Source organism: Alnus glutinosa, chromosome 1 (assembly GCF_958979055.1).
Source record: "Alnus glutinosa chromosome 1, dhAlnGlut1.1, whole genome shotgun sequence".
Lineage (NCBI taxonomy): Eukaryota > Viridiplantae > Streptophyta > Magnoliopsida > Fagales > Betulaceae > Alnus > Alnus glutinosa.
The window spans coordinates 13,148,701-13,284,115 of NC_084886.1; the positions used below are offsets into that span (position 1 = coordinate 13,148,701).

The window sequence follows — 135,415 nt, forward strand, 5'->3', positions numbered from 1 at the left end:
TCCTTTCTCTTTTCCTAAATGTCGGGGAATTATGGCTTTTGTTTTAAGTTATTTACATTTTTTTTTTAAGAGTCTTTGTTTTTTTTTTTAATAAGTAAACGGGTTGGGGGGTCAACCCGCTAATTGATGGGTTGACAGGTGACCCGAAAACTAAACGAGCTGTAAAGGGGTCAACCCGCCAACCCGCCAACTCATTTAGCCTAAACCCTAATCTATAATTTCGTGTCGGATTCGCGGGTCGTGTCAAAAATTGTCAACTCTATTTGAAACTCTCATGCAATGGTGGATTTGAAATGAGATGGATAGGATATGAGTATGCAATGGCGGAGCCACATGGTGGCTTGGAGGGGCTCCCCTCCAAGCCCCCATGTTTTCCACAAAAAAAATTTTAAAATATTATTATAATATTTTTTTTAAAATTTTTTATTTTTTTTTTAATTTTTTCAGTTTTGCCCCCCCTCTCCCCCCAAATTTTAAATGATGGCTCCGCCCATGGTTTTATAATTTTCCTATCTTTTCTTCTTTTTTTTTTTTTTTTAATGAAAGATTTGAGTATTTCATTGATCAAAGATCATGAGCATAAAGCTCTTACATGACAAAGCATAAAAGTTCTGTAAAATTATAGACACATACTATGAGGTTACAAAGTCATAGATGCAAACAAAATTTTTACAATAAAGTGTTATTTATGACTTTTATTTTCCGTTAACCTATGTACAAAAATAGTTAAACAACATATCTGCTCCGAACAGACTAGATCTTAAACGATGGTAGCCAAATATCCTAGAAAAAAATTATTTAAACCGGCCGTGAGAAATAATCCCTCACACCGAACTACCAGGCCGTAAGAGATAACTCTTCACACCGAACTATCCAGGCTGAGAGAGACAGCCCCTCACACATGACTAACATTCATCCCATAGATTGTCTATGATGGCAGATCTATGGAGAAGAAAACTTTTATTCAAAGCAAAAACATAACCAACAGTCATGGAGGAGATGAACGGCACAACACGGAGGTAGATGGACGGATGCATAGCGGAGATGCCAAAATTGTTGATTTGATCGAAGAACACCTGCAAACAAAAGAAAAAATAAGAATGGGAGGAGGAGGGTAGGAGTGTTAGAGAATATCCATATATTAGGGAATGTTGTTAGAGAATATATTTTCAGGATATTAGATAATATATTTCTCATATTGAAAGGAAATATATTATATTGATATTGTATGTTACTTCTCTTTTATAAGCTAATTGTAATTAGGTTTGATGGTAATCAAATTAATCAAATTTGATTACCATTTTTACCTATTTCAATTCTCTTATTAATAGGAGTATTATGTATTGTAAAATAATTAAGCAATAAGAGCAACAATTAATGTAGCCCTTTAGACTTTATCCTGTGGACGTAGGTCATTGACCGAACCACTTAAAATTATCTTGTCTCCATTTTATTATTTCCACTTTTGTCTTTATTTTTCCTATGTATTTATCTTTTCTTTCAAAGAGTGGGGAGTATAAAGGGAAAGCGAGACAAGGAGGATCTGCTCCCTCCTCATCTCAGATTTGTTTTTCGAGAGTTATTTTTTTTAAAAAAAAAAAAAAATTTAATTTTTAATTTTTTTCCTATCAATTAATATAGAAATCCATTGATAGAAAAAAGAAAACGAGTTGGATTATTCGTGGGGTCTATTATTCATCATTATGCATGTTACAAATTAACCCCAAAATTAAGAAGCCATCGTTCATCATTTTTTACTTGGAAAATTAGAACATATAAAGTAATCAAATCAGTGAGCCATAGCATGTGAGTTCAATCTTTTTGCTCCGCCAGGAAGAGGGTCATCAACTCCTGCCGCTAAAATGAAGGTACGATTTCTCCTTCGAGAATAGGATCAAATCCGGAAGGCAAACTTTGATATGGATTTCCAAATGCAGCAACGTTGCCAGGACGTGTGAATACAACCTACATTGTGGATAAAAGGTAAATATATTAAGAGTTATATATAGGATCAAATATAAGATACAGCTAGATATGGTTGTAAATAAATAGAGCCGCTCGTGGATAGGCTCAGGTTTGGTTCGGATTAACTCGGCCCAAGATTGGTTTATTTATTAAATGTATAGGGTTTAAACAAATTTTTATGCTCGTTTATGAAACAAGCTGAACTCGTATAGATTTATATAAACTTGTAAAACTTTTAATTAGTTCATTATTTTTAATTCTGTAATGAGAGCATCTTAAGTATCTGAAAAGATAAAAATGAATTATCTTCGTAATGTGATAGATATAATTTGAATTATTGCATTTGTGAGTTTTGATATGTGTGTGTGTGTGTGTGTGTGATGAATGTATATACATACTATGAGAAAAACATATAGGCTCGAGATTAGATTTTTTAAGATTTGAGTTAATTTATCTAATTAACTCAAATAATAAAATCTTAAAAATAATTAATTAACTAATACGTAAATAGTATGGATTTACGAAAAAAATAATAATAATGACATTTACTTTATATATATGCAATAAATAAGTTAATTGAGTAGTTTGTAAACAAGCTCGAGTTTGTTCGAAAAATAAATGAACATGGTTTTAACTGATTATCTAGCTCGGTGATAACCTTGGCTCGTATTCGGAAAAAAAATAAAAATTAAACAAACCAAACTTAAACATTTAGTGCTTGACTCGAGCCGGCTCGATTATAACCATAAATACATAATATAATTTTAAGATATATGGCAGCAAGCCCATGAGTGAACAATAATAGCAGTTTGCATTCAGTGGAAGATGTATGATTTCATGAATGAATATACATACCAATTCTAAGCTTTAGTAATATTTAGCTATTGTAGCCTTTTCAATGAAATTGTGTCAGCTAGCTAATTAAGATTTCCTATTAATTAGTTTGCTTGTTTCTTTACTCGTACAAGCTATGTAATGTGTACTTTTCTCATTTAATTATTTCATTTATTCAAAAGTAATGCTCTAGTTTTCCCTTTGTCAATGTTCTGCTTTTGTTATAATTATAAGTTGATGGGGGTTAAAAAGAGCATTTGTGTTCCATTTTTAGCCTATATATATATATATATATTTCTGCATCTAATTTCATTGAGCAAAAGGAAAATTGAAAATTGAAACACTGATCACTTGGCAACTTTTACTTGAGTCAATCGATCAGTTCTTTTGTTAAGAAACATACCTGATAATTTCCAAGTGTACATGTTTTAAAACCAGCAGCACAATAGTCAAAGTAATATTCCCACGTCCGTATGAATTTTTCATCAAAGCCGAGAGCAAGGATTTCCCTGAAAAAATGTAAACATGCATTAATGGATGCATAATGCATTGCAAAAATGGTTTGACTAGTGTGCTTATCCAAAATTTGTGGTTAAAATTTGATGCTTAACCTCCTCATAAAATTAAGGTCTTAAACTCACTTGTTGATAATCAATGGTGATACTTTATGTGAAAATTGTAGCCATGATTTTTGGACCTCCACATGCAAGCATTTTACACACAATTTCAAAGTGTGAATTGAATCATTGATTGTCAAAGCTAGGGTGGTAAGTTAGCATTCAATAGTTGTTGGGCGAGTGCCATTTGTATTTGATTTAGGGGGATCGAGTTATTGCTTTGTGCTTCCATTAAATATTTTTTGGTGTGTTTTACTTGAATTTCTTGTTGCACTTTATTTAAGTAATGCATTTTATGCATCCCTAGCCCTAGGTCAGTATCTTAATTTGTACCTAAAAAGTCATGTTCATATTCTTTAGTGATTTGTTCCTTGGGTATTTACATTTAATGTTACATTGGTTTAGGTCTTTGCATTTAGGAATATATAGGATCTTTTCAATTTCAAATGAAATGAATACTATTTATTTTATGGTTACGATTTAAAATTGATGCATCTAATGGTGTAAGCATTTAAGAGTATTGTTTTTGGTACAGCTATAGAGTCTTGACTGTGCCTTTCCTGTAATGTCCAAGAAATTATTTAATAAATTTATTAGGAATTAAATAACATTAAGCTCATTTAAGGTGGTAAAATTCCACTTGAGGATTTAATTAAGAAAAGTAAAGAGACAAAAGTAGAATATAATTAATAGGTTGATTACAATTAATTAATAATAGGTGGAATTAAGGTGGTAAATAATCCCTTTGGCAGTGTTGTTGTAGACCTATGGGCCAGTGTTTCCTTTGGCACAGTCTTAGTTGTTGAGGACCGTAGGGCCTGTGTTCCCTTTGGCACTGTACTGCATTGTTGTGCATTGAGTTGGTAAATAAGCATGTGTAGTTTTGGTTATGTTGATTGAGATATATTTATGAATTGATGATTGAGATATAGTTATGGATTGTTGATTGAGATATAGTATGGATTTGTATGTGAGCATGTTGGAATAAGAACAATATGGTTATGTTGTGTCTGTGTTTACTCTATCTGCTATGATGTGACTTCAAGAGATAGGTTTTCATAACCAAAACAATAACTGTTATAGTAAACAAGAGATTAAGTAAAATGTCGTTTTATGAGAAAATTTAGTGAGTCTTAGACCACTAAGACCTCAGTAAATTATTACTGAGGTGGTGAACTCATACTTTCACCTGTACGGATGTGGTTAACCCCGCAACCGTGCAGATACTGATGTTTTGGTTGCGAGTTTAGCAGATCTAGAGGATGACCCCGTAGCACGATACTTGGAGTACTGCGACTGAGGCATATCGTTGGTGTCGTAGCTGTGTAGACTAGGGCGTCCCATTTTGGTAGTCTTTTGTTTATGGCTCGTGTCCTACGTGACACATGTATTTTTAGAGCCAGTCTTTTAGGTATGTAATTAGATTAATATGTTATGGAAGCCTTAAACAGCTAGACTTGTAAATGACTCTTATTGTTGATTAACAGTTATGTTTATATAGATGTATTTCCGCTATGATATGTGTTCCGTTACATATTGATTATTGTATTCATCTGTTAGATGTAACTTTGATTATCAGGTACATGTTATGGAGCGTGTACCGTATATTGGCTGAGTGACAAGTAGTCGTGCCACTATGATGACTCATTTGTATGTTTTCAAAAAAAAAAAAAAAAAAAAAAGGGGTTGTCACATTTCCTTTTGTCATTTTGTGACAAAAAATGACAAAAAGTAGTTAGGGGGAGTGTAGTTGTTTTTGGTGTGATATGTGATAGTCATATATTTGTACTTTTTTAGTGCATTGATCATGCGTTCTCTATAAGATTTTAATGTTTGTGTATGCATGTTTCAGGAAGACGAGAGTTTTAAGTAGTTTGATAGGATTGTCTTGTAATTCATTGAGTTGTAAGGTTTGTACATATTTTGTCACATAATTGTCAAAGAGATTGATTTTTTTTTTTTTTGGCAAAATAATGCGTCAAAACATGGTTTTGTGGTTGTAATGTTAAGGTTTGAGTTAAGGATTAATCCAGTCAACCTATATAAGCCTCGTAAGCCACAATTTTCAATTATTCTTGGAGAGGTTTCTTAGCACCCGTGAGCCCAAACATTTTCAATCACTCTCTTTGTTTCATCATAATTCAAACCATAGAAAAACCTATAGCCTCAAGAGTTTTGAGCTGAAATGGATGAGGTTCATTCGTAAAGGTGATCCGTGTAAAAGAAGAGGAAATGTACCCTGTTACAAGGTTCCCTTAATAAAGATGGCCCTCATCTCATACATTCAAAAACTTGAACGGAGATGGCAGTCGTTTCATCAGGACTCTTGATAGTCAAATAATTTTTCTTACCTTTGGCTCTCCATAAAATTTGTTCTCCAACATCTGAGTGTTTGGTAGTAATGAGCCCCTATGTTCTCCACGTGCTCCACACTGTTATTTTACAGGGTTTCTATTAATTTTATAAAGAAGTAAATAGTAAAACCAAGCAGTAAACTTATACCTGAGTCTGGATGTAGCAGCCATGGCTGATGTTATCCTAGTTAATGAAGGTACACAAGCACCAGGAAAAATATATTCCTTCATAAAGTCTGAACTTTTCCTGTATTGTTCGTAGCGTTCATCTGGTAGCGATGAAAACTAACAAGAGATCAACCAGCTTTAATTGTTAGCAACCAAGACATTAGAATCAAACTGGAAATGAGATACGACACCGGTTGTACCTGTAGAACAATAACCCCATCTTCTGCTAAGACTGATTCACAGCAACTGAAAAACACTTCCATAAATTCATGGCCAACATGTTCTATCATTTCGCTGAAAAATTACATCAAAGATCATGTTACAGTATTGTTGGAATCGTTATCTCCACATGAAAGATTTGCTGGCTAAGGAACTCACCAGGATATAATTCTGTCATATTTGTAGGTATCATCCAATTTGCGGTAGTCGCAAAGAAGAAATCTAATGTGGTCCTGAAAGCAAAGTTGATTAATTGGTTTAAAATCCCATAATATATGTGTGACGTCCCATATCACCTGAGTACGGGAATGTGAATGTGCTTATATGTATATTCGCATCATTCTTGAAACAACGCGCTTTAAAGTTGTGATGATTATAAACCTATTAAAACTCTGTAGTTAAGCGTGTATATGCGATAATAATACAATGATGGATGATATCTTAGGAAGTCTGGTTTAAGAAAGTAAAAAACGAATAATATTGTGTTGTTTGGGTGGGTCGATGTTACAAACTTACAATATGCTTTTGAAGTAAAATTGATCAAATTACCTGAAGGTCAGCGTCTTTTACTTTCTTCTCTGCAAACTTCAACTGCTCTTCAGACAGAGTGATGCCAGTATATTTGCATCCAGTTTGTTTGACAAGTTGAATGGCAAATGTTCCCCAACCACACCCAATTTCAAGAACTTCATGCTTCTCATCAATTCTTGCCTTAGTTAATTGAAAGTACAGAAGAATATAGCTTAGAGCAACCAGAACTTTTAGAATTCGATACAATCCAAGAGTAAAGACGCACCTTTTCTATCAAAAGTGAGATTTTTCTCAGCTGTGCAACCTTCAAGTCTTCATCTTCCTTCTGAGAAGAGTTTTAATACAGATGAATATAGCTGTTAGAAGTTGACGCATTGTCTAACAGTGAATCATTAAAAGGTGGTGATCCTGACCTCAAATACAGCACAGGAGTATTGCATTGTTTCTCCCAAGAACAGAGCAAAAAGCTCATTGCTCTAGAAATACACAAAGACGAATTATAAGATTATTATAAAAAGAAATATACAGTCAAGTAAAAGAGACTTTTGGTCTCTCTCCAAAACTCTACTCTATTTCACATCTATCATCTTCTTCGATCGGAATTAATACCAGCTCATAATGACGAGAGATGTTTCTGCGAGCCTGTTGAAGAGTATTTTGCCTTAAGACATGTGCGAAAAAATATTTTGCAGATGCTAAACCAGCTGTGAATAGCAATGGTGTCCACCAGCCCCTAAACCCAACAAAAGATGAATGCAATTGAGGAGATGACTAATAGTAATCTCACTATATATATATATATATATATATATACCTTCCAGCAAAGTTTGCTGCCAGTTGAAATATATACCTTCTCTTATTCAACTTTGAGGCAGAGGAATTTGAATCTCTGCTGGCAATGAAAATCTGCGAAGCAAATCACCAAGGCAGCTTCTGAGCATTTATATATATTTCCGGATTTATCTTAGACTCAAATCAATCATCTTACCATAAAAAGATTCAAAAGATCATCATTTTTTTCAGTTATGGAAAAATCCCCATCAATGTATGCACTTGCAAGGCCTAAATCACCCCGTGTCATGACCTGATCAAAACACAATCTAGTGCACGCTCATCAATAAATCCTTTTATTTATTTTTCATTCCAAATTCTTTTAACACCAGGGGGCACGGGATCCTTAAAAACACCATAATAAGATATGATTAACAGTAGTACATACCTTCCAGTAAAACTGAGGGCTATGAACTTTAAGAACAAATTTTAGAGAAGATTTTCTCTTGTTTCCTTCAAAAGTAAATATTTTGCCCCCTTCCTCCAGTAAACTGCATGCATGCATTACGACAAGGCACAATATATGAGTCGACTCAATGATGTAATTCAAACATAGTTAGGTACGTAGTTGAGGCAGTGACCGTTGAAGTATATCTACTAAGATGGTGGAAGTACTAAAGAGTAAAGGGGGTTAAGGTGTTGATGGAGTACGTACTGTGTCAAATAGTATTTTGCATGTTGGCGAATTTCATTCTTCAAAACACGTGTCTAAGTTTTGTTTAAGTTTATTTATATTTTAGTTGTATCATCGTGCATGCTCTCGCTAAGCTTAAAAGCCGGGATGGATTGATCTCTCGATCCGCTAAGTCACAACTTATTTCAACATATAAAATATTTAATTAGAAGTTGAATGATGGAATCAAAGTTTAAATTTAAGACTTTTGCTTTGATACCATGTTAAATCACCACTTATTCCAAAAAGTTTAAACAATTAAAAATAAATGAATTTAATCATTTAATTTATATTCTGTCACTACCATATCTAGGATGGTAAGTAGGCTAGGACTTTTTTATTTTTTTTGAAATGTAAACAACTAGGAGTTTGAAAAGACTAAATTCTATCAAGGTATGAGTTTGTGCGGAAACTAACTAAATTGATTGGATCATTTTTTTTGAACAAAAAGCTTTTTAAGTGCAAAATCGAACAATGTAATGATTTTCAGGATTGGATATCCTAATTAGTCTAAAATTCTATGCTTATTTTCTATTGTCTATGTGTTTATGTAATACCCCGATGCTAATTTTTATGGTGAAAATTTTAGTTATATATTTTAGTTTAATGTGTTTAAGGGAGGGATAGAGAGAGAAAGAGAGAGGAGAAGCTCTTGCGCTCCTACTTTGCATGAAGAAAAAGAAGACGAAAATTTTAGTTATATATTTTAGTTTAATGTGTTTAAGGGAGGGATAGAGAGAGAAAGAGAGAGGAGAAGCTCTTGCGCTCCTACTTTGCATGAAGAAAAAGAAGACGAAGACATGTCGGAGGAGGAGGATTGTAATTTCTAAGAAAATATTTAATGAGTTTATTAGAATTAAATAAAAATAAGTCTATTCAATGTGGTAAAATAAAAAAAATATAAAAAAAATATAAATAAAAGTGTTTTATTTTTATCCTATGAACTCGTAAATGATAGTAAAAAAAAAAAAATATATATAAGAGAATGTTTTTAAAGTCTAAAGAAAAGAACAGAAAAGTAGAATAGAAAATAAAAACTAAAAAAAAGGAATCAGGGAATAAAAAAAGGTAAAGAACAGTCAAACTAAAAGAAAAGTTAAGGAAAAAAAAAAAAAAAAAAACAAAAAACAAAGACTTGGCCCTTCACTACAAACAAGGTGCACTGCGCCTTGTGGAAATGAAAAAAAAAAAAAAAAAAAAACCGGCCATCCGGCCTTATTATCCTTTCTTTTTCCAAAGAGGCTATTGCCTCTTCTTCTCATTTTGTTTTTCCTTTGGTTTTTTATAGAAAAATCATGATGTACGGAGATTTAACTGTACAAACTCAAATCCGATTTTTAAAAATGTGATCTACGAAATCTGATCTATGTTTTTACCTATCGTTTTGAGGTAAATCGTTAAACTTGTATTTTTGGGATTTATGATTAAATCTTATAAAACATGAGTTTAATCTAGTGTTTCTTTAGGTGTTTGACTATTTGGAACTTGCTAGAGGCTACCCAAACCATGGGTTTTGGTTTTGTGAATTTTTGGTGAGTTTCCTCAAATCCTAACTTTTGGATATTTAATTTTAGTTGTATTTTTATATAATTAACCTTTAGTAAATGCTATGGGTTAATAATATTGTGTTTTTGGTAGTGATTTGTAAATTATGGATTAAGTTTGGAAAACCCTAACTTGATGGGTTAAATTAATTTAGGGTTTTTAAGTATTTTAAAACTAGATTGTTAATTTGTGGATTAATTGTGGTTATAGTGATGATTAATCCCAAATTAGCTATGGGTTTTGTAAAAATAAGTATTTATGGGTTATGTTCTAATGTTAGTAAAAATAAATAATTATGAGTATTTAATTTAAATAGTATTTGTGAGGTTAACCCTAAGGTTTTCTTATGGGTTAATGTTATTTCAAATACGGTAGTGTTTTATGTAAAAGTTTAATGAATATAATTTGAGGTTAATATTATTGAGAAAATGTTAGTGAGAAATAATTTAGAGATTAGTGAATATAATTTTAGGGCTAATATTATTATAAAAGTGTTAGTGAAAATAATTTATGGGTTAGTGAAATTAATTGCGGGTTAGTAATTAATATTATGAGTAAATAGTTAAATAGTAATTTTAATATATAACCCTTAGTAAATACTTTGAGTAAGTATTGTTTGAGTTTTAGTTAGTGTCTAAGATTTATGGGTAGACGTTTGGAACCCTTAAAAATATTATGGGTTTTCCAACGGTTTAGCCTTGAGTTATTCAAGTGCTAATTAGGATGTTAATTATTTAAAGTGTTAAATAGTGCAATGTGTTATTCCATAATAATACATTGCAAGGTGGTGTCTAAGAGACCTAATGATTAAATTCGCACAGCCAAGGTGAGTATTCTATTCACTGAGAAAACTATACTTTTTATATATTTTTAGAATTGCAAATGATATACTGTTTACATAACCGAACCGACGTTATGTTGATTATATGTTTTCTGGATGTTTAAGTAATTTTAATTATGTTGAAGTATATCAATGATGTTTATGAAAAATAATGCGTGGTTGAAAAGTGTTATTTAAATTGTTTTAAAGGATTTGATTGCCTGTTGTTATTGGGATTTAAACTACGCAAATATTAATTGATGAATTGATGTGTTAAATTGTTTATGAATTTATATTGAAAGCATAAGTTAAATGCATGTTCATGAAATTAGAAAATATATGTATATTGTTTTAAGGCATGTGGCATAAGCATATGAATGCTAAACATGCATTGAAGTGAGGTTTATAACTCACGGGAAACGACAAGCCTTTAATCGGCAAGTAGTACCGGGTGCTACTTGGTCAATGTAAACTTTAATCGACAGATAGTACTGGGTGCTATTCAGTCGATGTAAAACTTTAATCGGCGGGCAGTTCACTATCCGGTCGATGTAAAACAAATGAAACATTGCATGAACATGTATAACATTGTTTTTATGAGTATGATATTTTTATACTATGAGTAGTTTTGCTAGACGTATTAGTATGTATAAGAGTCTCAATGGGAAAGAGCTTATGTATATTTCTATCGGATGGTTGCATGATTTAAATGTCATTGTTTTCTAACTTAAGGGTTATGTGCATACGAATGTTTTCGCGTGTATGTAAACCTTAGCAAACAAACCACAAAGTATTATCGTAGATGAGGTCGTACATAGTTGTTTCTACAACAAAACTTCTACGTATAATCTTAGCTGCATAGTATGTTTTAAATGTTTTCTAATAGTCGGTGTTTACTGTATCAACAAAAGTTTATAAAATTGGCAACTATTATAGTATACACATGACTAAAAAGAAAAAGTTGGTTCTTTGCAAAAACTCAGTGAATAGTATACCTCTGAGGTCTTAGTGTATTTATTTATGCTAAGACGGTGGACTCATAATTCCACTTGTGCGGATGCGGCAACCCCAGCAACCGTGCAGACATTGATGCTTTGGTTGCAGGTTCTGCGGATATAGATATTGACTCGTCCACCTAGCATATGGGATGCTATGATTAGAGCACATCGCGACAGTCGTAAGTCACGGACTCATGGATAGTTCGCATTTTGAGTATTTTATTTATGGCTCGTGTCCTACATGGCATATGTATATGTTGAACTTGTATTTTATTATGTAATTAGTGTAATATGTTTTATTATGTAGTTAGACATGTAAATGGTTCCTATTATTGATAACAGTTATACATTAGATGTATTTCCGCTTTTGATATGTGTTTCGTTGCACATTAATATGTATACTCCACGTGTTAGATGCAACTCTGAATATCAGGTATATGTTATGGAACGTGTACGTTATGTTGGATAAGCGACACGTAGTCGTGCTACTGTGAAGATTCATTTGTATGATTTCAAAAAAAAAAAAAAAAAAAAAAAAAGGTCATCACAAGGATACTAATTTTTATTTTTTTTAAAATAAAATTTATTTATATTAGCATCGTTTAGGGGTTCAAACGGCACTAACAAATTAGTGTCGTTCGTACCCAAGCGTCTTTAATTAGTGTCGTTTAAACAGTAAACGGTGCTAATCCGATCTTATGTTTAACGCCATTTAGCAAACGTCGACGTTAAATGATTAGTGTCATTTTTTTGCCCAAATATGACACTATTCAAGTGACAATAAAGATTGTATTTGCGATCTCTGTGAAGGGTGGGTTGGAGATCTTGATGGCCAAGGAATATATTTCGTGGTAGTTGGAAAGGGATAAGTATATGTAGTTTCTTTATTTTTTTGAGAAATTTCACTTATAACCCTTGATTTTTCATCACTTTTAAAAAAATGTATCCAAACTTTAAAAAGTGTCAATTTAGCGTATCCATCTTTCAATTTTCTTTTCAATTTCAACCCTCCGTTAGAGTTTTCCATGAAATCCTACCAAAATTCCTAAATTACCACTGTGTTTATTTTTTTAAAAAAAAAATTATAAAAATTTTCAAAGATTCAGGCATGGATATTTTTGTAAATTCCGCTAAATTCTAACTAACACCTAAATTAAAATGTGGATATCCTAAATTGACACTTTTTAAAGTATGAGTACATTTTTTTCAAAAACGATGAAAGATCAAGAGTTATAAGTGAATGTTTTTTTTTTCAAAATAATTTTTGAAATCACGAACAGATCTCTTGATGATGAATGATCAGGGACGAAAGGGGGGGGGTATAGGACATGGTCCCTCCTCAACTTTTAAGAAGAAAAAAAATTATAAGATTTTTTTGCCTATTGGCCCTTAGCAAGAATTTTTTTTTTTGGCCCCTTGGCCTCTTCCCTTTTATCATCTCTTCAACTGGTTTCATCTCATTTAAAACGATGGCGTCATTGTCAAAACTTTTTCTTTAATATTTCACGGGTAGCAATGGACATGTCTGAAAAGGGTAACAATAGAATGAGCTCTAAAAAGTTGCAGAGGTTTTGTTCAAAGTAAATGAAAGGGGCCGGGTTTAGTAAACCAGTGTATTGAAAGAAGACAGGTGTGGACTCGATGAGTCGCACGCTTGGCAAAGCCTGATTTCCTAAAGATGCGTGGCAAAGATAACGTCAAATGGGGATTCATTTCAATATAGCTAGATGGCATTAGAAAAGTATAGAAGATATGTGTTTTATTTGTTTTGTGTCTCGTTTAGCAGAATGTGTTTTGTGTAAAATATAGTGTGTTTTGTATAACAGTTAGTAGGCTATTGTATTAGTTAGAGTGGATTGCATGTTCGAACAAAAAAAGCAAGAGAATGTTAGTTTCAAGAGTCATGTCATTCAGGTATAGCCTTACGAGAACGCTAAGAAACTAATAATTCATCCAACTGAAATTTTTCAATTTCAATATAGAAATTGAGACTTTTTTTTAAAAAAAATTTAATTTTCTGAATCTTTGGACAGTGGTTTTTTTTTTTTTTTTTTCCAAAAAAACTTTCTTTTCAATTTTGCATTTTTAATTTGAAGAGAATAATAAAAATATAAAAAACTATGTTACGTATATATATCAGTACTGCAACAAAGCAACAAGTTGCAGAATGATATGAGAAGGATATCTAGTTACGAGTAGATGACTCACATCAAAGATCCAGTAGAGATATAACGTCCAAGGAAGCTAGTAACAAGAAGGCGCGCCCCAGCTTCTAGAAGAGAAGGTTCCATGCGTTTTGCGCCCCAGCTTCTGCCACTTTCTCCAACCCAACTTTGCGCAGCAGCCATGCCACCCTACCAACAAGTACACATTGTAAGATGTATTCCTTCAGCTGCAGCAGCCATGCCACCCTACCAACAAGTACACATTGTAAGATGTTTTCCTTCAGCTTCAGCTTCAGCTTCTTGAATATATACATATAATCAATAATGCTTCTTGAATATATATACATATAATAAGTCAAACAACATATTTCTCGTGGGTCCTACTCAATTTGTCCCAACATGAAAGAGAATCTAGCTGACAAAGAAAAATAATTCAGTATCATCTACTTGTTAGAATATCCCCTGCAGATGCTGATACTGCTGCAGAGTCTTTCCAGGTACCCCGGCCATCACAGAAAATGTTGCCTCCTCAGTCCTGGCCTTCCTGGACATATACTTTTTCTAATCTTATTCAACACATAAAACTATTTCTTTATGCCAATCTTATTAATATTCGTTACTTTCTTCTTCTTTTTTTTGGCATTAGAGAAATTTTTTTATTTAAGTCGAGAACTGGTCCAGCTAAATGACAAAGTGAGAGTTGACAAATGCCAACCAAAGTACTAAACTGTAGTAAGTCGACCAAGTTTGAAAAATGGATATGGCTTTAGGGTTGTAATTAATCCAAATCCTTACATTAATTATAGCATAGGTGCTGTAAAAAGATTACATTAACTACAGCGTAGATGCTATAAAATTTTTTACAGAAAATAGCCGACGAAGACTTTTTGAGTCCTTTATTCAGATAGTGCATTAAATACACCCGCTCTTCAACGAATTAAGCTTCTCAGTTTGTAACGTAGTGCCCCTGTCAAGAGAGAAATATTTCTTTACTGTGAAAAGGTTTTCTATTGAAGGGCATGGAAAAGATTGAATATTTTCCTGCACGTGTTTGTTGAGAGAGAGGCTCCAAATCTAACAAAATTTTATTCTCTAGCCTCTACCCTTTGGGTACACTTTTTCATTCCCGAAAATAACGGAAAGTCAATGGTTTAGGGGGAAAGGGCTGATTAGGTGAGCAGTGATATGCAAGGGCAAACCAACCGGCTCCTGTCCGGCACTTTTCATTTAAATAGATTTTTTTTAATTAAAAACAGCTTCTGATGTGACGGGGCAAACCAACCGGCCCCTGCTTGGCACTTTCTATTTAAATGGATTTTTTTTAATTAAAAATAGCTTTTGAGGTGATATAAGAAGCTGTTTTTATTTAAAAAATTATTTTTTTATTAAATCAGTCTGTTGGGGGACGGTAAAACGTCCCCCAAGTATCATTTCCCTGATTAGGTTAATATAATTGATGCACGCCACAAAAAAAAAAAAAAAAAAAAAAACTCTTATATTAGCGGCATGAGTCATGTCTATATTAGTTATTTTTACGACGTGCTACTAATTAATATGGTGGCAAGTTATACCAGGCCACTATTTTAATTTAGAGGCATTTAGATTTTGTTGTGTCAGTATCTAGTGGCATGTCAAGATAGCGTTTTATATGGACACGCCATTGAATAGTAGCATGTCTTTTAATACGCCACTAAATTATAAAATTTTCATAGAAACCCGCGCTGTGACGACCCAATTTTTTTTTTTTTTTTTAAAAAAAAAAAAACATACAAACGGATCTTCCAAGTGGCACGACTACATGTCCCTCACCCAACATGTGACACATGCCCCATAACATGCACCTGATAATTAAAGTTACATCTAACAACAAAATATAATAATCAATGTGCAGCAAAACACATATCATAAGCGGAAATACATCTAATACATAACAATTAATTACAACAAGAGCCATGTACAAGTATATCTATTTAAAGCTCATAAAACACATTACACTAATTACATACTAAAATACAGGCTCAACAAATACATATGCCACGTAGGACACGAGCCATAAATAAAATACTCAAAATACGGACTACCCATGAGTTCGTGACTTATGACTATCGCAATGTGCTCAAATCATAGCATCTCATATGCTAGGTGGACGAGTCAATATCTATATTTGCAAAACTTGAAACCAAAGCATCAATGTCTGCATGGTTGCGAGGGCTGCCACATCCGTACATGTGGAATTATGAGCCTATCGTTTTATCATAAATAAATACGCTAAGACCTCAGGGTATACTATTCACTGAGTTTTCGCAAAGAACCAACTTTTCCTTTTTAGTCATGCGTACACTATAACAGCTACCAATTTTATAAAATTTTGTTTGAAAAACCCCCATAGCTGATACAGCAAACACCGACTAATAGAAAACATTTTAAGCATACTATATATCTGAGACTTATACGTAGAAGTTTCACTGTTGGAAACAACTACATATATCATCACTTACTATAATACTTTTGATTCAGTGAGACTTAGAAAACAATAGCATTTAAATCATGCAACTATCCGATAGAAATATACATAAACTCTTTTCCATTGAGACTCTTATGCATATTAATACGTCTAGCAAAACTACACATAGTATAAAAACATCATACTCATAAAAACAATGCTATACATGCTCATGCAAGTTCCTCATGGAAATTAATCCAAGCCTCGTGGGATTTAACTCAAGTACCTCATGGAAATTAATCCAAGAACTCATGGGATTTAACCCAAGTATAGTTTCCTGTGGGCTATAAACCTCACTTCGATGCATATTTACCGTTCATATGCTTATGTCTCATGCCTTAAAACAATACATTTCATTTCTTGAATTATGCCTTTAACACATGCTTTCAATATAGATCCATAAACAATTTAACACATCAATTCTTCAATCAATATTTCCGTAATTTAAATTCCAACAACATCTCACAATCAAATCCTTCAAATCAATTCAAATCACACTTCATTTCTCATAAACACCATTGATACTTCAATATAATTGAAATTACTTAAAACATCCAAAACATATTGTCAACATACAGTCGGTTCGGATTTATAAAACACATATATATTTTTGCAATTCTATAATATATGAAAATAGTAGTTTCTCAGTGAGTAGAATACTCACCTTGGCTGGGCGGATTTAATCACTAGGTCTCCTAGACACCACCTTGCAATGTATCACTGTGGAATAACACATTGCACTATTTAGCACTTTAAATAATTAACACCCTAATTAGCACTTGAACCGCTCAAAGTTAAACCGTTGGAAAACCTATAATATTTTAAAGGGTTCCAAACGTCTACCCATAAATCTTAGACACTAACTAAAACTCAAACAATATTAACCCAAAGTATTTACTAAGGGTTAGATATTAAAATCATTATTTAACTATTTACTCATAATATTAATTACTAACCCGCAATTAATTTCACTAACCCATAAATTATTTTCATTAACACTTATAATAATATTAGCCCTAAAATTACATTCACGAATTTTTAAATTATTTCTCACTAATATTTTCTCCATAATATTAACCATCAAATTATATTCATTAAACTTTTACATAAAATACTACCGTATTCAAAATAACATTAACCCATAAGAAAATCTTAGGGTTAATCTCACAAATACTATTTAAACTAAATACCCATAATTATTTATTTTTACTAACATTAGAACCTAAACCCATAAATACTTATTTTTACAAAACCCATAGCTAATTTGGGATTAATCATCACTATAACCACAATTAATCCACAAATTAACAATCTAGATTTTAATTACTTAAAACCCCCAAATTAATTTAACCCATCAAATTAGGGTTTCCAATCTTAACCCATAATTTATAAATCACTACCCTAAACACAATATTATTAACCCATAGCATTTACTAAATGTTAATCACATAAAAATACAACTAAAATTAAATACCCAAAAGTTAGGGTTTGAGGAAAACTCACCAAAATTTCACCAAACCAAAACCCATGGTTTGGGTAGCCTCAAGAAATTCCAAGTAACCCATTACCTAAAGAAAACACTAGATTAAACTCACATTTCAAGATTTTAACCCAAAATCATAAAATTGTGAGTTTAGTGTTTTATCTCAAAACAATCGGTGAAAACGTAAATCCTTACGCGTAGATCATGTTTTCGATGTCGGATTTGAGTTTGAACGATTTGATCTTCGCAAATCAAGGGTTTTCTACGAAAAACCCTCCCCCCCCCCCCCCCCCCCCTCCCTTTTTTTTTTTTTTTTTTTTTTTTGTCTCTTCGGGTCTGATGGAAAGGAGGCTGCCTCCTTTCCTTTTATTTTTTAAGTGAAGCGCACATGCGCCTCACACTTCATTTTAATTTGGGTTAAATACATATTTGCCTCCTGTGCTTTACGACCTTTATTTTTTGCCCCCTCAGTTTCACTTTTTATCAAATTTGGTACCTGTGGTATATGAAAAGACGGAAATGGTACCTCCGTCTGATTTCCCATCCAAAACTAACGTCCATCCACGGCATTTTTTGCCATGTTGTTGTCTGGATATTGTTGGAAACGACGTGTAAATAATTGGGTTTTGGGCTTCAAATTTTTAGGTACCCAATGACGTGGGTGGACGTTAGTTTTAGACGAGAAATCAGACGGAGGTACCATTTCCGTCTTTTCATATACCACAAGTACCAAATTTGATAAAAAGTGAAACTAAGGGGGCAAAAAATAAAGGCCGTAAAGCACAGGGGGCAAATAGTATTTAACCCTTTTAATTTTAACTAGCTCATAACCCGTGCCATGCGCGGGATTCTTCCTTATAATTTAGTTTCATAATAATAATAATAATAAAAATGGAAGAAAAGAAGCATAGAAAATATAGATAAAAAATGAAAACTGAAAAATACTAATATAATATAATCGGGACAAAAATTTCTTATAAATTGGTTTGTAAGAAATTTTCTTCAACTCACATTTAAAAAAGACACGTATCTTTTAAATATGTGAGAAGCACATGTTTTTTTATTAATGTTATTAAAAAGCATGTACAAAGAACATGCTATTTAAATAACATGTGTTTCTTACATGCTAAAGGACACATGTCAATCTTATATGTGAGTTGTAAGAAATTTTCTACAAACCGATTTGTAAGAAATCTCTGTCCATATAATAGTATTATCTTTTTTGTATTACACAAAGTAATAAAAAACTACTTAATAAACATAATACGTTAAAAAATCATCATACCCCGTACAAAAAACAACCACAAGAAACTCTCTCTTACCATCATTTTCTTGAATTTAGTGTAAAATTTACAAAAGATAAAATAAGCAATTTGAATGAAAAATAATATATTAATTACATAAAAAATAAAGAAAAAGAAAAGGAAAAAAAAGAAGAAGAGAGGAAACGAAGTAAGAGAACCATAGAAAATATAGACAAAAAATGAAAAACAAAAAATACTAGTAGAATAAAATAGAGTTTTCTTTTCCATATACTTTTCCGATTCATATGAAACCTTGAAAATCAATATTGTTTATCAATTAAGGACGTTAACAATGTGTATTATATAGGGAAAAAAAAAATTCAGTGAACAATATATATTAAAAAATTGTCATACCTCGTACTCAAAATAACAATTAATGTAAACTCTCTCTCTCTCTCCATGGTTTCCTTGAATTCAATGTAAAATTTAGAGAGGAAAAAGAAAAAAGAAATAAATAAATTTGAACAAAAAAATAATATAAATTAGGAAATAGGGACAAAAAAAACTTAAAGAAAGAACAAAATCATAGAAAATAAAGTAAAAAAAAAAAAAAAATGTAAAATGATAACCACTAATATAATTGAAAATAACTATTTTTTTATATACTTTTTCCAGTTCCAAAGAAATTTATAGGTATAGGAAGAAACTACGGTCAGATAGGTGTTTTTTAATTCGACCATCATTCTTATATATAGCGTAAAAGAAACTACTTTTTCAACAAAAATAAAAAAATATTATAAATTATCAATGCAAAAATAAGGATAGAAAATCAAATAATAAAAAACAGAAGCACATAAAATAAATACAAACATATTATTTACAATTCTATTGAACACTGCCCCGACAAACTTGAAAGGCAAACTAAAAAAGAAAGAAAGAAAATGCTATAGCAGTATTACTAACAAAAAGCTTCCAACAATAGCAAAAACTTTGCTCTTTTTGCTTTGAGTACCACTCTCCAGTAATGTAAACAACATTGAAGTTTTGCATAGCCACACACCATTACTTCTCCATATATTTATTTGAGAAAGCGAAAGATATTGGAATGACTTTTGACATTTCCCAAAGAAAAAAAAAACTGACGTTTGACTATTTAAGGTTTAGTTTGTAACGGACATTTAGTGGGAGAGGAAACGGTGTTGGAGTAAAAGATTTTACTTAAAGGAAGAGAGAGAGAATGGTAGAAATTAGTGAGAATTTAATGACAACAAAATTAAATGTTTCTATTCATTTTCTATTCAATGGAAGAGATTTGATTAGGAATATTAAACGCACCGTTTATTTCACTTGAAATACATGGAGCAGTTCAATTTTACTTTTTTTTTTTTTTTTTTTCCAGTTTTACTTAAAGGAAGAGAAAGAGGTAGAAATTAATGAGAATTTAATAATCTATTCATTTTTTATTCAATATAAGAGAGTTAATTAGTCATATTAAATGCACTGTTTATTTTACTTGAAATATACAGATCGGTTTAGTTTTACTTAAATTACCAGTTTTTTACTCAAATGACTGGTTCAAAATTTAAAAAGTATGGATTCATGCCACGTGTCCTAATTCTAGGCCAACTCTAAGTTGGAACTTGGCTTTTATATATATTTAAAAAGTATGGATTCATGCCACGTGTCCTAATTCTAAACCGGTTCAGTACTTAAATGACCAGTTTAGTCACTAAAAAGTATGGGTTCATGCCACGTGTCACTATTCTATGCCATTCTAAGTAGGGCTGGCAAAACGGGTACCCGACACGACCCGTTAAGACCCGCGACCCGTTTAAGCTAGACCCAAACACGACCCGTTTATGTTAACGGGTCGGGGCTCCAGACACGACACGAACACGATTATTTCAAGGGTCACCCGACATGACCCGTGAAACCCGTTTAACATAATGGGTCGTATTGGGTCTGCACGACCCGACACGACCCGTTTGAACATTCAAAGCTAAGGCAAGAAATTATCTCAAAACCAAATCAAAATCCACAATCAGAACCTCAAATTTCAACTAAATGTTTCGCTTTCAGCAATAAAACAAAATCAAATGATTCAAATCAACAATCAAATATTCAGATCGCAAAATCCATCAAAAATTAAAACTTTACCTACTTGTAAATATTGAAGTAGAAATTAGAATCAGTAGATATTGAAGAGGACCTAAAGGTACCCGTACTAGAGCCCAAACAGTGCCCTGAGCTCCAGCCTCCAAGCTCTTCAATTTCATGGCGCAATCGGACTCAGGCGTGGGGAGTCGGGGACTGCAGACCAAGGCCCGAGCTTGAACGAGACCACGAGTCCACGACCGGTGACTCGGCGAAGAGAGTTAGCAAAGGGCACTGGGGCTTCGAGGACGGACACACTAGAGAGACCGTAGGGCACTGGGGCACTGGGGCTTCGAGGACGAAGAACCAGACGAGGACAACGGCGCAGCAGAGAGACTGGGAGAAGAAGAAGAAGAAGAAGAAGAAGAGGGGGGGGGGGGGGGGGGGGGACGGCGTTGAATGAAAAAGAAAAGAAGAAGTTAGGGTTTTTTTGTTTTTGTTTTCTTATTTTAGCTAATAATAATAAATTAATAAATAATAATTTAAATATATATATATATATATATATATATATATATATATATATATATATATATATATATATATATATAAAACATAATCATGTCTGGCGGGTCACCCGCGACACAACCCGTCAAGCCAAGATAAACGGGTCATAAACGGGTCGACCCGTTTAAGGTAAACCAAACCTGCTAATTTTGTGTCGTGTTCGTGTCGGATTATCGGGTCGTGTCAAAATTGCCAGCCTTAATTCTAAGGAAGAACTCGGCTTTTATTTATATATACGATTTTTCTTTTCTTTTATTAAAGAGGCCATGTGCCTCATGTTTTGGAAAGGCCAAATGGTCTTTCCCGTTTCTTTTCTTTAGAAGGGCCGAATGGCCTTTCATTTGATATGTGGGGCACAAGTCGCCCCACATATGTTTTTATTTTTATTTATTTATTTTTTTCTTTTCTATTTCTTTTATTCTATTTTCTATTGTTTTTTTTTTTTCTATTCTATTTTCTGTTCTTTTCTTTGGACTTTAAAAAAATATTCTTTTGCATTTTCTTTTCTTAGCTACTATTTACGAGTCCATAGGATAAAAATACCACACTAAATAGACTTATTTTTATTTAATCCTAATAAACCCATTAAATATTTTCTTGGACATTACATCCCTCCCACCTTATAAAAATTTCATTCTCGAAATTTGGATATTAATCATTTTATGTACATACGAGCATGCATTCTATATTAGAAACACTCATGCAAATATATGATTTACATGAGATACTTACACGAAAATGGTATGATATAACAATCATACCCGAATTTATTCGCTAAAATGGGGATCACTCCCACATTTAACGATTGATCACTTAAGTGGCTTCCTCAACATCGTAATTTCACCACAAAGTTCTCACTAACAAAATGATTTTAGTGTTTTCTTACAAACCATCACCCACTTTGCACCTCTTCATAGGTCAATTTCCATTGAATATGAAGAAGTTCATCACAAGTGGAGGGTCGTAAACACACTCGCAACTGAGAAACACGGGAAAATGTCATGAATGTCCGCTAAAACTAGGAGACATCATGATCATGCACGCTGTAGGTTCGCTTGTTTAGCACTAGGGACAACTCAATATATTCAGAATTAAGCACATCCATATTGCCTAAAGTGTTACATGTTTCGCATTGGCGACACCTTGCATTTCACAATATCACCAATTTGAAACACAAATTTGCGGCGATGTTTATCCACATAGCTTACCATTACTATGTAGTGAATATCCACTTTGAACGAGTACAATCATCCCTAGAATCATGCACCACTTCAAAGCTCGCTGATCGTTTGACTCCAACTTCATACGAAATGAAGTGGCCCTCCATGTTTGTGTCCATATAAAGTTATGTGCGGTACAACGTCAGTAGTTGTAAACTACCATAACTAGTAGTCACAACTGATAAGTCTTGAATTATTCGATTCAAGACCCCTTAATTTGCATTTGTTAGATCTAGTTTGTGTTGTATATATAACGTTTTGTTGTAGTTTTGTGTTATGTCATATTTTTCAGGTCTTAGTTGAGATCTAGTTCAAAACACTTGAATTAGACCTGAAAATACATCAAGGGCAATTTGGTCATTTCCAGAGTTCAAGGTTGATCATGAAAAGATAAAAATCGTTTAAGGCATTTCGATCGATCGATTATTTGTACAGCCAATAATTTGATCGATCGACTTTCAGTCGAACCAACTTCGTATTCGATCGATCGATCGACTTCGTGTCTTCCAGAATGTCCAGATATTTCAAAATCTTTGTGCGATCCAAATCAAAAGTTGAGTTCTATGGATAGAAATGGATGCCGACCAGCTCTGAATACTTGGCTAGAATTAATTCTTGTAGACCTTTTGTAAATCCAATTCTTTATAAATATGAGGATTAGGATTTAGGTTTAATTATGCACTTTTTGGGGGTTTCTATTTTCTCAGGTGTATCAACTTAATTTCTTTGCATTTTTAGTTTCCTTTGATGCACGTTTTCTGGGCTAAAATCCAGAGAGCAACTTCCTTTGTTAAATTTCAAGTTCTAGCTTAGGTTTTGTTCTTCCTTTTTCACCTTTTGTAATCCAAATTTTTAGAAGTTTAATATAGTTGTTTTAAAATCATTTTGATCTTATTCCTTTATTGTTTTCATGCTTAATCTAGTTTAACTATGTCTAGCTAAACCCTTCCTTAGGGTTTTGATCAAGTTTCTTCCAAAACCATGAAGTGTTCTTTAGATTTTCTTGATATATGTGATGATTGTATAAGACTAGAGGATATCAAAACTCATGCTAAAAAGTTTTGTTATCAATATTCCAATCTATTTATTCATGAAAAAAGAATTTACTTGTCTATGAGTTTCTTGGATTCTTGAATAAAACCAATGTTCTTGAAATAGAACGATGTCTTTTGCAATGGTTCTAATTTGACATGATATATGTTTACCTATTAGAGTCACCTTATAAGGTATGATAAAGAACACCGGTCGTTTCACACATCTGGTAGCCTAAAACGTTTATCAATTGTAGTGTAACTTTTATGTGGAATAGATCGGTGTAAAACTAGATACCTTATCATTGTGGTCTAATTAGGGTTTTTATGTATTGTGTATTCTTATTAGGATGTTTTACAGAGTAGTAAGCTAGGGAGCATTAATCACCCCACACCTTTCGTAGTGTAAACGTTTTTCAATTATAGATTAATCTTTATGTGGAGTTGTTTAATGTGAAACTAGGTGCTTTATTATTACGTTTTAACGAAAGTGTTTTCATGTCGAAGTCGTCGTAATGGTTGACGCCCATTACGCGCTCATATCATGCATGTTAGGAAGATCCACATAGACTTTAAGCATTTCATTGGTTGAGGATTTGATGCGATCATTACCCTAAGTTTATTTTAAGTTAGTTTCCATTTTCTTTGTTTTCATCACTTGATTCGTTGTAGCTTCAATTCTAGAACTTTACTTTTGTTTTTATTTTTAAGTCAAGTTAAATACATTCCTTTGAATATCCCATTACTCAAATCAACCCCCTAATCCTTGTGGTTTGATAACCCTTACTATAATACAATTGATTCGTACTATTGCGAGTGGTAAAACATATAAATTTAAAATCCACGTACGGAGTCGTCTAGACTCGCCGTACCAACAACCAATGGTGGGTATCATAACCAACTCCATGGGTTCCCACACACATAACTTAGGCGTATCTTCAAGTGTCTAAATAGATCTCTCGGATTAGCCGTCCACTTACAATACACTTTGAGTCAATCTCGCCATCACGAGATTTCCACTTAGTGCTTTAGTCGTGACAGTGGCTTAAGTCGCATGATAGGACATCTTGCCGTCAAGATCCCCTAGCACAACAAGTCATCAACGTTACCTCATGTCTCCGTCTCTCAACACTGAAGTGCATGAAGACTTGGGTGTTAAGCATGTATTCCACACGCACTACACCATCAAGGCATTGCCCATAAAAAGTAGGGCATAGACAACGGTTACCAACTCCGAACCATGAGGAGAACGACGCTACTCATGATCCACAGTTGACAAGTAGCATAGGTTACATCCTTGCTGTTACACAAGGGTACATCCTAACCCCAATTGCGATACATTCGTTCCAAATCGCATACCCAATAATCTCAATGGGTAGTTTAAGCACAGGTGCAACTGTGTGTTTTTGTTCTATCGTGTTGACTACATGTCCATTGTTGTTCATTAGATAAACCAAGAATGATACTTCTTCAACCAAAGCTCACCTCTCATGAGCTTGGAGAAGAATCCCTTTTACTAAGCACTTCCATCACTGATATCAAATGTCTTCCATGCTCGACACGACTAGTCGAATAAACTATCGTGTCAACGGTACACTCAGCTACTCAGATGTCAAGGTACCCATGGAACGCTTGATTCATCAAGTCCATAAATACCATTGTTGTATTTGTCAACCCTAACGGCATCACCAAAACTCATATTGGCCATACCGTGTTCGGATCGTCGACTTTGTCACATTTTCTTTGCACTATGAGTGTATGGTATCTCGACAGAAAGTCAATCTCCGAGAATACTGAAGCTCCCTGGAGTTGACTGAACAAGTTATTAGTTCTCAATAAGGAACGGACCACTCATCCTAGATCGCCACTAGGTTTAACACACGATAACCTATGCATCCTCGCATAGACTCGCGACTAAAGTGGAACATCTGCACTATCTAAATGTTCCCAGCTCGGACTTGACTTGAGCTCGGCTTAGGCATAAGCCAAACACACAAGTGTACACTCTCAGACATTCATCATTGTCGAACGTCGAACAGAGATAACAGAGTAACTCACAAACAAGACCCACAAAGTTTGGACTCTCTACACTATAGGGTAGGAATACAACTACCCAGTCGTGATTATCTACATTCACTTCTACTCTTTGATCGTCAATCCATTCCAAATTGACACCAAAGCCCTAACGAGTTAATATCGTAGTTCAACATGGTAAGCTTTATTGTTTAGCATGTTGAATACCGAAATTCTATATGTATGGCATTAAACTCAACATATTACATGTTGAAGCTAAATATGCCAACATTGGAACTCTACACGCATAACATTGCTAGTTTCGCTAGCAGAGTCTTTTCTCTTGCACCAATGGAACAATTGTCCACACATTTCCTCCAAGTGAATGCGTCACCAACAAGAGTGGCCACGCAAGTGTTTTAATCTAAGAGTTCGATGCTCAATTTGCATAACTTACACATGCAAATGAGACATGGGTGGACCACTTAACATATCAAACTAAATGAGTTAGACACTGTAGCTCATCATGTCAAACACTAGAGCTAGCAATGTCACCAACCATATAGTGCTAAGGCAATGACCTCTATGTTTACTGTGGACAAATGCGTCACCAATTGAGATGGTCATGCACATTGATTTTAAAGGTTTAGTACTATACATAATGAGACATACGAATGGATAGCACTCGAATAAGCCAAATGCACACAATGCTACAACATAAAAGTATAATACCTGTGGCAGCATCGATAGCATTTGCGGCGGTTGGACAGACTTCAGCAATGCTCAATGTGAGTGGGCACACCATACTTGAGCAAATTGTCTCGACTGGTAGTTGTCCGCTAAAAGATACTTGACTTTGGCAGCAACAAGTTGGTGACCTCTCGTGGAATGGTCTCCTCGACCATATTTACAACGTGCCCTAGGTCATCTACGACATACATCCGAGTGTAGCTCCCCACACACTACACTGGGCAGTGATAGAGCTACTTTGAGTCAAAGCAACTAATGAGGGACATAGTTTTACGAGGTGGCCAAGTCTACTACATCGAAAGCATACCCGTGGTTCTACACGACACATACACCAAAGTGTGGCTTCCCACAATTGGTGCACCGCGTGACACCGAAGCGGCTCGCAAAGACATCCTCTTCTCCAAGAAACTTAGAGCCACAACCAATAAGTTGCTTCTTCGGCGGTGAGGAAGCATGAGCTCCCAATGGCATTGACCGTTTTCTACTCAAATGATTCGTGGTCGAAGGTCCATCAATGAAGAATGCCTAAACCACTACTAACGAACAATTCCCTCGACAGGGAAGGGAGGAGGAGGTAGAGGCACCTAAAATCACTCCCACCTCAATCACCCACTGCGGAATCCTCTTCCTCATTGCGTATCGACATTGCTTGCCTAGGCGGCATGACTTGTATGTACAATGAAATGCCACATAGACAATACTATGTAAAGAAGATTACATGCATCACAATACCCACGCAATGCACCTAAGAAGCTTATTCTAAACCGTTCTCTGTCTAAGCGATATACTCTACACAATCATATTGAAGTTAACCTACAATGTGAAAGTTAGAGGTAAACTAACTATACGTAAATCAAAAGATATACATCACAAATTCATGTAATGCATACAGAGTATTACATTTTAATTTCCTATCCTTGTTGAAGCTTTGAAGATTTCCTATGGCTCTTTTGTTACACTTAAACTTTGACACAACCCTAGGTTTTTGCTTTCCGCTTTTCCTAACCAACCTTAAAGTTAACTGCTCTGATACCATTAGCTGTGACGCCCTGATTTTTTCTTTTTTTTTTTTTAAGACATACAAACAGATCTTCACAGTAGCACGACTACATGTCGCTCAGCCAACATGTAACACATGCCCCATAACATGCACCTGATAATTAGAGTTACATCTAACAGCGGAATATAATAATCAATGTGCAGCGGAACACATATCATAAGTAGAAATACATCTAATACATAACAGTTAATTACAACAAGAGCCATATACAAGTCTATCTATTTAAGGCTCATAAAACATATTACACTAATTACATACTAAAATACAGGCTCAACAAATACATATGCCACGTACGACACGAGCCATAAATAAAATACCCAAAATACGGACTACCCATTAGTCCTTGACTTATGACCGTCGCGATGTGCTCCAATCATAGCATCCCATACGCTAGGTGGACGAGCCAATATCTATATTTGCAAAACCTGCAACCAAAGCATCAATGTCTGCACGGTTGCAGGGGTTGCCGCATCCGTACATGTGGAATTATGATCCCACCGTTTTAGCATAAATAAATACACTAAGACCTCAGAGGTATACTATTCACTGAGTTTTCGCAAAGAACCAACTTTTCCTTTTTAGTTATGCGTACACTATAACAACTATCAATTTTATAAACTTTTGTTTGAAAAACCCCCATAGCTGATACAGCAAACACCGACTAATAGAAAACATTTTAAGCATACTATGCAGCTGGGACTTATACGTAGAAGTTTCATTGTTGGAAACAACTACATACATCCTTACCTACTATAATACTTTTGATTCAGTGAGACTTAGAAAACAATAGCATTTAAATTATGCAACCATCGGATAGAAATATACATAAGCTTTTTTCCATTGAGACTCTTATGCATATTAATACGTCTAACAAAACTACTCATTGTATAAAAACATCACACTCATAAAAACAATGTTATACATGCTCATGCAAGTTCCTCATGGAAATTAATCCAAGCCTCATGGGATTTAACCCAAGTACCTCATGGAAATTAATCCAAGCCTCATGGGAATTAACCCAAGTACCTCATGGAAATTAATCCAAGTCTCATGGGATTTAACTCAAGTACCTCATGGAAATTAATCTAAGAACTCATGGGATTTAACCCAAGTATAGTTTCCCGTGGGCTATAAACCTCACTTCGATGCATATTTACCGTTCATATGCTTATGTCTCATGCCTTAAAACAATACATTTCATTTCTTGAATTATGCCTTTAACACATGCTTTCAATATAAATCCATAAACAATTTAACACATCAATTCTTCAATCAATATTTCCGTAATTTAAATTCCAACATCTCACAATCAAATCCTTCAAATAAATTCAAATCACACTTCATTTCTCGTAAACACCATTGATACTTCATTATAATTGAAACTTCTTAAAACATCCAAAACATATTGTCAATGTACAGTCGATTCGGATTTATAAAACATATATATATATTTTTTACAATTCTATAACATATGAAAATAGTAGTTTCTCAGTGAGTAGAACACTCACCTTGACTGGGCAGATTTAATCACTAGGTCTCCTAGACACCACCTTGCAATGGATCACTGTGAAATAACACATTGCACTATTTATCATTTTAAATAATTAAAACCCTAATTAGCACTTGAATCACTCAAGGCTAAACTGTTGAAAAATCCATAATATTTTTAAGAGTTCCAAACGTCTACCCATAAATCTTAGACACTAACTAAAACTCAAATAATACTAAGCCAAAGTATTTACTAAGGGCTAGATATTAAAATCATTATTTAACTATTTACTCATAATATTAATTACTAACCCGCAATTAATTTCACTAACCCATAAATTATTTTCATTAACACTTATAATAATATTAGCCCTAAAATTATATTCATGAATCTCTAAATTATTTCTCACTAACATTTTCACCATAATACTAACTCTCAAATTATATTCATTAAACTTTTACATAAAACACTACCGTATTTAAAATAACATTAACCCATAAGAAAATCTTAAGGTTAACCTAAAAAATACTATTTAAACTAAATAATCATAATTATTTATTTTTACTAACATTAGAACTTAACCCATAAATACTTATTTTTATAAAACCCATAGTTAATTTGGGATTAATCATCACTATAACAGCAATTAATCCACAAATTAACAATCTAGGTTTTAATTACTTAATACCCCCAAATTAATTTAACCCATCAAATTAAGGTTTCCAATCTTAACCCATAATTTATAAATCACTACCCCAAACACAATATTATTAAACCATAGCATTTATTAAAGGTTAATCACATAAAAATACAACTAAAATTAAATACCCAATTGTTCGTGTTTGAGGAAAACTCACCAAAATTTCACCAAACCAAAACCCATTGTTTGGGTAGCCTCAAGCAAGTTCCAAGTAATCCATTACCTAAAAAAATACTAGATTAAACTCACATTTCAAGATTTTAACCAAAAATCACAAAATCAGGAGTTTAGTATTTTTCCTCAAAACGATCCTTATGCGTAGATCACATTTCCGAAGTCGGATTTGAGTTTAAACGGTTTGATTTTCGTAGATCAAGGGTTTTCTACGAAAAACCCTTCCCCCTTTCTTTTTCTTTTTTTTTTTCTTTTTTTTTTTTTTTCTTTTTGTCTCTTCAGGTCTGATACTGCCTCACTTCCTTTTATTTTTTAAATGAGGCGCACATACGCCTCACACTTCATTTTAATTTTAATTTTTTTTTTCTTTTATTAAAGAGGCCATGTGCCTCATGTTTTGGAAAGGCCAAATGGCCTTTCCCGTTTCTTTTCTTTAGAAAGGCCGAATGGCCCTTCATTTGATATGTGGGGCGCAGGTCACCCCACATATGTTTTTATTTTTTTTTTCTTTTTTTTTTTCTATTCTATTTTCTGTTCTTTTCTTTGGACTTTAAAAAATATTCTCTTGTATTTTCTTTTCTTAGCTACCATTTACGAGTTCATAGGATAAAAATACCACACTAAATAGACTTATTTTTATTTAATCCTAATAAATCCATTAAATATTTTCTTGAACATTACACGCGCACAACAATTAATCTTCGGTCCCTGTCGATCTATTAATTGAAAACTCGGTGGCGTGTTGTATATAACACGCCACTATTTAGTGGCGTGTCTAGATGACACGTTACTAATTGTTTCTAGAACACCGTGTGTAATCCTAAACATATATTTAGTGGCGTGTCATTGTAGTGGCGTGTCATAATTGTTTCTAAAACATCGCGTGTAGTTACAAACATTTAGTGGTGTGTCTATAATGACATCTAGATGGTTGCGCATCTGGATGCCTGACTTAATGTGTCTAGACGGCATGCCTGGCGCACGTATTCTATAGGGACGCACGTTCGGACGGCTTGTGATGCCCATCCAAACGGGGTCTGTTTTAAAGTGGGCAGAACACCCATTTCTCTTGGCAGCTCAGTTTTTCTTCCTCATTTCTATACGGTTTTTCACCTAAGAACTGTGATATCTTGAAATCCAACCGTCTAATCTTAGATCCGACTTCAATAACGTAATTCTCGAAGCCCGATCTACGTTTTGACTAAATGTTTTGAGGTAAATCACTGAACTCACATTTTTTGAGATTTTTGATAAATCAGAAATGAGTTTAACTTAGTATTTTCTCTAGATTTTGTGTGGTTTGGAGTTGCTAGGAGTTTTCTGAGCATTTAGTCTTGGCTTGGCGAATTTTTAGTAAGTTTTTCTTGGACCCTAATTTTTTAGTATTTTGTTAAAGTGTTGCTTCTATGTGATTAACTCTAAGTAATGCTTATGGGTTAGCAATATTGTGTTCAATAGAGTGATTAGAAATTATGGATAAATATTTAAGAATTTTAGAGTTTTATGGGTAAATTTGCAATGTGGCTTTTGAGCGATTCAAAATGCTACCTAGTGTGATTATTGGTTCGAATACTAAATAATACAATGTATTGTATTTTTAGCAGCATTTTATGATTGAGCTCAGAGTCATTTGGAAATGGGAGTTCAAGCAATCTAAGGTGATTATTCTATTCAATGAAAAAATATATTTTTATATATTATGGATTTGTAAAATATATATTGTTTTATAATTTCGAACCGACCATATGATGAAATATATGTTTTGGATAATTTGAATAGTTTGATTATGTTCAATTATATCAATGATGTTTAAGAAATGATGCATGAGTGAAGTGTGTTGAATGGATTTAAAGTGTTTGAGTGTGTGTTGTGGTTGTGATTTAAATTATGCAAATTGTTTGAGAACATGTCATGTTGAAACCGTTTTTGTTTTATGAAGAAATTATGTTTTGAATGATTTCAAAGTGTTTGATGAGATGTTGAATTTGTTTGGTTTTAAGAGAACATGATTTAGTAACAGCATGATTTTACAACATGATACGGTAGTGAAACATATACTGGTCAAGCACTAAGCATAGAGCATGTAGTATAGAACATGCATACAACAGTAGTACAACAGCAACAGAACATAGTAAAACAACAGTAAACACAATTAAACAGCAGTTATCAGCACCAAGGGGGACCCAAACCCCATTAAACCCTGTTTCATGCATGGCATATATATAGCATTGTTTTATGAGTGTAATGTTTTTATGTTATGAGTGTGATGTTTTTATGCTATGAGTAGTTTTACTAGACGTATTGATATGCATACGTGTCTTAAATGAAAAGAGCTTATATGTATTTCTATCGGATGGTTGCATGTGTTTAAGAAACATTGAACTTAAATGTACATGCATGGATATGAGTACGAAGGTTGACTGCTATTGTTCTTTAGGAAAGATGTGTTAGCATAATTGAGTTTAACTTTAATGCTCACATGATCTACTAACGTTCAAGACATAAAGTTGAAATACGATTACAGATGGTGTTGCGAGTATTATGTTGATGATATCCTAGTATGGAAGAGTAAGATGCCATGTTTCATTACTTAAATGAATATGTTGATGATATGCATACGTGTCTTAAATGAAAAGAGCTTATATGTATTTCTATCGGATGGTTGCATGTGTTTAAGAAACATTGAACTTAAATGTACATGCATGGATATGAGTACGAAGGTTGACTGCTATTGTTCTTTAGGAAAGATGTGTTAGCATAATTGAGTTTAACTTTAATGCTCACATGATCTACTAACGTTCAAGACATAAAGTTGAAATACGATTACAGATGGTGTTGCGAGTATTATGTTGATGATATCCTAGTATGGAAGAGTAAGATGCCATGTTTCATTACTTAAGACTTATGTGTAGGCATGATATCTGTAGATGGAGTGATCGTGTGCGCATATGTTTAAGGTACCGTTGAAAAGTATTATTTTAGAGGGGTCTATATGTAGAAACTTCCAAGCGGTAGACTGGAACATCTACATATGTTCACGGCTATATAGTATGTCTTAAATGTTTTCTGAATAGTCAGTGTCTACTGTATTAACTATTGGTCAATTGTGGCTAATATAGTGCTCGTATGACTAAAAATTAAATAAATGTTGGTTCTTTGTGAAAACTTAGTTAGTTTAATATCATTGAGGTCTTAGTATGTTTTATATTGAGACGGTGTACTCATTCTTTCACCTATGCGGATGTAGATACTACCACAACTGTGTAGATGATATTCCTATGATTGTAAGTACTCCTGAGGCGGATGATGATCCGGTAGCTTTCTATTTGGGTTACTACAATTGAAGCCCATAGCGACAATCGTAGTGGGATTGAACTATAGTGTCCTTATTTTGAGTACTTTTGTTTATGGCTTGTGACGTATGTGTCACCTATTCTTTTGTATAAGCCATTCTTTTGTAATAGTTATATGTTGTTAAGTCTTAAACAGATTGACTTGTGTTATGTCTCACTTTTGTATAGACAACAGGTTTCTTTATAGTTATGCATTTCCGCTATGTTTGATGGTATCATGATGTATTCCGCTGTAGATATAACTCAGTATATCATGTGCATGTTATGGGGCATGTGTCATATGTTGGCTGAGCGACATGTAGTCGTGCCACTGCGATGACTCGTTTTATGTTTTGTATAAAAAAAAAAAAGGGTCGTCACACTGATAGTAATTTTGAGTGTGTTTTTGTGAATCATTGATGGGTTTTAGTGCTTGAGAACATATTAGCTTTAGTGAGTTCTTCATGGGTTAAATTTTTCACTTGTGTTAGGGGGTTTGAATTCTTTACTTTATGTGGGTGTGAGAAAAACTTGGTTTGAAATCAAAAGTTTGATTATTTCATGGAAAGCGTTGTTTGAAAGATGTTTTATTAGTTTGAATTTCATAGTTCATTTTGGTTTGATGTACTTGCTGTTGGCAAACTGGATTCAGTTTACGAGAACAAAGGCCTTGATTCATAATGTGAATTTTTCAAACATTGAGGTCACAATTGTTTGAGCAATTTGTCTGTCTGGCTTGAAAAGTTAATCTCGGGTGTTTGGAAATTGTGGTTTGGTGTATTCTCATAGTAATATTTTTATAGTCCTCAAGTTTTTCATGCCATTTTAATTTACTTTTAAGGTTCTTATTTTTTCAAATTTTAAATAGGCCCAAAATCCTCTAATTTAAGGATTTAGCTACTTTTATAAAAGTGCATTAGCACCTATTGTATTGAGTCATTAAAACTGGGGAAGTTTTTGTTTGTGAGCGAAGTTTCATTGAACAGCCCCAAATGGCATTTTTATTTTTCCTGTTATATCCTTAAAAGGAGTAAACAGTTTTGCTCTTCATATCAAAAAGTGTCATCTTAGTCCATATGATCAAGTAGGTCTCTTGGATCTCTATCATTCATTCTGAGTTTGTGTCTTGTGTTTGTGCACATTGTATAATTACCGCTCGTCATTCTAATGAGATGGGAAAAAAGATCTTTGTGAGCATTATCATTATTATGATATGTATGAGCTGGTATCAAGTGGAGAGAATAAAATCAGTACAAATTATATTATTTATGGTTGTGGAAAAGATCTGCAAGTATATTGTTCATTTCTTTAGATAGTAACTCTTTTTATTCTAATTATGAAAGCAATCATAAAAGAAGCGATAATGAGATTTGTGAAATGTTTGTGACCTCAGTTTCATTTTTTGTCCAAATATTAACGGCCCACCGTGGGTGCTGAGATTGACACATGGCACTATATAAAGATAAATAAAAAAAAAAAAAATTAATTAAAAATAATAAAATAATAATTTAAAAAAAAAATTGTAAAAAAAAAAAAAAAAAAAAAAAAAGGGTGGTTGAGCCACCCCCCTTGGCCACCATGGGGGCATTTTGGCCAAGGGGGTGGCTCCTTGGCCAGTATAGGGGTGGTTCGGCCACCCCAGACCGGCCAAGGGGGTGGCTCAGCCACCCCTCTTCTTCTTCTTTTTTTCAATTATTTTTTATTTTTAAGTAATTTTTAAAGTTTTTTATTTTTTATTTTTTTTATATAGTGCCACGTGTCAACCTCAGCAGTTGACACGTGGCAGACCGTTAATATTTGGACGAAAAATGTAATAGAGATACCAAACGAGTTTACCATCAATGAAACAAATGAAAATTCAGCTACTAAATTTAAAAAAAGCCTAAAATTTAGGTACCAAGAGGGTATTTAACCCTTTATTTTATGTAATTGTTTTAGTGGATGACATATTAAGACTGTTAATTGTGTAGGAGTATGTTGAACGTATATGGTGATTAAGATATTTGAACAATACTCCTCATTGTAGTGGTACAAAGAGCTTTGCGAGGATTGCACATGATGATGTATGTGCACTAATTCACCTTGTGTGTGTGTGTGTGTGTGTTTGATTTTTTTTTTTTTTTTCTAGCAGAATATTAGGGATAGCACTCCTCCTATTAGAGCAAAAGCCCATATTAAAACACATTAAAAAAAAAAAAAAAAAAAAAAAAAGGATGGAAGTTATCCAAACGACATAATAAGGGAGAGATGTGTATGTTACTCACATGCACTCTATATTATTTTACTTATGTGTGTGATTAAATCTTTACTATTAACATATTTGACTAACGCACCAACATTTAATACAACATACAGGAAAGGGTAGAGGAGCTCATACCAACCCACCCTGCTGCATTCTCGAGCATCACTCAAAGTTCGGTGCTCTGGACACCGAACGACGCGTATGACTTGGTGCATGTCAATAAGCCCGAGTATGTTGGCAGGGTTTTACAAGTTGGGCCAAATGTTCTGCCTGTGCTATTCATTCATATCATACACCCTCGTAGGCACGATCACAGAGTTCGAGGCAAGGCACTTACTCACAAGAATATTTCGAGCAGGCAATCGAGAGAGTAATAATGACTAAGCAGGCCAAATGGGAGGCCTGTTTTAGAGCCTTTGAGTCACGTGTCAATGCTAAGATTTCCGAGCCCGCTGTCACTCAATAGACAGCAGTGCATGACAGAGCTTTTGAACCAGGTTTGTTTAGATCTCTAATTTTGACAAGATATGAATCTTTTATCTTGTGTGTTAATTTCGTTTGTTTTACCATTTTCAGGTAGTGCAAAGCATGTTGTGAATACGCCCGATGAAGATCTTGGTCACGACCTCAATTAACCAACTAGGTAATATTATATTTTTATTATCATCTTTGTACAGTATATTATTCGAATTGTTGATGTATTGTTGGAAATCTAAATTGTCTATGTCAACCACCAATAAAATCATGAGGCTAAGTTGCGAGTAAATGTGTAATCGTCTTTTATATGTATGAAGTAAGTGTCACAAGGGGGAGTGCCCCATAAAGGTACTTACTCCCATAAAGCAGTTGAGACTGTTGGTTCTATAATGCAACGTGTTCATTTGGTGATTTTGTGTCAATAATCAATTCTAGTTTTATAATTATATATTGTTGTTTCCTGATCTAAGGTTGAACTCTGTGTAACTTCATTATGTTTGTCTACCCCTGTTAAATTGTTAAATTGTCGCCATAACCCATTTGATTGTTGCCTAAATTACCTTCGATCTTTTTTCTCTTTTTCTTTTTCAACTCCAGACAGAAGGTAGCAGTTACACTCATGGATACCATATCTTTCCTTGACAAGTTTGAGCAGGGAATTAAATCATGCCATGAAGTTTGACCATTATGCTATGACTAAAATATTCTAGTGTATATTGTGCTCAAAGGTTTTGCAGCTTGTCTGTTGGACTTGGAAGATAGTGGAAGTATGTCCATGTTGACTTGATCTTTGCTGTCCTATAGTTTTTCACTTTCCTATGTGTTGAGACAGTTTCCAGTAGGTGACGTGTAGATCAGTGATTCATCAGAGTTCTCCCTCTTTTTCTTCGATCTGCAAACAAGACCAAACGCTGCGTCCGGGGGGGGGGATGCCGACAACCTCACTCCAATGCTTAAGTAAGTGTATTGTTCTTAGAGAAAATGCGTAAAGTAAGGTTATATAGATTAATCAGCGTACCTTAATGAATGAGGGGACCTTGGTATTTATAGAGACTAAGGAGCAGTTGAGATTATTCCTATATATGCGGGAATCGGTAGTTGATGAAGACGTGGCCTCGGGCGCACGGATATTCCGGGTTCCACGACCGCTAATCTCGAGCGTTCGATCTTATACGAGCGGCATGACATTGGTGAAGCTTCGGGAGCACGATCTAGTCTGATGTCGTGCGTCGTGTCCCTTAAATCCCGGGTACTCCTGAGATAAACGAGGGTGTTAGTACCGATTGGTATCCGAGTTGGCTACATTCGAGTCGGGTGAACAAGTTAGGCCCTGATGATCTTGGCGGGCCTGGATGGATGAAATTCTTGAACCGCTCAAGCCCGGTCAGACGGGTCCAATGGGCCTTGTGCTCAAGCTGGGCCTGACTACCAAGGAGTACAATACTTTCCCCAACAGCTACCCCCAAATTCTCTTATGCAAATTTTGTGCTTAAGAGAATTTAAGAACAATTAACTATCTTTAACTGGCTTTATGCTCTACAACGGGGTCAGATGCATGCAGTCGAGAATAATCAATTGGCCTTTGCTTTGTAGCCCAAAATCGAGTCGGTGGCATACCTGGGAGGTTTCATCTTATCTTCTGCTTCAACCGAGAGCCTCTGTTGCCATCTTTGATAATCCCGCTCTTTTCCTTTTATTTGAAATTTCAAATTCAAATTTCAAATTTTCAAATTTTCGTTTCTCATCAAAATCTGCAGGCCTCGGGATTTACTGACGTGCGTCGGCCGCGCATTAAATGCGATTGGACGTCAGTTCGTCTTTTAAGGCTTGTTGCAGCTGTCAGGCGTGCAACCGGGGGCTCTTCGACTGCCAGTTTGGAGGAAGGGAATTTGGGTGAGACCCTTCGACTACCGGTGATTGGAGACCGGCTAACCCGGGTCACCTGCTAATATAAATATTCTTCCCACACTTCGGCCATTCTTATCTCGAATTTTCTTTGAACTTCCAAACCTCTCTCGACTTCCTCCGAAATTCTACCGCATATTATTTTCTCATTTTCTCTTGTCAAATGTCTAACGCGGAAGCAATCGACGTCCCGGAGCTTGAAGAAGAAGATACTTTGTCCGACAATGATGTGATGCCCGAACTGGGTGACAATCCGGTTCAGGGAGAGATGGTCCACCGGCCTCTTGTCCCCCTCGATTGTCGAGGGGCTTCGAGGATTCGTATCGGGGACGAGTTCCGTCTCCGGAACAATTATGACATTCTTCTACCAGTCCTTCTCCACTTCCAGAATCCAGTCACCCTGGAGATCCAAAGGGGTGATGTCGTTAACTTCCGTGGATTCACCTTCTTATTGAAGTAACGAGCGGCTCGTTCTTGGTACGCTGCCCATGTTACCTGTGCTTCATCTCTTCTTTCTTGTAACAAGTCCAGATTGAGCTTGATTCCTTCATCATTGAGTCCCGGATTGTAGTGTGATACCGGAAGCTTGGCGATCCAACTTCAGCCGAGATGACCGCCTCGGATCCATAAGCTAAAGAGAATGGAGTAGCACCAGTGGGAGTGCGTGTTGTGGTACGGTAAGCCCAAAGTACTTCGAGGACATACTCTGCCCAAGCTCCCTTTTTCCTGCCGAGCTTCTTTTTCAGTGTCTTGAGTAATGTTTTGTTCGTGGCTTCCACTTGCCCATTTGCTGGTGGGTGAATCGGAGTGGAATAATGATTTCGAATCCGAAGTTCGGCGCACCATTTACGAAACGGTCCGCAGTCAAACTATTTTCCGTTGTCAGTAACAAAGGCATATGGGATGCCGAATCGACATATGACCGAGCTCCAAAGAAACTTTATCACGTTGTCGGTGGTGATGGTGGCAAATGCCTCGGCTTTGGCCCATTTGGTGAAGTAGTCTACCATGACAAAAAGGAACCTCCGCTTTCCCTTTCCCGGTGGCATGGGTCCGACTATGTCGACCCCCCATTTTGCGAATGGCCAGGGCGAGGTGACCGGGCTAAGTTTTTTAGGGGGTTTCTTCATCACCCGAGCGAACCTCTGACACTTGTCACATTGTCGAACCAACCTGATCGAGTCCTTGTTCATTGTTGGCCAGTAGTACCCGGCTCTCGTTGCTTTGTGTGCTAGCATCCGAGAGCCTGAATGGTTCCAACAAACCCCCTCGTGTATTTCTTTTAGCACATATTCTGCCTCAGAGTTCGTGAGACACTTGAGAAGTGGTTCGGTATATCCTCTTCAGTAAAGTAATCCTCCGATAAGCACGTACCGGGCTGAGTGCATTTTCATCTTACGAGACAGCAGCTTGTCCTCGGGTAAAGATCCACTGCGGAGGTACCGAACAACATCAATGGCCCATTCGGGATCATCTAATCTTTCTTCGACCTCCATCATATCAAGCTTCGGGAGGATTGAAGGTTCGGTCTGTATTACCACCTCCCTTGTAGATGTTTTGATGACAGGCCCAATTCCAGAGCCCATTTTGGAGAGAGCATCAGCCTTGACATTTCCTCCCGAGGAACTTTTGTCATGACAGTTCTGTCAAAGTTAGACTGATATTCATGCACCTTGTCGTGATATTGAATCATTTTTTCTCCTTGGGCCTCTGCAAGTCCCTGCACATGGCTTACTACCACCTAAGAATCACTTCTGACTTCTACGTTCTTTGCTCCCATCTCCCGGGCTATGCAAAGCCCGGCCAACACGGCCTCGTACTCCGCTTCATTATTGGTGGTCACAAAATCCAGCTTGATTGCGTACCGAAAACTTTCTCCATCCGAGCTTGCCAGAATGACACCGACTCCACTCTTCCGGTTAGCTGAGGAACCGTCTACATATGCTACCCAGGTCTTTTTCTTGGGCAGTTCTTCGCTCTTGGGTGTATTACTGAATTCCAGGAGGAAGTCAGCTAGGACCTGACCCTTGATAGTTCGAGGATGGAATTCTATGTCGAATCGCCCCAGCTTTACTGACCAGTTCACCAACCTGTCAAAAAGGTCTGGTTTTTGTAATATCTTCTTCAGTGGATACTCGGTCAACACCCGTATGGCATGCGCTTGAAAATATGGCCTTAGTCTTCGTGCCGAGATAATTAAGGCGAAGGCCAACTTTTCGATCCGAGGGTACCTCTCTTCGGCTCCATGGAGTGCTTTGCTGATAAAATAAACCGGTTGTTGGATACTTGAGTCTTCTCGGACCAATGCTGAGCTGACTGTCGAGGGAGATACTGCTAGGTAGAGATATAGTATTTCCCCTTCGCCGGGGCGGCTCAAGAGCAGCGGATTGGTCAGATATTCTTTTAGCTTCCCGAAGGCTTCCTCACACTCACTACTCCATTCAAAAGTTTTCCTCAAAATCTTGAAAAATGGTAAACATTTGTCTATGGATCGGGAGATGAACCGGTTTAAGGCTGCTATTCTCCCGGTCAGCTGCTGCAGTTGCTTGGTGGTCCGGGGAGATTGCATTCCGAGGACAGCACTCACCTTCTCAGGATTTGCATCGATTCCTCTCTGTGAGACCATAAATCCCAAGAACTTCTCGAAGGAAACGCCGAAAGCGCATTTGATCGGATTGAGCTTCATTTTGTGAGTCCTCAGCGTCTCGAAGCATTCTATCAAGATTCTCAGGGTGATGCAAGCTTCGGTACGGTGCCCGGTGGTATCGTGGAAAGCACAATACTGATCGGCATATGGTGAATTTGGATTCACAAGTACTGGCCTGGGTTTCCGGTACATGGGATCCCGCTTTATCTCTATAAGGACATCCATGATGGGAGCGTTGAGGGGTGTCCAATTGTGGTCTCGAAGCGATTCTTGGTTTTGCTTTGGTTTTGCCTCTTCTCCTTTCAGGGCTCGCCTACGTTCTTCTTTCCGAGGATCCTTTTTCTTCTTCTGACGCTTAGAATTGGAAGGGTGAGTCTGCTCAGATCCTAGTAGTGCCCGGAGCGTTTCCTCCTAGTTGATGTACTTCTCGGCCTTATTCATGAAGCCGTCTAGGTTCTGTGGAGGCTTTCGGGCTATGTCAGCCATGAGGGCGCCATCTTTTCGGATTCCTTGAAAGAGGGCTCCGTATATGAAGTCGTCGGTTGCTACCTCAGCCTCGAGCCACGACTGGTTGAGACAGTTTCCGGTAGGTGACGTGTAGATCAATGATTCGTCAGAGTTCTCCCTCTTTTTCTTCGATCTACAAACAAGAACAAACGCTGCATCGCGGGGGGGGGGGATGCCGACAACCTCACTCTGATGCTTAAGTAAGTGTATTGTTCTTAGAGAAAATGCGTAGAGTAAGGTTATATGGATTAATCAGCGTACCTTAATAAATGAGGGGACCTTGGTATTTATAGAGACTAAGGAGCAGTTGAGATTATTCCTATATATGCGGGAATCGGTAGTTGATAAAGATGTGGCCTCGGGCGCACGGATATTCCGGGTTCCACGACCGCTAATCTCGAGCGTTCGATCTTATACGGGCGGCATGACATTAGTGAAGCTTCGGGCGCACGATCTAGTATGATGTCGTGAGTCGTGTCCCTTAAATCCCGGGTACTCCCGAGATAAACGCGGGTGTTAGTACCGGTTAGTATCCGGGTCGACTACATCCGGGTCAGATAAGGCGGGTTGGGTGAACAGGTTATGCCCTGATGATCTTGGTGGGCCTGGATGGATGAAATTCTTGAACCGCTCAGGCCCGGTCGGGAGGGCCCAATGGGCCTTGTGCTCGGGCTAGGCCTGACTACCGAGGAGCCAGACCAGCACCACAGGGGAACCTTCCGGAGATACACACAATTTCTAGGGTTTCGAAGGAGGAGGAGAGTCCAGCTCGGCTCGGAAGGCATATGCAAGGCAGATGAAGGACTTCGAAGTGTACTCGGTAGAGAAGCCTCCAAAATCCCAGAAACGCGAGGATCAGGTAATCGGGTTCTCAGACAATGATTATGAAGGAGTATCCCTTCCACATACCGATGCTTTGGTTTTGAGCTTAGCCATTGCTAACCACAAGATACACCGCATCCTTATTGACACTGGGAGCTCGGCTGACATCCTTTGTAGGTCAGCCTTTGAGCTCATGAAAATAGACCGAAGAAAAATGGTTCCGGCTAGACACTCACTAGTGGGATTCACGGGAGAACAGGTGCTCCCTCTCGGGTCGATAGAGCTCCCGGTAATGGCAGGGGTATACCCGAGGCAAAGGACAATAATGGTCAAGTTCCTAATAAAAGTAATGTGAATTAAATATATTTTCAAGAGATTATGGATTAAAAAAAGAATTAAAACAAGTCCAAAATACTAAAAATCGGCCTAAATTATTTTTAAAATCGGTTAAAATATACCATACTAGAGACCCAAAAACCCAAAAATTCGAAATGGCCATTATCTATTGCGAACAGCGGATAATAACCGCATGTATGCTGTTAGTAAAACTTTGATGTGAATGCGGATATGTATATCTAAAAGTGATATCCTCATTTTATGGATCCAGCTGCGAATATTATAAATAACCGCATATGCATGTACGCCTAAGTAATAAGAAGTGATTAATATAATATAAAGTAAAACGAAGTTTTGAATTTGTTATAAGGAAAAGTGAAAAAAAATTATGTTTTGTAGTAGGATTTTTGTTTGAATAGTAATAAAAAAATGATTTATGTGATATAAAAAGTTTAAAAAGAAAAAGAAAGATATATTTTGAAGTTTACTTTTTTAAAGAAATGTGGGGTGTTGGGTGTGGCGTTTGCCAAATTAGCCCAGTACTTTGCTCCAAGCAAATTTTGAGTCGACCATCTATTTATTTTGACGTATTTCGGTTATAAGGTGTTGTAAAAAATATAATATATATTTATCGTTTATTCAACGGGAACATATGTTATAATTTTTTTTTCAGCACTTAAGCCTAATCTTGTTTAGGCAAGTGAGCATCATAAGAATTTTCATATATTTGCTGTCTGAATTGCTAGCAATCTAGACAACAAATTGCTGAGAATCCCAAAATATATATATATATATATATATATATATATATATATATATTTATATTTATAAGCTACACTCCCAAGAGAAAAATTTCTTTACGAGAAAAAAAGTTTTCTTTTGTAGGGCATGAAGATCTAGGAGTATAGAACGATTGGAAGCGGATTCTCTCCATTTCAATGAAATTGCGAGAAGCCGGTTAGTTACAAAACAAGAGACAAAATTGTCATTTTAATTTTTTTGACAATTCCACTTAGAGCCATAAGTTTCTTTACTCTGGAAAAGGTGCAAACTTACATAACCCGAAAGAACAGACGGGGACATTTTTATCAAGTACAACTTTTATACAACTTAGGCTAATATTTTTTTAGATCATAAACTTTCTACTATTTTCTCGTGGGTTTCAATGTTAGATAATGATTATATGAATAAGCAACGGCATCTTTGAGTTCAAGCACAGACCATCCAATTTATTGTATCATGATAAAGTTACAATTCCGAATCAGCAAAGAATGCAATTAATTGAAGTCCTCTAGTACCATTCTTTTTTGGTCTGCCCGCGTACAACAAATGAAAGCAAAATAGAATGATCGCCAAAAAAGAAAGAATCGACCATAGTTTTGTCCAGGCATGAATATGAACATTGTCTCTCCTTTGAGAACATAATCAACTTGCTGAAGGCATAGTTTGATATGGATTATCAAACGCTGCAGCATTGCCGGGACGTGATAATACAACCTACAGTAAGGGAAAAGCGGAATTAATATTTCAGAATGCAGCTCCAAACAATATGCAAAATAAACTGTCATGACAAGTGAGAGAAGTCTAAAACAACTTCATTCAGTGAAGGAGATATGGTATTATCAGAGAATGTGATCACCAATTGCAAGCATTATCATTATTTAATTAGGCTGAAATTAATTTTAGAACCTGAAATTTGGCCCAGATTTGGTTTTCGCCTTTGAAATCGATTAAGTTCCTAATTTCGTCCGTGAAATTTTTTAAACATAGCAGCAATGTCATCCTCCTATTTTATCAGCCATGCATGTAAGTGAGATTATAATTGTGTCACATCAACCTTTTATGAGTTACGGATTGAGATCCCGTACAATAGCTCTAATCCAGGCTGTTCATTTTAAACGAATGGCCCAAAATCTCACTTCATAAATGCAAATTAAAAACTGAAACTCTCTTTGCAACTGCCAACCCCTACCTCCACCATGACCGCCGCAGTTTCACCATCACCGCCACCCTACCACTATACCACCACCACCACCACCAAAAGCTCTCTCTCTCTTTCTTTGTGGTGCTGGTATAGTGGTGGTCTGGTGGTGATGGTGGAGCTATGATGGTCGTGAAAAAGGTAGGAATCGGTGGCTGGAAAGAAAGAGTTTTATTTTTTAATCTGTATTGATAACATGACAGATTTAGGGCCTTTCATTTTAAATGAACGGCCCAAATTAGAACCATTGCATGCATGAGACCTCAATCCGTGAGTTACATGTACAATTTAATTCATGGATGATGGATGGCAAGATGACATTGCTATATTTAAATTTTCAAGAACCAAACATCAGCATCTTACATTAAACTGTTTCTAATCAAGATTTCTATAATAGTTTACTCATTTCTATGCTTGTAAAAACTATGTAAAATATACCCTTCTCTTTATTATCTCCATGATCTGAAGCAAAACAATGATCTTATATCAGGGAATATTTTGCTTATGCCATAATAATATGATGTGAAATGAAGAGCATTTATGTTCTAGTTTCAGCTTTCATATATACTGCATCTAGTTTCACCAAGCAAAATCAAAATTTGAATTATGAAGTACGATTTTTTTTCTCCCATGGATACAGCCCCAGAGTGATTCTTAGTGTTTGACACAAGTTAAATGTTCTTAACAGATTAATCAATACTTTCTAAAGTATTTAACAAGGGGCATGGCCAAACAGCAATTGTTCATTAAGTGAAGAAATATACCTGATAATTTCCGAGTGTATGTGTCTTAAAACCAGCAGCAGAATAATCAAAGTAATATTCCCATGTCCGAATGAATTTTTCACTAAACCCGAGACTGAGGATTTTGCTGAAAACACAAAAATTAATGCCACAATATCAAAATACAAAACTTCTTTAGTCTTCATATAATATCATTGAAAATAATAATAGATTTCCAGCATAATGGCTAAAAGAACAACATAAAATAAAATAAACATGCAAACTTGTACATGTAACGGCTTAAAGAAACATGCAAATTTCCAGCATAATGGCTTAAAGAATAACATAAAATAATAAATCACAAGGACTTCAGATGCTTGAATAATTTTCTTTTTCTACCACTTATTTGAGACAATTTTACAGATTTGTTTTCCTTACCTCTGCTTCTCGAGAAAATTCTTTCGCCAGTATCTGAGTGTTTGGTAGTAATGAATCCCTATGTTCTCCAGGTCCTCCACACTGCAGTTACCAAATTTCTGTTAATTTGGCAGAGAAATAAATATTAAACAAACAATATCTCTACAAAATAAACTTGTACCAGAATCTGGATGCAGCAGCCATGGCTGATGTTACTCTACTTAACGAAGGCAAGCATCCACCAGGAAATATATATTCCTTTATGAAATCTGAACTTTGCCTGTACTCATCATAACGTTCATCTGGTATTGATATGAACTAAAACAAGACCAACCACCTAAAACAGTTAGCAATGTATTTAAATTAAACCCATAAAAGAGGTATAGAGACCAGGGCATTTTGCATTCATGAAAATATAATCAAACAGGGAATGAAAGAGGACACAAGCTTTCTTGTTTCAACCCTATCATTACCTGCAGAACAAGAAGCCCATCTTCTGCTAATACTGATTCACAGCAACCAAAAAAGGCTTCCATAAACTCATGGCCAACAGCTTCTAGCATCTCACTGAAAAAATACTATCCAAGATCATGTTCTTCACTGAGAAAGTTAAAGTCAGATATGAATTCCATGTCAAAGGAACTTACCAAGATATGATTCTGTCATATTTGCGGGTATTAGGCAATTGGCGGTAGTCGCAAAGAAGAAATTTAATGTGGTCCTGGTAATAGAGTGGATTAAAATTAAATTCAAAGTGACTGGTGGAGAAAAGGGTATGATAAGAGTTGCCAGATTCAGTCAGATATTCTCATGATGAGAGAAGAACCAGAGAGTCATTATATGCAACTTGCAACTGGATAGTAACAGATGCAGGCGTTTTCTTTTATGAAGTGCAGGGTATAAAGCTCCTTAATTAAGTATTAATCTAATTTGAATTCTTGCTGGGTTGTTTACAAACTATTTCTTGCCCATTCCATGTCTTTCATATCACTTGAAAAAGAAAAAGAAAAAAAAGAGGTCAAACTCTTATTCTCTAGGAACCCCACATAGTAGAAAACATATGCTTAATAAGTTGTAAAAGTAAAGATTCACAGTATATAATGTAGAACGGTTTGGATACAGATTACATGGAGAGATTTGCGAGAAACAAGACACGAAAAGGGTTCCAGGATAAGGCTGTTCGAATGACCTTCGAAATGTAGACAAATAAAGGGAGTGACTGAGAGACTCGAAGAAGCATGAGATACGTCTTCGAATGGTAGACAGACTGCACTCCTGGAAATAGTGTTCAAAACGCAACTTCAAACTCGAACGTGAACCTGGAGGCACTTGGGGTTTTCTTATGTTTTCCTTCACTAATTGTTAAGGGCTTATTATTAATTTTGCTTAGTTTAGGGGTCTATAGTTTTAAGACAATAAATATGAAACCATTTTAAGTGTGCTTCTATGTCATTATTCCAAGAAAATTGAACTTTTGTTTCATCGTTCTTTTTTCTCTGTTTGGATTCACGGAAACCTAGGAAGAGGAAGGTGTTCTTCTTTTCATCCACCTTCCACTATGTCAATTGGAACAAAAGCAAGAAATATCCACCATCTCTATGGCTTCCAACAATGATCAAGGTCATCAAAGCCTAGGTGTTGATGCTCTAGGAGATCGCCCTCCTGATGAAATTCAACTTTGCAGCAGCAGGTTTATCAGATGCAACGACACATGCAAGGATGTTGACAGCGAGTTCGAAAATAGATCCAACTGTTAATAGAGAATCTTGGTCACTACCATATTTGAGACGACGATTAGGCTATTCTTAACATAGATAGGCATGGTCTTGTTAAGACTCAGCAAAATTGTTAGCCACATCTGCAGTACCAGTCCAAAAGGACTAATCGAAGTTATAATTAAGCTCTCTAGACTCACTTATAAAGCATAGTTTCACCTATTAAGGAACCAATGTGTGACTTCGCACCCATGACAACCTTTATAATCCACCCACTCAATGTGGGCAATTCATCTTCCTAATGTAAAACTAACTTTTTGGGATGTCACAGGTCATGACTGTGACCCTCAAGGGTTCGGTTATCGTAGAGGATTTCATCATGAAGATTCAAGTAAAAGCCCAATTGGAACATACCAATTCAAGAATACCCATGTCCACCAGATTCAGTTCTACAACCCAAGCAATAACAACAAATCAAGGGAAGGCAGCAATTGTGAAACTAGTCCACAAACCGTCAATCATAACAAAAATCTAGCTAGTGGACAGCCAAGATGAGAGACAATACCCAGCAACAAAAGACCACCACTCGTTGGTCTATATGCTCCACTGCTGCCAGCAAAGTGCTATAGATGTAATTAAGCAAAACATTGGTTTAATCAATGTCCCAAAAGAAGACGGTGACTGGATTATGAATTGGGATATGAAGAGTACAAAGATGAGGCTTTTTAGTAGAAGGATCCAGTTTAATTTATTGAGGACTTGGTTGTGATGATCATCTTTTTCTTGTATATCCGAGACAGGAAACCATTGCACAAGGCATAACATCTTTAGTGCCAGATGTACAGTTAATCAAAGAGTCTGTGATTTAATCATAGATGGTGGTAGTGTCAAGAACATTGTCTCTAAGAAGATGGTAGAAAAACTTCAGCTCAAGATGGACAAGCGTCCTTACCCTTAGACCATCGGTTGGATCAAAGAGGTAGGCAAAACTATGATAACTGAATGAGGTCGTATTCCATTCTCAATTGGAAAATTTTATAAGCATGAAGTCATTTGTGATGTCGTGGATATGGATGCTAGTCATATGTTGTTTGGGCGTCCTTTGTAGAATAATGACGTGGATTCTATTTATAGAGATAAGGATAATGCCTTCACCTTTTACAATGGTGGGCTGAAGATTGTTCTTGTCCCTATGGGCAGAAAACGTAGTACTGCAACTCCATAAGTTGAGAGGCAATCTTCACTTGTTGTTAGTAACTTCATTAAGAAGTCTATGGAAAGTGGGGAGAATTATACATTATTTGTCAAGAAAGAAGAGAGTAATGGCCTATAATTCCAAGTCAGTTAGGGACTTTGCTGCAAGAATTTAAAAATGTTATGCCTGATGACATACTAGATGGATTAACTCTGATGAAGAACATCCAACACCAGATTGTCCTTATCCTAGGAACAAGTTCACCTAACCAACCATACTACTGGATGAGTCCAAAAGAACATAAGATCATACAAGGTCAAGTGGAGAAATTGATTAGAAAAGGAGAAATGGGGGGTAGTATGAGCCCCTGTGTTATTCCAGCCCTATTAACACCTAAGAAAGATAGCATGTCTAGTATGTGCTAGATAGTAGAGCCATCAATAAAATTACTGTAAAGTATAGGTTCCCTATACTACCATTAGATGATATGCTGCATATCTTCTTTTCTTTTCTTTTTTTCTTGATAAGTAAAATGTGGAGATGATGATATGCTGCATATCTTGGAGTGTGCCAAGGTTGTTTTCTGGATTGATTGGGAAGACGAGTACCATCATTTATGTATCAGACCTAGTAATGAGTGGAAGAAAGCTTTTAAAATGGAGGGGTTGTATGAGTAGCTAGTTATGCCTTTTAGATTTTCTGATTCACCAAGTATGTTCATGAGATTAATGAGCCAGATGCTCAAACCGTCTATTGACAAGTTTTCAAACTATAAATGTGTAATGTTTGGAGTATACCTCCATATCGTTACTCCAATAAAATTGAACTTTTGTTTCATCGTTTCTTTTCTTTCCTTGTGGATTCAAAGAAACCTAAAAAGAAGGTGTTCTCTTCTCTCACCTTCCCTACATCAGTATCAAAGACAGATCACAGATTCACAACACATATCACCTTCCAATATTTTCTACATTTATTTAGAGCCCACGATATATTCTTTTGTATGCAAATGTCATTCATCAAGTCAATACCTGAAGGCCAGCTTCTTTCACATTCATTTCCGCAAATTGCAATTGCTCCTCAGACAGAGTTATGCCAGTGTACTTGCATCCAGTTCGTTTGACAACTTCAATAGCTAAGCTTCCCCAACCACACCCAATCTCAAGAACTTCATGATTTTTATCAATTCTTGCCTGAATTAATCGAAGAGAGAAATGAGTTGGAAAAATCTTACAACAAGAACATTTCAAATTTTGATGACTCCAATTGAATGAGTCTTACCTTTTCAATCAGAAGAGAGATCTTTCTCAGTTGTGCAACCTTTAAGTCTTCATCTTCCTTCTATGAAAAGTTTAAACACATAAATAAATATAAGTTAAAGAAATGGAATACGTGGAAGAAAATTATGCTTGTTTGATCATAAATCATCGAAAGGTTTTGATCCTGACCTTGAATACAGCACAGGAGTATGTCATTGTTTCATCCAAGAACAGAGCAAAAAGGTCATTACTCTAGCAACATAACAAATAGGACTCATAAGCTTCTGCCTGTCACAAAAGGAAACTAAAATGCACCAAAAAAAAAAAAAAACATCCAGTCTCAAACTGAACACATCTTAACTCATTTAACACAACCACATTTTACAAATTCATGGGGTAGGCAGGCTACTATAAGGGAGACCAAAGAGAGTAGAATCTTTGTACAATTGATCTTATAGAATGGTAATTGATAAAGAGAAAACCCTAATTTACATCTTTCTATGAACTAAATTTGATAAAAGTTTCTAAGAAATACCTATTCCCAATAACCTATATGAACTTTGTACAATGCAGGAAAAGCTTGAAATGATAATGCCAAAAGACCACCATTGTTAAACTACTCTAAAACTCGTATGGTGATGAACAATTCTCTCCAGTGCATAACTGAGATCATCCAGTAACAGCTTCCATTCTATGATGTTGTTGTACCATTGGTTGGTTGGAAGATGAGTACAAGTACCTATATTAGTCATTGTGGTTGAACTTTATCACATAATTCCTGACTAACTCATGCTATATTTTCTCTTTTCTTTCTTTTGTGAATCTTCCCTTATTTTCTAATATACTAAGTTGATCCAAACTACCTTCTCACCCATGCTTTCATGAAAGCATATATCTGTGCATATGACTCTGAATATATAGATTTTACATACTTCAAAACTATTCATGCAAAAAACACATGTTCACAACACATCATATGGGACTATGGGTAAGTTGATCCAAACTATGTTTTCACGCATGCCTTCATGAAAGCGTATCTGTGCATATATGGATGTTTACATACTTTAAACCTATTCGTGCAAAAACACATGGTCACACAACGTTATATTTACTAAGGCTATTAGCAGTACTTCTAGACTTATTGAAAGACATCAAGATGAATTTTACAGGTCATTCCTACCAGGTCATAATGACGAGAGATGTTCCTGCGAGCTTGTGTAAGAGTATTTTTCCTTGAAACATGCTGAAAAAAATATTTTGCTGATGCTATACCAGCTGTAAATAACAATGGCGTCCACCAGCCCCTAAAGACAACAAAGATTAATGCTTAATGTAATGCAATTGAGGAGATTAGTCTGAGTAATATCAGAATCAATTATTCAAGTCAGTCTACCAGTCACAATCTACCTTTTCTTATTCAATTTTGAGATAGACGAATTTCCATCTCTACTGGCAATAAGAATCTGTGAAATAAATGAGCAAAGCAATATCTGAGTAATTAAATACCAGGAAAAAAAAAAAAAAAAAAACTTTTGTTTAGACTTTGATCATTATTGGCTTTCGGCGAATTGGATCAGACTCAGATTGATTGATCTTACCATAAAAAAATTTAAAAGACCTTCCTTTTTATCAACGAAAGAAAAATCTCCATTTATATATGCATCTGCAAGGCCTAAATCAGCCTGTGTCATTACCTGATCAAAGCAATATAGTGCTTGTCAGTGGTGGGAGAATTTTCTGCAATATAACAAAATCATTTTGTATTTTGCATCACACAATTTGGCATGTGATTGTTATGAAAGATATCAATATAAGTTGGGAGCACATACCTTCCAGTAAAACTGGGGACTATGAACTCTCAAAACAGTTTTCAGAGGACATTTTTTCTTGGTTCCTTCAAAGGTAAATACTGTGCCCCCGTCCTCAAGTAGACTGTAATTACCACAATGAACAGTGGATCAAACCTCCATGAAATTTAAATTTTATTTTGCATAAAAAAATAACAGAGCAATATATTGTGGAGACAGATGGGTGTTAAGGAAATCAAAGATGAACTATAAGTTATACAAGATACAGAAGAGATATAAAAGATAGTTTTAGCAAGTGGAATGTAGATCAATAACTTAGCTAAACACTTCCATGATGCAACTTGAAGTTTTAAATTTAAAATGTGTCAGAAGACACAGTTCAAGGTGGAAGTTGTAGGATCTGAGCCAGGATTTCAACAAGAGTCTATAGTACCCTTCGCCCAACTCTTTTGGGACCAACTTTCTATGAGATTATCCATTATATTTTACAGTAGTAGTAAACCAAAACCCCCTTACCATCTCCAAAGTTCCCTGGCATGCACACATAATCAAGACACCCCTACTTTAGCCAAAAGGCCAAGTATTCCAAATCAACATTTAACACCTCAGTGATTTTGAACCCTTTCCCATAGACGTTTAAGTCAAAAACAAAAACTTACAGATTAAATTTTTCTCTGAACTGTCATAACCACCAACCTTATTTTGTATTACCAAAGAATTCAGTGTCCTCTCAGTCTGGAACCCAGATGACAGAGGGTACATACTATTTAACATTGAATGATATTCGGAGTACATATAGAAGAAACTTACAAGCCTAGAAGCATGCCTCTATATCACTGCAAGGAGGAAACAACTGCCAGAACAATCTTAAAAGGATCTCTAATTATCGTTATGAGTAAACTCACATTAAACATCCGGCAGATATATAACATCCAAGGAATCTAGTGACAAAAAGGCGCGCTCCAGTTTCTATTAAAGAAGGTACCATGTGTTTCGGGTTGCTCAAAAGAGCACAACTTTTTCCGAGCATACTATGTGCAGCAGCCATGCCAGCCTGCCAAGAAGAATACTATGTAAGATGCATTCTGCCAACTATATAATTCGTGAAAGGAAAATATAGACGGTAGAAAAGCTATAGGCTTGGGCACAATTCTTCCCAAAGGCTTGGGGTGTTTGATTAAAAAAAAATTACAATCTATGTACACGCCAGAAGAGAAACAATCTTTTAGCACCTTATTACCTCATATATCTTTATAACTCATAAAAATTATTGGCAATAGTCACTACCTTTAATCCATCCTCATGGAAGCCATAACCTGAAAAATGTAGCACAAATACTCAGATGATAACTGAATGTGAAGCTAGTCCAAATTTCTAAAACATAGGCAAAAGGTCAGCTCTTAAACAATATATGTTACTTAAGAGCCTCTATATATGTCTTTTTTCTATATCATGAAAACTCACCCTGGTATGCCCCACAAAACCAAATTCCTCTCTTCCCTTGGATATGATCAAGCTCAAGCGAAGCTTTTGATGCAGCAACAGACGGGACTGGATGAGCAGTTGACCACTTGAGTAAGACATGTTTTGGTGTATGATCTGGGTTGAGAGTCACAAGAAAAGGTAGTCTCGTTTCACCAATATTCTGCAAGCTCAAATATTCCAAGGTATATAATTAGAGCATTAAACTGCAACTGAGAAACTTATGCTTTTAGACACGGCCCAATTTAGCAATACTGTAGAAGTTTTCAAGAAGTGAAATGTCAATCCTTTGCAGCTACAACATTGCCATTTTTTTGGCTTATTACTAGCACTGATAAAGTAATATGCTTTTTGTAATATATTGGCTTTCCTTTCACTCTCTCTCCCTGAAAGTATATCTTCTTATTTGCCAGCCTACCGTGTATTTGGATATCCCATCCAATTGAGGAGTTCTGTTTTAATGTGGAAAGTAATATTATCCCCTGATGACAGTGGAATCTCATACCAATATCTACATAAAATAGAATGTAGCTCTTGCTGTTGGGGATTCTTAATGATTGAGTCTTGACAATTGTATGCTCTATTGTATGCCTGTGTATTGTAGAGTTGTATGCCTTGGGGGTTGGTTTGTGGGATGTTCCTTAGATGCTCTTTTTTTTTTTGATAAGTAAGTAGATTTCATTGAAAAGAAAGCATAAGGCGCCCCTACGTACACAGGAAGTATACACAGGAGAACCACAGCTAACCCGAAAAACCCGAAAAAAAACCTAGGAAACAGCCCCCAAGTCAAAACCTAGAAAACAAAGAACCAACTAAAATACTACCCGCAAAAGAAACCATACAGCACCCAAAACACCAAGAAACCTGAGAACAACCCACAAAAAAACCCTCAAAGCAACCAACCCTACGACCTATTGGCCTTGTCTCTCCTACACCTCGAAGAAGCTTTGATGTCTCCGTAATTTACGAAACTTTGTAGATTCCGAAGCTCCCTCTTACTCTCGCGTTTCTTGTTCTCAATCATCTCACCCCAAATCTCCCGATGCTTCTTTCTCTGTTCTTTAGTCAACAACGGATACACCTCGGAGATCTTCCCCCAGAGCTCTGCCTCGATACTCCAACAATCCTTCTCCCAATTCTGATCGCAAACAATAGGCTGATCCTTCTTCTCTTCAAGCTTTGATACCTCCTCCTTCCACCAATAGACTACATCTCGGACTTTCTCTCCCAAAGTCGAATCAGTGGATAACTCTGAAATCCAACGAGGATCTTCAGCAGACTTCTTCTCTTCTACTGGATCTGCAGAGACATGTAAAGAAGAAGCTGTGTGGGCTTGAACAGAAGGAACCGCGGGGACTAGAGAGGAGGAGGACACCGGAGAAGAGTTCAACTCAGAACCGACCAACAAGGAGACAGAACCCAAAGAAGCTGCCGAAGCCACCGGAAGCAACAACTTCGGTGCCGGCAGAGGAGGATGACAGAACCCCAAATAACCCAATGATACCATACTCATACCCATACCCTCAAAAGATTCTTTAAAGGCTGGAGTCTGGCTTGAAAGCACCATATGGACGTTGCTCGACTCACCCCCGGTGGAAGGCATAAACGACGTCGTCCCTGTAACTGCCGACAACGAGGGCTCCGACCTAATGGAACCCCCAACAGAAACCGAGATCGCCGGACCCGCGCCCTCTGTGGCTACCGATGCAGCAACCTCCAAACCCCCAGGAGGAGGTCGAACCAGAATCAGCCCAAATGACACCTTCGACGTCGTCTTCGGCGGCGAACTCGACGAACGGAAGACTTTAGCTTTCGACATGAGACGACCCACGTGGAAGCCAGAAGATTTACGACTTAGCCCCGACCCGGCAAAACGGTCCAGAAGATTCCTTACGGCCCGGCCCAAAGCCAAAAAAAACCCGGAACCCATCTTACGCCACTTCCGCAGCCTCGAACGTTCAATTTTCAAGTTTGAACAAGAGGGACGCTTCTTACCCTGCGGACAAAGAAAACGGTCTTTGTCCAACAGGTTGAGCTGATGCGACTCCAGCGAGAAGCAATCCACTGTTGTTCTCTGTACAGACTCTGCATACCACACTGTCGGAAGAAGATCAAGCTCACAAGGCTCCGACAACGAAGCCCTTGACCTGGAGACCGCCACCCACGATGGACAACTCCTTCGCAGCAATGGCCGGAACCGACCTCAACACCTCCGCAAAAGAGGGTCCCGTCCACTTCGGAGCCAAACCCAAACTCGGCTGAACAGCCTCACTTCCTTCTTCTCCAAAGAAGGAGAGGAACCACTCCCACTACCCACCGGGCCAGAGAGAAAATCAACAACCTTTCTCAGCTCATCAGAGAATTTGATCCAACCCCACCCTCCACGACTCTCGGGGATAACAATGAACCCTTTCCGACCACCCAACCCGAATGAAGAAACCTCTAAAAAGCGCCCATCTTTGTTCCCACCTCTTCGAGCAATCAGAAGTTTCAATCCCTCTCTGAACGACTTTACAATTTCTTGCTCTTCCAGTAAACCCAACAACACTTTCTTGCTCTTTCGTTTCTAAGTCTTAGCTTTTGGGGTTTTTGTTGGGTTTTCGCGGGTCAGCTTTGGCTCTCCTGTGTATACTTCCAGTGTACTTAGGGGCGCCTTACGCTTTTTTCAATAAACTTTTGCTTACTTATCAAAAAACAATCGTAAGCTCTAGGTCATCTAATTTCTAGAAGTGTCTTTAAAGAAGTTATCTCATGTGTATTTCATTCTTGACTTTGCCCTGCAATGAAATTTTCATTATCATTTTCTTATTGTGGAGAATCCCAAACTGCCTTAACCCATTAGTCTGACCCACAAGGAAATAAGTTGCTGCTCTATATATTTCTAATGTGCTGAAGCGCAAGTGAAGCAGAAATCCAACCGCATTAAGATCAACATGCAGAAATTCTACTGTTCAAACTCAGCTTGACACTAATAGAAATTTAATTGTTCACAAATGAAACTTGTTACTAACCTGAAGCACATTGAGCCAGTATGTCAAACATACTTTACTATCTGTACTTCCAAGAAAATTCCAAGCACTCCATGCTGCTTGGTTTTTGGGCATTAAACTTTTGTCACGGTGAAGGAAAATATCACTGCCAATGGAAAGTGAAAGAATGATTATGCATTTTAACTTGGTTCACTAAAGCAGAGTGCCATCAATTTTAGCAGCTCATTTTTTAAAAACCAAAAGTCATGGAAGAGTGTAAGCACCATTACAGTTCTTATGTAGGCCCAGTTAACAAGTACACTTTGACAATCTTAAACACTGGAAAAGTGAAAAACAAAAGAAGAAGAAGAAGGAACCAAAAAGAAGAGAATGAATAAATGAAAACTTAAAAGAAGGATTCGGCTTAATTCCAATAAGATCCTTTAACATCATATCTCCAATTCAAGAATAATAATATAACCTTATCAATCTCCAAAAGAGAATTGGAAAATTCCCTTAAGTGTGATGATTATTTGATTCTTATGTAACTATTTTTCAAATCTAAATATACTTTTTTTAGTGATAATCTCTATGAGACCTCCCGTGGACACAGTAACATACATCCTTCATGCCCATAATTAATTTAAAATTTAGAAAAATTCATAGTGAGAGAGAGGTTTTCATTTTTGAAATATACTTTTGTAGGTACAGATGATTAGGGAGATGAGTGAATGTACCTGTAGACAAATTGAAAAGCACCAAGTATTCTCTTTTCATCAAATGTTGCTTGGTCTCCTAATATTCTCAAAGCATCAGGGGCGTGGACAGCCAATATACAACCACTGTACATTTCTTCGGAACCATCTCCATCCATTACAATGCAACCTGTGAAATGTCCTCTAAAGTTCATTATTAGAAAAGGACCATGATTCCAATACAGAAAAAATATGCAGTTCACAAGAACAAATTATTTAAGCTGTTTTCTTTCTATAGCTCTCGACTGAAGCCAAAATCTATCAACTCATATGAGACATCCAATGATTCTGGATTACTCTAGTCTGAAGGGAACTGAATACCGACCCTAGTCTTAGGCACGGAGGGAGGGGGGGCAGTATAGGCCATGGCCCCCCCTCAACTCTTAAGAAGAAAAAAAAATTTAAGGTAAAATATATATATATATTGGCCCTTAGCAAGAAATTTTTTTGGCCCCTTGGCCCCTTCCTTTTTATCATCTCTTCGACTGGTTTCATCTCATCTTGAACGATAGCTTCATTGTCAAAACTTTTTCCTATAATATTTGACGGAGGAATGTGTTATTCCTACATCACATTACCCTATATCAATCCTACATCAAGACACATTAGGTGTAAGACTTATGTATATGGGAATCTAGTATGTTTTGTATAACAGTTAGTAGGCTACTGTGTTAGTTAGAGTGGGTTGTTCTAACAAAAGGATCAAGAAAATGTTAGCTTCAAGAGCCATAGTATTTAGGTAAAGCCTTGCGAGAACGCCGAGAAGCACACAATTCATCCAACTGAAATTTCTCAATTTTTGTACAAAAATTGAGACTTTTTTTTTTCATTTTCTAAATCTTTGGACAGCGGTTTTCGTTACTTTTTTTCCAAAGAACTTTCTTTTCAATTTTGCTTATTGATTTTTAATTTGAAGGGAAAAATAAAATATAAAAACTAGGTTAGTTTTAATTTACTTAAAATTTGGCTTTATATGTGTGTATATATATATATACTTTAACCCCTACTTAAAAAAATATATATATTTGGCCCCCTCCCATTAAAATGTCTGGCTCTGTCCCTACCTAGTCTAGGTTAGGAGGTAAGTCCGAAGATATGTTAATTCCAGCTGGTGTATTGGTCACATTTGATTTGAGCTTGCAATCTCTGAGTTATGCAGACAACTTCGGAATATGCTTCCCTTAGGACTTCCTAAATTTATTCTATGTTTTGAAGTGGTTACATGCTCTACTTATATGTCATCAATGCATTGTGTCAAGTTCCAATCAATTTTCCATGTGTTTTCATATTTAAGTTTTTACTGAGTTTCTTTCCCCATTGATATGACTGACTAAATAGATAAATAGATCTTAACCAAATGAATATGAATACACAAAGTTGTCATTAATTATTAGTAAGACAGTTACTCCATGATCATTTGAAGCATAAAAGTAATAAAAGTGAAAAAGAAGTTAGTGAAGATATGAAAATAACTACTCACCCTTATCAGTTGTTGAAACTGAATGTACCTCAGTTCGAGTCCTAATTTGACAACCTTTGCTCTCCAGAACTTCTCTGACCTGAATTTTGTTTTTTAAACCAAAAATCAATTTCAAACAACATTTAATCCACATGTAATATACTAAGCAACTTCATTTCTTCCAAAGACCACTGATTAGCACCTTCTTCACGTAACAATGTGAACGCCATCTGACAGTGAGCCACTGTGGGCGGCCAAGGAGCTATACAGAGCATTAAACCAAAATTAACATGGAGAACTCCAGTAGCAGACACATTGGAAAAGAAATGCAGAAAATAACCCTACTAACCACTATTTAATGCAAAAAATAGACACAAAAGTACAACACATATGCCTCTAGTTTATACAATACATACACACACACACACACACATCTCCATACACAAACCTGCAACTTTTCCTCAAAAAAAGAAAAGAATTTATACCTGAAGTAGATGATGATTTCGGCAAAATGAAAGAACAGAGAAAGCTGAAAAGCTCATAACTCCTTCAGCAGGGCAGGACCAAATTGAGCCACATATTGGTACCTATAAAAATGCAACATTTTCATTGCCATTAATTACAAATGATGATGTATAGATTTAACTGAAAAGGCTTAAGGATGTAACAGAGTGCAGTGGAAAAGGAGTCTCACAAGATAAGCTTTCTTAAACAATTCAGAGTAACCCCGTGAGTTGATGAACTGTCCCAAGGTCTCATTGCGATCAATGTCCGGGTTGTTCTCAAGCACGTCAAGGTAACTGCAATAAATATATAAAGAATCAGCTTTATCCCTATCTCCATTTCTTTCTCTCAAGACATTCTTGAAAGTGCTGTCATATATTTTTCTTCTTCAAAAACAAAAAATCATGTCTCAAGTCTGAAAGAGAATGGCTTGCCTTAGGACATCATGCTTGAACTTTATGATTTCCCTAATCATTTGCCAAAATGGTGGATTTAACACATTCTTCTTCTGTGCGAATAAACTTGACAAACCATTTCGGCTCCCCCATTCACAACCTTGGCCATTGTCTAAGCTCACTGCAAATGACATATCTGATGCTTCCATGTCAACTCCAAGACTCTCAAAGAACTCCATCATATTTGGATATGTAACCTGCTCAATTTCCCAATATTGTCTCAACAGAACAAATCCAGCATAAAGGAAAATTTTTATTGTCTTTTTGGCGGAAGAAAAAGAAAACGAAAAAAAGAAAATGAGCTTCCGGGAGAAACGGATCCTTCTCTCTCAATAAACAAGTGATGGAATTGATCCCATTTAAGAGGAGGAAGAAGAGTCAACCTAATATACAGCACAAAGAGGCCTGCAAGAACACTGTTATTCATAAATTGAGATGAGGCGGGAAAGCCATAGGAACATAGGCAGCAAATGCAACCTTTTAATGTTATAAAGAACTGCAAACATCTCAATGCTACAAAGTTAGGTACTTTAGAAAAATTAACATAAATTTTTAGTTATTGCATACAGGTTCTAATTGACTAGCGAACAAAAATCTTATGCCACACAATCTTTTCATAGTTCATTCTGTAGGGCATGTTAATTTCACAAAGCAAGCACAACTTCTGTAGTGTTCTTCCCGATAGAGAAAAACACAAAGACTTGCTTTCCATCGATGTTGATGTTCCATAATGCTCTTTCACAAGAAATCATCATATACCTGTTCTCCTACTTGACACCCATGAATTGTTTCTAACCACACATCAATTGTGTAATCTTATTTACAATAGCTGATAACTCTTAGTTATTTCAAATTACTCTACTTAGAAACTAGATAAAATCTGTCTTCTTTTACAGTTATGAATTGTATGTATGAAAATTGAAAAATTCCAAACGACCCCAAACAACACGAGGGGGGGGGGGGGGGGGGGTGAACAGGTGTTTTCAAGCCAATACCACAAATTAAAAAATCTAATCACCACACAAACAATCACCAAATATAATAAAAGTTGTAAATCAATCAACACAAGAATTTGGTGACGAAGTGAAAACCATTTGAAAAATTCATCAAAGATAAAACCACTGCAAGGCAGCTAAACTCAAGAAACCCATCCACTGTAGAAGAATTCAATAACAAGTAGGACACACATACAAAACCTTTGCAACAGACACCTCACTTGTACCAAGCAAACGACCTGTTTGCTTCTACCACAGTAACTCTAGAACCTTGGGCAATACTTCTATCAAACTTCCCCTTGCAATCTCGAAATTCTGGTGGCTGAAGACTTTTTTGAGAGTTTAAGTGTGATTTAACAAAACTCTAAGAAAGATGAACTTGAACGCACAAAGAACTAAGTTCTCTCTTAGCACACAAAACAATAAGCTCTTTACTCTATAAAAATCGTGCATATAAGTCCTTATATAGGCATTGAGAAAACCTGAAGTTTTGATAGAAGTCGATTTACAAAATACATTATCTCAGGCCACGGCGTTCGAACGGCTTAATGACCCGTTCAAACGCATGCTAGGGTTTCACAATTTTCTGAGCGGCAAGGTCCAAACAGGCTGCGACGAGGATTCAACCGAGTGTCTCGGATCTACTTCAATGAATGCTTTGTTCGAACTTATTACGAATTGGCATCGACCGGACGTCTCTATGGCTAACATGTATCGATCGAATAGCGACCGAGGCTCTCTATGGCTCATGTGAAAAAGTTTATGAAATCATCGTGTTCAAACATGTATTGACCGCCTTGCAACCGAACCTCTCGAGAGCTCAACTTTTTATCTTCTTTAAGTCCTCGTTCAAACAGCTATCAATCACCTAACGACTGCACCTCTCTGAAACTCTGTTCTTTGAAATTCAATACACCCGTGTTCAATCATCTATCAACCGGAATTTGATTGGCAGGCTCTAGACTTGATAATTTCAACACAATTTTGGCTCTAATTCTAGAACCAACTTATCTCCCTAACTAGGACTTACAACCATAATAATTTTGACATTGAATTTGCCAACACAAAACCTAACAAAAATCAACTATATCCCTCATTAGCCATAAACCGCATCAATAATTTGAACTATGGTTTAAAAACTCTTAAGCATGATACTGTTAAGGAAGAGAACCAAGGGGAAAAAGAAAATCAATTTGCAGAAGAAAACCAAGCCACTACCGACTAGCCGTTACTCAGCACCTGCTTTCCTTTGACTATTTTTCTACCTTTTCTCAGCATACTTCCTTGGAAGTCAGCATGCACATGATCCTAAAGATATCAGTTGACTGATCCTCAACATCCTAGAACAATCTACACAGCTAACTTGCAGCCCGATTCCCTCCAGGAATTCTGCTGCATTTTTCTCCTCCTTGTTTCCTGGTTGACTCATGGCTCCTCAAACCCAACAAGACACTTTTTCTGTTTTTGTTTCCTTTCACATAATTCAATTGTTGTAAAGTATTGTACTGATATTTCCTAAACTGGTGTACATTGATCATTATAAATAACACATCTTCTCTGGTTTTGGTCAAGCAACCAAACCAGTTTCTTGCTCATATTTTCATGGTATCAGAGCACACCCCAAGAGCCAACGCTCGTCCATGGCTACTCCCAATTCCTCCTCTGCTAACTCAGCTTCCTCCTCTCAACATAACACCCCACCAGCAACCAACCCACCAGTGACCAACCTCAACAACTCGACTGCCTCTTCCAACCCAACCACTAAACTCACATCACCCCTATCCAACGTCCCTTCCTTCTCTCAACTTTTCAAACTTGAAGGACCAAATTACCTAGCCTGGGTTGCACAATTTCAACCCATTCTTCAAGGCAATGACCTCCAAGGACTTGTGGATGGCACTGATACTTGTCCACCCCAGTTTCTCACTAATACTGACAACACTCAAGTTCTAAATCCTGCCTATGTTGCATGGCAGAAGAAAGACCAGCTTCTCTTAAGCGGGATCATTTGCTCAATTTCTCCTTCCATTGTATCAACAATGTATGGCCTGAAAACATCATTTGAAGCTTGGACAACTCTGGCAACTAGATATGCCTCTCAGTCCAAGTCCCGAATTTCCCATCTCAAGCGACAGTTACAAAGCTTGCAACAGGGAAACAAGTCATGCACTGAGTACTTGAATCTGGCCAAACAATGGGCAGATCAACTAGCCACTGTAGGAAAGCCAATCGATGATGACGATCTCATCTCATTTGTTGTAAGTGGTTTGAATCCCATCTTTCATACCTTTGTCACAATTCATTCCTATGCTACCCGTGACCATGGCATGACATTTGCTAATTTCCAATCTGAACTCCTTAACCATGAAACTCTGCTGGAAAACCAACAACGTCCTACTATCACACCAGAAACCGGGTCCTTTGCCTTGTACACTAACAAGCAAGGCAGTCCCTCCAACCACAACACAACTGACACCACTCAGTTTAAGAGACCAAGATTTCGTCCAAGGCCCAACTTTCGTCCTCAGTCTTTTGCACCGAGAAGCACCTTCAGAGGGAGTAGTGATCCTCATGCCATCAATCTACCCTACCCTGCACCCAACCAGCACTTTAGGCCTCCCAACCTTAGGCCTAGCTATCTCAACCAGCAGGGAAACTCTCAAACACGCACTCCTCCCACAACCACAACTCGTTCACCTTGCCAAATCTGTGGCAAGAGCAGCCGCAATGCATTGGATTGCTATCACCGCATGGATTTCTCCTATCAAGGCAAACACCCTCCTACTCAACTGGAAGAAATGGTGGCCCAACTCAATGATGGTTTTGAGACTCAAGACTGGCTGGCAGACTCCGGTGCTAACACTCATGTCACGGCTGATTCTTCCAACATTGCCAATCCTCAACCCTTTGACGGAGGAGACACTGTCGGTGTAGGCAATGGGGCAGGTTTGAGTATCAAAAATTTTGGTTCATCCTTGGTTCACAGCAAATCATCTTCCCTATCTCCCCTCCTTCTCAAAAATATCCTTCACTACCCTAATGCCTCGGCCAATCTCCTCTCCATTGACAAGTTTTGTTTAGACAACAATTGTTGGTTTGCACTTACTGGTTCAAGCTATTCTGTGCAGGACAACCTAACAAAGGCTGTGCTACTTCAGGGACCAAGTGACAATGGATTGCATCCCATTCCTCTATACTCCCTCAAATCCAAACACCTCAATCAATGGAAAGGTCTCACAGCTCACCTAGGCGTTAAAACTTCAGATATGGTGTGGCACCAACGGCTTGGACACCCCTCACCTGCTGTTTTCAGCAAGTTTTGAAGAACCAACACCTCCCACTTTCTGGTTCAGTAGATAGGACAAGGGTTTGTGAATCATGTCAACTAGGCAAGTCCAAACAATTGCCTTTTTTTGAATCCAATTGGGTTTCTACTAAGCCTCTAGAACTTATCCATTCGGATGTTTGGACATCCTCTATTGCTTCTCTAAGTGGTTGTAAGTTCTATGTTTTGTTTATAGACGATTATAGCCGGTTTACCTGGTTATATCCTATCTTAAATAAAAGTGATGTTTATGCTAGCATTGTTAAGTTTAAATTGTTTGCTGAAAATCTCTTCTCAACTACCATCAAGCAATTTTAATTCGACAATGGAGGTGAATACACCTCTACTCACTTCAAACAATTTCTAACTCAACATGGCATTTTGCATCGCCTAACTTGTCCCCATACCTCTCAACAAAATGGCATTGCTGAAAGGAAACATAGACATGTGATGGAAATGGGGCTAACTCTTCTTGCTCAATCCGGTTTGTCTCCAAGGTACTGGGTGGGTGCCTTCCTCACCTCCATCTATTTGATTAATCGGCTGCCATCCCCAGTGCTTCAACAGGAATCCCCCTTTTCCAAGCTCTTTCATCACCCTCCAGATTACTCAACACTTAGAACCTTTGGGTGCCTTTGCTATCCTCTCTTGAGACCCTATGCAACTCACAAATTATCTTTTAGGAGCAAGCCATGTATATTTATTGGTTATGGTTCTAACCAAAAGGGATATAGGTGCTTGGATCCTACCACACCAAAGTGTACTTGTCAAGGAATGTCATATTCGATGAGACCCAATTTCCTGCAAAGAATCCTTCCTCTTCACTTGGTTCCTGCAAGGTCACAACTTCCCCAGGTAACTCACTAGTTCTCATCCCATCTCAGTTACATTCTGATTTCAATTCTGTTGAAGCATCATCTAACCGAATTGAAGATATGTCTAATCCCATAGACACACCATCTCCTCACCCAACACAGACACCACTCATTCACCCACCTTCACCTCGTCCTGCTCAACATGATATTTCTGCACCTCAACCTGAACACTCTGTCACATCCACCACATTTGATGAGTCTTCCACCCACTTAGACACACCATCAGATTCTTCTCCTTCTCTTCATCAACTTCCTCAACCTTTCCTTCCTCATTCTTCCTCAACTTCTCATTCATCACCTCCTGAGACACCACCTAACCGGATTGTGACCAGGTCTCAAACTAGTCACTCCAAACCTAAACACTTTCCCGGCTTTAAAATGTTCCATACCATCAAATATCCCCTCCAAGTTCTACACACAGTTCACCTTCCACCAAAACCCTCAACCTTCAAATAAGCTGCATCCAAACCCGAATGGATTCATGCCATGAACCTTGAATATCAAGCCTTGATCTCAAATCAAACATGGTCCTTATGTCCGAGGCCTTCCCATCACAATGTGATTAGAAATATGTGGGTTTTTAAAGTCAAGCAAAAATCAAATGGCAGTGTGGATAGGTACAAGGCCAGACTAGTGGTAAAGGGGTTTGATCAACTTGGTGGAGTTGATTATTATGAGACTTTTAACCCAGTCATTAAACAGAGGAACCATCCGACTTGCTCTAGCCTTAACTGTCCAATTTGACTAGCCAATCCACCAACTGGATGTCTCCAATGCATTTCTCCATGGGGTATTGGATGAAGAGGTATATATGGAGCAACCCCAAGGTTTTGTTCATTCCTCCTACCCAAACTATGTGTGTCGTTTACACAAGTCGATCTATGGTTTTAAGCAGGCCCCGAGAGCATGGTTCACTCGGTTATCTCAAGCTCTCTTGACATTGGATTCACCGGATCTCAATTGGATCCATCCCTTTTCACCTATCATGCCAACCATGTTCACATTTGTCTGTTGGTTTATGTAGATGATATAATACTCACTGGCAACCACAAGGACACCATTTCCTGGATCCTAAGCAAGCTTAAATCAGAATTTGCTCTCAAAGACCTTGGTGCACTCAGTTATTTCCTTGGAATTCAGGCTATCCGAGATCCAAATGGCCTTCATCTTCGACAGTCCAAATACATTAATCATCTTCTAGACCGCACTCAGATCACAGATGCCAAACCTTATCCAGCTCCTTTTGTTGCCGGCACCAAAATGTCCAAATTTGATGGAGAACCACTACCTAATCCAACTACCTATCGTCACATTGCACTCCAATATGTGACACTCACACAGCCAGACATAGCCTATTCAGTCAACCAACTATGTCAACATATGCATGCCCCAACATCAACTCACTTCACAACAGCCAAACGTGTCTTACGGTACCTCAAGGGCTCCATTGATCATGGTCTTCACTACAAAAAAGGCTCCATCAAGATCACTACCTATTGTGACTCGGATTGGGCAGAGAATCAGGATGACAGGAGGTCTACCTCCGGCTTTGGTCTGTTTCTTGGTCCTAATATCATTTCCTGGTCTGCTAAGAAACAACACATTGTTTCTAGATCGAGCACCGAAGCCGAGTATAGAGCATTATCATTGGCAACTGCAGAAATGTACTGGCTGCGTATGCTGCTAAGAGAACTTCATGTCACTCTTCTTTCTCCACCAGTTCTTTGGTGTGACAACTCAGGGGTTCTTGCTCTGGCTTCCAATCCAGTTCACCATGCCCTCACCAGGCATGTTGAAGTTGACATCCATTTTATTCGGGAAAAAGTTGCCAATTGGGATATTCAACTCCACTATATTCCCACTCTTGATCAGTTAGCAGATATCTTCACCAAAGGTCACACAGCTGCTCGGTTTTGCTTACTCCGTGACAAACTGATGGTCCTTCCTCCCATCAATTTGCGGGGGGGTGTTAAGGAAGATAACCAAGGGGAAAAAGAAAATCAATTTGTAGAAGAAAACCAAGCCACTACCGAGCAACGGCTACTGGCCGTTACTCAGCACCTGCTTTCCTTTGACTATTTTTTCACCTTTTCTAAGCATACTTCCTTGGAAGTCAGTATGCACATGATCCTAAAGATATCAGTTGACTGATCCTCAGCATCCTAGAACAGTCTACACAACTGACATGCAGCCCAATTCCCTCCAAGAATTTTGCTACATTTTTCTCCTCCTTGTTTCCTGGTTGACTCACGGCTCCTCAAACTCAACAAGACACTTTTTCTGTTTTTGTTTCCTTTCACATAATTCAATTGTTGTAAAGTATCGTACTGATATTTCCTAAACTGGTGTACATTGATCATTATAAATAACACATATTCTCTGGTTTTGGTCAAGCAACCAAACCAGTTTCTTGCTCATATTTTCAGATACTAGGACATGATTTTTGGCAACAAGCTTAGACTTTTAATATCGCTTTCCACTAACTATCTAACTGCCAAAAAAATACTATTTGTTTGAATTTGCAGACATGTGGCTTAATTAACAACCAAAAAAAAAAATTCATTCTCGTACAGTCAGCCCAGATATCTTAATCCAACTTCCAGATTTTAGCAACTCGATTCAATTACTAAAATAGGTTCTTTCTTAACACAAACGAGAAGAAAATTTCAAGTCAAATCCAAAATTTATACACGAATTTTACCAAACTCAAGTACTATTACCAACTCCTAGTACAGATTTTCTGTAATTCTCTCTGTTACGAAAAGATTAAAATTATCTTCTTCACAAAATACGTACTCCTATGTTGTTTTTGTTTGTCAAGCCCGAAGCTTGACTGAGCATTATATATATATATATAATGAATTTTTTAATTTATATATATATATATAATGAATTTTTTAATTTTATTTTTTTTTTCATGGTCAAAGTTTATCCGTACCAAGCATTTACAGGTCATACTTTTACACGTTTACCTATGTAAACCTTTCGAGAAACAAAAGGCAAACATGAGGTCGGATCTATTGAAGACCCAGCGACACTCCCGTTATCTATCTATTGAAGACCCTCTCCTACCTTCTGGTCCACATAAACCTTTCTCCACATAAACCTTTCTACTTTAAAATTCCAACCAACCAAAGAAAGAGATCGATATCTTTAGCAAGTGGAAGCCTGTTCTTGCAGGTCCAATAGGAAAATGACAACACTCCACCTTCGTCCATTCACGTTGCTTACCTCAAGTTGCAAACCCCTCTTGTCGCAGTGTCAAAACCCTTTCTAGAAATAAAAAATTGTGATTATGTTTATTGTATATGAGGAGGACATAATGGTGGTGGGCTTGGAATGGAATGGAAGGGTCCCCCATGCTTTTGGAGATTATGAAGTCAATATAAAATATTTTCTTATATATTCATTTTTATCTTGAGTTATTTTGCCAGAAAACAGGGAAAAATTGGCTATAGGCTGCATGAATTCAACTAATGAGATTGATCTATATAAAAAATAAAAAATAAAAATAAAAATAAAAATAAAAATAAAAATAAAAATAAAAAAACTAATGAGATTGAAGTAAGGATGAAAGTGTGAAGAAGAGAAATTAAGGGTCTGCTTACACGATTGAACACCATGAAACCAAGGTCAAGATCAATGCCGTCGACATTGACGGTCTTGGCATGGCCGCCCAAGTAGTCTTCCTTCTCGTACAGCACCACATCCGCCCCGGCTTTTGCCAGAACATACGCCGAAACCAGCCCGCTAATCCCAGCACCAATTACTGCCACCCTCATCTTCGACATTGTTTAAAGCTTATCTCTTCTCTGCATTCAGTCAAATTCCACACAAAAAAAAAAAAAAAAAAAAAAAATCAAATCCAACAAAATGTACGTATACGTACGTAGAGAAGGGAGTACTGGAGGAGGCTCAAAGTTCGGGCGTGTGGTTAACCGGTAAAAAAAGAAAATTAAATATTTTTTTTAAACCCAATAGAGGAAAAGAAAAATAATAACTTCAGATTGTACTTCAATCTCTTCACAACAAAGATTTGCATAATAACAGAGTGAGAGAAATAAATACTTCAAACTTACCTCAAATACTTCAAATTGCAAGTCCTCAAAGAATTACCAAACGCCAAGAAATTTCTTTTTTTTTTTTTTATTATTACTATGTATATGCCGCAAGAATTCCTCAACAACCAACCGGCATTCACTCGAAACCCGAACAACTCCGCCAATCAGAACTCCAATCTCTCTCTCTCTCTCTCCCTTTGCAGACTGCAGTGAATTAATTCGAAGGGAGATAATAAAGAAGTGTGGGATTCAAAGAGAAGGACAAATAAATACAAATGGAAAAGAAACGGTAAAAAGCCTTCTATAAGGTTAGTTGAAATGTGATGAACAGTGCGTCGTACAGATTCCATCACATGCTTGCTTTCTGGGTAGAAATGTAGAATACAGTCGCCACGTCATCTCGTAATATTCATTTGCTTTTTTTTTTTCTTTTTTTCTTTTTTTTTTTTTATATGTCCGCACAAGAGAAAAAAAGGGATTCGAACTAGTGACATCCGCTTCATGAGGCGTGGTCCCCAGCCGATTGAGTTACCCCTTGAAGATATTTGTTTTACTTACGTGTTCGCGAGAAATGATGTTTTTATATTTCTTTTATATACATTTGTCATTATTTTTTTAAATTAATCGTTAAATTTGTAGGACTTACATGTAAATTTTACAGATGAAATAATAAATTTAAAAATGAGATGTATAATATTTTTTGCATTATTGAATCCATAGTAATGCAATCTCACATATTATAAGATAGATGTCTCATCCATCTAAGTAATTTAGATAATTTTTTTTAAAAAAATAAAATAAAAAAATTGGTCTCTTAACATTATTCTTTTATATATTGGTGTAAAATGTTTCCGTGGAGATAATAAGAAATGGGAGAAATAAGTGGATATAAAGGTGTTTCCGTAGAGATAATAAGAAATGGGAGAAATAAGTGGATATATAGGTTGACACGCACCACCATGAAAAAAATATTTTTCTATGGTAGTATAATAGTATTAATTGAAGATAACGATGAAATTAAATAACCACTGCATGTTTTTAACCTACTACCATTCCAAATGATTTGATAAATTCAGTTTTGTCCTTATAAATATGTTTTCTTTTGGACAATCCTGAAAGGATCTTTGACCTTAATTTAGAGTTCATAAAGTGGCCAACTTAATACTTAAAGAAGAATTATTCAACAAACAAAAAAAAAAAAATTAATTAAGGATGAAATAAAAATAAAAATAAAAATCAAAGACATGTCTTAGAGCGCTCTAAGCAGCTTTCAAATTATAGAAAAAATCTCAAATAGTTTACACAAAAAAAAAAAAAAAACTACGTGCAACTGATATCTTATAACTTTCCTATTCATTATTTAATTTATTTTAATACGAAATATTTATCTCTCATTTTTCCTCTCTTTTTTCTTTGCCTTTCATTAAGGACTGTTTAAACATTTTGTTAAAAAAAAAAAAAAAAAAATGTGAGAGTAGGTAGGGGATTTATATTTTATAAAGAAATAATATTTTAATAATATAGAAAAAAAAAAATTAAACAAAAAAAACTATTATGGAGTATATTTAAAAAATAAATAAATAGTAATTTTGTTTCCTAAATTTAAGATAAAAAAAAAATAAAAAAATAAACTGACGACAGCTAGTGCTCTTACAAGTTACAGAAACAAAGATGAAGTAAATTCATATAAATAAAGTCATGGAGCTCATAGTTAAGAAGGAATCTGAATGACGCAATCATGCAAGTTAGGAATGGCTACCGATGGGGATCAGGATCCCCTCAAATTTTTTTGACAATTTGAGGTCTCAAATTCTTAAATCCTAACCCTTCTTTGGATCTAATAGCTCATATTGTGCCTACTGTCAACATGAAATAAATGCTAAAATAATTCAAAATAAACTCACAAATATAAAGACGAAAATGCCCTTCAGCATAAAAAATTCAAAAACAGCCGGATCCCATGCCAGCCGGCTGGAATCCGATGTTCCCTAGCCATAAAGGCCAAACCCCCGACCAGCCGACAGGAATCCAGTCGTTCCCTGAACATAACGGCCAGATCTCGACCGACAAGCTGGGATCATGCCCTTGCCCTGCCAAATCCGAACGGCCAACCGAGATCCAACCGTTCTGGCCCGGGAGCAGCCAGATCAGGCTGGGGAATGGCCAGATCTCAGGTGGTTGGCCGGGGATCCAATAGTTATGGCCAAGGAACAACCAGGATCCGGCCGTTCTAGCCGAGGACGACCAAATTCCGGCCGGCTGGTCGGGGATATGGCTATTTTTGAATTTTTTATGCTGAAGGCATTTTCATCTATATATTTGTGAGTTTATTTTGAATTATTTTAGCATTTATTTCAGGTTGACAGTTGGCACAATATGAGTTGTTAGATCCAAAGAAGGGCTAGGATTTAAGAATTTGAGATCTCAAATTGTCAAGACAATTTGAGGGGATCCTAATCCTACCGGCGGCCGGTGCCCTCAGTTGATGAAACGTGGCTCCACATGACTAACATGCAAAGTAACAGGTGCGTTATTATGCACAAAAGGAGACCAAATTAAACAAATTGTGACAATGAACTGATCGTTCTATATATTGCAAGAGAGTGAAAAAGACATCAAAAAGTTGTTTCTTTGGATTTTTGAACGTATAAAGGTACATAAACTATAGATTTTGTGGGCATATTATTCTTGTGTTCTACCGATGGGGCGAAAAGAATACTAGTGTAACACCCCAGTTCCATATCGAAAAAAGATTAATAATTCACATAGAGTGAGTAGTTTATTAAGATATTTATGGGTGCTAAGTTCCACATTGTCTAGTTATTAGGTGAAATTGGATTTTTTAAGAGATTCTAAGAAAGTTCCAAATTGACTAGTCTTTTTTGGAATGATAGCGCAGATGTAGTTAGCGTTTTTCCCTGAGTCGTTAGCCACCTAGTAACTCCAGGTCATGTGGTACTAGAGCACCGCATGGCGTGGCCTTGACGAGGACGTCAGGAGTTTAAGGGAGAAGTTTGTAACATCTCAGTTCCATATTAAGAAAAGATGAATAGCTCACATAGAGTGAGTGGTTTATAAAGATATTCATGGGTGTTAAGTCCCACATTGCTTAATTACTATGTGAAACTAGGCTTTAAAAGAGATTTTAAGAAAGCTCCAAATTTGACTAGTCATTTTGAGATAATAACGCAGATGTGGTTAACACTTTTCCCTAAGACATTACAACTGAAGACTCAAAAGATAAAGTAGGTGGAAAAGTAAAATTATACAACTCTCATTCCTTTGTCTCTAGCTAGGGGTGAGCATTGGGGGGGGGGGGGGGGGGGGGGGGGGGGGGGGGAGTTCCCCCTTTTTGGCCCCGCCCCGCACACCTGCGGGGGGTGAAAATTGCACCCTCGAATTGCACGAAAATGGAGAATCCGTGCAGTGCGAGGAGATTCGGGGCAGGGTGTTGCAGGGCGGGTTGTGCGAGTTATCCCTGATTCAGGCCAAAACATGAGAAACTATCATACCAAAGCAAGATTCAATACCTAGAAAGTTTGCAAAGCCAAATTCATTCAATACCTAGAAGTCTAGAAGCATGAGAAACCAAGCAACCAAGCAACCAAACAAATCAACGAGAAACACAACCAAATCATAAAGAACATATATCAATCGAGATTCAGAGAAACACCAAATCATAGAGGACGCAATTGTGATTCGTGGATCAATAAGTCTTGAAGCGAGCATCGACGATCTTCCCAATCTCCTCGTCAACCCAAATCTGGAGCACCATTGAGGAGATGAGAATGATTGGATGAGGAAATTGTGACTCTCATGAGGGAACGGTGCTTTGAGTTGAACGGCGCTTGGAGATGAAGAATGAGGATGATCGAATGAAAAAGGAGGGATTAGGGTTTTTTTAAGAGGGGTGGGGGGGGGGGGGGGTAGTTTAGGATTTTAGCCTTACACGCGGGGCTGGGTGGAGCAAGGCGGGGATCCATGTAAAATAATAACTTAAACCCATGACCCACAAAAAAATGTCAAATATCAATCTGAACCCGTGTTTTTTAGTGTAAAATTCGGCTAGGGCGGGGCAGGGTAGGGCAAGTCATGCAGGTTGGGGCAAGTCTGTGGGTTTTTAAACACTCCTATCTCTAGCACCTAAAAAGAGATTTTTTTTAACGTTAGTAGAAAGAAAAGCACTTACAAAATTTTTTTGAGAAAATTAAGAGGGAGCCTACATATAAAAGCTAAGTGAGAGGTAATGATTCTGCTTGTTCTTTTTTTTATTATTATTATTTAATTAAATAATGAGCAAGTTTTTTCATTTAATATAAATTATGATAATATATTAGAAGTTATGCTGCTTGGATTTCATTAAATATTTAAACGATAAATAATTGAATATTAGGGTTATTAACCAAAAAAATATTAGGTAATGCGATTATTACTCACTATCTACATATTTGGTAATGGGTCTTTTGAGCATTCTTTGGTCCTTTATTAGAGTTTATTTAAATGATTTTGAAAATAATTTAGGCTAATTTTCAGTTTTTTGACTTTTTTTTTTCTTTTTTTTTAAAGCCCTAATCTTTTGAAAATATATTGATTTCACATTACTTTTTTTTCTTTTTGCCCAAATGTAACACAAGAAAGCAATACAACCAACTAAACCAATGTAAACATAATCTATTCTTAATCATAAACGACGTCATTTTGATTCTAAACACTAAAACAACATCGTTTTGGTGAGTTTATTAACTAAAAAGTATATATTAAAGGTAACGGGAATGCGGATGTGACCAATAACCGCCCTTGCATTCCTCAAAACGCTATCTACATCCGCATATGCTGAATGTTGACATTTGCATGTGCAGATAGTAGATAATGTATAGTTGTAGATAGTAGATACAGACAGTTAATATTTACCCGCGTGTACACCCCAAATAAAACATCTTAACTCTGCCACTATTAGGAGAGGTTGTGGTGATATTAATTAGAGATGCTAATCCAAATGTCTCACTTGACTTGTATGGCTAATGACTAACTTGCCTGAATGACTGTTTACGAGTATTTTCTTTTGATAATAATGTAATGGAGTCCCAAAGAATAAGCTACGGAAATAGGCAGAAGGCAGAAGGATTGTTCTTGCACATTCTCTCATTAATAGCCCCTTGTCCAAGCACAATGAATCTGACATATGTCATTGCAAATAGCTGTAAAACTGAACTGCTCATATTCGACGAAATCATTTTCAAAAGAAATAATTTTTTTGAAAATATTTTTCGGCGTTTGGTTCGCACGAAAAAATTACAAAAGGTGAAAATACAACTATCGCCGGAATCTGGCAACGCCCGGTCGCCGTTACCGGATTCCGGAGAGCACGTCTGGCCGGATCCGGCCAAAATTGCCGGATTCCGGCCGAACTCCTCCGGATCCGGTCAGATCCTGCAAGATCCCGGCCATTTTGGCCAGATTCGTGGTCAGATCCATCCAAATCCGACCATTTTGGCCATAGTGGACGGATGTCACCGGATTCCGGAGCCGGCAATATTTCGATGGCCGGATGTTGCCAGATTCCCAGTGCCGCTTGGATTCCGACGACCGACCATTGCCGGATTCCGGCAATCGAATATCAAACATGCGTGCAAAGACGAAGAATTTAATTTCGGAAACCGTAAATCGCTTTCCAAAAATTAAAGATGGTTTTACGGTCAAACCGAAAATGATTTTTGTTGACCATTATTTTCGCTTCTATCAAATACAGTAAAATGCCGAAATCATTTTCCATAAATCATTTTACACCGAAACAAACGGAGCATTAGTGTAGAGTTGATGTAAGGTAATGTGACGTAGAAATAATACATCCCATTGAGATATGATATTTTGCAATCCTAAGACACAACTCTTGACCACATTTTCTAAGTGGCAATGAGGTCTTTGACTAATTTTAGAGTTTTTTTTTTAAAAAAAAGTTTTTAAAAAAATTACCACGTCAGTAAAGGTGGTAAAAAATTATTCTTAGGGTGACAAGCAACGAAGATATGATACATATATCTCAATAAAGAAACCATATGAGGAATACATTTTTCAATTGGGCTGCGTAAGAAAGTAACGACGTGTTCAATTTTTTTGGGAATGTGCTTGCGGCTACCCTCATGGCAGCGTGGTTCGATTCCTGCAAAGGAAAACTAAGAGAAAAGTAAAAATTGTTTGACCTCAAAACTAAAATTGAAAATAACGGCAAAAAATAACCCAAAAAAAAAATTAAAAAAAAAAAAAAAAAAAGTCCTAAAACGACGTGTTCAAATTTTTTCCTTACATGCATGTGGCTAGCGTCATGGCAACGTGGCTCAATTAGACACGCAAAACATTCACCACACCTAAAACGTGACACATGTGATTGCATGTTTGTGTGCTCGGCCAATTATTTGTATTTGAAAAGGAAAATGCTACAAATCCATTAATCCCACCTAAGAATTCAAACAAAAAAGCTTATAATTCTTTCAATAACAACCAATTTCAATAATGGTCCCTGTCATCATAGCATGAAGCTAGCACTAATGTTAGACGTTATCTTTCACCTCCTATAGGAATATTTACCTAACCTATACTGACTTAAGCATATATGCCCGTTCCGACAAGATCTTGTACTAAGCTTTCTTTTCTTTGCATATACTTCGGATCATTTTCTCAACACCGGGTCAAAGTATTCTTTTGAACTGTTGGCCCAAGGATCTTACCAGAAGAATCAAGACTCGCTCATTGCTGTTCAGCCTGACCTTGTCCCTTCCACCCGTATTACAGATCAAATTCAAACCTAACGTTCAATAAAAATTGCTTTTCGATGTCAAAATTTGGATTTCAAAATTAATTAATGTATATTGCTTGAATAATAAAGGGAAGAGACATATATACTCATATTTCTTTTCTCTTACAAAAGTCATAATCAGGATCAGAGCATATTAACATATATAGCAGCTTGAAATTAATGATCAAGCTTATAAGTGTTAATTATTTCATAATTATAGTCCAATAATTTTTTGGCTACTGGGGTTTTTAAAATCTAAAAAAAAAATAAAAAATTGGCAGCCACTTGTTGCAATTTTAATGGTGTCATGTGTCACTGATGTGAAAATTCGTTAATTTTGGACGAAAAAAATAGACAGATGTACCATTTTCATATTTTCCTATAATGCAAGTGCTATCCATGATAAAAATGAAGGCACATAAAACAAAAAATAAAAATTTGAAACTACATAAGGTAAAATGGTATTTAATCCTTAAAAAAAAAATATAAATAAGCAATAACTCTTTGTCTGTAGAAAGAAGAGACATGCATTAACATTTTAATATTACATACTATGGTACCATATTGTTACCACTCTACCAGCCTACCATATACATGCCGCCATCACTGCCAGGGGCCACCTTGCATGAAAACCCGTGCACGAAGTTACTTCGGCCTAATCCTATGAGTAAGTAGTCACACTATTCGCGTGGCCTATAAACGTTGAGTAATGCATTTATTTATTGAGTTGAGTAATGCTATCCATACATTGCATATATTCAATACATTTTGATGTGTACATTCAACACATTTTGATGTGGGTCCTATATATATATACATTATATATATGATGTAGGTCCCATATTATCAAAATGCATTGGGTGTATATTTCATGGGCCCTACTTCATTGTGTTTTGCTGTTGTTCACTTGTTGTACACTGTGAATATTTCTATCATTTTCCATATTTTATTAATGTACAAATAACATTTCTCATAAACTTTTTAGGGCAATTTTTCTTCGGATTACCCTTATTACCTTTAATAAAAAGAAAAAAAGAGAAAAAAAGAGAAAAAAAGAAGAAGACAAGAAGCAAAAAAAAATTAGAAAAATGCGTATTTATTTGAGTGCCACGTAGGATTTTAAGCTCGAACTAAAATAGTATAAATTCGACTCTTTTTGGATTTGTTTAATAAAATGAACTGAGTTTAAACATAAATTTAGACTCGTTTACTAAAAGAGCTAAACTCGTATAAACTCATATATATATAAACTTGTAACTTTATTTTTAACGGCATTATTTTTACGTTTATAATGAGAACATCTTAAGAATGTAAAAAGATAAACAATAAATCACGCTATAATGTAATAGATATAGCTTAAATTATTGTAATTGTGAGTCTTGATATAGATAGATGTGTGTATTTGTGTGTATATAGATGGGTTTTTGTGTATGTATATGTGTGTGTACTAATGTATAATACAAACTATAAGATAAACATATATAGATTAAATTGTTTAAGATCCGAGTTAATTTATCAAATTAATTTAAATATTAAAAAAATTAACAATAATTAAATAACTAATAATTAGTATGGATTTACGAAGAAAAAAAATGACCACATTTACTTTATATATGAAATGAATCCGTTAATTTAATAGCTCGTAACCAATGTTATATTCGTTCGGTGAAACATATTCACCAAACTCCTTTTTTTTTTTCTTTTTTTTTTTTAAAAAAGAAAAAAAAAAAGGCTTCTTATAGACATGGCAATTAGAGCAAACTCCATTATTTCTGTATGAGATCTGGACGAGATTCATTAATATATACCTCTATGATACTCAAACAGGGAAAGGGCTTGTGATAACTTTTCAAGGGCATTTTGTGACCCAAAGTCCTCCAGAATCACAAACTTAGTTCCCAATCTCAAGCTAGCTTGAGCCCATGATAAATGGCCCCAAGCTCATTACGAACCAATCGATCCTACACCTAAATCTCCGAAGGACCAAAGCACCACTTTCGTCTTTATTTGAGCTTCCATACGTTGAAGTGATAAATGGCCCCAAGCTCATTACGAACCAATCGATCCTACACCTAAATCTCCGAAGGACCAAAGCACCACTTTCGTCTTTATTTGAGCTTAATTCCATACGTTGAAGTATTAGTTAAATAATTAAATTTATATTTTTTTATTAGTTTAAATTTTTTAAATAAGTAGTGATTTAACATAGTATTTTAGTTACTTTTTTGTGAACTCCAATTTTTTATTTTATTTTATTTTTTTAATCAGTATCACTCCTTTGGAATTTATGCAAAAAAAGAAAAAATAAGAAAAATTTAAAGGGTTACTCTCTTTTCACAGCCGTTCATCCATTGTTCTGCTCGGCGTCGTTTCCTGCAACTTTGGCATCAAAAAGTGAAGTTCTACTTTTGGGTTGTATTCCTTTTGTACAAATTCGATTCATGTGTCATCTCCAAATTTCAGATATTCAAGCACTGATCGGTGGCTACTCTGACAAAATCTGTTGATTTTGGTGGGTTCAATTACACTCGGTCCTGATTGAAACATCATTTTGTTATAAAAAAACCTTGTAGTTAGGGAATTTTGATAAATCATATGAAATATGCTCATTTTAGACGTTAAATCTCATTAAAGGACGGAATTACCCTCAAATAAAAAAAATATACAAACTAAAAAAGTTAAAAAAAAAAAAAAACTTGAGCTTAAACTTAACAAAAAGAAAAAAAAAAAAAAAAGGAAAGAGGAGTGGTCTTTGAACCACCCATAGGATTTTTTATTTATTTATTTATTTTTAAACTTTTCTTTTTAAGGGTGTTTATGTAAGTTTAGTTTCTAAACTCATGGTATTTTTGTCATTTTACATTTATTAACAGTTTTGACTAGAGAAATGATACAAATCCATTTTTTACCCATCTCTACGTAACCAATTTTAGAATCGACCATTGAAAACAACACTTAACCCTGGAAGTATACCTGGTCATTAATTTGGCAAGAAAGGATTTTGTTGAGAGCACGAGATGTTCTTTGCAAAGGATTTTGTTTACAAATTCATATATAGTGAGCTTACAACAAAGGTATCAGGTATGGATTCTTTCCTTACCAAGTTTGGGGCCATCCCCCAACCCTCAAGGCCCCCAATTGATTGAAGAGAAATTAAATGTTATACTTTTTTAAATTTTCTACTTTTTTTTTTTTTTTAAAAAAAAAAATAATAATAAAATAAAAAAAAATAAAATTTGGTCTTCAAAAGATGTTTCACAATCTCATATAATCAATTGTTTTAAAAAAAATGTCACCTTTTCATAAAAACTCTGCATTTCTCTTGACTCAAATATCAAAGTAATGGATCTTATCTCCTAACCCTTACCGTTCCAGAATCTCTTTGAAAAGCCAAAGTGTTAAAAAAAAAAAAAAAAAAAAATCTCAACATCTCTCTTCCAGCTTCATATAGCCTAAGAAGACAAGTTAGGCTAATTCACTTTAAAAATCAACATTTTCTCTTAGTGTTGGGACTTGGGAGTGAACAATGATTCCTTTAATCTTCTGTCCCAGCTGAACTGGAAGCTTATTTGGAATGTAAATATCCACAGACGTTTTTATCATCCTCTTTCTTCTTCTTCTTCTTTCTTTTCTTTATATATATATATATATATATATATAATATGGCATTAATTAGTAGCGAGGGACAAGACTTCTTGGATTGATTCCATGAATTTACACGATATGGCTATTGCTGTGAAGTATATATTAACTGGGATAAATAAATCAGAGAAATTTGATATATCCCGATTCCCATGACCCCAAAAAATAAAAAATAAAAAATAAAAAAAATAAAAAAAACCCTTGACCCAAAAAGAGAAAAAGCGTTGACTTTTGTGGATCCCAATTTTTTTATAAACTAACTTTTAAAATTGACATATATCTTATGTACTTAAAAAGCATATATTTCTTTAATAATATGCGCTTTGTCATATATTTTTTTAATAATTTAGAAAACACGTGTTAATTTTAGAGGCGAATTTGTAAAAATTTGGTATACTTTCTCTCTCTCTCTCTCTCTCTCTCTCTATATATATATATATATATATATATTCTTTTGTGGGTAAATTGCACCATTGGTCCCTGTGGTTGGCTATAATTGCAAATAACTCCTTGTGGTAACAAAATTAAATGGGGGATTCCTATAGTAAACCATAATAACAAATAGGTCCTTGAACGTGTTTTCCGTCAGCCATTTTAACAGTTGCCGTTACCCCGCCACGTCAGAACCAATCAGAGGACGACACATGTAATTTTTTTTTAAAAAAAATAAAATAACACAAATTTTTGATTTAACACGTCGGTTTTGGGTTGTACACATAGGACACATGTGTCATTTTTTCCATGTCAGCTACAGTAACTTCCTAGGGTTTTTTTTTTTTTTTTTTTTCCCCCAAACTTACCCCCTGCCCCCATTTTCCGCCTCCCATCCGCTCTCCCCACTGTCCAACTCTCATCACCCGACGACACTCCCTCTTCCTTCCTCACGAGTCACGCCAGCCACCCACTCACGAGTCACGCCAGCCACCCACCCACGAGTCACACCGGTCGGTCACCACCCATCTCTTCCTCAAGAGTCACGCCGATAACCACGTATTTCACCATCTGCTGAGCACAGCCGGAATCTGAGGTAAGCAACCCGTCGGTCAACACCCATCTCCTTGACAATCCTTTCAATCGTGTTCGAGCACCGCCGGACTTAGAGGTAAGTGACCTTCATTCCTTCGCGTTTTCTTTCAATCTTCTATTAACATCAGACAACAAAATTTATGTTAATCTGAAGTACTTGTGTTCTTGAACCAGTGGACATAAACAGTGCGAAGTAACTTCCATTGATGTTTTGAACCTAAGTTCTTACACACTGAACATTCTTGATGTTTGTAAGTTCGATTTATAAGAATTTTGAAAGTGTCTTCATCTACCAAATTGGAGGTATAGTCTAGAATTGAAAATAACGACTGTTTCGATGGGTTGGAGATAAGTGAGTTTAGATCATATAAACTTATATGACCAAACTAATAATAATTTTTTTTTTTGATTAGTTTTGAAAGATATAAGTTTAGTTTAGAATGAGAAACATAATGGAAATGGAATTAGAACCCTTTTGTTAATTGAAATCATTTGTTTGTTGATTTAGATGTCGTCGAATTGGTCATCATCGGAAAATGGCAATGAAGAGTCGTTTCGGGAATGCTATTGTGGTATGAAAACATACCTAAGGACTTCATGGACGGATAAAAATCCGGGAAGACGATTCTTTGGATGCGCTCAATACGGCAAAGGCCAACATTGCAAGTATTTTGAATGGTTTGAACCACGTCTTTGTGAACGTGGCGGCAAGCTTGCATTTGAACTAAGGGTGAGGATTAAGTCCATGGAAGATGAACGTCGGAAACAAGCGAAAAAAGAGAAGCGATTAAATGTCATTTTGTTTATGTTGTGGGGATTAATTGTTGCACTTTTGTTAGGTTTTATGTTTTACTTTTAGATTACCTTTGTTCATGTAGTGAATGCTTTTGTTGTATGTCATTAGTTGTAATTTTATTTCATGAACCTTAATGATGTAAAATGTCACTACTTGAAATTGATAAATTTCATGAACATTAAGAATGTAAAATGTCACTACTTAAAATTGGTATTATCAAAGGTTGTATGTGATGAGAATACTATTAACTACTAAAGGAAAGACCTATTTGACATACTCATAGTAAAAGGCCGATTCCAGGAAAGACCTATTTGCAATCTTCAGCTTTCAAATTCATACATACAGACCAATTAACATCTATATTCTCTAATCCTTTTAGCCATTCCAGAGTTGAGTTAAACACATCACCTTAATGTCAATAGAATCCTTAATACATCATACATCAACAAAATACCATTATACACCAATAAAACAGCATTGTGTGGTTACTGACAAAATACTCATATACATCAACAAAACACCACACCATCAGTATAGTTTTTTACAAAATACCACAATACATCATCAAAACACCATCGTATCGTTCCTGACAAAATATCGCCAAACATCAATGAAACACCATCATATCATATTGTTCTTGACAAAATACCACCAATCATAAACAAAACAGTAACATAAGCATTCCATCATTATACTCAATCAGAAAATATGTTATTCCATTCCTATACCCCATCATGGTGTGAACCCCTAGCAGTTGTGACAGTACCCTGTAGGAAAAACAACACATGAACATTATACTCAATCACAAACAACAAAACACATCAAAAAAAGTTTTCCCCTTCCTCCTAAACACTAAAACCCTTGGATAGCAACTATGATGAGATCCAACTCAAAGAAAATAAAGGAAAGATCCAACATAGCATTGAACTCAAAATCAACATGGTCAAATAGATCCAACCAATACCCCATAGCCGAAATTGGTGAAATTAGTTCCTACCACTTCGCTGTGCTGACTAGGCTGCCATGTTACGTTGGATGTTCCAGTCGCATTTGGTTCGGTGACTGGATCATTACTCACATTCTCCTAAATGAGAAAAAAATATACAACGTTTCAAATTAATTAGTATTATCCAATATAGTAAAGAGATCAGCAAAAGTTGTCCTTACAGTTCCTACCACTTCACTGTGCTGACTAGGCTGCCCCGTTATGTTGGTTGTTGTAGTCACATTTGGTTCCGAGACCGGATCATTACTCACATTTCCCTAAATGAAAAAAAAATATACATCAACAAAGGATTGAGACAAATAGTTGAACATAACATATATATAAATGATTCAGCAAAACAATAATCCTTACAATTCTTTTCTTTTTGCTAGGTTTCTTCTTATATGTCCGACGGTTAGGCCTCAATGGCTTGCGGCATGACCTGACATTATGGCCAAGTAACCCACAGTTCCCACACCTAACATCATACCCTTGCCTTGTAACTTTATACGGATGTTAAGGCTCATCCGCATCTCTTCTCCTATCTTTTTTAGGGCGTCCGGGTTGAGTTCTCACCAATGGTGGTAGAATGGTGTCAACAGTAATTTTTGGCCATTCATCAGGCCCAGACATTGGATGGATTGAAGGAGCGTATGCTTTCTTGTATGTATCATACCGGTAGCACGCATGCACAAAGTCTTCTGGATTACGCCGATCAGCATAAATGGCAGCACATGCATGAGGACACGAAATTCCATTAAGCTGCCATCTACCACAACTACATGTCATTGTCTCAATATTAACCACCCTCCTTGAACCATAGCAGTTCTCTACCTCAAACACTGCCCTATCTCGCCACTGACAAATGTAGTTTCTTTGTAGATCTTTAGACCTCTCTAGTTTTTTTCGGATCTTTGGACAAATCTCATTAGTGGCTTGACTGTCTCCTTCTCTTTTAGTATGGTACCTATTCATCAACTGTCTCCTAATTGTCTCCAACATGGTTATGAGTGGCTTGTCTCTAGCATCCTTAATCCATGAATTAAAGGATTCAGCAATGTTATTGGAGATCATATCAGTTTTGGCACTGGTTCCAAATGCATGCCTTGACCAACTTCTAGGATCAATTTTTTCCAAATAATCGAAAGCTTCTTCACTCATACCCTTAATTGTATTGAGGTGCCGTTTGAAATCCGATTCATTTGTGGCTTTAGCAGCTCCAAACAATTCATCTTTAAATGCTCTTCCTTTCCACCTTTTCTTCTTGCAATTAACATGAAGATGTCGGATACAAAACCTATGTTCAATCCCAGGGTACACAGTATAAAATGTATCCATGAGACCTTGCAAAAGAGACAAATATATCACATTAGCATAGTAACTTTTTTCAAAAAACATGCACTTCAAAAAAATGGTTCAAATATATCACCTTTTGACGATCAGACATAAATACCCATCCACGCTCTTCGATAGGGCCAAGGAAATCAAGGAGAGTAGCCATAAACCATATCCATGAGTCTCTACACTCGGATTCTACAACGGCATAAGCAATTGGGTACATGTCATCATTTTCATCCCTGCCTACCGCACACAGCAACTGTCCCCCATATGAACCCTTCAAATGACAACCATCCAATGCAATCATCGGCCTACATCTAGCAATCATGCCTTTCTTACATGCATCCAAGCATACAAACATCCTATGGAAATGATTGCCCTTTTTTAACAAACCACACATGTTGCCCGGATTCCATTTGTGCACAGCTGCAGCATAGTCCCGACTGTTTTGGTAGTGCTCAACCTCACTCCCATACACCTTCTTCATGGCAATCGTCTTGGCTCAGTAGGCAATCCATTTGGGAATTTGAATATTGTAGTCCCTCTTAACTCGCTCTCTTAAAGCGTGTACAGTCAATGTGGGATCGTCTTTAAAACTCTCAAGATATTGCTCGGCGATCCAATGCATGTTGGCTTTTTTGTTCTCATGATGGGTGCCACAGTTGTGCGTATGGACGAATGTTTTAATTTCAAATGCATCTCGTTTGTTTGATTGCGACAAATGAATCCGCCAACCACACTTCAGTTTGCACACCGTTGTCACCCGTATTTTATCATTGTGTTGGTACACAAAATCAAACCCATTCTGAATGGCGTAATTCTTCATGGCAGCCTTAAACATTGTTGTAGTACTTGGAAATCGGAGCCCTTTTTCCAGGACTATTTTTCCTTTCAAATCATGTTCAGTGAAGTCCCGGTATCTAATCTTCTTCTTACGCCTCCCCCGAGTTTGAGAAGCATTCACATCGTCAGAATCTGATGATAAACTCTCCATCTCCCGCTCACTATCAGCGGAATCAGATGAGATGGCATCCTTTTCATGTGTATTGGAGAATGCACCAACCCCAAACCAATCAAATTTTTCATGAGTATTCTCTTTACTTTTATCTCTCCTAACTGATGTATAAAGATCTTCATCCTCAGCATCAGTTGTCTCATATCCAAATCAATTTTCATCTGATTCATCAACTTCATAATCAGGATCGTCAGATTCATCATATGTGTCCTCGCCAACCCCTCTTCCAACATAAGCATCTCCTACATCTCCCTCATCCCCAACCCCTTCATCCTCTCCAACCCCTTTTTCAACATAAGCATCTCCTATATCTCCCTCATCCCCAACCCTTAAAATCTCAACATCAGCTGGTTGTTCGGTTGGGTCGATTATATCAGGCACGTCGGTTTCGCGATCGACGTATAAGTGCAAGGCGCTTCTATTCTCCGTTAGTATCGGATCAATCAAAGTTATAATATCACTATCATTACGGATGTGACTAAGGCCATTGACTGACCACTCGTCATCAAGCTTATACCAATAATCACCACGATTCCTGTACCCTAACTCATGTAGCTTACTTTCCCAAACCGTAATCGATAATACATCTTCGTCAATCTCTCCATTGTCATATATCTCACCTTCGACATAGCCCATGCGTAGAAATTCGGGGTGACCACCGTGGTAAATGAGAACTCTTACCATTTCTGTGACAATATAAAAAATTAACGTTAGATGATTAGGATTCGTCATACATAAACCAGAATGAAACTTAACTCTCACAATGAAAAAGATATCTAAACAAAATGAAAACAAGCTACTCTTTTGGCAATACTAAAAAAAGTTCAATTTATTTCCAAATGATCAATTATTCAATTTATTTAAGCGTTCAATTTATCATTAAGAGTTCAAATTTATCTATAAACCTAAAAATGAACATGGTTTTTACTTAAGAATTCCTTTTGGGGTATTACAACTTTTATTATGATTATAACAAGTTGGGTTGTTGTAATAGATTATGGTCTAGTTGGGTTGTTGTAACATATTGGGCTAGTAGTTGTAACTGAATCTAGTGGGTTGTTCATTAGGTTGTCTATAAATAGCCCAACTCTATCTTCGAATATTCAATCAGAACCTTTGAGTTGTAATAGTTAGCTTAGTCTTGTAGCTTGTTAATGGGCTACTGATCATCTCGAATTGATCTTATCTATTGTAATCCATTTCATTCCAATACAACAATTTATTCTATTCCATAATCATTCCATCATTTACTTAGCAAAAAATAATGCCAAGGAACAATCACCCAACCATTGTATTCAATAGGTAATGGACCACACATTATCGTATTTTATGGACCACACAGTATATTTTATGGACTACACAGTATATAGCCGAGCATGAAGATAGAGAAAGGGCTAAAACAAACCCCACCATCCTATGCATGCAGACAAACAAATGGGTAAAATAGGCCCCACAAATGGCACCAAGAGATATAAAAAGAACCAACAACCCTAACTTTTTTGGAACCCACTATCTCCAACATCTATTTAATCCCAATAGTGGCCGATCTATCTCCGACCCATCTATCTCCAACCCATCTAAATAGGCTAATCAGAAATTTCAAGGATGATCGGAAAAAGTTGCTTACCTCAGATTCCGGCGGTGCTCAGCAGATGGTGAAATACGTGGTTATCAGCGTGACTCTTGAGGAAGAGATGGGTGGTGACTGACCGGCGTGACTCGTGGGTGGGTGGCCGGCGTGACTCGTGAGTGGGTGGCCGGCGTGACTGGTGAGGAAGGAAGAGGGAGTGTCGTCGGGTGATGAGAGTCGGACAGTGGGGAGAGCGGATGGGAGGCGGAAAATGGGGGCAGGGGGTAAGTTTGGGGAAAAAAAAAACCCTAGGAAGTTACTGTAGCTGACGTGGAAAAAATGACACGTGTGTCCTATGTGTACAATCCAAAACCGACGTGTTAAATCAAAATTTTGTGTTAATATTTTTTTTTTAAAAAATTACACGTGTCGTCCTCTGATTGGTTCTGACGTGGCGGGGTAACGGCAACTGTTAAAATGGCTGACGGAAAACACGTTCAGGGACCTATTTGTTATTATGGTTTACTATAAGGATCCCCCATTTAATTTTGTTACTATATGGAATTATTTGTAATTATAGCCAACTACAAAGACCAACGATGCAATTTACCATTCTTTTGTTTTCGAAAACAAATAGCATGCATGGACATCTTTTTGCTTCCGCGAAACACGTATTCAATAAGTAGTATTTTGATTTTCTTATTTGTCATTTCACAGAGCAATCCGAAGCAGAAATATACGGAACCTCCGTCCCCTCGCCACCTTTCCTTCCTCGTTTTCTTCGCACGACGAATTTGGCTTAGCCAACATCACCCATCTCTTTCTCTCTCTTTTTCTCTCTCATTTTCCTGGACGCAAAAACGCTGTCATAACCAACCAAACAACCACCATCTCTCGCTGTTTCGACCTCTCATTTAAGAGAATGCACGCGCTCTCTCCCCATTCTCTCCCGCCGGACATCTGACGACCACCACCACGCTCAATCGTCATCACCGCCACCGGCCACCACCTTCCGCCATGGGCCACCACACGCGCCGTGAGTCCCTATCCGCGCCCCACGTCGCTTGCCGGCCCGACCACTACGAGGCCGCCGAGATTGACCTGGCGTGGCCCTTCGTCAAACTCGCCGGCATGGACCGCGACGACGTCCGGGAGACAGCGTACGAGATATTCTTCACGGCTTGCCGGTCGTCCCCGGGGTTCGGTGGTCGCAATGCGCTCACGTTCTACTCGTCAAACCACCACGAGAGCAACGGGGACGGGTCTATGGGGACGAAGGCCCATGCGGTGGTGGTGATGACGCCTACGAGCCGAGTGAAGAGGGCGCTGGGGTTGAAGATGCTGGGGCGGTCACCGTCGAGGAGGATGGTGTCTGGCGCGGGGGGCAGTGGCGGTGCGGGCGGGTCGAACCCTTCTTCACCGGTAGGCCAAGGCAGCCCCTCCATGTCGTTCACGGTGCCGCCGCCAGCGAGGCCGAGACGACCCATGACGTCTGCTGAGATCATGAGGCACCAGATGCGGGTAACGGAGCAAAGCGATAACCGGCTCAGAAAGACGCTCATGAGGACCCTCGTTGGCCAAGTACGTATTGCATGTGTAATTAATCAGTGTATATATATATATATGATTTTCTTTTTCTTTTTCTCTTTTCATCTATACTCGCACGTTTAATGTTAGAGGAGCTTGGGGAGGAATTTGGTGAAATTGGTGTTCTCTATAAGAGTTTTCTTGATAATTCCACGCTTGATCTGCTGTTCTGAATGTGTAACGTTTTGTCATTAATTAAGGACTTGGCTTTGGTAAATACATGACAAATTAATATTGTTGTGTTGTTTACGGGAAACAGATGGGTAGACGAGCAGAGACAATAATCCTTCCATTAGAGCTCCTCCGCCACCTAAAGCCTCCGGAATTCAACGACTCCCACGAGTACCATCTCTGGCAAAAGCGGCAGCTCAAAGTCCTCGAGGCAGGGCTTCTCCTCCACCCTTCCATTCCCATAGAGAAATCGAACCCCTTTGCCATGCGTTTGAGGGACATCATCCGAGCCAGCGAGACAAAAACATTAGACACCGGAAAGAATTCCGACACCATGAGAACTCTTTTAAACTCCGTGGTTTCGTTAGCATGGCGAAGCGGCAGTGGAAGTACTCCCACTGATGTTTGCCACTGGGCTGACGGATTCCCTCTCAACATCCACCTCTACAACGCTCTTCTCCAATCCATCTTTGACGTCAGGGACGAGACTTTAGTCCTCGACGAAGTTGACGAGCTTCTAGAGCTAATCAAGAAAACATGGTCGACGTTGGGAATCACCAGGATTATACACAACTTGTGTTTCACTTGGGTGTTATTCCAACAATATATTCTGACCGGGCAGATAGAAGCGGACCTTCTTTGTGCATCTCATGCTATGTTGGCGGAGGTGGCAAACGATGTCAAGAGAGCAGGCCGGGAGGGCATGTATACGAAGATCCTGTTGTCCGTACTGTCTTCTATGCAGGGATGGGCGGAGAAGAGATTGCTCAGTTACCATAACTATTTCCAGAGGGGAAATGTTGGCCAAGTTGACAGCCTTCTTCCTTTGGTGTTATCGGCCTCAAAGATTTTAGGTGAAGATGTTAAACTCACTGAAGGGGTCGGGCAAGATCAGGAAGGAGCGGTAACTTTGGTGGACTCGTCGGGGGATCGTGTGAACTATTATATACGATCATCCGTTAAAAACGCATTTGCTAAGGTTTGTGATTTTTCAACTTCAACTTTTAGTGGGATTTTGATTTTATGAAACTTCACTTACACCACCCCTCTAAGCAGCATAAGTGATTTTGTAATTATAACTTCAAATTTGCAATGTCAGTATTTCATTTTTGAGTTCATTTTAATTTTACCAATGTTTTGTTAAAATGCTCATAATGCCCCCAATTTATTTTATTTTATTTTTTAAATGTGAAAAAAAAAAAGAATTTAGAAAATTCTAGTGACCCACATCAGTATATTTTATATATATATTCACATTGTTTTTTAAAAGAAAAACAGAGGAGTTTTGGACATTTTAACAAAATATGATAAAATTAAAATGAGTGAAACATGAAATATTGACGTTACAAAATTTTAAACTTAGTGAAACTTCACTTAAGCTTTCTAAATTGTTGCCATTTTTGCAATTATTTTCGTAAATTTAAAAACTCTCAATTTAGTGTATCTGTTTTTTATTTGTATTCAATTTTACCCATTTGTTAGGATTTTTTTTACTAAATCCTATCAAAATTTTCAAAATACATTTTTTTTTTTTAAATTAAAAAAAATGAGAGGTAGTATTTGAGCATTTCAACACTCTTTCGTTAGGATTTAACATAAAATTTTAATGGATTGGTGCAACTAAAAAACAATTGAAATAGGGATACACTAAAAGTTTAAGAAGGTAATTACAAATGTCATAAAAGTTTAGGGGGCCTAAAGTGAAGTTTCCTAATTTTTATGTATGGTCATCGATCTTATTCATTTGTTAATGACAATAGATAATTGAAATCGGGAATGTGAAAAGTGTTGCTGCGGAAGTGAACCAAGAGGCAAGCGAAGCTCTACTTCAATTAGCTAAGGACACTGAAGAATTGGCATTGAAGGAGAGGGAAAGCTTCAGTCCCATACTGAAGAAATGGCACCCAACGGCAGCCGCAGTTGCTGCTGTTACGCTACATAGTTGCTACGGAGCTGTGCTGAAACAATATTTAGGTGGGGTGTCCATGCTCACAACCGAGACAGTCGGTGTGCTACAGACGGCCGGAAGGCTGGAAAAGCATTTGGTCCAAATGGTGGTTGAGGACTCCGCTGAGTGTGATGATGGAGGCAAAGCAATCGTGCGAGAGATGGTTCCATATGAAGTTGAGTCGATCATATTGCAGCTCTTGCAAAAATGGATTCACGAGAGGTTGAAGAAAGGGAAAGAGTTTCTCCTACGAGCAAAAGAGACCGAAGTAAGTTCTTAGCTTTTCGACCGAAATCTGTGAGTTTAATTCGTTTATTGGCAGAGTCAGAGAGTGATTGGTTGGTTGACATATTTTTGTATTGCAGACATGGAATCCAAAGTCCAAAGCAGAGCCATATGCACAATCAGCTGTGGAACTAATGAAATTGGCCAAGGAAACTGCGGATAACTTCTTCGAAATCCCAATAGGAATTACCGAAGATTTAGTTCTAGATCTTGCTGATGGTCTGGAGACTCACTTCAAGGAGTATGCTTCATTTGTTGCATCATGTGGTAAGAACATTCTTTTCATTAATTTTTTTTCTTTTTTTTTTTTTTTTTTTTGGGCCGTGGGGGGGTGGGGGGGGGGGGGGGGGGGGGGGGGGGGGGGGGGGGGGGGGGGGGGGTAAACTTCATTTGAAGTCCCGAAATATAAGTAGTTTTGCAATTATAACTTTAAAATTTAAAAATTTACGACGGGGGAATCTCATGTTTCACCCCCTTTTAATTTTGCCATTTTTTTCCAAATACTCCCTCAGTTGATAAAGGGTTGGCGATCACCCTTTGTATGATGAGTGGAGCTTGGTCTCTCTCGATAGATGAAGGACAATTGGTTGCATGCCCTTAATTTTCTGAGGGGTGGCCGCCACCCACCTCCCTTTTGAGTGGAGGATGAGAAGAGGCCAACCGCCCCTTGTATGGCAAGGGTGGGTCGGCCGGTTCCCACCAATGAGGGCTAGCCTGCTAACCCCCCCTACATGGGGAATGTCGCCCCTCAACTAATGAGGAGAGGCCATTTTCCTTTAATTTTTTATTTTATATTCCATTTTTATGAATGAAATTAATTTCAAAATATGCGAAGTTATCGGCTATACCACATGTCAATCGAAAATTAGTTGTGATGTGGATCCATCCGTACATCTAACGGTTTCTATCAAACAACCAATGTCAGAGACCATTTTAGACTCTGAAAATTTTAGGGACCTTCAGTGTACTTTTGACACCATTGGGACCGATTTTGTACAAGGGCAAACCAATGAATGAAACCATACCAAAAATGAAATTTTCCCTTATTTTTGTACTTATTACTTTTCTCTGTGTTATCTTTTTATTTGTTCAAACTTTTTTCCTTCTAAGGAAGTCCTTATTATGATAGAAAATCCCTTCTCCTCTCTAAGATGTCGAGTGGTATTATCATTAAGAAAATCATATTAATGTGTAATGGATCATTTTGATCTTTACATTGCAAAGACATTATTTGCCAAGACCTAGGTAAACCTTAATCGCATTCAGGCTATAAATATAAAAGGACTAATCATAATAGCAATTATAATTTGCTATAATTACTTATAAAGTCCAATTTCGTATAGTATACAACAAATTAATGTAAGACTTAATGTAGGAAAACAATACCTTCAGAATCTGCATTATTTCTACTGTCTAAAAGATTTAGATGAATTGTGTCATATAAATTAAGTGCTTCTTTCTCACTTCAACCATATATTTTCAGGTTCAAAGCAAAGCTATATCCCAACACTTCCTCCTCTAACCAGATGCAATCGAGACTCAAAGTTCCTCAAGCTGTGGAAAAAAGCTAGCCCATGTAGTGTTGGTGCAGAAGAGTTTCACCAGTATGGAGTAAACGAAGGTCATCATCCTCGCCCATCGACAAGTCGAGGAACACAACGCCTCTACATCCGCCTCAACACCCTGCATTACCTTCTTTCCCACCTCCACTCCCTTGACAAAACTCTCTCCGTCTCCCCTCGAATGGTTCCTTCAACCTGCAACCGTTTCAGAAACAACCGGAGGTCTTTCAATTCATACTTTGACGTTGCTAGCTCATCCATCGAAGCAGCCTGCCAACACGTCTCAGAAGTTGCTGCTTACCGCCTCATCTTCCTCGACTCAAACTCTGTCTTCTATGGTTGTCTCTACGTCGATGATGTAGCCAATGCGCGGATTCGACCAGCACTGCGAACTCTCAAGCAGAATCTCACTCTCATGACTACGATTCTCACGGACCGAGCTCAAGCCCCGGCAATAAAAGAAGTCATGAAGGCCTCGTTCGAGGCATACCTTATGGTTTTTCTTGCGGGGGGGTGCTCCCGGGTCTTCTGTTGGTCTGATCACGAGATGCTTGAGGAGGATTTCAAGAGCTTGAAGCAGGTTTTCTGCATGTGTGGAGAAGGATTGATAGCCGAGGAAGTGGTGCAGCGGGAGGCGGAAATAGTGGAAGGGGTGATAGCATTGATGGGGCAGTGCACTGAACAACTCATTGAAGATTTTAGCATCGTGACATGTGAAACAAGCGGCATCGGAGTTGTGGGTTCAGGGCAAAAGCTACCAATGCCTCCAACAACAGGAAGGTGGAATAGAGCGGATCCGAATTCAATACTGAGAGTGTTGTGCCACAGGAATGATAGAGCCGCAAATAAGTTCTTGAAGAGGACATTCCAATTAGCAAAGAGGAGATGAAGAGATCGAAATTGTTTTTTTTTTCTTCTTCTTGTAATTGAAGCAGAGAGGGTGGATATGTGGTGATCTGATTGTATGACTAACGATTCCAGCCGTGTAATTATGAAAAAGAAAAGATGAAGCAAAGGTTATGGGGTTCATTAATGTATGCAAAACTCACTGAACTTTAACGCAAAAATCAAGAACTTCCGATTGAGAAAAAAGCATTCCACTAATTTTGTTTGCAAGTGTTGGGCTTTGTTGATCATAACCATTTTAGAGTGTGGAAAGGTCAGATTTCCATCTTCAGTTCTTAGTTGTAGAGTGGAGCATGAAAAATTTTTTAAAAAAAAACTTTTTTTCTTCTTCTATTGACCATTAAACAAAACAAGTTGAAATGCTCAACATAGTTGTGTAATATTAAGAAATACGTAATGAAATAGGAAATAAATAAAATAACGGAAGAAATAGAAAATTGAGAAAATAGAATTTTGGGGCCACTAGGAAAGAGTCCAAAGGACTCAAAGGACTACATCTTGTTCTTATTTCTTGATGAATATAATTGTGTACAATGATCTATTTATGGAACTTATATAAAATTTGAATTTACTCAAATCCAATCTAATCCTAACCCTTCATTTAGGGTAATCTAAAACACATTTAATAATAATCAAATCCCTTCAATTAGGGTAATCCAATCCTCAATTATGATAAAGGTTTATATGCTGGTCATATACTAGAACAATCCCCCCCCCCCCCCCCCCCCCCCCCTTAAAACTCAATGCATGTAGTTTGTGGAAGCTTGAATTTGAAGAGAATGACGTTTTTTCTTTTTAAGTTGGCCGGTGGTGGTGACCAGAGATATAACACCCCGCCTAGACACATCTAATAGTTTACAAACCTGAGACCTATTAAATATTTTAAATTTATGAACATGTTTAAAATAAGCATGCATGAACAAAGTGCTCTAAATATTTAATTTACAAAGTATGCATAAAATATTTAAAAATAAAATACAGTCTTCAAACGTTTGATACAACTTCGAACGATCGAAGCACAGCTGTCTTCGAACGTTTGGTCCAACTTTGAATGATCGAAGCAAACTTCCTTAAACGTTCGATATTCGACATCAAAAGATTGATGATAGCTTGCATGGATTTTTTATTTTTATTTTTTTAAGGTTTTATCATTTGTGCATGCATGTAGTCCTATTTAAGGACCTAGGATGAACCTTAGGTCCCATTTTTGCCCATTCTTCGATACTCATACCTGTAACCTAGAGAGAGAGAGAGAGAGAGAGAGAGGGGATCATCTTGGAGGTTTTGCTCCACAAAGTTTGGAGAAGCTTTTACCAATAAAGTAATGAGCTAAACTCAATCTCTACCCTATAGTTAGTGGGTTCCATGGCTTGCCTTAGTGGGTGTCATGACATGCCTTGATGTATGTCATATCTTGCATTGGTGGGTGTGGTAGGTGCCATGGCTTGCCTTGCTACCAACCACCCAAGCTTTCGGTGACATGAATTAAAACTTGTCTTTGTGAAGAGCAAGTTGATTATTGCATGAAGATTTATAGAGCCTTAAAAGATAGATTTCGATTCATGTAAAAAGTATTATTACAACTACATTTCAGTACGTACCTTGAAATGCATTTCCATGATTGGTTGGTTATGGGTTATGACTAAGAGAATAAGATCTATGCAATAATAATGTTTTAAAACAATGTATGAAACTAGGATTCGATTAGGATGTTCATGCGTGGTAAATGGTAGAGATTAGGATTTCTAAGAACATTAAGAATCATGTTTAAGGTTTGAGATTAGGTGAAACGAAAGGATTTTAGTTATTATGTAAGTTACAAAGATTTGAACGTTCAACCCCCGAGGATCGAACTATCGATGCGTGCAGTAACTGATGATTATGGTTTTTAATGCATGGTTAGGATTTACGTTGCTTGATTAGGATTCAACGTCAACATCATGCACTTATGAACAATAATTTCAAAAAAGAAAAAAATGAAGAAACACGCCGTAAGAGTTCATTAGGAATTAATGGCAAAATCTTGCCTTTGTTTTTAACCCATTAATCACATCCTCCACTAGTGCTTTGTTTAGGCAATCTACAATTGTGAATTACCACCTAAAAACAATTTAAACAAGATTAAAGGGGGGTCAAAAGTACCAGTATCATCCATTAATAAGAAAAGAACATGGAAAAGATGATAGTTATAGATTTCAGACGCACATCATCCTTTGTAGTACGATGAAAAGCAACTCTAATATGATCTCGCAATTCTGGCAGAGGAATGTCCAGAAAGATTTCATAGTACAATATATCATAAGTCCGATAAAACTAAAAAGTGTAGAGTAGAATCACAATTTGACATTTAAAATTGTACGTTTTGAAAAAACGTATTCATTTGTCTGCGATTTAAAAATGCAAATTTTTTACATTTTCAAATCTCAATATTAAACGTACTCTTAGACTAAGTAGACTACTTTATGATTTTTCGTATAACTGAAATGATGTGACAATGACTATTTGAGGCAAAGAACGTACATTTATTAAAAATAAAAATTTATTATTATTATTACTGGAAGGGTTGCAAATATAAAAAATTGAAAATTCAGACATTGTTCTTTGAATCTCTTATTTAACATTGGTCCTCTTTCTAATATTCTATCACAATAGCACCATCATATCGAAGAGTTGTGACTCATACAAAATTGGATTGTTCACTAAAATTTAAGAAAACACCCACTCCAACGGTCCAAAGATCACCTCTTCATGAACCTGCACCTAGAAGCCAGATGCGGCATATGACTAATTAATACATGCCATACGTAATGCTGTGAATAGATTATTATAAACAAAAGCCAATGACCCTTCATGACATAATTTGGTTGTGTTGAACATAACCTCCTCAATACGATCGATCGATCTATAGGGTTATTGTCACCAAGAAAAAATGGCATGTAACATTATAATGTTACATGCCATTTTGATCTTGTACAACATTTACCAAGCTTACTATCTGGTTCTATCTATCTTTTACATTGAAAAAAGTTGTTGGGACAATTTCCGATACGGTGAGAATCAACATGTTCTTTAAGATTCTTCCTACTTCCCAAGAACTCTACAAAATAAATAAAATTAAGAGATCCTTCTGGGGATCTCACTCTGATGTCTAAGTTAGCTTTTGAGAGAAAAGTTTGCTTAGTAATAAAAAATTTCAGTCTGTGTTTATATATACTTGGGGTATTTGCCTATTTATAGGCCGAATGAGGAGCACCCTTACTGCTAGGGTTTCGTGTTCTTTGACCTAGGAGCGCTGTTAGAGTCTGACATAGACTCGAACTCTTTTATCTTCGAATATTGGGATTCTTTCCTCAACTGTCCTGAGATTCTTGGCAGCGAATTCGGGATTAGCTTCAATCTCGGATTTCTAGGAACTGGGTGCGATCCCAAGAGATCCGGACCGTGACTCTTATCTCAATTCAACTTCAAGTAGGATTCTAATTTGGATTTTCTGGGATGCGGTTGATACCTGAGTTCCTAGTACATGCTTGTCCTGGGCCTTGGCTGACTAAATTGAATCTTGGTCCCGGGATGTCTGCATTCCCGAGACTCAATTAGGATGTACTTCCTGTCGCATATGACTTTCCTGAGGATAATAACTCGGTGTCTATTTCTTAGGATGGGACTATCCTGGAGTCCTGTTGTCTCGGCTTTATAACCGGCAATTCTTATTGGGCCGATACTAACCTGAAGGATGCTTGTCTTGGGCCTTGGCTGACTAAATTGAATCTTGGTCCCGGGATGTCTGCATTCCCGAGACTCAATTTGGATGTACTTCCTGTCGCGTATAACTTTCCTGAGGATAATAACTCGGTGTCTATTTCTTAGGATGGGACTATCCTGGAGTCCTGTTGTCTCGGCTTTATAACCGGCAATTCTTATTGGGCCGATACTGACCTGAAGGCTATGATTCTCTGGATGAGCCAATCTGAGTGGAATTATTCCCAACAGAAGTGAACTTTGAAAATTGAAAGATGGACAGGATTCATAAAGCTGTAAACCAAAATCCTCCTATCTTTTAATCTTGCTGGCTATGACCCAAAATCTTTAGCTTATTTATTTATTTATTAAAATTTTAAAGGGTTGCATAGAGACAATGTAGTTATAATTATATATAGCAAATGCTTGAGGACTTGTTACTATCAAGAAAGAAAAGCACATTTATTAAAAATAACCTTAAATGCCATTTTAGTTTGGCATAAGCGAAGAAAAAGCAAAGATGGCGAGGACTCTTAAGTCTCCACATATTCTAATTTTCATCATTTTCATTATCTTCACAACAACGGGTAAGTAAATATTCTCTAACTTAAAACCAGAAAATTACATCATTAATTGTTATCTTTTACATAATTTTACCAAAGATTTTGTGCATACTTTTATATGGAGATGCATTTTTGCATTTTGTTCTCTTCTTCTTCTTCTTCTTTCTTCTTCTTCTTCTTCTTCTTCTTCTTCTTTTTTTTTTTTTTTTTTTTTTTTTTTTTTTTTTTTTTTTGCGTTTTATGGATTTGTTTATATGATCGCATCAACAGAAGGCTTTGAGGTATTCTGTGAGCGAGATAGCCGAACGTACGGTTGGCCATGCTTTTGGGCATCGAGTTGTGATAATCATTGTAAGAAACATGAGAAAGCCTTGTTTGGAAAATGTAAGGGCCGTCACTTCAGCTTTAGCAAATGTGTATGCTTTTTTTACTTTTGTTGAATTCATACAACCGAAGAGATGCATGAGTTGAGCGTATTGATTACAATGTTTTGTACTAGTATTTGATTTTATATTAAAATTTTACAGTATAAAGAGGTTATATCCTAATTAAAATACCTTTGATCTCCAAATTCCACCATTTAATAATCAGGATATTTCCCAAACTCATAAAGTTATGGGTAACGGATATACTTTCATAGTTGAAAACTACGTTCATGGTTTGTTAGAAAAATTATCATTTACAAAGCCCATGCAAACCCACGAATGGGCCTATCATTTATTGAGAGGTCGATGACCCAACTCAAAAGGCCGAGGTCGATCATCCAGCTCGTGCCTAACATGGAAGGCCGAAGGTCCAATCAACATTATGGAAGGAAGGCCCACGATAAAACCCATCACCAACTAGCTCGTAGATCCAAGTAGCCATCTTATTACGGGCCATCATTGACAAACATGTGATTCAATAAGGGCCTAAAGAACAAAAGAGCTCACGTGGGCCGAGTGCTAAGTGAATTCACATCAGTTTATCTAAAGCCTAAGAAGCCCAACAGGGATGTGTAGCCCACAGAGGCCGAAAGAAGGGAAATCCCATTGTGTCCAAAAAAGGCATGTGCCTTCTTATGTAACGCTCCAAGATTTAATTAATTTGGAGAGTTATTCGAAGTACTTCTCAAATTAATTAACTTGTAATTAATTGAAAAAATTATCCTATAACATTTATCAGAGTAAGTAAAATAGCGAAATGTAAAAAATTATAATTTGAACCACAACTAATTCCTCAAAAACATTGCCCTAAATAATCACAACCAAAATCTATAAAAGATAACAATAGCTAACTATTACCAAAATACATCGCTGAAGTTCATAAATACATCGTTGAAACCACCCTCTCGCCAAACAGAGGTGGTTCAAGGGCTTTGGAGGTGGTTTTAGTCACCCCTATCTCGATATTTAAGCTCAAGACATGTATCATCTACGACACTTTTGAACCGAAGTGTCCATTAATTTGATAATGCACTTTACCACAAGTACCTCAAAGGCATTTAACCCTAATTTTTAATGAAGGTATTAGTTTTATTTCCCCCCCCCCCCCCCCCCCCCCCCCCCCCCCAAAAAAAAAGGGGGGAAGAAAAGGAAAAAGGAAAATAGATGTTCTAGAAAATTAGGGTAACTAGTTGAACTAGTCTTGGAACAAGACCTAGTACAAGCTGTTTTGAAGACCTTAAAAATTTCTATTTCTAACTATCTTGAAACGAAACTTGGAACAACTCATACTGCCTAATCTTCATGGTCCTAAGTTCAAACTGACTTGAGACAATACTTAGAATGCCTGGTTCTGCCTGACTTGAAACAGCCTCTTTCACTGGTGAGTTCGAACCGGTAAAAACCTTAGTTCAAATTGCTTGAAACAATTGTGTTTTACTTAAAAAACTAAGTACTTGTTAATCCAAATTACACCAAAGTGTTTTGGGAATTAGCCAACCTAAGAACTAACAATTATGGCTAATACCAAATTGCATTGTTCACTAAACTACACCTTCCTGAAATGTAAATTGGACTAATAAAAGCAAACATTCCCCCCGCCCCCCAAATCGATGTGGCATATGACTAATACATGACATATGTAAAGCTGTGAATAGATTATTTTAAATAGTCTAAGCTTTCAATCTGAAAAAATAATCCTTATCATTAGGTAAGACTACATTAAGCAATTCCGCTGTTAGAGTTGTTGAAGCTAAGCTTGATTTGGAAGGAAACACTTCCAAAGTCTCTAACATTTTATCAAAAGCCAATGACCCTCCATGACCTAATTTGGTTGTTTTGAACATAATCTCCGCAATAGCGTAGGGTCATTGTCAACAAGAAAAAATGGCATTTCATAATCACTACATTGCACATATTCTCATACTACATTTACCAAACTTCCTATTTGATTTTATTTTTTTACATTAAAATAGGTGAACATTAAAATTTGAAAGATACATTAGATATATTAAAAGATGGATGAGATTGGAAAAGCTATAATCTTATTGAAACTATATATTTTTAATCAATTTTTAGTTTTATTCTTCAACCTATTATTTAATAGCTCATTTGTTTTTTTTTTTTTTTTTTTTTTTTTAGGGCTGCATAGAGAAAAAGTACTTATATAAATTCCATTTCAGTTTAATTGGCATAAGTGAAGAAAAAGAAAACATGTTGATGACTCTTAAGTCTCCACACATTCGAATTTTCATTATTTTCATTCTCTTCACAATGGGTAAGTAATTCAATAATTTCAATTCGTTTCCCTTAAAACCAATAGATTACATCATTGTTAGCTATTATATTAGGTATGCAAATATAGTTTTACCAAAGATTTTGTGCATACTTTTCTATGGAGTTGCATTTTGATCTCTTTTTTTTTGGCTTTTTATAATTTGTTCATATGATATATAGCATCAACAGAAGGCTTTGAGGTGCTCTGTGAGCGAGGTAGTCAAAATTACCATGGGTTTTGCATTTGGTCATCGACTTGTGATTATCAATGTCAGAAACTTGATAAAGCCTTGTTTGGAAAATGTAAGGACCATCACTGGGGTTTTGGCAAATGTGTATGCTATTTTTATCTTTGTTGAATTCCTACAACCTAGGAGATGCATGATTTGAGCGTATTAATTATTGTGTTTTGTACTAGTAACATATATTTTTTCACTGTTGAAAAATAAGTTCAAGATTAATGATCGTATAAAAAATTTGGTGTGTACGATTCATATGTTTGAGGAAAATATTTATTCATTATATTCGGGACAATCTTCTTTTAAACTATTTTTTGTAATTGTTTTTGCTTAACAACACCATATTCCATTTCCTTTCTTTACTTGTCTTTTAGCCTATTATGCAAACACTACACACACACACACAAAAAAAAAAAAAAAAAAAAATACCCTTGAATTTACATGGACTAACAAGATTGCCTATGCCTATGCCTATAGTATGAGTGAGAAAGAAAATTTACTACACCAAATGGGACGTTACAATTAAGACTCTCAACTTCAGTGATCTTCTCTCTCACTTTGCAATACAAAAGCAATGACACATAATTTCCTCTCAACATAAACAAAAATCTGTGTCACAAACACGATCATGTTAAAATAATCTCTGAATGTAATCATGACAACATTAGCAAGATAATCCTTACACGGATAAGATCAAATCATAGAGTTAGTGCATGGAAATAATAAAAACATTTTAATTTAAAACATCTTATAAGTAAACTTAAAGCTTCCTTCAATTTTTCATTAAATTATTGATCATGTTTATCCACTTGGGCCATTTCCGCACTTCTTTAACCTTGAGTGGCGCAAGTTGGCTTGTCACGAGGGACTATCGTAGGCTCATCTTGTGGCCATAGGAAAGCTGTTGGAGTGGGAGCTTCCTTTGGTAAAAGCCACTCGGTTGATAGCAAACATGTGCAATAAAGCATGGTTGCCATGCTATCAGAAATCATACGTATCAATATTAGATTTGGTACCGGCCATGTTCATGTCATAATGGTGTTGTGGGGTGTAACATTGCACACATACATAACATACGTTTAATCTTTCATTGAGCTCATAAACATGGCACGTGCAATTGGAATTCATAACTCTAAACATTATGCTCATGAAAATCATATATGGTATGCTTTCAAAAGCCATATATAACACATGTGTCATTAAATATGGAAGGAAGTCTAGCTTTTAATTAAAAATATCAACAAGCTTATAAAATTCCCGAACCCCAAGCCCCCCAAGGGGGTGGTTTTTTTTTAAAAAAAAATTGTAAGTTTTTAATATTTTACGTTTTATTTATTTTAACTTTTTAATTAATTTTTATTTTTATTTTTCTATAGTGCCACGTGTCATCCTGCAGTGGTTGACACGTAGCATACCATTAAATATTGGACGGAAAAATAGATTGAGGTACCAAGTTTGTCTTTTCCCAAAACTCAAGTACCATCTGTGATGTAAATTGCAATTGGGGTACAAAAAAAATAAAGTTTTTAAACCACAGGTACCAAATATGTCTTTAACCCAAAAGTAAAAGAAATTATTTTTAAAGGATAAATAGTGGGTTAAAGAGGAATGGGAAACAAACTGTACGTTATTAGCTCCACGTTGGACCAAAGTGATTGTACAACTCTAAGAGATGCAAAAGTTATCTTAAAAAGAGAAGATGTTTCTTAGGGAGAGTTTCTCAGGAAAATAATGAGATGACATGATTATATCGTGACTAAGTTATGTTACATCTTGTTCACAAGATGCTTGCCTTAGTGAGACTGTAAAGTTTTCACTATGTGAATATAGATTACGAATAAGTGTCCAATTGGAATTAAGGACATGTATGAGATTGTTGGAACCGGTGTCCAAAACTTCAATTGGTTTGATGATGTTTTGATTATATTAGAATATATTATTTATTCTCAAATTTTAATTATTGAACGATGGGTATATACATTTATATTTTCTTCCATGATATATATGTGTGATTGTGTATTGTTTGATTATATATATGTAATTGCATTGTATTTGACTACGGTGTGAGGAAGGAAATTATTACATAGAAGATCATAATAAAAGGTCCTTGTGACTTATAAAATTATTTGTTCGTAGTCGTAAATGGAACTGAAAATTTCAACTAGACTATAATATGTCAATCTCAACGATCTGTCTTGATCAGGAGAAGCATGTAGGCTTCAGGTAGATATGTTGATGTAAGGCAAGGTAGTATTATGCACCAAAAAAGGCTACGTGAGTCATCATTCTTATATCAAATATTGTGATGAATAATGATGTACGTGCACGACGACTTATGACAGTTACTCTAAATCTTGAGAAGTTTGTGAACTTAGATCTAAAGTGTTAGTCACTTTGACGTATACATGAGTGAGATCTTTCTTGGTGAACATCTTCGTGTATTAGGTGATCGCATGTAGCATTGTAGGAACACCGTCTTCAAGAAGGAATCCAAATTCTTTGTCATGCAATAAAGCGATAAGGAATACTCCTCTTAATGTAGATTTAATGAGAATTATTATCTTTAAGCTCAGGTCCGAGTGTTTCAGTTGGATTTACTAAAATTTAATTTTGTACAATGTGAGATGAAATCTCACAGGGTTCAAAAAAGATAATCATGTAATTAAATCAGGTTATCATGAAAAAAGAGGTAGTGAACAAAGTGACAATATATGAACTTTGGTTTGACTACAGGAATTTAATTCCTATAAGCTTAGGCCTGAGCTTTGGGCTTAATGAATTTAATCCTACAAGTTTAAGTATCAATAAATGAGCATTGAGCTTAATGGATAAAACTCAAGCGTATGGGCTAGAAGAATGGTCTAGGGACAAAACCCTAGACCTAGGCCCATGGGGAGAATAATTCTCCACATGGCCGTGTATCTAGAAGGGCAAGGGAGGAGAATTTTGCTCCCTCGTCTGGTTTTCATATTGTAATCTTAGTCCCACTTGAACTTCTACACTCTCATTTTCTTCCTCTCTGAGTATTCCCAAGTCTATAAATAGAGGTGCCATAGAGAAGCAAAACAAGATAGTTATACACAGCCGAGAGAGAATTTTCTCTCCGAGTTTCGCTTCTAAGTTTTTCTCTAGTTCTTGAGAAAAATTGTGTGAGACCATACTCACAGTCATGATTAGTCAAGATCTTCAAGAACATCGAGTACTTCTTGAAGAACGCAAAGAACGAGAGATGAGCTTCGAATCTTATTATGGGTACGAGATTGATGTTCTTCCAACATTACTCAATCCTACGCCCCAAAAACTAGAAGAGTCCGAATCATCAAGTAAGTAGCACAAAATTTGTCTTGAAAAGCAATCTATCAATGTTTCTCTCAAAATTAAAAGCTCCATGGAATCGTTTTATTCTGTTGTGAATTTTGATATGAATTTTGTTTTACTGCGCCAAAAGATCCCCAACAATAAGTTAAGTTGTAGACAAAATAGAAAGAAACAAAAAAAAAAAAAAAAGCCAAAACAAAAAAAAAAACAAAAGGAAAAGGAAAAAAAAGAAGAAGAAAAGAAATAGGGGAAGAGGAGGAAGGGAGGAGCAGAGCTACAATGGGGTCTACAATGGGTTCTTAAACGAAGAGGCATTCACAAGTATTACAAAAGATACAAGACCATTGGTTAGTGAAGTTATTTTGTAGACAAAAACTTCTAGGCATTCACACAAGTTGCATTCTTTTTCTATTAAAAACAGTATAAACATTACATTCTCCTGACTATCTCAAACAACCGTGAACCTGGCCAAAACTATAAAAATATCTCGAGCTCTATCAAAGGCCTGTCCATCGTGAACCATCTCAAAGTTGAATATCCCCTTTGACTAGCTATCGTATGGCCTTTAATATTTCCCATCAGTCAGCCTCCTATCTACCTCCTGGATTCCTCTTGGTCAGCTACCTTGATAGTCATCCCCTTCAATTCTTCTGTAAGCACTTTCATTGAATCCGAAATTTCAGACTTATACACATAAAACTTAATCACGATCAAGAAGAAGATGAAGTTTAGGAAGGTAAGTATTGCAAAAAATGCATAATAATAATCAAGATGAGAAGCATTCAGGTTGTTTAGAATCCATCCGTGGTGACCACGCTCCTTGGTGATGTGAGAAACTGTTGAAAGAAGGAAACTACTTAGAAAGTTTCCAACTCCTAGAGTAGTCGTGGAATAGGAAGTCCCGAGACTCTTCATGCTTTCTGGCGCCTGGTCATAGAAGAATTCCATCTTGGCAACCTCTATAAATGCATCTGCGGTTCCCATAAGCACGAACTGGGGAAGTAAAATAAATATGGTTAAAGGAACTTGTCCTCCATTTTCAACTAACCCATTTTCCTTGGCCACTCTCAGTCTATATCTCTCGGTTAGCGATGCAATTATCATAATTATAATGTGCATAACAAGGCCAATTCCCATTCTTTGGAGGAGAGTGATGCCTCTAGGGTTTTTAGTCCACCTTTGAACAATCTTAACAAACAACCGATCATAGAGCACAACTGAGACAAGCATGGATATGGTTACAAATCCACCTAAACTTGCTGGGGGGATTTTGAAGCTGCCAATGCCTCTATCAAGAGTGGTCCCTTGCTTGACAAAAAGAGTATTGATCTGGGCGCCCGCTGTGCTTGGTATAAAAGTAGCAACCAAGATTGGGATCATTCGTAACATTTGTTTAGTCTCTTCTACTTGTGTAATTGAGCACAACATCCACGGATTAGTTGAGCCAGTTTTCACAGACGCTTTGGTGAGGAACCTGATTCCATGCAAGATTAAGTAAAATCAGGACAAATATACCTTTTTTTACTTGTAATTTTGAGCTAATACGTACGTACATACCTCAAGGTGGGTGTGGAATCAATCTTGAACTTTCCTTTCTTTGCGTACTCTTCCAAGCCAAGCTCATAGAGGTCCTTAGGATCATTAGGGATAGGCACCCTCCATTTCCTTGTGGCAGCCACTAGGACCCTGGCCATCCTTGTGAAGGGACTCCCTGTGAGCACCTTGTGTCTATAGAAGGGTGTGCCTGCCAAGAAGATGGAAATGGATATTGCAAGTCCAAGAGTCGGAAGCGCATAGCCTAAGGTCCATCCTATATTGTCTTGCACCCATACAAGTATTGTATTGGCAAAAAGTGTCCCCAAGAAGATGCTGAACATCCACCAATTGAAGAAGGATAGCTTATGAACCTTCTCCTTGGGCTCGAAATCATCGAACTGGTCTGCTCCCATGGTGGAGATGTTGGGCTTGGTTCCACCTGTTCCGATGGCTAAGGTATAGAGTGCACCATAAAACACTGCTACCTGTAATGTCGAAGCCTTCTTACAGTTCTCAATATCGGTCTCTAAGCAGCGAGGTGGTTTTAAGCTCGGGAGTGATACGGCCAATGTTAAAAGTGACATTCCCTGCCAATATATATAGTTGAAGATGCCAATGTAGTTACAAAAATCTTTAAATTTCTTTTTTATAATTGAGAAGCGCATTTACATCTAGTAATATCGATGGCACCCCCCTTATTTTTAATTATATAGCTTAAGTTGTATATGACAACAAATTCCTTCTTTTGTATTAGCAAGATCGAGTCCAACGTTTATCAGTAAATCTCTTGTACTTTCACAGAGCAGAGTGCCTATTGTTTTGTGTGCTGAGAAATAACTTACTTCTTTGTGATTTCAACTTCATATCATCACTCTTAGAGATTTGTTAAACCATGTACACTTAAAATCTCAAAAAGCCTTTACCCATTGAAAGTTATGAGATTGCAAGAGAAAGCTCGATAGAATAATTGCCCAGAACATATGTAAGTGTTGTCAGCAAACAAAACAAATATGAATGGTCATTCAATTCAAACTTTGAAGATCCTTTAAAAGAAAGGGCAGAGATAATATAGTGTACGTAATAGACGTACCGAGATATAAATTATGGACGCAATGACAAACGTCCAGTAACGGCCGAGATGAGCATCAGCTACATAAGCACCTAAGATTGGAGTGATCCAAATAGTTCCGACCCAATTGGTGACATTGTTGGCAGAGGTGACGGTGCCCTGGTGGAGCTTCTTTGTTAAATACACTATCAGATTGGAGGATATCCCATAATAGGCCATGCGTTCAAAAACCTCGTACACTGCACAAGTCAAAAGAAATAATTCGAAAAATATATGGTCATTGGTCACGAATATCTACGACCGTCAGATCTGCATTATATATAAGCGCATTTAAAAAAAAAAAAAAAAAAAAAAAAAAAACCGCAAGTCGATCATCATGAGGATGCTTTTGAATGATCACGAATTTGCAACGTGAGGTCCACAAAGAGCTGGTTTATAATGATCAAAAGCATCAAGTTGGAGCTTAAATTAAAGTTGGATCAAAGCATAATGAAAAGAAAAGGCAAACCCGAAAAAAATGAAAAATAAAAATTCTTTTACGCTTTAGATTAATCAGAGAATCATCTTAAAACAATGGTTCGTTTAATTTATGGCTACAGGTGGAATGCGTTTTCCTTTTTTTATAGTTTCTTGCTAATATAAAAGAGTTTATCAACTGTACAAATTACTAACAATTTCACGAGTAATAACAGTAGAGAATCTTCTCCGCGGCGGCGGAGAGGGGAGTGTACGTGAGTCGTGTGACTGCGTGTAGTCGGCTGGTGCACGTGAATGCAAATAGTTACGGGGAGTGACGTGGACAGGCGTTGAGTTTGCATAGTTTTAGAGAGAGAGTGACTGTCATAATTATTGTCTCAGACAAGACAAAATTACAGACACTGCATGTTTAAGAGTTAATTAAGAATTGAAAGATTAGGAGCTCTGGCCACAAAAATTTAAAAAAAGAAACTCAAAAAGAAGAAGAAGATGTGATGATCGGCATGAGCCAACAACCAACACATGGGCACAAAAACCTCCTTTCTTTTAGTCATAAAAAGCAACGCGCGCAGAAAGTGAGAGAAAAACAAGAAAAGAAAGCCCCCGTCTTCCTCTATAGTTTGCAAGAACTTTTCATAGCTGAGCTTCAAGAACTTATTTTAAGCTGCTATTTGCAATAAAAGTGATAAGTTAATTTCTCGAATGGAGCAAATTAATATCCAAAAAGAAGTTCATAATCTAACAAAGTAACACGTGTATATATATCCTAAGAGCTAGGAATATGTATATGAAGAGAAAGAGAGACAGAGACAGAGAGACAGAGTACCAACAACAAAGGAGCAAGCAGTCCATCCACCACTCTTGGATCTACGGACCGGGTTCCCTTTGAGATCCACTGTCCCATCCTGCGTGTATTGATCATCAAGACCTTCTTCCACAGCCATTCTTTTTTGCTTACAGAGTTTTCCAGTGACGACACCCCTTCTACCTTTTTCCTCACTTTCACAACTTTGCTCCACCACTTTTAAATATACAACTTCGTCTACTTTCTGGCCCAACTACACGTGGGATTTCCTCTCCTTCTAGATGACGGATATGCCCTCACAACATTTTCTTCAAATGTTCTTTCCTTTCCTTTTCTTTTCTTTTCTTTTTTTCCTTTTTTTTTTTTTTTTTTTTTTGGTATTTCGTTGGAGCCATAATCTAATAATGGCGTCCTTGACCTTTAACCGCTGGTTGCCCAACTTTTTAATTTTTAATTTTTATTATCAGGGTATCCTGATTTATCCGCAATCGAATAGTATTTTAAACTAGTCTATTATTATTAACGGTGTACATGCTGAATGAGGTTATTTGTAAAGTTTATAATCATATTTGCAAATTTGTGAATAGAGTAATGCTACACACACTCCCACTTCTCTACACATTTAGGTGACTTTTAAAACTACCATTGGTTTTGATATGGATCTTTATTAGATTTTAATTTAATGGTGATTTTAAAAGCCACCTAAGGGTGTGGAGAAATAGGTGTGGATAAGTGGGAGTATTGTGTGTAACATTACTCTTGTGAATATTATTTTTAGATATCTGCAGCTCCATCATATTTTTATTAAGGACTGAAATTTCCTATAAACCGATTTGTAGGAAATTTTATACAACTTACATATAAGATTGACATGTGTCCCTTGATATGTGAGAAACACATGTTATTTTAATAGAATATGCTTTTCACATGCTATTTTAATAGCATTAATAGAAGAAGAAAAAAAACACATATTTAAAGGACACATGTCATTCTTATATATAGGTTATATGAAATTTTCTATAAACCAATTTGTAAATTTTTTTTTATCATTTTATTAATCATATCCGTACAATTTTTAAATGTGGTTATTATTTGATATTCGCATATTACATTATGTAATATGACAAAAAAAAAAGAAAAAAGAAAAAAGAAAAAAGAGAATAAAACAAAATTCAGAATTATGGAGACCCTAATTAATTAGTTGCTTTTTACTTGTTATAAATAAAATACAAGAGCTTAATTTTTGATTTCTTGACGTACTTCCTTTATCGAGAGGTGTAATTACAAGTACCTCAAACTAAACTCTTTTTTTTTTTTTTTTAGATAGATACGTTACAAACAAACAAACCAAATCCAAAAGGCCTTGGGAGAATATAACAATAATTAAATATCTAAAACAAGAGCAACATTTCTCGATGGATCAGTACCACTGACAAAAGGAATAGGAGATGGATGGAAAACAGATGAGGTGAGAATGCTGCTAGAACTAAATCTAGTTGCGGCCTAATGTGCCACATAATGAGCACTGAAGTTTGCACTTCTATTGACTTTTCGTGCTGACCATGAAACATCAGGAGGAATAGAGTCTAGAGTGTTGGTAATGATGTCAGTGATACGTCAATCCTGAACAGTTGTTGGATGTTGAAGAGTAAGGATAACTATTTGAGAATCCCCTTCTAGGATGAACCTGTTGAGGTAGAGCGAGGAAGCCAGAAAGATAGCAAGTTGTGCAGCTAAAGCCTCACCTTTATTAGGGGAACATTTGGACTGTATTTGGGAAGCTATTTTGATCAATTGCCCACTATGATTTCTACCAATAGCATAGCTTGGCTTGAAAAGGAGTCTCGAATTGCAGTATCAAAATTGATCTTATACCAATTTAGGAGAGGCCGGATCCATTTTTCTGTAATGGGGTCAAGCGTGTGCGACCAAGCATCACAATGTCAATGAAATTTTTTTTGTAATGAGCTTGGCGACAGTACGAGCATCAAAGGAAAGCCCACCATGGAGTGCTTTATTACGATGAGACCAAAGCAGGTCACACGTAACAGTAGCAAAGACTTGAAATCGATGATGCCTCGAACTGGGAATATTAAGATTGGCTATAGGGGATAGAATAATTCTTATCCAGTCGTGTAAATTGGGTGAATCCAATGTTGTAAAATCAAGCGGCCAAGGCGAAAGACGCCAAATAACTCTCGTAAAATGACAATGAAAGAAAAGATGCCTGGTAGAATTGAGGCCAAACTTACAAAGCGGGCATGGAGTATCAGGTCTATAAGCTGGAATAATAGACAGTAACCACGTTGTAGTTGGGAGAATATCCCAAGCTATTTTCCAAAGAAAAAATCTAAGGCGATCTATGAGTTGTAACTTCCAGATATCATTCCAAAAAGAAGATGGGGTAAGGAGGGAATTACCAGTAAAGTCATTATTCAGAATGGCAAGGTACGCCAAGTTGGATGTAAACTGGCCAGAGCAAGAGGGAGGTCTATAGATAACTTGGATTGACCTCTTGTGAAATAGGCAAACGACTGATCGCAGAAGCAGAGGAAAAATCAAAGATACCATAGAGAAGATGCTCTTTCCATTGCCTTGTGCTTGGAATAATTAGATTAGAGATAAAAAGAGATGGAAGATTCCTGCTATTTGGGTTTTTTTGGAGAAGGCCGATAAGAAGGGAGGGAAGGAACCCAAGTCGTGGTCCAAATGGGCTCAGTGCTAGTTGTAGAGATCTTCAAACAAGAACCAAAAATCAGATATTGCTTGCATTTTTGAATTCCTTTCCACAGCCATGATGCTGTAGGGGTAGAGGGAGCCGAAAAGAAAGAACCATACTGTATGTATTTTTTATGCAAGTGCTGAACCCATAAAGAATTGGTATTAAGAAATTTCCATCCTTGCTTAGTAATAAGTGCCAGATTTGTGGTGGTCATTTTTCGGAGATCAAGACCACCTTGATTTCGTGGAAGACAAATCGAATCCCAAGATTTAAGACTCAGATGACGTGATTTATCTGGGGGAAATCCCTACCAAAAATCTTTGAAACGTCGATCTAGAGTCGTGCAAAGGGATGATGGCAAAAGGAAAGTACTCATGGCATAAGAAGGGATTGCTGCTGCTGTAGATTTGATGAGGACAGTCCGTCCAGCCTGTGATAGAGTCTTAGCTCGCCAGCCATTGATTTTTTAGAGAACTTTATCAATCAGGGATTGGAAAGCCTCCTTTCGAGAGGACCCAAACATCAAAGGCAAACTTAGATAAAAAGGGGTAGAGGTCGTCATACGATAAGGAATAATCCCTAGGATACTAGAAATACTAGCAGGAGAGGTATTCTTGCTGAAAAGAATGGAAGATTTTCCATTATTAACTTTTTGACCTGATCAACTGCAGTATTTATAGAGACAGGAGGTGATCACTGTCGCCTCAGTGGAAGTTACCTTTGCAAAGATAATTAAATCATCCGTAAACAAAAGATGATTAATCGGCGGACAAGATTTGGAAATAGTGATCATTCATTTGAGAAGACCAATGGATTCCTATTATTGGAAAAGTCGGGATAGAACTTTTGTACCTAGAATAAAAAGGAAAGAGGAAAGGGGATCACCTTGACGGAGTCCTCGGGTAGTAGTGAAAAGCCCAAAGGAGGATCCATTAATCAGAACCGAAAAAGAAGTGGAGGAGACACAAATCCGTATCCAATTGACCTAGGTGGGGTGAAAACCCAATTTAAGTATAATGGTTAATAAGAAATCACATTCCATTCGATCAAATGCTTTTTCCATGTCAATTTTTACAGCCATAAGACCTCCACGACCTCGTTTGGACTTGAGAGAGTGGAGAAGTTCATGAGCTATAACAGAGTTATCTTGTATGGTTCTAAAAGGAACAAAAGTCGATTGATATTGAGAAATAAAATGATGCAGAAAGTGTAACACCCTAGATTTTAAGACAGAACGCCTTAAATGGAATTTAAAACCTGTGGCGATCAATCCATACTTTATGTCGCTCGATCAACATTATTATGATAATTGTATATTTATGCGTCACTTGGAATAATTGATAAATAGACAAACTTGAATATATGGTAAAATAGATGAGATAATAATATTCTTAATATTATAATATAATATTATTTTGGCCTAATATTATTTGGTGTAGTAATATTATCAGTGTAATAGTGTTATTCAGAAAATAATATTAACAGTGAAACGAATTAGACTCATAATGGGCTTAGATTGATATTTTAATCAATTAGATTAAAATAGTAAAAATGTGAGATAAAAATATCAGTGGTAAAAAGTAATTAGTAAGTTTTTGATAAAAATCTCACAAAACTTAAGTATTAAGTTATCTTATTGAAAATATCTAAGATTATTAATATTAAAAGATTAACTTAAGATATTGTGTAGATTAAAGCATATAATAATACAAAAACTTATCAACTAAAATAACTTAATCAACAAGTTGTAAAGAAAAATATCTTTCAACTTGTTGATCAAGTTGTTTCCTCTATTTTAACCGAGACTCTCCCCTACTTCTTTTTCTACTCTTTCTTCCTTCTTTCCTCTTATTTTCTTCTTCCTCATTTCTTCTTCCTGTCTTCCCCAAGCACGAACAGAGATGAGAGAGAGAGAGAGAGAGAGAGAGAGAGGGAGATGTTGTCGGAGAGGGAGGCAGAAACCGAGAGAAAGAGATGGAGACTGAGGGAGAGATTTGGCATAGAGAGAGAGAGATACCAAGAGAGAGAGAGAGAGAGAGAGAGAGAGATCAGGAGACAGAGAGAGACCGAACCGGAGAAGAGAGAACCAGAGGGCGATCCAGCGACCTGGGCCCGACTTTCGTCGAGGCAGAGACGGTCCAGCAGTTCTTGTGGAGCGGGGTTGTCACTGAAGGAGGCTGGAGGTGCGATTTCTGGTGGAACCCAGGACAATTTCCGACGAGACATTGCTGGGTTTACCAGTGGGTCGTCGGCCAGAACCAATTTCTGGCGTTTGGAGGCGGGTCTTCAGTAAGAGAGGATCCGATAGTTTTAGGGGTGCGTTTTCTAGCGAGTTTTCCGGTGGGTTCGATGGAAGGACAAATTCCGGTAAGCCTTGTAATTTTAGGAAGAAATTAGTATATAAATTTATTGTGATTACTACTGATTTAGTCCTAAAATGCTTTGGATTGGATTTTGTTAGTTTTTGTGTTGCCTGCATTCTGTTGACAAAATCATTTCTATGTAATGTTGCTGTTTTCATCAAGGAAGCTGCCTTATCCAGAGTCTACTCTTCAGCCATGTCCTTCAAGAAGATTTTGTGAAGCTTGGAAGCAAGTTTATTTCGGTTCCCTGTAGCCATCCGAACGACGTGGTATTCCGTTCGGACACTCATCAATCAGCAACATCCATCCGGACGACAAGATCTTTTCCGTCCGGACATCCATCAGTGTCTAGAAGCTCATCAGAGTTCGAGAAGATCCTAGTGTTCCATTCGGACGCCATTTAGGGTTTGACAAGCATTAGGGTTTCTGCCTCAAGACACAGTTATGGGAAGACGGCTGCTACCGTCTGGACGATGTGTGATCCCGTCCGGACGATGTTTTCTATAAGGCAAGATGTGCATCAGTTCAACCGTCCGGACATCAGTCTTAAGGGTCCAGACGCTCCAAGCCTTATTATGAAAATTACGTGCAGCCGAAATGTTGTAAACAGGAATTTCACTATTCAGAGTAAAGTCAGAAGAAATTCAAGTTCCCTGTCAGCCGTCCGGATGATCGTGACATCTCGTCCGGACGCCTACTGTTCTTGCTTCTTCCGTCCAGACTATGTGCCATCCCGTCCGGACACAGTCAGTCCAGCATCATCTGTCCGAACGATGTGCTTCTTCCGTCCGGACACCTACACTGTATCGAGAAGCTTCTGTGCCAGCTTGCTTCGTCCGGACGTTTCAGCAGCACGTCCGGACCCCTATCAGTTCTCGAACGGTTCACTGATTCTTTCCAAGTTCCAAGAAAGGGAAGATCAATCAACCATCCGGACGATGTGGTATACCGTCTGGGCGCGTATCTCTATAAGGCAAGAATCGCAGTTCAAAATGAACCGTCCGGACATCTGACAGTTGTGGTCCGGACGCTGGTGCATCGTATATGGTAACTGACGATTCGACTTCAACCGTCCGGATGTCTCCCCCTTATGGTTCAGACGCACACGCATCAGATATGGAAATTGCGTGTTGAAGTTTAGCAGTCCGGACGCTCCTGCCCCTTGGTACGAACGAGCGAAGCCTGTTATGGAAATTACTTGCAGCGGACGTGCGTCCGTCCGTACGATCGAGCCATCCCGTCCAGACGATGTTCTTATACAGGAAAGATTTCTCCGCAAAAATTTTATAAAATCCTGTCGCACAGTTGTCCGTCCGGACGGTCATGGTCCACCGTCCAGTCGGCTCACAGGCTTATTTTGTCTGACGCCCATTCTGACCCCAGCCTATAAATAGGGGTCTCTGGGCACTTAGAGCTGTAAGAATTCGAAGTGAATTCCTCTAGAGCTCAGAGAAGTTAGAAATTCCTCTGAAGCCATTCAACAAAATTCGGTGGTGAATTCTCTACTGCTCAGAGACGTGATATTTCCTCTGAAGCCTTTGCTAAGTGTGATGTTGCTGTGCTAAAACCGAAGTCTATTGGGTTGGCCCTAAGGTAAAGGATTCCATTTAAGACCCCTTCAGGTAGGTGAACCTGGTTGGGAAGCGTTCGTGTTGGGTTACACGTTATAGAGCAAGGTACAACCACTGCATCGATATATGTGAGTGTTACTGCTTTGTATCTAGCTTTGTCTTCTGAATAGTGGATATCCTGGGTTTGGCTGCCCCGGAGTGGTTTTTCTCTTAATTGAGTTTCCACTTTGTCAACAAAAATCTCTGTGTCATTTATTTTCCGCTGTGCTTAATTTTTGTTGACACTTATGCACACACTTTATATTTGAAGTCAAATTTCAATTTTCAGATTTTTTACTGGTTTTTTGTTGGGTGATTTGTGAATTTGGGGTTGTGAGGTAGTTGAAGAATTGATTGGGTATTTAGGTGTGCTATTTGGCTAAACCGTGTGGTGTACCCCTGTTTGCCCGAATTTCCGGTTTTAGGTTGTAGTTTAGATAGTTGGTTGTGTTATTATTCGGCCGTGAACTATGAATTGGAGTGTTGATGTTCTGTTTTGAGTGTTAGTATTTTCTGTTCTGATGCCTGGACATTGGCCAAAACAATGTTGAATGTGTGTGTTTTCTTGTTGATACCATGAAGTTGATTTATTATTTGTGTGTTCTTAGTGCCGGCTGTATGGATTACGGATTAAGAGTATTTTTGATGTTTAAGGATATGTGGCAGATTATGGGTATTTTATGTGGTTTAGGCCGAATGAGTTCATATTGAAATTCCTAGAATGTTGACAATTTAATCTACTAAATGGTAATGTTGATTTATAAATATAGATAGGTAGTATAATTTGGAGATCTATGGTTACATGTTATAGGATACCTTAGGATAATTTTTAGGCTTCAAATCTCAGAATATTTCTATCAACTTCTTCTTGCAATTTATTTAGGTAGAAGGTTAACTCTGACGCTAATGGCAAGTTCAGGTAAGGGGATACAACACCGAAAATCTCCCAATAAGATTTTATTATAAATCTTTTGAGAAAGAGTTGGGGAATTTTACGAAGCATTACTTACGTCCTTTTAATTATTTCAATGTCAAACTTTTATTACTCATATGTTATTATTCAAGAATTTTGTGCATAAATTACAGTTATGATTAAGAGCATTTTTAAGTTATGGATTATGCATACTTATAGTTATGAATAAGAGCATTTCAAAGTTATGATTATAGAGCATTCAAAAGTTTATGATTTACACATGAATACAGTTTTGAATGAAAAGATGATCTAAAGTTTAAATTCTGCACATGACTATAGTTATGAAAACGGCTCTTACAGTTTTAAAACAAAGTGTATAGTTATAGCAGAGCCTACAGAATTACAGAAAACGTTCATGTGCAGTAATTGTTTAACCTTGAGGCACTATTATAGTTATGATCGGTATCATATAGGGTAGCATGGCAAGCACACCGAAGGACGGTTACGCGAAGGTGTGTACTATTGGCCGGGGTTGGCCTTCACCTAGGAAAGTTCCCTAACCCGGCGACTCTCCCCTGTGACGACAGGCTGAGTCTATAGGTCATTTGGACAAAACCAACGTGCTTCGCTCACGGGTAATAGCGGTGTAGAGTCTATTAAGGGGGAAAACTATAGTTTTTAAGAAAAGATAAACAAAAAGAATTTACTTGATCATTTATAAATTTCTTATGCCATCATTCATGTTCCTTGCTCAATTATTTTAAATTCTGTTTTAATTGTTAATTATATTATAGCATGTGTTTATTTTTCCTGGTGTTGTGATTTCCTTACTGAGTTGTTGAACTCACTCATTTTCCCCCAAATCTTTTCAGATGACCCAGTAAGACGAAGTCATTTCTTTGTAATGGCGTAAACCTCGCTAAGAGCAATAGATCGTAGTGAACCGACCAAATCTTTATATTGTATAATATTTTTTTTTTTTTTTTTTGGAATTCATGGCATTGTAAAGAATTATTAATAGGCATGAATAATAAAATAGAAAGTTACAATCTATATGTTGTTAATGTACGCTTTCATTTAAAAGTTTTAGTACTCAAGTTCGCGTTTCCCTTATATCCTAAAATGGGGGCGTGACAGAAAGCCTTTGAGTCTACTTGCCAAGATTTTGGAAATGATCTTGTAAAAAATATTGCAGAGACTAATCGGCCGGAAATGATGAACCATAGAAGGACCCATTTGCTTGGGGACAAGGGCAATGAAAGTGTGATTGTGCTCTTTCAGAAGATAATGCTTATTAAAGAAATTCCAAACGCAGCTAAGAACCACCGGTTTGACAAGGGTCCAATATTTTTGTTAAAAAAAGCTTGTGAACCCATCCGGTCCAGGTGCCTTTGTAGCACCAATACTAAAAACTGATTCATGAATTCCCTGCTCAGAAGGCATGGAACAAATAGAAAGATTTTCCTCTGTAGTGATAGTATTTTCAAAGAGATTGAGAAGCTCATCTGAGAGACTCGGATGGGAAGAGGTAGATAGCTCCTCAAAGTGAGTTTCCTATTATCTGTCTATCAAAAACCTAGGCTCCGCTTGATAATTTGAGGAAATCAATGGCATTCTGTCTACGCTTGATTAGAGTCAAAAGATGAAAGAATTTCGTATTTAAATCTTTGCATGTAAGCCATTGTTCCCTAGATTTAGATTGCCAGAGAATTTCCTCTTGCCACAGTAGATCATCAATAGCCTTCTGCAAACCTTGCTCTTAAAAAAAGAGCTAGACAAATTAGGAGACTGCTGTATAGCATCAAGCTGGGATGTCAAAAAAGTAATTTGATGTTGTATATTGCCAAAAGAAAGGTGATTCTAGGATTTGAGAGCCACTTTTGTAGAGCGTAATTTTTGATTCAGAATATGTCACAGGGAACCAAAACAATTCGGAGACCAAGCAAGATTAATTGTGGAATAGCAGTCGGGATGATGAGTCTAAAATTCCTCAAATTTGAATGGTTGTAACAGAGAGGCCCCAAATTGAACAGTATCAAGTACAAGAGGGTTGTGATTTGAACCCGATGCTGGGAGATGCAATATGGAAAATGATGGGAGTAAATAGACCCATTGGAAGGAAGCCATACCACGATCCAGACGTTGGCGAATAACATTATGGCCATCCCAATGGTTAGACCAAGTGAAATGATTCCTTGTAAACTCGAAATCAACCATGCCATTGGAATTGACAAAATCATGAAAATAATCCGTAAAGGAAGAGGCATACGGCAAACCCCTCATCTTGTCTTGCTGTGAAAGGATCATATTAAAATCATCAATACAAAGCCATGGTCCATTAAAGTTTTCACCCAACTTCATCATATTATTCCAGAATTGAGGTTTATTAAAAGCATAAAGAGAGCCATATATACATGAAAGCATACAAGGGTGGTTATGGAGATCAGAATAACACCAAGCACTTATTGTATTTGCATTAGTTTGAAAACACTCTAAATCAACACCAGGTTTCCATGCTAACAAAAGGCCTCATTTAAAACCGATATGAGGGGCATGGACCATAAAAAAACTTCAAACCATTCAAAATAATACAAGCAGCAGATGGTGGGATTTTTGTTTCAAATAGATACAAAATATCAAGAGAGTGTTTCCTAACCTTAGCCCGTAAACTGCGAATTGTAGAGGCTCGGGCCAGTCCTCTACAACTCCAGACTATGAGTTTCATTGTTGGGGAGGTAGACCCGCTTGGTCCACCCCCTTTGCATCAGTTTGCTGCTCGAGTGCAGGCTTTGAAATAGGACTAGAATTCTGGGCTGCTTGAATGCTAGAAAACACATCAAGACCTTTGATTGCTCTGGAGAACCTGTGAAGTGGCCTTGGAGATATTGAAGTAGAAACCGAACTAGAAACATGAGTATCATCAGAAGAAGGTAAACACTCTTGAAGTGGCAGAGACTCTTGGGTGGTTAAAGCAGGAGAGGAGGAGCGGCCTTCATTTTGTTGAGGTTGTAAAGACCAAAAGGTTCCCTGTGAGGAGCCTCCATCCTTCAATGAAGCCAGAGAGATGGCTGCCAATTCAACATTGGACATAAACCCTGGGAATGAATACTGCCTTTTATTTTTTTTTAGTACTACCAGTGGGATATCATCTATCTCAGGCCATTTACGTTTGAGGGGAAAGGGTGAGAGAGCCACCAGTGTTGAGGAAACTGCCAGAATGGAGCTTGTGGTATAAGGGATTGTGCTTGTGGGTGAAATGGTTATTGGAGTGATTGATATTGAAGCAGATTTGACATAAGGGTGAAGACGGGATAGGCGAGGGGAAGGCCGGGTTAATTTTTGTGGTGGGGAAGTGACCAGTGTGGAGGTAGGCGTAAGCGGTGGGGGTGGCAGGGAGAGGGGTGGGAGGGAGAGGGGAGCAGGTTTTAGGATAACAGGAGTATATGGAGGTTGGATTTGAAAAGGGGGTCGAACCATGTTATAGGAGATGGGGGGCAGAGGTCTAGTTGAGCTGAGGGAACAGCCATGATCGAGGTGCTGCGTGGTAGAAACAATGAAGGAGTGTAAAAGCTGGGCTGGAGTGGAAATGAAAGGAAGATGGGCTTCAGAGGAAGGGAGGCTGCTTTGGCTAAGGGATGGGTGGAGAGAAGTCTGGGCCAAGTGAGAAACTAATGGTACAAAATTAGGAGAAGGTTCGATGATGGGCCTAAAGGAAAAGGGCTGAGGCCATTTAGCAAGGAAATCGATGAAATGGGTTGGATGGGTAAGTGGTGGGCTTATAGTTATTGGGCAAGGGTGAGAGATATTTGTAAGTGAAAAAATTTGGGTAGGTTTGGCTAAGGGAGGGGAATCAGAAGAGACAAAAACCAAGGGGAACTTACCTTTGTCAACTACAGAAAATCGGGAAGATCCCAACTGAGACGTGGCAACCAAGGAGCTTGTAGATGGGATTGGGCGGCCCAAGGACGTAAAGGGATTCACGCCCATTTGAGTGCAAAAGTCAATTGGTAGAAAATGGAATGGATGGGGAGATACCATGAATGTGTTATCAGGAAGATATTTTGCAGGAGGGGACAGCTTCGCAAAGGGCTGAGTTTCAGTTGACAACGCAAGCTACATGGCTTGGGATCTGTGAGACGATGCCACGTGTATGGCCGGATGAGATGAATGCTGGCGAGGGACAAGTTGGAGTTCCGACTCAGCTCCATGTGCAGGGCTCGACTGAGCATCCGAGTGGGAACGCGAGGTGCCCACTGATGATATCCCAGAATCAAAATCATCCCTAGTTAGTGATAGAGTTTGGCACATCCCAAACAGTGAAAAAGTTTGCAGAGGAACTTGGTATTTTTCTGGTGTAATCCGGTTGGGAGGTTGGGAGCACTGAATTTTTTTATGGCCAATAATTCCACACAATGTACAATAGTCACCCAAACGTTCATATTTGAAACTTATCCACAGAGGCTCCTTACCTGGTCGAGGGAGATGAAACCCAAGAAGCAAAGGCCTAGAAGTGTCCAATGCAACCCTAAAACGTAAAAAATGTTGATAAATAAGGCTAATGTTGTCAAGATCATCCACTTCCAAAATCTTACCAAGCCTTTGGCCAATTTCGACAGTGTTGACCGTAGCCGTGTTCTGGCAAGGAAGACCGTGTGCACTTGAACCCAAAACGAACAAAGGTGGAGCTGAATCTCGTTGATGGCAAGATCAGGAGTCCAAGGTTGTAAAAGAAGATCGAAGAGAACCACGAACATTCCAAGGCCCTTGATCAAGGGTCTTAGTAATATGATCTTGAAGGGGAACACCAAACAGGTATTTATGATGACCTACAACAGCAAAAGATAAGGGTAGAGCGAACTTCCAAGCATGCTGGAGAGTGTCACAAGCTGTTTGGGAATTTACAGGTCTAGAAGAGAGAAGCTGCCCAATCATGGAGAAGGCTCCTCTTTGAAGTTGCGGAGATTCAGCTATAGTGGCTAGTTGGGGGCTGTCGATATCAAGAGCTTCAGTGCTCTCAATGAGATTCTGGAGAGAAACAGGAATGGGTTCCATGAGGATAGATGGTGGTGGAGAGGGAGATGGAAGGAAGGAAGATGCAGAGAATAGATTAGGAAGGTCACGCCAATGAAGGAATGAAAGAGATGCTCTTCAGGGAGTTCCAGAGCCAGTACCTCAAACTTAACTTTAATACGCGCGCGATACTTCTATTTTCTTTTTCTTTTCTTTTTTCGTGAAGTAGGTATAAACTAAGCATATTATTGCAGGATAATAATTATGGAAAATTTATCGGTAGCCATCTATTTTTTATTTTTAATATTTAAAAAAAAAATTAAGTTTTATTTATTTATATTTTTAATATATTTATATATATTTTTTTATTCTGATCAACACGTGTCGCCATCTTATTTGCGCTAATGTGACGCCTAACTGAATCTATCAAATTTTAATTTTAACGGAATTTGACTCCAAGGAGCAATTTGTAAATTAAGCCAACCATAGGGATCTCTGAATTAATTTTGATACCAGAGAGACCGATTTGTAATTTAGGCCAATCATAGGGACCAATGATGTAATTTTTCATAATAATTAAAAATACTTAATACAACAATGACCGAAAAATTGTTGTAATATATATATATTGTAAAAATAAGGGTTTTTTTTTACTATCTATTACACGATTTTTGTGACGGTCGTAATATGTATAATTATATTCTTCACACCTATTTTAATACAAGAAATGTTTGGTTTATTTTCTTACATATTTTTTTGTTCATCTTAGAGATGTGCAAATTTACCATTGAATTTTGAGACTATAGGTGGGTTCTACAGATTGAATGGTAGATTTACAAAAAAGAAATGTAAAAGAAGTAGAAGAGAATGATACCAAACACGTTTTTTAATCACACTCACTTCACAGCATTTGATGTGACATGGGCTAAATGATCACTTAAAAAAAAAAAAAAAAAAATTATATCTTCATTCAGCATATGCTACGTTAGCGATGTGAGGTAAGCATGATAAAATGAATCACTAGACTCGTAATATTAGTCATGCAGTGGTTTTAATTAAGACATGCATATTTTGACCCATTCAATGTTTTTTTTTTTTTTTTTTTTTTTTTTTTTTTTTTAAAAAAAAAAAAAAAAAGATTGACCCATTCAATGTTGATAATGCTTTCCTGTCATAATTTTAAATAGGGTTCATTGCATCTACCTATAAATGTTATATTATACGCGTATCTCATATCCGGCCATCTCTATGATTTGTATCGAATAACGATCAGTCACGAGAATGATTTTAAATAATGTTCTATATGATGAAGCCATGCACCACATACGAAATCCAAAATATAACAAACAAAATATCTTTTGATAATGAGAGATCTTAGATATCATTCTCCGATACATCCTTGTCCTTTTTTTTCTTTTCTTTTCTTTTTTTTCTAAATTTTCCATTGAATTTGCCACAAATCGAATGGTAAATTTGCAAATCTGCTCTAAGGAGAGGCACAACGAATATAAAATAGAATGATTTTTATTATTTTTCTTTGACATCTAGCTTAGTTGTAGTAAAAAAAAATGTATCACATGCTATAGTTTTTTAAGGGTCTAGATTTAATTTCACATTCTCTCTCTTTGTCATGTAAGGCTTGAAATTAAATCAAGACCCTCGAAATAACTACAACATAGGTGTTATAGATTTTATTTTATTTTATTTTATTTATTTTACAACAGCTAAGTCAAATTCGGACACTTTAGACAATATTTATTGTTGCAAAATATGCAAATACATTTAAAGGCATCAGGAGCTTAGAAGGGGTACGAGGCAACAAGTCCCTCACTGACTCTATTTATTTATTTGGACTGATATAAACTTCAGGATTTCTAACTTAAATGGCATTTCCAACATTCTCAAAAAAGATATGATCAGATTCTTTTCAATGTGATATCGATGCCGAAACAACCGACCTCTATCTCCACATTTATAATGGGATCGAGGCTAGAATAAGATGCCATCCAATGAACATTCATAATATAGGCATTAGGAGACTAGGTAAAAGGAATGGTTTGAAATTCCATGCAATATTTATTATATAGTATGGGGTGCAATAGCTTTAATATGGATCGATCATTTAAAATGAAGGGTCCAAAAACTACTATATCGTCTAAAATATTTTACATTTGAAAACCTCACCTCTACTAATTATGTTATCTCTTGGTCACCCTAACTCTTTCATAAGTTGGTCAAAAACTAAGATAAAAATAAGTGCTTTCAACTATACTTACGGCATCTCACCATAGACCGCTATAACCAACTTTGCTGTCAGCTGTTTTTTCTGCTTGTTTGCTCCATCACGAGGATTCCCTCCAAGTCTGTGCATAAGACTTTCTTTAGATTACTTTAAGGATAAGGTTCTTTTATTGGTATGTCATGTATGGGGGGGGGGAGGATAAGGTTCTTTTATTGGTATGTCATGTATGGGAGGGGGGGATAAGGGTAAGATAGGAAAAGAGATTTATGACGTTATTCACATGTGATTCACATACCATGATTATGTGCTTGAACTACACATGCACATCAAAAGTCAAGTTATAGAATGTGAACATGTAAAGTGGGCGAATAAAGTGAGTGGAGGATCTTGGTTGACTTAGGTGGGATATGGTGGAAAATATATCATTTTTCACATGGGCGAATCGATACGCTTGACTATAAGGTGGGATCGATATGATGGATAATAATGTGTAGGTATGGAGTATAATTGGAGTCCTCCTATTTTTTTTTTTTTCTTTCCCGAACAAAAAGATAGATGAAGGAAACAAACTATAATTAACTTGAACGTAACCATAGTAGCAGCTATCCGAGGTTAGAGAATTCCCCTCCCCATTCTCATAATAAATTGATTATCTTTGAATGCGAATAAAATTCAAGTCAAATCATGATTGAAAGCAAAGATATTTTGGGTTGTAGACTAAAAGATCGAACCGGTATGGTAGTGATAGGTTGCAATCTCAACAAGCATGCATGATGGAGATCGACAATCAATGAAAAAGAGAAAAGAGTGATGGCTTGTTGGTATAAAATTTGAATGAATCAAGATAGAGATAAATTGTAAGAGATGGGCAAGATAGGGACGTAGTGACAATTATGGTTTCAAAAGGCGTATACACTTAGTTACATTATTAATTATTGGTTTCAACGGTGAAAGTCGAGACAGAATTTATAGGTGCGCAAGTGTAAATGGTTTTGGTCGTGGATAAATATTTTAATTAATAAGACCTCGTTTGGTATGCGGAATAAGTCTTTAGAATGGAATGACTATTCTATTAGAATAGTTTATTCTTTATTTGGCATGGACATATTCCTAGGAATAGCTATTCCTGAGGGAATAGAAAACATTTTTTTTTTTTAAAAAAAAAAAAAAAAAAAAAAAAACCATATTTTTCTTTACTTTTTTTAAACTAAACTTTTTTTGAAAAAAAATTAAAAATTAAAAATTGGTTAGATCTTTGGGTGGCTGACCAGTACCCCAATGGCTGGTCGGCCGCCCACAGCAAACCTCGGGGGTGGTCGCACCACCCCCGAATCCCTCCGAGGGCGGTTGCAGACACCCCCCAGCTTCATCGGGGGTGGCCACACCACCCCTGGAGTGCCTCACTAGTCTACCATGAGGCACTCCGGGGGTGGTGCGACCACCCCCAGGGTTTGCTGTGGGTGGCCGGCCAACCATAGATTGAGCATTTTATTTTATTATTATTATTATTATTTTAAGATTTGAGTTTTTTAGAAAAATCCTCTGATTAGTGCTTCATAAAATAAACCCAAACCTTTCTTTAAAAATCATCAATGAAACTGATAAAATAATACGCACCTCCATTCCCCAAACATCTAAGTGAACATAGTCGAGAACAAATTTGATCGTATGAGACGCCAGCTTAAAACTGACTTGTCGTTGCTTCCCATACACGCAGTACTTGCAGAAATCCAATTTGCATGACTTCACACCAATAAGAAATTATATAGGTTTTTTTATTAATTTTGATTCAATTTCAATTGTGGTATATGTGTTGTCACAAAACTAAGAAATTGAAATAACTATTAATATTCCATTTCACCATTTTTCATTCTCAATAATAACTATTTATTTTGCTAATGAAATACCCATTACACGTACCAAACGAGGCCTTAATCTTAGTTGCCCACTGATGCCCCTCCCCCTCTTACCGACATAGCTCCCCCTCTCACCATTGCTACTCAAAGCTGTCATGCCGTCAACAATGGTACTACTGGTATTATTTGATTTTTCAAGTTTTCTTGTGGATTTAATTTTTATTTTTTAATTTTTCTCTTGAATTTTTTTTTTGATTCCTCTCTTCTCTCTCTGTTTTCTTTGTGTAAGTTTGCTTGAAGAATTTGAGCAGTTAACCCCATGCCGTAATGGGCAGTTTCGACCGGTTTTCCCTCTAGGCTCTAGCTACTATTCTTTGTACCCCATCTTTTGATAATGAATTTCCTCCTCATCATTTCTTGTTGTATATATAAGCTTGTTAAGCTAAATCACGTAAATTTTGGTCTCACTTGTGATTGTGTTTTTTTTTTACTGAGACGAATAGTACTTGTTGGCCTTCACACAACTCTATCGTGTTCCTTCTCCATTAAAAATGAGTAAACATTACATTCTCCTATTTGAGGTAAAACAAAATCAAAGATACACTATCTTATACCAACACGAACCCAAAGCTATAGCAATACTTCGTGCTCTATGAAAGGCCTTTCCACAAATACAGCTTTACCAGAACCATCAAGAACTTGAATATCAGCTTTGATTTCTGTATGGCCTTTATTCTTTCCCATTAGTCAGTCTACAATCTACCTCCTGGATTCCTCTTGGTTAGAAACTTGCACTGTCATCCCCTTCAATTCTTCTGTAAGCACTTGTATTGAATCCGAAACTTCAGCCTTATACACATAGAACTTAATCACAATCAAGAAGAAGCCGAAGTTAAGGAGGTTTAGTATAGCGAAAAATGCATAATAATAGTCAAGATGAGAAGCATTCAGGTTGTTTAGAATCCACCCGTGGTGACCATGCTTCTTAGTGATGTGAGAAACTGTTGAAAGAAGGAAACTACTCAGAAAGTTTCCAACTCCTAAAGTAGTCATGGAATAGGAAGTCCCAAGACTCTTCATGCTTTCTGGCGCCTGGTCATAAAAGAACTCAATCTTGGCAACCTCTAAAAATGCATCTGCGGTGCCCATAAGCACGAACTGAGGAAGTAAAATAAATATTGTTAGAGGAACTTGTCCTCCATTTTCAACTAACCCATTTTCTTTGGCCACACTCAATCTATATCTTTCCGTTAGGGATGCAATTATCATAATTATAATGTGGATAACGAGGCCAACTCCCATTCTTTGAAGTAGAGATATGCCTCTGGGGTTTTTAGTCCACCTCTGCGTTGTCTTGACAAGAAACCGATCATAGAGCACAACAGAGATGAGCATGGATATGGTTATAAATCCAGCTAAACTTGCTGGGGGAATTTTGAAGCTGCCAATGCTTCTTTCAAGAGTGGTGCCTTGCTTAACAAAAAGAGTATTGGTCTGGGCAATCATTGTGCTTGGTACAAACGTGGCAACCAAGATTGGGATCATTCGTAACATTTGTTTAGTCTCTTCGACTTGTGTGACTGAGCATAGCATCCATGGACTAGTTGAGCCGGTTTTCACAGACGCTTTGGTAAGGAACCTGCTTCCATGCAACATTAAGTAAAATTAGGACAAAAATGGACTGCCAATTGATAAAAGTAAAATTTGAATTGATCATATATATATACCTCAAGGTGGGTGTGGAATCAATTCTGAACTTTCCTTTCTTGGCATACTCTTCCAAGTCAAGCTCATAGAGCTCTTTCGGATCATCAGGGATACGCACCCTCCATTTATTTAAAGCAGCTACAATGACCTTGGCCATCCTCGTGAAGGGACTGCCTGTGGGCACCTTGTGTCTGTAGAAGGATGTGCCTCCCAAGAAGATGACAATGGATATTGCAAGTCCAAGAGTCGGAAGCGCATATCCTAAGGTCCATCCTACATTGTCTTGTACCCACACAAGAACCGTATTGGCAAAGAGTGTCCCGAAGAAGATGCTAAACATCCACCAATTGAAGAAGGACAGCTTGTGAGACTTCTCCTTATGGTCGAAATCATCGAATTGGTCTGCCCCGATGGTGGAGATGTTGGGTTTGGTTCCGCCTGTTCCGACGGCTAAGGTATAGAGTGCACCATAAAATACGGCAAGCTGTAATGTCGAAGCCTTCTTACAGTTCTCCGTATTGGTCTCTAAGCAGTGAGGCGGTTTTAAGCCAGGAAGTGAAACGGCCAAAGTTAGTAGTGACATTCCCTGCCAATATAGTTAAACATACTTGTTTAGACACAAAAGATTTAACCAATTTGAACAATAATTTCTTGATCCTTGCCTAATTGTGCATGCATGGTTGGTCGTTCGACAGTGAGAAAATAACGTATCATAAGATATTATCAGAATTTTCAGTAGTTGGCTTGTGTGGCCAATCAAAATTAATTGGTGCTAGCTACTTGTGTTTTGGGGTGATTTTTTGTTTTTGGTTTATAAAAGTGAAAATTGTTTTTATGTTTGTAAGAGTGTTTGTTAGTATTTTTGTTTTGAGAGAATTAAATAAAAGACAGAAAATAATAATTTAACAAAGGGAAGCTCGATCATCCCTTTCAATTTAAGTGTCTATTACCACAAAGGTCGACGGTCCTAATTACTTAAGCCACAGGGTGAAGACCCACCTTAATGTTTGAAGAATCTTTAAATTTCTTATTAATTAATTTATAATAAAAGCCTTATATATTAAGTTATGACAGTAAATTAAAATCCTATTATTTCTAATAAAAGCACAAATTAAATTTTATGAGTAATTAATCTCTTGCACGTACTTTTATAATAAGAATCATTGGTCATATATGCACATGCATTTCCTAAGATTTTTTCAACCTAGCTATTTGAAATCCATAGTTTACGTAACAATACTTTATACAATATCTTACTATAATTTTATATATACTGACCTACTTAGGACTTTCTGATTAGTGATTAGCTCTTAATTCCGCCACAGCCGGCCGGCCGGCTCCCCTCTCCCGTGATCAGTCCATGACTAGAGACATGAGAAAGTTCCTAATTAACATTAACAATACTTTCTTTCTTGTTTTTATTTTCCGGCCACTTGGTTAGTTTTTAAATTCCAACCTACTCACCCAACTTGTTTTATTTTTCTTCCCTTCTGCCTAGCTACTTGATCGTATATCGCTATCCTCAAGAAATATATATATATATATATAGTAAGTCCTCAATTTATGCTTGACTACTCCTCAAAATTGAAGCTTCTGTCTTCACCTTATCCTAAAAGCATAATAGAATTTCTATTGAAATTCGTGTATTATATTGGTCAATATATATAAAACAAAAGATGTGTAAATTGTTCAATATAAACTAGGGACCACCGGCCAACATGATTCAAGTTGTGATATAGATATCCGTGGTCCACTGGCCACTTTTTCTTTGTTTCTGGCGGAGCAAGAAATATTCCTCGCCCTTATCCGGCCAATATAGATTTCAACTACAGCCTTAATTATAAAACAAAATTTCCAAGTCAAACATGCATATATACTATGCATGGACAAAATACGAAAATCAATCTTTATCATGTTTGACTTGATCTAACCCCTAAATTAACCACATGCATGTTAGGGTTTCGGTTTAATAGCTAGACCCCGTTTAATATTACATATCTTTCTTCTTCTTCTTTATGAGGGTAACATGCATATATATATATATATATAGCATTAGAAAGTATACGTGGAATTTCTGAAGAAGAGAAAGGGTAGAGATGAGATAATGATTGAGCCGTACCGAGATATAAATGATGCAGGCAATGACAAACGTCCAGTAGCGGCCGAGATGAGCATCAGCGATGTAAGCACCCAAGATTGGAGTGATCCAAATAGTTCCGACCCAATTGGTGACATTGTTGGAAGCAGTGACGGTGCCCTGGTGGAGCTTCTTTGTTAAATACAAAATCAGATTGGAAGATATACCATAATATGCCATGCGTTCGAAAACCTCGTACACTGCACATTTCACCAATTTGCATGTACTTGAGAATTGGGTTAAAGCATAAAGAAAAGCGAAGGCCGGCAAACCCGGAATTTTTATTTTTTTTTTAAAAAAAAGACTGTTCTATTACGCTTAGATTGACTAGATCAGAGAATCATCTTAAAGTAACAGTTTTTTTAATTTAATTTAAGGTAGGGATGGGGCACAACCCATAGCAAAACCTTAATACGAGATCCATGTGTGTTGGGCTGTGTTAGAGTTATGTGCTTTTAGCATTTTCCATCTATAGCTACATGTGCAAAAACAAAAATGCATTTTCTTTTTCTTTTCTTTTTTCCCTTTTTTTTTTTTTTTTTTTTTTTTTTTAGTGGTGTGCTGTCAATGTGGAGTGATATGTGGACAACAATGTGACTTTGCATAATTAGAGAGACAGAGAGAGTACGGAGACAACTTAAGACTTGAAAGATCCCCCAGAAAAAAATAAATAAATAAAACAGGAAGAAAGAAGATGGGCATGAGCCAACTAACACGTTTCATTTATTACAACCAGCAATGCAGAAAGTGAGACTGAAACAGTAAAAATAATTTGCAGGCTTGAAGGCTTGGTGAAGAAAATGGTGGACCAGATTTCAGACCTTTATTACTTCAAAATTGTCTCAAATTCACTAAGAAATAAAGATACGTAAATTTCTCTACAATTTGAAGGCTTGAAGGCTACGAATATAAGGATACATTTCATATAATTAACAATTTACTCCATCCCAAGTGATATATATATATTCCTCATTATCTAAACTTGATTTTTTAAACCATAAAAAGGGCATGGATATGGATTGGAAGAGCTTCACAGCTGAAAAGAACAAGAACAGCGCCCTCGTAAGTTGGCTTCCAAGTTCCGAGGAGCCGCCTAACACGTACTTGTATCCCTTTTAGGATACACGAAGTGGGTTGGTTGTGGGTAACCAAATCCTTAAGGCAGCTGGATTGGATGCCTTTGAGAGAGATACAGAGAAAGAGATCAACGAGGGAGAGAGATCATTACCGACAATAAAGGAGCAAGCGGTCCATCCACCACGCTTGGATCGACGGACCGGGTTCCCTTTCAGATCCACTGTCCCATCCTGCGTGTAATCATCAACACCTTCTTCCACAGCCATACTTTTTGCTTCTACAGAGTTTTACAGTGAATCAGTGATCCTCCCCCCACCGTTTAATTTGTACTCTCCAGCCTCCCCCATTTTTATACATTTATACAACTTTTGTCTATGGGTTGTTGTCCCACCCTTTCGTTTTTTCCATTTCTTTATTTTGGCTAATGTCAAGAGAAACGGGATGGGTCCTACGTGGGACCTATGTCTCCGCCGGTGGGACCTCTCAACTTGCCAACCTTGCTAGGCTTTTAGCTTCGAGTCTTCCACTCACCTTCTAAATGACGCATATGCCCTCATAACATCTTCTTTTAATTTTTTTTTTTTTTTTTTTTGCCCTTTTTTGTTTATTTAAAATTTTGTTGGAGCCATAATTTTTTTTATTTTTTATTTTTTACATGTCCACACAAGAAGAAAAAAAAAAAATTTGAATTAATGACCTTCGTTTTATGGGACATGATCTCCGATGAATTAAATTATCCCTAGAAGACATTAGAGACATAACCTAGAAAGAAGGTCCTTCCCCTTTTACAGCTAGGTGGTCTTTAATGCATTTATTTTTGGTTCGTTTATAATACAATAATTAGATAGTTTAATGAAAAATTGAATATTGCTTGATTGCAATCTTCTGTCTTGGATAGATTAATTCCGAGATTCCTGACCTTACCTATTTAATAATCTAGTTGAAACATATGGGATTCTGTTTAATAAATCATAATAAAGATAATAAGAAAATAATGAGGGATTGATTTACATTTTTATTTTTTATTTAGGGAATGTGGTTATAATAACCCCAGCTGAATTAAAATCTGTTTGCACCAATTTCGAGTCTGCAAATCAAACGGTCAAATTAATCGTTCTAAAAATCTTAATTTGTATATATAGGATGAGAATTGCTTTAGGCCTTTAAATTTCGGCTTAAATATCTTACCGTACCTGTTGTTAAGCCTTGAATTAAATTGTCGTCTCGATTTTAAAAAGTGTCATTGGTACTATTTGTTGTTAATGAAAAAATCTAGTTAGTCTTTCGTTCAATTTTTTTAACAGACCCCACATTATCCACTTTAGAATGTTCACACATGTCATTCCTTCTACATAACCTACATATCGTAAGTAATACTAAGGGTTTCAATATCACGTATTGCAAGTGATACTTAGGATTTTAGTGCCACATGGGATGAAATAAAATAATTTTTGATAAGGGATGAAAAAAATTACTTTAATTAAAAAAAAAAATTGATGAAACGATTTGATTTAAGCCTAAGCACATGTACCTGCGGATGTTTAACCCCTTAAATTTCAGTAAATCCAATATTGGAAATTAGAGATTAAAAAAGCAATGAGGTTCATAATTCTTATATATCTGGTAGATTAATCAACTTTGCAAAAAAGAAAAGGTGATTGTAAATTTGTATTCCATCTCGAATTTTTTCGGCCCGAGGAGAGGACAATGAAGGGCTAAGGCCTACAAAACCAGTTACTTTATTAGGCAGTATAAAGTAAAAGCTTTAGACGAAAAAGAAGCAATAAATGTATGAGCTACGTACACTCGGTGGTTGTTCAGAAAAATGTAGATGCAGACTATGCAGTACTACGTAATTAATTACCTGGGTTTCTTTTTGTATGAGCTTTTTGTTCAAACAATTATGGAAAGAAAATGGTGTTAGAGAACACTTGATGGCCAATGTCCCAACCGTATCTTTTAATGGGAGAATGGAGATCACATCCTGATATCGATGCAGAGCGCGATGCATGCACTACAAATGCATGCATGTGTGGGTCTTCAATCTTGATAGGCGCTTTGTAAGACGACAGGCGGCCGGAGCCGAAAACTTGGCTTGGATTATCCTCTGCTCCCAGCTCGGCTCTGGAAAACAATGGTTGAGCGATAGTACTGGAGGAGCAGAAGATCGAGGCAATGATGGACAAAAAGGTGAGGCAGCTAGATTAGATGATGTGGTAGAGATCGTATCGTACATTCTAAAAACAATAACGATCAGGCCGGATTGAGCAAATTGCAGCCCATAAAATACCCTAAATTTTGTATGAGATTTCAATCCCACTTCAACTTGTCACTTGCGCCAAAATGGCAAAAAAGTTTATCGGGAGCATCACTTTCTTCTCTACCTCCTCTTTAGGCTACAGCAACAACACTAGACCCCGTCAACCTTTTCTAAAATATAAAATATAAATAGAGGTAATTCAAGGTGGGTGAGTGGTCGCGAGTCACCTCTGTATTCACAACTATCTCGTATGTCAATATAAGTGGCTTCCCGTTAAGTGGGGGAAACGTTGGGGTGACCTCCCTCATCGGCCACCTCTGATGAAGGGGTAATATCCACTCTGTAGTCTCTATTCAATATTATATATGAATGTCTAAACATTATTTTTAAGACTATTTTTCACTTAATTTAAAAAAAAATGAGCATATGTACGTTTTTAAAACATTCTTATATGAAGGTGTACATATGAATTGTTCTAAAAGTGTTTTGTAATTTCTTTTTTATAATTTGAAATGAGTTTTCAAAAACAAAAACTCAAAACACTACTAAAAAAAAGACATTTATGGACGGTTTTTTTCTAGACGGTTTCTAAAACCGTCTAGAAAATAAAATTTGCAGACGGTTTTTTTGAAACCGTCTAGAAAAAATTAATTATGGACGGTTTAATTAAACCGTCTATAAAATTCGAGACGGTTTAGTTAAAACCGTCTAAAAATTTTAATTTCCAGACGGTTTTATAAAAACCGTCTATAAATTTATAGACGGTTTTTTTTAAAACCGTCGTTAAATTTTATTTCCAGACGGTTTAGTTAAAACCGTCTGGAATTTATAGACGGTTTAGTTAAAACCGTCTGGAATTTATAGACGGTTTTTACCAAACCGTCTGGAATTTTTTTCCCCCACGCCATGTCATCAATCCGTGTAATACACCTCTTATTTCACCACGTCCGTCAGATTCATTTCCCAAACAAAATCAAAACCATCGATCTCTCTCTCTCTCCCTTGCTCTCTCTGATCTCTCAGTCTTCTTCTTCCCCAGAAAACTCTCTTCTCCCCAAATCTCTCTTCTCTCTCTCGTCTCTCTGATCCTTCTCACTAGGTGGCGATCTCGCCCGACCCAGATACGCGTCCACGGTCTTGGCGACTCTCTGCATCGTAGTGGAGCAGTGCTCTCCGAAATCGCCGGCGACCTCGTTGTCCATGGTATCGATGTTCTCGTCATCCTCGTTGACGGGGATGGACGTGACGTAGGCGTCGCGGTCGTTGCCGCCGTATAGGTCGGTGTCGAAGGTGACGGAGGTCAACCCAAAGCCAGTTGCTGCTCCATACGCCTCCGCTCTTCCTGGGTCTTCGCGATCTCCGGGTCCATGGCGAAATGGTCGAACGATTTGGGGTTTCCGGCCAGATCCGGCCGAAACCGGCTTTGGGTTGTTTTGGGTTGGTATAGTTTTTGGTTGATTTGTGAAAGGGGGGTGTTTAGCCGTGGCTGTGGTTGTTGGGTTGTGCAATGAGGGAGCAGATCCGGCCGAAACGGCTTTGGGTTGTTTTGTGGGTATATTTTTTGGTTGATTCTCCGGTGGATTTTCCGGTAGAACGCGCGTAGAAGCTTAAGAGACCACTGGAAAAAATAAAAAAATAACAAATAATTTTTTTTTTTTTTATAAAAAAATAACAAATTGTGGACGGTTTTGGGCAAAACCGTCCATAATTTTTCTGGACGGTTTTGCCCAAACCGTCTAGAACTGATTCTGGACGGTTTCGCCAAAACCGTCTAGAATTACGGACGGTTTTGTCCAAACCGTCTAGAAATTCAATTAGCGACGATATATCCTAGACGGTTTAAAACCGTCTGAAAAAAACCGTCTGGAATTGATTCCAGACGGTTTTTTTGCATTTCTGGACGGTTTAAAACCGTCCAGAATTTACTTTTTTTTTGTAGTGAAAGTGTTTTATCCGTGGGGTTAAATTGAAAACTCGTTCTAATAGGTAGGTCTAAAAAGTGTTTTCCGTATTTAAAGAGAAAAGAAAAATAACTTTTTATTAGTATATATTTAGGTTAGTATTTAGTTTTCCAAATGGGGGCACTTTCGAACAAATGCCAAAGGAAAAGAATCTTTTGCCCTTTGCTGACTAGCTTGAGCGTATTCACACGCACGAGTCCACGACCTTGACTGGCCGACTAATATTTCCTGTCCTCTTCCAATATGTCATTTCTCCTTCTCCTGTTGGACTAAATGTGTATATATATATCCAAATTCCAAAGGCTTCTAGATGCGTGAAATTAAGTTACAAATTCTTCTACAAGTACTTCAAACTAGAATCCAGAATGATTAAGACCCTTTATTAGTTGCTTAATTTTTAAAGAACGAAGCTTTTAATTGGCTTGCTGACGTAGTTTCTACATATTATCGATGTGTAATGAAAGTAGTCAAACTTTAATGTATGACATTTCTCTTTTGTTGAATCAAGAACGCATAAACTAAGCATATTATATATTGAAGGATAAACGACCCACTTAGTGTGGATATTTCATCCTGTCATAGTTTTAATTAGCTAGGGGCCGGGCCGGCCTAGTATTATTTGGAATCTAAGACGTAATGTTTATATGAGGTCCTTATAATTTTAGTATAATTAATAAAATAAATTTTTTATATTAGGTATAAAAATATTGAAAAGCTTTATATTAAAACAATATATAAATCTTGGTACTTGACCATGAGCGATATCTCGAAACTTAAGTTTTACGAAAAGAGATAAACTGTAGAATGGACAAATAATGAGATAAAAGATTGATAGAATAAAAAAGTAAAGAGTTGTGAGAAAAAAAAGGAAAAATAATAATAATAATAATAATAATAAAACAAATAGATTCTATATATATAAAGTATATTTTGCCAACATAAAAACCCAACAAAATGGAACAAAAATAGCACACGTGTGACGTACACATGCCTATTTGATATTTGAATGCCAAAACTGCCCTAAACTAACATTTATAAAGACACCCCCAAAACTACCATTTGGTGGCAATTTGGCCCCTCCGTTATATGTTTACATTAAAACAGACAAAAATAACTTATGTGACTTACACGTGCATCTTTTAAACTTGAAATATTCAAATTACCTTTATTTTGAAGAAAATAAATTTAACAAAAATTAAAAGCTGAGAATTTAAGGGTTGAAAGTATATAGTTAGCCACCTTTTAAAGGACTGCTTAGCCACCCCCTCAGGGCTAAGTGAGTGGTTGACCATACTTGAAAACTTTTGGGAGTCGCCGACCACTACTTGAAGGTTAATTGGGGGGGTGGCCAACCACCCTCTCAACCTTGTGGAGTTGATCGACCTCCCTTTGAAGGCTTTCAAGGTATCTCACCACCATAGAATGCTAAAAGGATATTTGATCTCCCTCTAAAAGTACATTTTGAGAATGACCAAACAACCCCCTCTTTGAAAAATTGGTTGACCCCCCTTTAACGTTGTTGGGGTAGCCAAACTCATCATAATTGTGACTGAAGTTGTGATTTTAGGCATGATTGACCACCCACTTAAGACTGAGGCTAGGGGTGATTCGGCCACCCTTCAAAGGCTGCTATATGGGTGGCCAAACAACCCTATTAGCCTTAAAGGAATGGTTCGATCAATCCCGACCCTCAACTATACCCTTATTTTATTTTTATTTTAAAAAAAAAAAAAAAAAAAAGAGAGAAAAGTGTTGCAGTTTGTTGAATGTTGAGTGAGTGATTTGACCACCCTAAAGAACCTATTTTAGAAGTGGCCAAGATACCATCAAATCTATGAAGAGATGGTCAACAACCCCTTGAAGACTTTTCGGAGTGATAGAGGTAACGACCCAAAAAAAACGCTAGTATCATCTGCATTATCACTCCAAATGGACTAGTGAAGTTACAATTGAAGTTCACTTCAATCGCTTAGAAAGCTCACTCTCACATAGTAAGGAACCAATGTGGGACTTAGTACTCATGAGCACCTTTATACTCCGCCGAGTCAATATAGGCAATCCATCTTCCCATTGAGGCCAGGGTTCTAAATTTTTGGGGTGTCATAATCTTCCTCACTCAAATCCTCGACATCCTCATTAGGGCCAGCATTGTGCTGTCCTTCAATTCCATATGATGTTATTAGGTTGCTCTGATACCATTTGAAACAGGCCAAAGAATGCGCTATTACTCCAAAATGACTACTCAAGTTACAATTGGAGCTCCTTATAATCACTTATAAAGTTCAGTCTCATACACCCATAAAAGAATTAATGTGTGACTTAGCATCCATTAGCATCTTTATGATCCACCCACTAAATGTGGGCAATCCATCTTCCTAATGTTGGACTTTAGATTTATGGAGTGTCACAATTGGAGACCTTTCCATGGTTGAAAGGACGATTAAACCATCCCCTGAAGGATTTTTAGGCTGGGAGAACGCCCACTTAAGGTTTAGGGGGTGATTTGGTCACCCTAAAAACCAACTTTAGGAGTGGACAGGAAAACGATTGGCCAGGATCAAAACTCAAATGATAGCATTCGAATAGTGTAATGTGTTGTTCGAACGGAACATCTCCATGTGTCAACCATTATATTGGTTAGGTAAAATGTGACGTAATTCGTTGTGTGTTAAATGCATCTGACATGTGTCGTTTGAATTTTGCAACATTACGTTCTAATGGAACATCATCTCCATATGTTAACAATGGTGTGAGTTAGTGAGGCGTGACACTATTTGATGCGTGTTAAATGCTTCTAACATGTGTCATTCAAACGAAATGTACAATGTCGAAATGTTATTCTACTTAAACACCCAAAATTAGAGAGAAATGAAACTTTCTCCTCTTCCTTGTTTGTCTGAGTCGAGAGAAAGATCTTGGAGGCTGAATTCTTGAGAGAGTTATGTGAGTATTGAGGAGAGAGAGAAAGTAGGAAAGGTAAAAGGAGACTTGAGGGGGGGAGAAAACTTGAGGAAAAGCTCCAATGGTAAGAGCCTGCACATTTTTCTCCATATAATGAAGTTTGATAATGTGTTCATTGATTTAGATGTTGATTTCAATGTTTTTGAAGTGTTGCATGACGTTATTAATATTTCGATAGTGAGTTTTTGATTTCCAAAAAGAAAAATACGGTTATTGAATATTGTGCATATTTGGGGAT

At 36.9% G+C, this 135,415-nt stretch overlaps 6 protein-coding genes and 6 long non-coding RNA genes across 13 annotated transcripts; 6 read left to right on the forward strand and 6 right to left on the reverse strand.

Annotated features, from left to right (window-relative positions):
- Positions 1–1,654: 1,654 nt before the first annotated feature.
- Positions 1,655–13,961, reverse strand: LOC133873426 (uncharacterized). Its single transcript, XM_062311132.1, has 14 exons — positions 13,764–13,961; positions 7,908–8,010; positions 7,677–7,772; positions 7,539–7,594; positions 7,298–7,421; positions 7,102–7,164; positions 6,954–7,013; positions 6,707–6,868; positions 6,317–6,390; positions 6,139–6,232; positions 5,919–6,055; positions 5,768–5,848; positions 3,203–3,308; positions 1,655–1,965 (listed from the first exon to the last, which is right to left on the reverse strand). Exons 1-14 carry the CDS (start codon positions 13,901–13,903, stop codon positions 1,858–1,860), a joined length of 1,404 nt encoding a protein of 467 aa, XP_062167116.1. The 5' UTR covers positions 13,904–13,961; the 3' UTR covers positions 1,655–1,857.
- Positions 9,443–11,907, forward strand: LOC133873442 (uncharacterized). The gene is made up of 3 exons (XR_009901124.1): positions 9,443–9,581; positions 9,659–9,724; positions 11,630–11,907. It is a non-coding gene; the product is annotated as an uncharacterized LOC133873442 (long non-coding RNA).
- A 13,837-nt stretch (positions 13,962–27,798) lies between the features above and the next one.
- Positions 27,799–30,314, reverse strand: LOC133873448 (uncharacterized). The gene is made up of 3 exons (XR_009901125.1): positions 30,032–30,314; positions 29,194–29,249; positions 27,799–28,131 (listed from the first exon to the last, which is right to left on the reverse strand). It is a non-coding gene; the product is annotated as an uncharacterized LOC133873448 (long non-coding RNA).
- Positions 30,315–30,880: 566 nt separating this feature from the next.
- Positions 30,881–33,616, forward strand: LOC133873437 (uncharacterized). Its single transcript, XR_009901123.1, has 4 exons — positions 30,881–31,263; positions 31,337–31,401; positions 31,650–31,706; positions 33,296–33,616. It is a non-coding gene; the product is annotated as an uncharacterized LOC133873437 (long non-coding RNA).
- Positions 33,617–35,407: 1,791 nt separating this feature from the next.
- Positions 35,408–36,503, forward strand: LOC133873454 (uncharacterized). The gene is made up of 3 exons (XR_009901126.1): positions 35,408–35,443; positions 35,736–36,119; positions 36,199–36,503. It is a non-coding gene; the product is annotated as an uncharacterized LOC133873454 (long non-coding RNA).
- A 6,895-nt stretch (positions 36,504–43,398) lies between these two features.
- Positions 43,399–68,620, reverse strand: LOC133873419 (uncharacterized). Its single transcript, XM_062311125.1, has 25 exons — positions 68,309–68,620; positions 67,838–68,041; positions 59,014–59,231; positions 58,770–58,875; positions 58,561–58,662; positions 58,278–58,337; positions 58,097–58,175; positions 56,599–56,746; positions 55,904–56,027; positions 52,875–53,055; positions 52,698–52,726; positions 52,316–52,464; positions 51,432–51,534; positions 51,201–51,296; positions 51,010–51,065; positions 50,783–50,906; positions 49,792–49,854; positions 49,625–49,684; positions 49,375–49,536; positions 46,084–46,157; positions 45,910–46,003; positions 45,618–45,754; positions 45,458–45,538; positions 45,062–45,167; positions 43,399–43,813 (listed from the first exon to the last, which is right to left on the reverse strand). The coding sequence occupies exons 2-25, from the start codon at positions 68,018–68,020 to the stop codon at positions 43,742–43,744; spliced, it is 2,607 nt and encodes an 868-aa protein (XP_062167109.1). The 5' UTR covers positions 68,021–68,041; positions 68,309–68,620; the 3' UTR covers positions 43,399–43,741.
- A 12,649-nt stretch (positions 68,621–81,269) lies between these two features.
- Positions 81,270–83,357, reverse strand: LOC133872020 (uncharacterized). Its single transcript, XM_062309559.1, has 5 exons — positions 82,970–83,357; positions 82,109–82,875; positions 81,715–81,810; positions 81,512–81,631; positions 81,270–81,314 (listed from the first exon to the last, which is right to left on the reverse strand). Exons 1-5 carry the CDS (start codon positions 83,355–83,357, stop codon positions 81,270–81,272), a joined length of 1,416 nt encoding a protein of 471 aa, XP_062165543.1.
- Positions 83,358–86,364: 3,007 nt separating this feature from the next.
- LOC133858668 (protein unc-13 homolog) lies at positions 86,365–92,094 on the forward strand. Its single transcript, XM_062294139.1, has 5 exons — positions 86,365–87,036; positions 87,302–88,192; positions 88,974–89,429; positions 89,527–89,713; positions 90,930–92,094. The coding sequence occupies exons 1-5, from the start codon at positions 86,473–86,475 to the stop codon at positions 91,895–91,897; spliced, it is 3,066 nt and encodes a 1,021-aa protein (XP_062150123.1). The 5' UTR covers positions 86,365–86,472; the 3' UTR covers positions 91,898–92,094.
- Positions 92,095–95,084: 2,990 nt separating this feature from the next.
- On the forward strand, positions 95,085–96,748 carry LOC133858607 (uncharacterized). The gene is made up of 2 exons (XR_009898535.1): positions 95,085–96,239; positions 96,486–96,748. It is a non-coding gene; the product is annotated as an uncharacterized LOC133858607 (long non-coding RNA).
- A 2,042-nt stretch (positions 96,749–98,790) lies between these two features.
- Positions 98,791–99,401, forward strand: LOC133858608 (uncharacterized). The gene is made up of 2 exons (XR_009898536.1): positions 98,791–98,915; positions 99,095–99,401. It is a non-coding gene; the product is annotated as an uncharacterized LOC133858608 (long non-coding RNA).
- Positions 99,402–102,856: 3,455 nt separating this feature from the next.
- Positions 102,857–106,604, reverse strand: LOC133873461 (protein NRT1/ PTR FAMILY 5.2-like). The gene is made up of 4 exons (XM_062311164.1): positions 106,380–106,604; positions 105,098–105,315; positions 104,029–104,594; positions 102,857–103,945 (listed from the first exon to the last, which is right to left on the reverse strand). The coding sequence occupies exons 1-4, from the start codon at positions 106,495–106,497 to the stop codon at positions 103,066–103,068; spliced, it is 1,782 nt and encodes a 593-aa protein (XP_062167148.1). The 5' UTR covers positions 106,498–106,604; the 3' UTR covers positions 102,857–103,065.
- Positions 106,605–123,589: 16,985 nt separating this feature from the next.
- Positions 123,590–128,340, reverse strand: LOC133873478 (protein NRT1/ PTR FAMILY 5.2-like). 2 transcript variants are annotated; one of them, XM_062311181.1, is made up of 4 exons: positions 128,147–128,340; positions 126,901–127,118; positions 124,802–125,367; positions 123,590–124,713 (listed from the first exon to the last, which is right to left on the reverse strand). In XM_062311181.1, the coding sequence occupies exons 1-4, from the start codon at positions 128,259–128,261 to the stop codon at positions 123,834–123,836; spliced, it is 1,779 nt and encodes a 592-aa protein (XP_062167165.1). In that variant the 5' UTR covers positions 128,262–128,340; the 3' UTR covers positions 123,590–123,833. The 2 variants fall into 2 exon arrangements, with proteins under 2 accessions (XP_062167165.1, XP_062167172.1); XM_062311188.1 differs by having other exon boundaries at positions 126,901–127,038; positions 128,147–128,286.
- Between the last annotated feature and the right edge of the window lie 7,075 nt (positions 128,341–135,415).

Bases quoted from the DNA above. Each gene is read 5' to 3' on its own strand.
- LOC133873426 (XM_062311132.1), bottom strand. From the start codon at position 13,903: ATGGCTGCTGCGCAAAGTTGGGTTGGAGAAAGTGGCAGAAGCTGGGGC. The intron at 7,014-7,101 runs GTCAGGATCACC...AACTCTTCTCAG, and splicing joins ACTCCTGTGCTGTATTTGAG to AAGGAAGATGAAGACTTGAA. The intron at 6,056-6,138 runs GTACAACCGGTG...ATCTCTTGTTAG, and splicing joins ATGGGGTTATTGTTCTACAG to TTTTCATCGCTACCAGATGA.
- LOC133873419 (XM_062311125.1), bottom strand. From the start codon at position 68,020: ATGTCGAAGATGAGGGTGGCAGTAATTGGTGCTGGGATTAGCGGGCTG. The intron at 49,537-49,624 runs GTAAGACTCATT...CGATTAATTCAG, and splicing joins TCTCTCTTCTGATTGAAAAG to GCAAGAATTGATAAAAATCA. The intron at 45,755-45,909 runs GTAATGATAGGG...GTCTTGTTTTAG, and splicing joins ATGGGCTTCTTGTTCTGCAG to TTCATATCAATACCAGATGA.
- LOC133872020 (XM_062309559.1), bottom strand. From the start codon at position 83,357: ATGAAGAAGGTGTATGGGAGTGAGGTTGAGCACTACCAAAACAGTCGG. The intron at 82,876-82,969 runs GTCAAAAGGTGA...CTCTTTTGCAAG, and splicing joins ATGGGTATTTATGTCTGATC to GTCTCATGGATACATTTTAT. The intron at 81,315-81,511 runs GTATTGGTTGGA...TTTTTCCTACAG, and splicing joins TCACCAATTTCGGCTATGGG to GGTACTGTCACAACTGCTAG.
- LOC133858668 (XM_062294139.1), top strand. From the start codon at position 86,473: ATGGGCCACCACACGCGCCGTGAGTCCCTATCCGCGCCCCACGTCGCT. The intron at 88,193-88,973 runs GTTTGTGATTTT...TAATGACAATAG, and splicing joins TTAAAAACGCATTTGCTAAG to ATAATTGAAATCGGGAATGT. The intron at 89,430-89,526 runs GTAAGTTCTTAG...TTTGTATTGCAG, and splicing joins TACGAGCAAAAGAGACCGAA to ACATGGAATCCAAAGTCCAA.
- LOC133873461 (XM_062311164.1), bottom strand. From the start codon at position 106,497: ATGGCTGTGGAAGAAGGTCTTGATGATCAATACACGCAGGATGGGACA. The intron at 105,316-106,379 runs GTACTCTGTCTC...TGACTTGTGCAG, and splicing joins TGCTTGCTCCTTTGTTGTTG to TGTACGAGGTTTTTGAACGC. The intron at 103,946-104,028 runs GTATGTACGTAC...GCATGGAATCAG, and splicing joins GATTCCACACCCACCTTGAG to GTTCCTCACCAAAGCGTCTG.
- LOC133873478 (XM_062311181.1), bottom strand. From the start codon at position 128,261: ATGGCTGTGGAAGAAGGTGTTGATGATTACACGCAGGATGGGACAGTG. The intron at 125,368-126,900 runs GTACGGCTCAAT...CTATATTGGCAG, and splicing joins CCTGCATCATTTATATCTCG to GGAATGTCACTACTAACTTT. The intron at 124,714-124,801 runs GTATATATATAT...GCATGGAAGCAG, and splicing joins GATTCCACACCCACCTTGAG to GTTCCTTACCAAAGCGTCTG.